Source organism: Hyperoodon ampullatus (assembly GCF_949752795.1).
Source record: "Hyperoodon ampullatus genome assembly, chromosome: 18".
Lineage (NCBI taxonomy): Eukaryota > Metazoa > Chordata > Mammalia > Artiodactyla > Ziphiidae > Hyperoodon > Hyperoodon ampullatus.
Window position 1 is genome coordinate 4,646,297 of NC_136931.1, and position 128,087 is coordinate 4,774,383.

Below are 128,087 nucleotides of genomic sequence, written 5' to 3' on the forward strand. Positions count from 1 at the left end.
TTGTTACTTCTCCTTTTTCATTTCTAATTCTGTTGATTTGAGTCTTCTCCCTTTTTTTTTTTTTCTTTTTTTTTGTGGTACGCGGGCCTCTCACTGTTGTGGCCTCTCCCGCTGCGGAGCACAGGCTCCGGACGCGCAGGCTCAGCGGCCATGGCTCACGGGCCCAGCCACTCTGCAGCATGTGGGATCCTCCTGGACCGGGACATGAACCCGTGATCCCTGCATCGGCAGGCAGACTCTCAACCACTGCGCCACCAGGGAAGCCTGGAAAGACAACTTCTTTATATTGACTCCAAATCTTTCTTCCTGTAACTGGTGTTGATTTGCTCCTGGGAGGGTTGTATAAGAAGACTATCATCTGCTGCAAAAGAGACCCCCTCCCAAATGGAGGGGCAGTTCCCCTACCCTCCATGAAACTGCTCTCCTGCAGGATAAATTGCATCTGTGGCTTCTCATCCCCTCCCTGTTTCAGCTGGGGTCCTCCTTTAAGCACGATTCCCACATCGGAACACAATTCTCAGGGTGTGGTCAGACCAGTGCAACCACATGTTCTCCTTCCCTGGTTCTGGGCATTAGAACTGCTCCTCCCACCTGCCCTCCTTGGCCCTGAATGGTTGGGTGGATGGTGGTGGCGTGGGGGAAGGGTGTCCCCACTGCAAGCCGGATTTCCCAGCTCCCTGGTCAAAGGCTTCCTGCTGAGTCTGGCAGTGGGAGACCCTCGTGAGAGAGTGCAGGGCAGGAGGGAAGAAAAGGCAAGGGTATTTCTGTCCCTCTCTGGAGCAAATCTGCATCAGCCATACCTCCTCTGAGCTGCAGCAACCCCTGGGTGACCCCAGCCCCTACTCTAGTGTCCCCTCCTCCCCTCTCTGTCTCTCTGACCCAGAGCTGGTCACCAGTCTCTGGCCTGTGGCTGATTTCTGGGGGTGCGTCACCAACCTGCTCGGCTTCTCAGCTCTCCTGTACCTGCTGCAGCCAATACCCTGCGTTCAATTCTTCCTGCTTATATACTTCTCTCTCTCACTTGCTTGATTATTTATATACATACAGTTTCTGTTTTCCAGTGGACTCTAGTGCTGTGTGTTACTTCTAGTAAGGCAGTTTAAGGTTACATACCATTTGGAAGGGGCAGGGAGCTGGCACTTAAAGTATTAGGTGCTTTTATATCCTTTGATATACATTTTCCACATGTGATCTTCAAATAAGTCCTCTGTGGGAGGTACCCACTTAATGGAAGAGGAGACTGAGGCTCAGGAAAGGTAGGCAGAGCCAGGATTTGGGTAAGCAGTTGCCTGAACCCTTAGCCATTAGACCACACTGCCCCACTCAGAGACTTGGACCCACCCTGCCCTTACTCACGGTGGATAAAATCCCAGGTCATGTTGCCCCTTCCAGTGTCTTCTTGCTGGATTTCTGGAACCCAAGAGGAGTTCTCTCAGGGACTCATGGTTCCTGAGAAAGACCATTCAGGACATAGGTATTACGTTCCCCCAGTCAGTTGCTCAGCATCTTCATTTCCCAAAAGTTCCTGGGGGCCTCTTTTCAGAGATTTGACAAGGAGTGAGCTCAGTGCTGATTTTATAAATATCATTTTCTATAAATATCCATTCCATGTAAGGCACCTGTTTCAGAATGATGACCACTTTGCTGAGAACAGCAATTTCAGGGTTATGTTTTATTCCCATCTCTAATTACAGCTGAGGTGGGATTTCTTTCTTTCTATAGCCCCAAGGAAAGTGTGGAACCAGGACACTCACCTTAAAAATTCTGTAAGGTTTTTTTTGCAATGAAAGAAATAAAGCTCATGCAAAAATTATGGTCTTAAAAAGTCAGCACAGGGGCTTCCCTGGTGGCGCAGTGGTTGGGAGTCCGCCTGCTGATGCAGGGGACACGGGTTCGTGCCCCGGTCCGGGAAGATCCCACATGCTGCAGAGCGGCTAGGCCCGTGAGCCATGGCTGCTGAGCCTGCATGTCCGGAGCCTGTGCTCCGCAACGGGAGAGGCCACAACAGTGACAGGCCCGCGTACCGCAAAAAAAAAAAAAAAAAAAAGTCAGCACAGGACTTCCCTGGTGGTGCAGTGGTTAAGAATCCGCCTGCCAATGCAGGGAACACGGGTTCAAGCCCTGGTCTGGGAAGATCCCACATGTCGCGGAACAACTAAGCCCGTGTACCACAACTACTGAGCCTGCGCCCTAGAGCCCACAAGCCACAACTACTGAAGCCCAGGCACCTACAGCCCGTGCTGTGCAACAAGAAAAGCCACCACAATGAGAAACATGCGCACTGCAACAAAGAGTAGCCCCCGCTCACTGCAACTGGAGAAAGCCCGTGCATAGCAACGAAGACCCAATGCAGCCAAAAATAAATAAATAAAATAAATAAATTTATTTTTTAAAAAAAGATCAGCACAGATGTTTCCAGTCTCAGAGCACACATAGCTGAGATACCCCGGGTCAATGTGAGAGTCTCCAAACTGTTTCTTGCTGGGGAGGCTCAGATCCCTGAGGTCACACTGCCTGGGTTCAAACAGTATCTGCGATGTTCTTGCCGTGTGACCTTGGGGAGATGGCTCCACCTCTCGGTGCCTCAGTTCCCTCTCTTATGTTGGGGGGTTAGTGACACAGTCTCCTTGGGCTGATATGAGAATTACCTGAGAAAACAGTCGTAAAGCACTTAGCATGGTGCTCGGTACAGAGAACACAACCCACAGAAAGACATTACTACTGATAATACTGCATAATATAGTTACTGTATCATGTATAGGATATGTAATTACTATTATTAATAATATATCAATATAGATTATATAACTTGCCCATCTGGCATAGCGGTGGAGCTCAAAAGAGGCAATACCTATGCATGGCTGGGGATCCCACCCACACTTGTCTCTGACCATCATCCATTGTATGGGCCAATGACAGATTAAAAAATTTATTGGGCACCGTCTCATGCCCCCTCCCCAGTTGCTGCCCCCTTCTGCTCCCCTGTCTAATATCACAGGGATGGGTTCTAGCTTGTCCCATGCTGGTCGCTCCCCCTTTCCTGAAAACCACCTCTTCTGGGCTTCCTCTTCCCTTTCTGGAAAGTTCTTCTCTGTCTACTTCCTGGGCTTCCTTTCCTGTCCATGCTGATGACCCTTGGGGCTCCACCATAGACCTTCTACCTAAGCATCCTCCCTGGACCCTCTCAAACACCCCTGGCCTGAGCACCACCTGTAGAGCCATGGTTTCCAGATCTGTAGCCCCACCCAAGCTCTGTCCTGCATCCCTGTCCTGCAACTCTGCTGGCCGTCTCTACTTTGATGTCCCATGAGCAGTTCAAACGCCACCTGTCCCAAACTGGACTCATCTCCTCCACCCACCCAGATGCTCAGGCCCCAAACTCAGGTGGCTTCCTTCACTCTTTAAAAAAATTCCATTAGGACTTCCCTGGTGGCACAGTGGTTAAGAATCCACCTGCCAATGCAGGGAACACGGGTTCGAGCCCTGGTCCGGGAAGATCCCACATGCCGTGGAGCAACTAAGCCCGTGCGCCAGAACTACTGAGCCTGCACTCTAGAGCTGGCGAGCCACAACTACTGAGCCCGTGTGCCACAGTACTGAAGCCCACGCACCTAGAGCCCATGCTCTGCAACAAGAGAAGACACTGCAGTGAGAAGCCCGTGCACTGCCACGAAGAGTAGCCCCTGCTCACCGCAACTAGAGAAAGCCCACACACAGCAAAGAAGACCCAACACAGCCAAAAATAAATAAATAAATAAATTTTTTATTTCATTAAACATTTTAAAATTGATGTATAGTTGCTGTACAATATTCTGTAAGTTTCAGGTGTACAGCATAGTGATTCATATGATTAAACATTTTTGAAGTGTGCAGTTCAGTGATTTTTCATATGTTCACAAAGTTGTGTGACCATTATCACTATCTAATTCCAGAACATTTTCTTCAGCCCCCCAAAGAAACCCCATACTCATTAGCAGTCACTCCCCATTCTCCCCCTCCCTCCAGCCCCTGACAGCCACTAATCTACTTTCTGTCTCCATAAATGGACTATTCTGGACATTTCATATCAATGGAATTGTATATTTTATGATCTTTTGTGACTGGCTTCTTTCACTCAGCATAATGGTTTTTTTTCATTTTTAATGAAGGTTTTTAATTATTTAAAAATTTTTTTATTGAAATATAGTTGATTTACAATGTTGTGTTAGTTTCAGGTGTACAACAAAGTGATTCAGTTATACATACATCTTTTTTCCATTCTCTTCTGTTATAGTTATTACAAGATATTGAGTAGAGTTCCCTGTGCTATACAGTAGGTCCTAGTTGGTCAATATACATACTACTATATGTGTTTTATCTATAGTAGTGTGTATATTTTAATTCCAAACTCCTAATTTATCCTTCCCTTCCCCCTTCCCTTTTGGTAACCATAAATTTGTTTTCTATGTCTGTGAGTCTGTTTCTGTTTTGTAAATAAGTTCATTTGTATCATTTTTTTTAGATTCCGCATATAAGTGATATCATATGGTATTGATATTTGTCTTTCTCTGTCTGACTTACTTCACTTAGTACTTTGTAGGTCCATCCATGTTGCTGCAAATGGTGTTATTTCATTCTTTTTTATGGCTGAGTAATATTCCAGCATAATGTTCTCAAGGTCTGTCTATGTTATAAGAATGAATCAGTACTTCATTCCATTTTATGGCCAAATAATATTCCACTGTATGGATAGATCATGTTTTTGTTTGTCCAATCATCAGTTGAAGGACACTTAGGTTTTCACTTTTGGGCTACTGTCAATAATACTGCTATGAACATTCACATACAAGTTTTTATGTAGACATATGTTTCCATTTTTGTTGGGTATATTCCTATACATGGAATTTCTGGGTCATATATAATTACATGTTTAACATTTTGAGGACCTGCCAAACTGTTCTCCAAAGCAGATACACCATTTTACATTCCCATCAACAGTATATGAGGGTTCCAATTTCTTCACATCCTCACTGATACTTGTTATTGTCTTTTTAAAAAATTGCTTTATTTTATTTTATTTTTATTTTTGCCTCGTTGGGTCTTCATTACTTCATGTGGGCTTTCTCTAGTTGTGGGGAGCGGGGGCTACTCTTCGTTGCCATACGTGGGCTTCTCATTGTGGTGACTTCTCTTGTGGCGGAGCATGGGCTCTAGGCACGCGGGATTCAGTAGTTGTGGCATGCGGGCTCAGTATTTGTGGTGCATGGGCTTAGTTGCTCTGTGGCATGTGGCATCTTCCCAGGCCAGGGCTTGAACCTGTGTCCCCTGCATTGGCAGGCGGATTCTTAACCACTGCACCACCAGGGAAGCCCCCAACTTCATTCTTTTGTATGTGCTATTCAGTGGTTCCAGCACCATTTGATAAAGGACTACTCTTTCCCCATGAAATTATCTTGGCATCCTTTGCAAAAATCAATTGACCATAAATGTATGAGCTTATCTCTGGACTCTCAAAAGTGTTCCATTGGTCTATATGTCCACTCTTATGCAAGTATCACCTTCCTTGACTCTTCTCTCACCCTCATCCCACATCCACCCATTCAACAACCGAAAATTACCTGCTCACCTGGGACCAGTGCCGTGCTTGGACCTGAGCATACGATGGTGAGTGAGGTGGACACCATCCCTGTCCCTATGGACCTGACATTCTTCTGGGAGTGGATAGACAACATAGTTATAAAGAGATGCAGGAGAAAGGTGATTTCAGATAGCTATGACTGCTAAGGAAAACAAAAGGCTATGTGGTAGACAGTGGCCAGGGGAGGTCCCAGAGGGGGCTGCTTTATACTGGGATGCTGGGGAATCCTCTCTGAGGGGCAACCTGTGAGGTCTGAATGAGAAGTCAGCCATGCAGAATTTGGGGTAGGTTGTGCAGCCAGAGGGGCAGAATTTGCCTGGAGATGAAACTAATACAAAAAGGACGGCAAGGATTTCCCTGGTAGCACAGTGGTTAAAAATCTGCCTGCCAATGCAGGGGACACCAGTTTGAGTCCTGGTCCCAGAAGATCCCACATGCCGTGGAGCAACTAAGCCGGAGCGCCACAACTACTGAGCCTGCGCTCTAGAGCCCACAAGCCACAACTACTGAAGCCTGTGCACCTAGAGCCCGTGCTCTACAACAAAGAAAAGCCACTGCAATGAGAAGCCCGTGCACCACAATGAAGAGTAGCCCCCGCTCACTGCAACTAGAGAAAGCTCGCACGCAGCAACAAAGACCCAAGGCAGCCAAAAATAAATAAATAAATATATTAAAAAAAGAAAAAAAAGGAAGGCAAAGTAGAAACATGAAGAAAGATAGAGGCCAAGCCCTGAGGAAAGCATGCCTGATGCCTGAATTCCACTAAGTTTGGACCTTCCCATCATGGAGTCGTTGATTTCTCTCCACTGTGTAGGCCTATTTGAACTGTAATCCCCTAGCCCTCCTAGACTGTAATCCCCATGAGGGCAGGGAGCATATTTGTCTAGTTCAAATTTGCATCCAGGCAGCTCTTACATGTAACATTGTTATTACCCAAGTTTAAGAATTGAGAGATTTCACAAAAAGATTCTGATTTTTTTGCTTTTCTTAGACAATTGGAAGGCTTGGTATGGTCATGCTAGGATTCTTGCCTGGCAACTGGGGTGGGTCTGAGAACCAGAGGCCCCCTTTAGATGGCAGTTCAGAAGAAGAAACGGACACCCAGAAGAGGATGACCTTCAGAAGAAATTTTTTTTTTTTTTTTTAAATAAATTTATTTATTTATTTATTTTTGGCTGTGTTGGGTCTTCGTTTCTGTGCGAGGGCTTTCTCTAGTTGTGGCGAGCAGGGGCCATTCTTCATCACCGTGCGTGCAGGCCTCTTCACTATCGCGGCCTCTCTTGCTGCGGAGCACAGGCTCCAGACACGCAGGCTCAGTAGTTGTGGCTCACGGGCCCAGTTGCTCTGCAGCATGTGGGATCTTCCCAGACCAGGGCTCGAACACGTATCTCCTGCATTGGCAGGCAGATTCTTAACCACTGTGCCACCAGGGAAGCCCCCAGAAGAAATTTTTTACAGGCTGTGTGCTTGGCTCATTTACGTTATGTGCCTGCCCCCTACAGGCAAGTGGGTTTGTGACCCCCCCTTGGACACATAGTAGGCCCACTGTCAGGAATGAATGAATGAATGAATGAATGAGTAAATGAATGAATGAATTTATGCACTCCCCCAGTTCTTGACATAGTAGCTAGCATATAATAAGTGCCAAATATTTTGATTTGATTTATCTTCTAAAGAAACGTGAGTTGAATTAGATTGCTTTTTTTATTGTGCACATCCTGATTTAAAGAAATATTCCCACACCGCATTTATTTCTGGTATACAGTGTATTTCTGTGCCTTAGCTGGGCACGTGGACCTCAGGGTGCTCAAAATTAGGGTTTGCCTCAAAACCAACCCTTTACACTTTCAGTCCAGTAGAGGGCAATAGCAACTAGGAATAGGAGAGGCGCAGTTAAGGCATCCCCTCAGGATCCCTGAACCATAGAATCAAATCCAGGATGGAAGTCACCTTGTTGTTGTTATTTAATATTCTTGATAGGTAATGTAGTCATGTGTTTAAAAATAGAATAGAAGAGAAGAGAAGAAAATAGAAGTAAAATGGTATATGATGAAATCTCCTTCTCCTCCCTTTTCCCCTTGTGTCTGGCTTCCTACCTCACTTCCATCTCAGGTACGATTGTTGTTTTTCTCTTGTATGCTCTTCCAGAGGTGTTTATGCACATGTAAACAGATACAAATATCTCTGTAAACCCTCCCCCCACTTTACCCAAAGGTAGCAACACAAAAGGGTGTTTTGAGCATACTGTTCTATACCTTGTTTTGTTCCATCATGAAGTAGATTGTAGAACTATCCATAGCATTACATAGAGAGAAGGTCCCCCTACTCTCTCTGTCTTTCCAGTTGCAGACTTCTCCATGGCACACCTTTATCATCATCTATTCAATGGGGGGCTTCTGCTGCCAGAAATAAAGCTCAGTGAATAATCTTGAATATATTTTGCACACACTTGAGTATGTCTATAGCAGTGGCCATTGGCTCCAGCTGCACATGAGAATGATGAAGGGGGCTTTTAAAAATCCCACCCCCCCAAGCCATACCTCAGATCAACTACATCAGAATCCCCGAGCATGGGACCAGGGCACACAGGGAGCCCTATGTGCTGTTGACCTCTAGGGGAAACTGACTGGTCGAGAGCGCATAGATTTCTAAATTTGCTAAATATTGACAAATGGCTTCCATGGCTGGTTCTACCAACTTGCACTCTCACTGGCTTGTATGAGAGGGCCTGGGTGTTCACAGCCTCACTAACAAAGCATGCTTGTCAAACTTTGCTTTTTGCTAACCTGCTAGTTTTTTTTTTTAAGATATCACAGTTTCGCTTTAATTTGCATTTTTCTTATTAGGGCTTGAGATTAAACATCTTCTCATGTGTTTAAGAGCCTTCTGATCTGTCTGGTCATATCCTGTGCCCACTTTTCTTTTCTCTCTCTCTTTTTTTTTTGGCCGTGCCACATGCCTTGCAGGATCTTAGTTCCCTGATCAGGGATTGAACCCGGACCCCACGCAGTGGAAACAGAGAGTCCTAACCATTGGACCGCCAGGGAATTCCCTCTTTTCTCTTTTTTAGGTTGGTTTCTCTACATGTCAGCAAGACAAATTCTTTGTGATTTGAGTTGCAAATACTTTCTACTGCCTTGTCTTTTGTTTTATTTTGTTTTTTCCCCTTGAAGAAGACTTTTTACATATTTGAATGTATCCATCTTTTGTTATGACTTCTGTGTTTTTTTTTGTTTTTTTTTTTCGGTACCACGGGCCCAGCCGCTCCGCGGCTTGTGGGATCTTCCCAAACCGGGGCACGAACCCGTGTCCCCTGCATTGGCAGGTGGACTCTCAACCACTGTGCCACCAGGGAAGCCCGGCTTCTGTGTTTTGAGTCATAGTTAGAAAGACCTTTCTCATTCCAGTCTTATAAAGGAAGCTTCCCATGTTTTCTTCTGGCACTTTGTGGTTTCCTTAATTTACAGGTAAATCTTTGATCCTTTTGGCATTTACCCTGATCTGTGGTGTGAGGTATGGATCCATCTTTGTTTTTCTTTCTAATGGCCGATTGTCCCATTACCTTTATCAAGAAGTAAGGTAGGAGCTGCATCAAACTGGAATTTCTTTGTTTTTGTCTTTGTATTTATAGCAACATCAGCTCCTACTTTCCTGTAAATGTGGTCCCATCCACCCCTCCCCCCATTTACCTGTTCGATGCTTGATCGATTGATTTTTGTTTGTTTGCCATTGAGAATTGAGAATTTTATTACTAATCGGACATTGTTCTGACCTCTGGGGTTTCTATTTAGGATTTATTTTAGTTAATAACCAACAACGATGACCTTTTGTTGAATGTCTAATATATCTGTTTACAAGTATCGGTTCCGTTCATCATAAAGCAAAACTATGGTGTCAGTACTATTATTATTCCATTGGAGGAAAGTAATCAGAGAGTCTTTCAGGCTTGTCCAAGGGCCCACAGTTAAAAAGAGGCAGGGCTAGATGCAATGCAAGAGCCAGGTCTCTGGGGTCTGGGCTTTTTACTTGCCTTGACCCTGTAACTCGTCTTTGTGGAATGATTGCAGGAGGGAGTGAGTGAGTGAGTCAGTGAGGGCAGAAAGAAGACAGAATGAGTCAGCTCCTGCCCTCGGAGGAACCCGAAGGGGGAGATAAGATGTGAATGCAAATAACCGGAACACAAAGTAAACAGTGAGCCCACCAGCATTTTGGAAGCAGTCCACTTTTTATTCCCTCCTATTTAAAAATGCTTACTTCTTTCCAATTCCTCCCTACCTAGAAACCAGGGAGCCATACACTGGGGCAGGGGCAGTCGCCTTGGGTTTGATGCATTAAGTCACCCACTTGGAGGTCCCCTGTGGAGCCCTGCAGCCTGGTGGGGGGGGGCAAGGGGGGAGGGAGATAGAGGGAGGGGGATAGAGGGGAGGTGGGTATAGGTAGGAGGGAGGGAGGTTAGGGAAGTGGGAGGAGCAAGGAGGAGGAAGGGAGGCGAGGGAGAAAATGAGGAGACAGGCTCAAGGAGTGAGGACGGAGCAGGACAAGAGAAGAGAGAGGGAAAGGAGAAAGAGGGCTTGAGGAGGAGGAAATGGTGGGAGGAGCTGGAGGATTGGGAGAAGGAGGAAAGGGCTGGGGGATAGAGGAGAAGAGGGGGTAGGGAGAAGAGGAGGAGGAGGAAGGAGGAGGAGGGGGGAAAGAAGTCCCCTCCAGCCCCCGCCGCAGAGTTGCGCAACTCGCTTGGGCTGGGATTGGTCGCTGCCTCGTAAAGACGCCCCGCCCTCGGCGCCCTATGACCAATAGAGAGAGGAGGCGGGGCGGGATGCGTCCTGGGAGGCCAATGGCCGGAGGGGGGCGGGGCGGCGCGGCCTGGGTCTGGCGCGCGCTCCCGGCGCCCTCGGAGCCAGAGCAGCGCTCGGAGCTCAGAGTTCGTTTCCCCTCACCGCTGTCGCCGCCGCAGCCCGCCCGCCCGCCCTTGGCGCGTCCCCGCCCCGCTCTGCTCCGATCCCTGCAGCCGTCCCGGAGCGCGCTTATCTGTTTTTGCGAGCACAGTATCCCCGTTGCGGCACCGCGGCGATGGCCACCAAGATCGACAAAGAGGCTTGCCGGACGGCGTACAACCTGGTGCGCGACGACGGCTCGGCCGTCATCTGGTGAGGAACTTTCCTTTGCTCTCCAAGCCCCGCTCCCGAGCTCGCAAGGGGCCTGGTGCACTGAGCGGTCTTCCAGACCGGACGGATGAAGGGTCATCCCGTGCTGTCTTCCCGCAGCCATAACCCAGGACGGCGTGGAAAGCCAGCGCTGGCTTCTCCCTAGCCAGAGCATCTTTTAGATTGTCCTGCTGGAAGCTCGGCACTAGGCAGCTACCAACGCTGATGTGTGTGTGTGTGTTTTTCTCTTCTCCCAATCCAAAGGGTGACTTTTAAATATGACGGCTCCACCATCGTCCCCGGCGAGCAGGGAGCGGAATATCAGGACTTCATCCAACAGTGCACAGGTAGGGAGACGCGCCATCTGGGGGAGTTCCCCGTCTTTGGGGATATTGTCAGTGCCAGGAGGGGCGGCAGAGGCCAAACTGGGCGGAGCCTGTGGCCACCCTGGGCGCCTCTGGCTCTGTAGGAACCAGATTTGAGCGTTCTAAAGCCTCACAAAGCCTTCTCCCCTCTGGGCATCCAGAGCTATCAGAGGCGACCGCCTGGCTTCCTCTCTCCCAAGGTAACCTTTTCAGGCACGGCAGCTCCTTTGCCTCCTGCGGGTCGCTAGTTTTCCACCGTCAACTGCCGCTGTTCCAAACTCCTGGCTCGAGCCCTCCCCGCTTTCCCCTTCCACCGGTCAGTGAGCCCCAGTAAAAACAATCCTAGCGCTTATTGCAGGAGCTAGAAACGGTCAGCTTCACCCACCCCCCTTTTCCCACAATCATTGTCCGTGTGCTGGTGAAATGTTTTTATTTGTAGACTATAGAACCAGATATGAAAGAGTACCCACCGTAGGATCCCATTTATATGAAATGATAGAAAAGGCAAAGCTAATCTGTGGTGTGAAAAGTCAGAAGAATGGTCATATTTGCCGGTAGATAGCCACTGATGGGGGGCGGGAAGGACACCCGGAAGGCGGTGTGGGAAGGACACCCGGAAAGCGGTGTGGGTCGGGTGGGGTTGAAAATGTATTTTGATCTGTGAGGCGGTTAAACAGGTTTCTACATATGTAGGAAATCTTTCAAGCAGAATCCTTAGGGTTTGTAAACTTTGTGCCCTTCCCTGCGGTGTGTTGAACCATTAGGAGGGAAGAACGCAGGTAGAACCACAACCCCACGTCCCCACCCCCCATCCCCACCCCCCGTCCCCACCCCACAGAAGCAAAAGGCCCAGCATCATTGGTAATAGGGCCTTTTAAAGCTGAGATTGGAGAATGGGCTCTTTTCCAGGCTCTGGTCTTTAGCTTGGAAACAGATATATTCAGACACAGGCAGTGCAGCCTGGAGGTTAGGGTGGGGACTCAGTCGGCGAGGTGGGTTGGAATCCCCGCGTGGCCACCCTCTAGCTGTGTGGTTTGGGGCAAGTTACTTGACCTCTCGGGGCCTTGGTTTCCTCAGCTGTAATCTTAGAGGGCTGTTGTGAGGATTGGTGAGTCAGTGCCTGTGCAAACGACATGGTCATTTGTGAAATAAATAAAAAGTACTCATCGTGCCCAGGGTCATGCGGCGGCCCCTTTCCTTTATTCAAATGGTATTTTGCATTTACTCTAATTAAAAGAATATTTATAAAGTGTCTGCTATGGGCTGGGTGGTAGTGAGGTTTGTTTACTTTTTAAATCTTCTTTCAACTAGAACGTCTTCCTAAGAGCCGCCTCTAGACGTTCACTCACTGCTTTTGGAAAGGATTGTTTAAAATATCAGGCGTGGGAAGTACTTTCACAACTCACATCTAATGAGGTGCACGGGGCCTCTTTTTTTTTTTTTTTTTTTTTTTTTTTTGCGGTACGCGGGCCTCTCACTGTTGTGGCCTCTCCCGTTGCGGAGCACAGGCTCCGGACGCGCAGGCTCAGCGGCCATGGCCCACAGGCCTAGCTGCTCTGCGGCATGTGGGATCTTCCCAGACCGGGGCACGAACCCGTGTCCCCTGCCTCGGCAGGTGGACTCCCAACCACTGCGCCACCAGGGAAGCCCGCACGGGGCCTCTTGTGGGGAGCGGGTGGGGCCTGGGTTCCAATCCTGGCGGAGGAGCCCAGTCTCTGAACCACCTCTATCCTTCCGCCACCACGATGACTGCTTTTACAAGTGGAGTAAGTGCGGACTCCTGGCTTTCCCCCCATCTGGTGTATAACTGGGAGTTTCAGCAGTATTTTTGCCTTGCTGGCTCTGAGGCTTTCTCATAGGCCGGCTTCTTTTCTCTCTGGACAGTAAGGTAGCAGTTTCCTCCTGCTGGCCATCCATCACCCCCCCCATCAGAATGGGGTCTTCCCCTGCCCCCCGCCCCCTGCCTCTGAAGCTATTGTTCTCTTCATCGAGTAGGAGAAGGTGACCCCGGGAAGAAAGGGCATCCTGTGAGTAGGTTCCGAACAGATGCTCCTGGCCATCGGGCGAGGCTGTGGTCAGAGAACACTTCCTCCCTCCCTGGAGCTTTGTGGTTTGCTAGTCAGACCCTTCCCCCAGTGACAGGAATGGGAGTGGGGAGGGCCTGGTGGGAGAACTAAAAATGCTTTCCCTGCTGCTTGTTGATCTTATGAATGGGCTGTGGGATCTGAAGGCTCCATCTGCTTTGGCTGGAAGTCCGCCTTCCTTCCCCAGCCATCTGTTGGACAAATGTATAGGCGAGTTATGGTTGCCGTGTCTGCTCTTGTTTGTGTTAGAAAAGCTGGTTCCATCCCACTGCCGTGTCCTCATAACCCAGTGACCAAGGATTCAGAACGCTGAGTAGTAACCTTCTATATGCAAGTCACTACACTGCACACGCTTTGTCTCTGTTACTGAGCTTGCTTCCCTTCCATAGGTGAGGAAACCAAGGCCCAGAGAGGTTAAGTGACTTGCCAGAGATCACACAGCAAGGTCGTGGCAGAGCTGGGACTTGAATCCGGGCAGGCTGGCTCCGAGGTCTGTGCTCTTGGCCCCTTCTTGCTGAGGAAGTGGTTTAGGGTCTCATTTCTAAGCCATGAGGCTTCTTCAGTGATACAGCAGGTTCTGGTCAGGGCTTGTGGGGTTGTTTGCAGGTTACAAAAGACACATTTGCCTATTCGTGTGATGCAGGGAGGCTTCTTGGTGGCCCTCATCCCCAGCCAGGTGTCCTGACAGGCCTGAGGCTCCCCTGCTCTGCAGACAGCCTCCCGCTCTGGTCCAGCCTTCCTATTTCAAAACCTCTCACAAGGTCACAGCGGACCTGGGAGCCTGAAAACAGCACCTGGTCTCCCCTCCATGTGCACTGTGGGGATGAGCGGGTGGAGGGTCCCCGGGCTCTCTCTCCTCCCTGACAGCCCCTCCTTGGACATCCTCTGTCTGAAACACCCTCCTTCACCTCTCCTGTGCCCTCTGGCTACTGTCTTCCTTCTCCTGTCCTTCCCCCAGGTTTTCCAGAATGGAATCTGCCCGTCCAGCCTCTCCCTGTCACCTCTTCTCAGCCCCCAGGCTGGCCTGTCCTTGTCTGCAGGAGCTGCTTCCTGAAGGTCATGGATCTGGAAATTCGCTGGGCCCTCGTCCTCCTGTTTCTCTCTGCCGGCAGGATTTGGAGCCCTCCGTGCCCCGCACTGGCTCTTCCGGCGCTGGACTCACCCGGCCCCCTTCCTTCTGCACTAAGTGCTCCATCACCGCCTCTGCTCCTGCTTCTTGCCCCAAACTTCAGTCCATGTGGAATGGTGGGAGATCTGTCAGGGGCAGTGAGAGAAGCCCAGTGCAGTTAGCTTAAGCAAAAAAAAAAAAAAAACTCAGCGTAGCTTCCACGGTTGGCAAGTCCAGGCCAAGTAGTAGCTGCAGGTAAGGCTGCCCGAACTCAACCTCCCCTCCTGCTGCTGCTAGCTCTGTCTTCCTCCTTTATTGCCCTTCTTGGGGGCAGGAGGGCAGGTTCCCCTGAGCGGTGATACAGATGCCCCCTAACCATCCCAGCTTCCGGGCTGCGGGCAAAGCCATCCTGATGGGGATAGACAGACTCTTTGCCACCGATTTCAATGGAAGTCTCCAGACTGACAGACGCTGTTTGGCCTGGCTGGCTTCATGTGCCCACGGTGAACCAGTCACCGCCATTCTGGCTGGCTAGAGCTGGATCAGTGCCCACCGCTGGAGAGGGGGAGGGGCAGGCCCACCCAAACCAGCAGACAGGGTGGGGGAGGGTGGTTTCCTAAGGGAAGAGTGGAGGGGAGGGCATGTTGCTTCCAGAAGAGAGGCGAACCCAAAACAGGTCCGTGGCCCGCGCTTATTGCAACAGTTCCTCAGCCCTTGCTCTTTCTTGTCCTACATCCATTCTACCCCAGCTCAACCCCCCACTGGGAGTAACTCTTCCTAAAGAAGGGCTGTAATCAAGTTTCTCCTCTGCTCATTAACCATCTATAGCTCCCATCTGCCCATTGCATTTACAGGCTGCCTGCTTGCCCTTCCAGTCCCTTGGTCCCCACCCACCTCTCCTGCCCAAGAGCTCCCCACACCCTTCTTTGTGCACCTGTGGCCTGACCCTGTGTCATACTCCCAGCCTGCAGGCCAGTGATTTTGGAGGTTCCCTCCGGGCAGAATTCCTCTCCCCTGTATCTGTCCATCTGGGATTGAGCCAGCAAACCAGTCTAGTGCAATCCCTCTGTATTTCAGCAGCCAGAACCCTTGGGAATCAGAAAAGCTCTAGATTCACGTCCCAACTCTGCCCCTTGCTGTGTGGCCTTGGGCAAGGACATCCCTTTCTCTGTGCCACAGTTTTCTTCTCTGTAAAATGCAGGTCCTGATGGTGCCTGCCTCTGATGGTGACTGGGAGGGTTAACTGAAATAGTATGTCCAAAAGGAGAGTCCAGCACCTCCCTGATGCCCTTGTTACTGTTACTTTTTTTTTTTTTTTTTTTTTTTTTTTTTGCGGTACGCGGGCCGCTCACTGTTGTGGCCTCTCCCGTTGCGGAACACAGGCTCCGGACGCACAGGCTCAGCGGCCATGGCTCACGGGCCCAGCCACTACACGGCATGTGGAATCTTCCTGGACCGGGGCATGAACCCGCGTCCCCTGCATCGGCAGGTGGACTCTCAACCACTGCGCCACCAGGGAAGCCCATTACTATTACTTTTTATGGCATTTTTATTTTCCTAGCACTTAGGATGACAGTGTGCTTTCTGCTCTGAAGCTTTCAGTGCATGCCCCAGCTCAGCACACAGTAGGCACTCAACTCTGGGTTTGCCCATGAGAGGCGCTCCACCCTAGGCTGGCACGCAGTAGGCCCCATGTGGGCATGCATGAGACCTTTAGCCTGGGCCTGCATGCAGTAGGTGCTCAGTATATGGTAACGGGGTGGTTAGCACAGTGGTTAAAGGGCTGGGCTGGGTTCAAATACTCGCCCGTCCTGTGATCTGGAGGTGAGTTCATCTGCTCTTTCTTTTGCTATAATGTGGTCATCAGCAGGATTAAGGAAGCCGGTCCATGGTGCCAAAGATGCAGTAAGTGCTCCATAAATGGTAATCACTGCGATTATCACCTCATCGGGGGATTTAATTGTTGTGGAAGTAACGTATGTGGTCTGAGAGCACCAGAGAGATCGGAGGGGGAAGAGATGATGGGGTGGGAACGGGTACCGAGCTGTGCTGGAGGGTCTTTGGTTACCCCAGCAGAGCCCCGGGGAGTGAGGAGGAGCCAGGGCTCAGCTGGCAAAGGAGAAAGGAGCTGTTTGGCAGATTGACCGGTCACGTGATCTCTCTGATCTCAGCATCAGGGCTTACGGATCATGTGTGTGTGTTGGGGCCATGGCTCGGGCTGTCTATGAAATCATGTCTTGTTCCTGTACCTTACAAGTAATACACGTCCTTTGCAGGGTACTCAGAAAGCAAGACTAAGCAGAAAGAAGGGAATAAAAACCAGATATAGTTCAGATATAGTTTAACGCTCAGAAATTTGTCCATTCGTTCGTTCGTTCCCTCTTTCCCTCCTCCGATGTATACGAGTGGCTACTCTGTAGGGTACTGTTCTAGGCACCAAGGATAAATATAGAAGCAGAGAAAGACCCCCCTGTCCTCATGGAGCTGTTTTATTGTCATCGCCCAGCCTTTAAAGTAGCTCCAGAATGTTCTCGCATATAAATGTAGCATTGTTTAATAGATCTTTTATTGATGGACCCCAGAATACTCTGTTGCAAGCAGTTTTATTTTAGACAGAATCCAGCCGCCTGGGAATGAATCCAGTTTTCTGCTAGTGCAGATTTTAGAGCCGATCAGTTACAGTTACGAGCATCGATGTTGGAGCCAGGGTGTCTTGCCTTGACTTGTAGCCTTGCTGCGCTGTGTGACCTTGGTCAAGTCTCCCAGATGCTCTGTTTCCTCTTCTGTAAGATGGGGATAGTAATTGCACATGGTGTACAGAGTTGTTGTGAGGGTACATTGACGTGATACACACAAAGCTTGTAGGGCAATGCCTGGTATAGAGTGGCTGCTCAATAAATGTGGTTACTGGTAATGTAGCACTTTGGAAGGTGGTCTGTCTGGGTGCAGATGATATTCCCATGATGCTCTGGTGAGCCTGGAGTGTTCAGCTCAAACATCACTCACAGAGAGATGTGGGGTTGCATGTTTTTGTCTGTCCAGCATCCCATCGTTCTGAGGAACTTCTCCCTGTCATTTTATAATAAGCCTGCTCAGCCAATGTAGTTCCAGTGAGGCTGACTCCGCCTCTCCCCACTGAGAGGGCACATGACCCAGATCTGGCCAATCAGAGTAAGCCATTAACTGTTAACAAGTCTGTTAACTGATTGGTTCAGGGTTGGGCCCAGGTGACTCAAGTCAAACCAATCAGCTCCATCCCTTAGACTTTGGGTCCCTTTATCTTTCTCTGGGATTAAGACCTGTAAGCACATTGAAGGCTTGGGGCTTGCAGCACCCATCAACCATTTGGAGAGGGAACCTGAGAACTCAGGTATAGAGCCAAAGATGGAGGATGGAGAACAGATGACATGGCTTAAACTCCTGGATCCAGCCATGCCTGAAGCTCTCTCCTGGCTGTTTGCTTTCATGAGCCAATGAATTTTTTTTTTTTTCCCTTAAGGCAGCTTGAGAGGGTTCTTTCTCATTTCCCTCTAAAAGAGTCCTGGTCATAGCACCCAGGGTAGGTGGCTGGGACAGGCTAAGAGAGGAGAATCCAGGTTGGGCAAGGAATTCAAAACCTCATGTGAGAACTGACTGAGGAAATGGGGCATATTTCACTTGGAGAGACACCTCAGGGGGACAGGAGTGTTGTCTTCAGATGTTTGAGGAGCTGTCCTGTGGAAGGTGTGGACTTCTTCAGTGTTCCTACCCTCATCCCAACCCCATGTGGTAGAGGACCAAACAGTAGAAATTTCAGGGACAGATTTTGGGTTTGCCTGAGGAAGAACTGGCCTCAAGTTAGAAAGGGCTGTCACTGGAGGTAGTAAGACTCCCATCATGGGAGGTATGTTAGGGGGGGCTGCCTGACCCCTTGGCATAGATATTTAAGAAAGAGGCCCTTCTTGACCATGCATTCTCCTTCTCGCTCACAGCCCCCTTCTCTAGTCTGTTCTGCTCCCAAGAAGAGTGGCAAAATGCATTAGCTTAGGTATAGGTGATGCCCCTCTGGGATGGGGTCAGCCCTACCAGGGACTGAGTGTGGCAGTGGGATGGTTCCTAAGGAAAACGGGGGTGTCTTTATTGTTAAAGAAAAAAACCATTCATTCTAACTCTTGTTAAAGAACAGTAAGGCAGGGCTTCCCTGGTGGCGCAGTGAGAGTCCACCTGACGATGCAGGGGACACGGGTTCGTGCCCCGGTCCGGGAAGATCCCACATGCCGCGGAGCGGCTGGGCCCGTGAGCCATGGCCGCTGAGCCTGCGCGTCCGGAGCCTGTGCTCCGCGACGGGAGAGGCCACAACAGTGAGAGGCCCGCGTACCACACACACACACAAAAAAAACAGTAAGGCAGACTTTGTTCAGGGGACTGTTGGGGTAGGTGTAGGGACCACTACAGGGGAGAGAGATCAGGGCCAACTCTGAATGCAACAAGGAAAAGTGGGACTTTATAGTCAAGGAGCAAGGTGGGGATGCGTGGATAGAAAGTTACCAAGAGGAAGGGTCGGGGTGAGGGGGAATTCTGGCTGAACTGACCTAACGGGATACTTGCTGAAGGCAGGCCAGTGATCAGACATCACCGGGGGAGGGTGGGGATGAGGAGCCCAATTAGATATCAAGGGTGATCGGATATGGAGGATGGGGGATTCTGGCTTAACTGACTTGGCAGGATCCTTGCTAAAATCGGATAAGGCCGGGATGAACACAGAAGTCCAGAAGTTGAGACCTAGTTGAAAAAGAGCTCAGAAGAGCCTGGTTAGAGTTTAGTCAAGGAGAGAATCTTTGCTGTTACTGCAAGAGGGATGGGACGAGAAAGAGACAAATACACTTGCTGTCCATGGCCTCTGCCTGTGCAGCTGTACAACACACGTACAAGTGGTGGTCTATGTATTTTGCTCTTCTACATGTGGATCTTTTCCCCCTAGCTTCGCTCAAATTTAGAAATTGGTGTGAGAAGGGATGAAGAGAAATTGCCTAGTGAGTCTAAGGCAGTATGAGGTCAAAAGGAAGCTGTAAATCTGTGACAGTGCTTCGGACATTGTAAAGTGCTAAATAGTCTGTTCCTCAGCATTCAACAAACATGGACTGAAACATCGTTTCTGTTGCTCCAGAAACAATGTTGGGTGATGAATCTTAAGTGGCACCTGAAGGGCTATTGAGACATTACCTCACAGTTTTCTGGAAAATTCACTCTCCCACTGCCTTCTTGGCCCACACATCTGTTGCTGGGCGGTCCTGAGCTGCATTGTGTGGCTTCTTTGTGTCATGAGCTGCTTGGGCTTTGTGACAGCTCTTCTGGGTGATATTTGTGCTTGCTTTGGAGTTGGTGGCCCCATCTCCTCCCAAGGAGAAGGTTGCTAGATGTCCCTTTTCCTGGTAAGTAGGGTGTCTATGGTTCAGTAAAAGTGTTCAATTAGTTGAAATGAATTGAGTTTCTGCTCCTTGAAAATCTTTAGACATTAATGCAAACTTTTTGAAAGTATTGCTTGTGGATCGTGTAAATGTTATATCTACGTTCTCATCTCCCATCCTTTTTTGACCTCGTTACATCCTGGCATCCCCCCCATAACCAGAGCTTGGCACCCTGTGCGCAGGTCCTCTGTCACCTTTTGGTGGCCAAATGTAGTGGCCGTTTCTTTGTCTTTTTAAAAATAAATTTATTTATTTTTGGCTGCGTTGGGTCTTCGTTGCTGCGTATGGGCTTTCTCTAGTTGCGGCGAGCGGGAGCTGCTCTTCGTTGCGGTGCGCAGGCTTCTCATTGTGGTGGCTTCTCTTGTTGCGGAGCACGGGCTCTAGGCGCGCGGGCTTCAGTAGTTGTGTCATGCGGGCTCAGTAGTTGTGGCTCGCGGGCTCTAGAGCGCAGGCTCAGTAGCTGTGGCGCACGGGCGTAGTTGCTCTGGGGCATGTGGGGTCTTCCTGGACCAGGGCTCGAACCTGTGTGCCCCGCGTTGGCAGGCGGATTCTTAACCACTGCACCACCACCAGGGAAGCCCCGTTTCTTTGTCTTTATTCCACGTTCCCTCCTTCCAGCCTTCGTCAGCGACCACTACTCACTGAAAAGATAATTTTCCCATCCTTCTGCTTCTGCAGTGCAAAGCTTGCCTAGTTCTCCTTTTCTGTTTCTCATCTCTTGCTCTCACTTCCTTCTGCTGGTTCTCCTTCCCTTTCGTGCCCCATAAGTGTGGGTGTTTCCTGGGGTCCACCCTTGGCGCTGGCTTTTCCTTCTCTGGGATATTTATTGAGTGCCTGCTGTAGGGAAGCCCTTTGCTGAGTGCTGAGTTGACCCTTTCCTGACCCTGGCGAGATTGCAGTCCAGGCGGGGGTGGGGATGGGAGGGGGACTTCTCTCTCCCTTTAACAACCTTTTGTAGTTTTTGCCCGTAAGGTCCAAATGCTGAGAGATGACATGGAATGTCCCTTAGGATGGGATGCTCGCCAGCTCACCCCACGCATGCACCTTCCCAACACATGATTCTGACCCCATGGATGCCAAATGCCCCGCACTGTGTGGCGCTTTGCATGTATTAGCTCATCTGTTATAATTTTTCTTATCCATGAGCGGTGTGTATGTAATAAGTACAATGGACCAGAGTAGGAGTCAGCCCCATTTTACTGATAAGGAATCTGATGGTTTCCTTGGAGAGTCAAAAGTCACTTGTGTGGTAGACTCACAGATATAGAGAACAAACTAGTGGTTACCAGTGGGGGGGGAGGGGCAAGTTAGGGGTGGGGGGGAAAGGGGTTATTATGAGATTATAGGAAATCATGTGTCTGAAACTTTTGAAAATTGTAAAGCACTATGGAACTCAAGGAATGTTTCACCCTGGGGCTTCCCTGGTGGCGCAGTGGTTGAGAGTCCGCCTGCCGACGCAGGGGAAACGGGTTCGTGCCCCGGTCTGGGAGGATCCCACATGCCGCGAGTGGCTGGGCCCGTGAGCCATGGCCGCTGAGCCTGCGCGTCCGGAGCCTGTGCTCCACAACGGGAGAGGCCATAACAGTGAGAGGCCCGCGTGCCGCAAAAAAAAAAAAAAAAAAAAGAATGTTTCACCCCATAAACAAAAATTTTTTTAAAAGTCACTTGCTTGAGATGGCACAGTAGGTAGAAAACTTGGACTTTGAGCCCAGATCTGTGTCCAAGGCTCCCAGCCTTTCCCCTGCACTGTGCTGCCCTGCCTCCCCCTTCCTTGGGACTTGAGCACAGTCTTCCCTCTTCCGGCCCTGTCCTTGTCCGTTTTGCTTTCCTGGAGGACTTCTATACATCCGTCAAGGCCCAGTGTAAATATCCCCTCCATTCAGATCCCCTCCTTGCCTTTGTGATGCTCATCACATTCTGCGGTGGTTATGGTTACATGTGCGTCTGTTTCTTCAGTTCCATGGCGAGATCCTGGAAAGGGAGACTTTGTCTCTCTGGCGGTGGTATCCTCAGTGGAGCATCTCCACCCCTCATGGTTACCTGGTTCCCATCTCTCTTTTTATTAATTAATTAATTAATATTATTTTTTTAACGTCTTTATTGGAGTATAATTGCTTTACAATGGTGTGTTAGTTTCTGCTGTATAACAAAGTGAATCAGCTATACATATACATATGTTCCCATATCTCTTCCCTCTTGCAACTCCCTCCCTCCCACCCTCCCTATCCCACCCCTCTAGGTGGTCACAAAGCACCGAGCTGATCTCCCTGTGCTATGCGGCTGCTTTCCACTAGCTATCTATTTTACGTCTGGTAGTGTATATATGTCCATGTCACTCTCTCACTTTGTCCCAGCTTACCCTTCCCCTTCCCCGTGTCCTCAAGTCTATTCTCTAGTAGGTCTGCATCTTTATTCCTATCTTGCCCCTAGATTCTTCACGACCCCCTTTTTTTTTTTAGATTTCATATATATGTGTTAGCATACGGTATTTGTTTTTCTCTTTCTGACTTACTTCACTCTGTATGACAGACTCTAGGTCCATCCACCTCACTACAGATAACTCAATTTCATTTTTTTATGGCTGAGTAATATTCCATTGTGTATATGTGCCGCATCTTCTTTATCCATTCATCTGTCGATGGACACTTAGCTTGCTTCCGTGTCCTGGCTATTGTAAATAGAGCTGCAGTGAACATTGGGGTGCATGTGTCTTTTTGAATTACGGTTTTCTCAGGGTATACGCCCAGTAGTGGGATTGCTGGGTCATGTGGTAGTTCTATTTTCAGTTTTTTAAGGAACCTCCATACTGTTCTCCACAGTGGCTGTATCAATTTACATTCCCACCAACAGTGCAAGAGGGTTCCCTTTTCTCCACACCCTCTCCAGCATTTGTTGTTTGTAGATTTTTTGATGATGCCCATTCTGACCGGTGTGAGATGATATCCCCATCTCTTTTTCACCAGTGGGTGCGTCACTCCCTTGTGTGGACCCAAGTCGTGGCTGTAGCACTTACTAACTCCCCAAGCTATATCCACGTGACTGTTCATGTATCTGTTTGGTATCTGACCCTCCTGCTAGAATCTGAGCTCCTGGGGGGCAGAAGCCTGCTCTGCTTGGTTCTCTGCTGTACCGTCAGCACCTGGACCAGCACCTGGCACTCTCCCCAGGTGGGTGTTGAATAGATGAATGAACACAGTCCCCCGAGATGTTTGAGAGCTGAGCTCACCCCTGGACAGCCCGCTGTTCCCTCTGCCAATATAACTGCCCAGGGGCCCGTATGGAGGGCCTGCAGGTGCCTGGGCTCTGAAACCCTCACCCGCACTGGCCTCTGGCCCAGCTCCCTGCCCCGGAGCCCGTGCGTGGCTGCATTCCTCACCGACTTAATTTGATGCTTTCGGCTTTTCAGATTCCGCTCAGTGGCCTCTGCAGGGGCAGGTCCCCAGAGGCCTGTATGTGAAGGCAGGGCTGTTAAGCTCAGCATTTTGGGTTTTATTTCATCAGTGCATTTGAAATTAACCTGCCTGACATCCTGTTTAATTCTGGACTTAGTTTCTGGTCATCTGTCTCATTTTTCCTCATGTACTTAATCTTTTTTTATCATCCGTGCATTCGTGTAAGCTTCCTTGCCAATAGTAAGTAATAGTAATACTTCAAAAATAATGGTGAACGCTGGGCTTTTATTGTGCCAGGAATTGTGCTGAGGTCATTGTATGAGTTTCCTGTGGCTGCTGTAGCAGATGACCACAAACTTAGTGGTTTAAACCACTGTAATTTTCTCATCTTAGAGTTCTGGAGGGCAGAAGTCCAAAATCAACCTCACTGCGCTAACATCAAGTGTGGGCCGCTGTGTACCTTCTGGAGGCTTGAAAGGAGAATTGATCTCCTGGCCTTTTCCAGCTTCTAGAGACGCCTGCATCCCTTGGCTTGTGGCCCCTTCCTCCACCTTCAAGGCCGGCAATGGCTGGTTGAGTCCTTCTCACGATGCCATCTCTCTGATTCTTCTGCCTCCCTCTCTTCCCTATTTGAGGACCCTTGTGATGACTTTGGGCCCACTCGGATCATCCGGGATAATCTCCCCATGCTGAGGTCCTTAATTTAATCACACCCACCAAGTCCCCTTTGCCGTGTCAAGTCACAGAGTCAGAGGTTCTGGAGATTAGGATGTGGACATCTTTAGGGGCCACTGTTTTGCCAGCCAGAGTCATCTAATCGTGATTTCATTTCATCGACACCGTGACCCCATGTTGTAGGCCCTGTTGTCCTTCCCATTTCATAGACAGGAAAACTGAGGCTCAGAGCCATAACGTCACTGGCCCGGGGTTGCACAGAGGCGGAGCTGTGTTCCTTACCCAGTGCCTGTGCTCCTGGCCACCATTCCTGACACCCTGTAGCACTTGCAGCTGAAATTCTTTTGAAACAAGGAGGGAAGACCATGGGCGAGCTCTTTTCTTTTTTTTCCCTCTTCCCCTCCCCTAGTTTTATTGAGAAATAATTGGCATGCACCACTGTGTAAGTTTAAGGGGTACAGCATGATGGTTTGCTTTACATATATCATGCAATGATGACCATAATAGGTTAACATCCACCGTCTGATATAGATACAATAAAAAGAAAAGAAAAAAAATTGTTTTTCTCCTGTAATAGGAACTCTTAGGAGGTATCCTCTTAACAATTTTCCACAAGCTTTTTTCTTGAATGCCAATGGGCAGACCCGAGGCCTGTGCCTCTGGCTGGTGGTACATTTCTAAGAATATGCAGCTCAGAGGTACTTTTTTTGCCTTTATTCAAGTGGAAAACCTGTGATGGTCTCTGGGGAGCAACACTCCGTAATTCAGACGCCTCCATTCTTCCCAGGGAAGAATTGTCACTCTGCTACTTTTGACCGAAAGGATGGCCCTTGGAGGTCATCTGATCCGACCCGGAAGTAGTGTTCTTCCTCTTTTTTGGCTATAATTCTGCCTTGGCTCTAGAATGGAGTATACACTGTTCATGGTTTGCAAATAAAGGAAGCTGCTGCCTTGGGCAGGCCGCAGGCCCCTCTGGGTCACACGCTGGGGCTTCTGAGGAGGAGTGAGAAGAGCCAGGCTCTGTGCAACGCCTGTGTGAGCTCCCTGCCCAACCAAGGAGGGAGCCTGTGTTCACTCCAGGCGAGCTCTTGCAGCCCTGAGCTGGGATACCATTTGCTCTGTTTTTTTTGTGTTTGTGTTTGTTTTGGTTTGGTTTTAGTTTTATTGAAGTATAGTTGATTTACATGACTTACTCTGTTCTTTTTTTTTTTTTTTTTTTTTGGCTGCACTGGGTCTTCGTTGCTGCGTGGGGGCTTTCTCTAGTTGCGGCGAGCGGGGGCTACTCTTTGTTGCGGTGCATGGGCTTATTGCAGTGGCTCCCCTTGTTGCGGAGCACGGGCTCTAGGCGTGCAGGCTTCAGTAGTTGTGACATGAGGGCTCAGTAGTTGTGGCTTACGGGCTCTAGAGCACAGGCTTAGTAGTTGTGGCTCACGGGCTTAGTTGCTCCGTGGCATGCGGGATCTTCCCGGATCAGGGCTCGAACCCGCGTCCCGTGCATTGGCAGGCAGATTCTTAACCACTGTGCCACCAGGGAAATCCCACTTGCTCTGTTCTTGATTTGCCAAAACCTACTGCCGTGTATCGATTTGGGGAAAGTAACTTACCCTCTTCTTTGGTGCTTTGTAACTACTCATTATCCAACAAATGTACATTGCGGACCTACTATGTGCCAGGCACTCTTGGTACTGGGGAAGTTGGGGGATCCAGTTCACAGAGCTTACATTCAATGGGAATGCAGGGGTAGCTAATAGACGAGCTAGCAAATCTGATCTTTTCAGAATGAGATGAGTGCTAAGAAAATGAAACGAAGCAATGGGCCAGAGGTAGATTGTGGGGAGGCCACTGTTAGCCAGGGTGGTCAGGGGAGGCCTAAAGAGGAGGTGACGCTAAGGCAAGACCTGAATGAAAAGGAGCCAGGCATGCGGGTATCTGGGTGAGGAATGAGCCCAGCAAAAGGGGAGGCCCTCTAACCAAACATCCGATAATGGTCTAGCTTCCAGAATGTGTAAAGAACTCTTACAACTCAACAATACCAAGACCAATAACCCAAGTAAAAATGGGCAAGGGAGGGCTTCCCTGGTGGTGCAGTGGTTGGGAGTCCGCCTGCCGATGCGGGGGGTGCAGATTCGTGCTCTGGTCTGGGGGGTCCCGTGAACCATGGCCGCTGGGCCTGCGCGTCCGGAGCCTGTGGTCCACGGTGGGAGAGGCCACAGCGGTGAGAGGCCCACGTACTGCAAAAAAAAAAAAAAAAAAAAGAGCAAGGGATTTAAAAAAATTTTATTTATTTTAGGCTGCCTTGGGTCTTTGTTGCTGCGCGCGGGCTTTCTCTAGTTGTGGCGAGCGGGAGCTGCTCTTCGTTGTGGTGCACGAGCTTCTCATTGCGGTGGCTTCTCTTGTTGCAGAGCATCGGCTATAGACACGTGGGCTTCAGTAGTTGTGGCTCACGGGCTCTAGACCGCAGTCCCAGTAGTTGTGGCGCACGGGCTTAGTTGCTCCGCGGAATGCGGGATCTTTCCGGACCAGGGCTTGAACCCATGTCCGTCCCCTGCATTGGCAGGTAGATTCTTAACCACTCTGCCACCAGGGAAGCCCTAGGCAAGGGATTTGAATCGACATTTCTCCAAAGGAGACATACACATGGCCAGTAAATACATGAAAAGATGCTCAGCGTCATTGTCATTAGGGAAATGCAAATCAACCCACAGTGAGGTATCACCTCACACGCACAAGGAGACTATAATAAAAGGCGTTGAGAGGATGTTGCGACTCAGAACCCTCATGCACTGCTGGTGGGAAGGGAAACTGGTGCAGTGCCTTGGGAAACAGTTTAGCAGTTCCTGAAAGGTTAAGCCTGGCTATTTCATGCCTTAGTATCTACCCGAGAGAGATGAAAACACACAAAAATTTGTACATGAATGTCACAGCAGGATTATTCACAATCCCAAAAGTGGAAACCACCCAAGTGTCCATCAGCTGATGAACGGATAGACAAAATGTGGTCCATCCATCAATGGAATATTACTCAGTCATAAGAACAAATGAAGTACTAATTCGCGCTATCACATGGGTGAACCTTGAAAACATGACGCTGAGTGAAACATTGTGCTGAGAAGTCAGACTTGAAAGGTCACATGTTGTGTGATTCCATTTATTTCAAGTTTCCAGAAGAAGCAAATCCATGGAGATGGAAAGCAGATTAGCAGTTGCCAGGAGTGGCGACGGGGACAAGGAGTGACTATTCGTGGGCATGGGGTCGCCTTTTGAGGTGATGACAACGTTCTAAAGTAGACAGTGGTGATGGTTGCACAACCTTGTGGGTGTACTAAAAACCAATGAATGGGGCTTCCCTGGTGGCGCAGTGGTTGAGAGTCCGCCTGTCGATGCAGGGGACGCGGGTTCGTGCCCCGATCCAGGAAGATCCCACGTGCCGCGGAGTGGCTGGGCCCGTGAGCCATGGCCGCTGAGCCTGCGCGTCCGGAGCCTGTGCTCCGCAACGGGAGAGGCCACAACAGTGAGTGGCCCGCGTACCGCAAAAAAAAAAAAAAAAATGAATTGTACACTTGAAAGGGGTGAATTTTATGGTATGTAACTATCTCAGTTTTTAAAACGTAAAGAAGAAAGGGGGTGGGACTTCCCTGGTGGCCCAGTGGGTAAGACTCTGCACTCCCAGTGCAGGGGGCCCGTGTTCCATCCCTGATCGGGGAACTAGAACCCGCATGCAGGCCGCAACTAAGCGTCCACATGCCGCAATGAAAGATCCCACGTGCCGCAACTAAGACCCAGAGCAGAATAAATAAATAAATAATTTTTGGGGGGGGAAGAAAAGAAGAAACGGGGTGGGCGGGATGACAGAAATCCAGCAGGGTGGTGGCCTTGCGTGTGCAGGGAGGTGGGGTCAGAGGCCTGATCTCGCCTGAATGGCATGCATTTTATTCCCATGTCTCTTGTCCTCCGACCTTGCAGAATTTCGCCTTGGGCCTTCCTGTCGTTCCTTCCCACGTCCACACTTGTGGTTCTGCCTGCCACTTTTCCCTCCATGTCAGACCTGCTTTTCCCCACGGCCCCTTTCCAAACCCACGCGCCCCAGACGCGCTCAGCCCCGCCCCTCGTGCTCCCACGTGAACTTGATGGTCTCCCGGCTCTCATTTCCCGCTGCCTCCGTGTGCTCTGAAACAGTTATCCACATCCTTATCATCACCACTGTCTGGCGTTTTTAGTGTCGCTGCCTCTGTGCCAGGTTCAGTTGTGAGCCCTTCCACAATTCTGATGAGGATTGACAGCCAGACACAGCACTGGACCCACGGCTGGGTTTTCATCTTCCAGTTCAGCGCCTGGCACCAAACTGGTGCCCAGAAGGTGTTTCGTTGCCTGCAACTGTTGCATCGGACATGGGTACTTAAAGGAAAGCGGAAGGTCTGTCTTGGATGTTCATGTGCGTTAGTAACTAAGAGAATCAATAAAAGAGTGAGTTGACACAGCTGTAAATGTGTGCGCAGACTCCAGGGCTGCGAGTGTCAACAGCTACGGGGATGAAAACCACTTGTGTGTCTGTCCCCACCACTCGGGGGCTCTGAGGCAGGGACAGAGAACCCCCCCACCCCCACCTAGCTCAGAACATTGTGGACCAGAGAGGGGATGCCAGTGAGCCCTGGTCACACAGCAGAGAAAGGCAGAGTGGGGACTTGAACCTGGGTTTCCTGGATCTCTGAGCTGCTGAGGGTTGGCGTTTGCTTTGCACCTCTGGGGCCCCGTGCTTGGTGATGTGAGCAGGGACGGGAGAGAAGAACCCCCACGTTATGCAGGCATTGCTCATCCTACCATCACCATGTTCTTGGGCTGCCCTCCCCATGTGCTTTTATTTACGAGGCACATTTGTCCAGACCAGGTAATTGCTACCTGTCTGCCCACATCTGATTATTTCTGCTGGTCTCTTCATTAGAATCTACACCTTTAAAATCCAGGGGGGGGGATTGGTTTTATTCTTATAAGATAGCATCTCCCAGTGAAGTGACACAGCTGAGGATTGGGGACCAACATGCTTCTGAGCTGCTGAAGAAGATGGGCAGAGGCTCCTCATTTACTCAAGAAATGTTTATTGAGCATGGACAGTGTGGCAGGCACCGTTGTGGGCACTGGAGATGTCACAGGGAACAGGATTCCTGTCCTCCTGGTGTAGGGATGAGCAGACTGCAGGAGCCCTCAGGGATGTCTTCCTGAGCCTTTAAACTCTTGTTTTACATGCAGTAATAATAAGCTAATTATATGCCCCTCTAGCCTGTGGCAAGTCAGAGATGGAGAGAGGGACTGGTAGAGGAAGGCATTTTGAACTTGCCTGCAGAGGCTGGTGCTTTTGTCTGTGGAGTTCTGTCAGAATCTATCCCTCAAGTTGTTAGCATGGGCCCCCTTCTTCCTCATTACCCTGTTAGCTCGATGAACTCTAGGTCATCCTTCAAGACCCAGTTCAAACATCACCTCCTCTGTGAAGGCTGCCCTGATCACCACCCCACAGGAAGAGTTAATTTCTTTCTTTCTTTGATGTTCCCATATGCCCTGTGATGCCTCCTGGCTATGGTGCTCACTTCATTGTGTCCACACACTTAGTTTTTCTTATTTGCCCCTCTAGATTGTGTAGTTTTTGAGGGTTCATATTGTGTCTTATTCAGCAAAGTCTTTGAACCAAAAATTGTCAACAAGTGTTTGTCACATGACTAACTAACAGCAATGGAAGAAACAGCAAAACTATAAAAAATGGATACGAGAATGCAGAGCCGTGCACACCGGGGCGTGTAGTGCTCAGGCAATCAGACACCGAATCCTTCAGTGTCTTTGGAGTGTCTCATTGTCAATGCTGCAATTATGTACTCAGAGCCTCCAGGAACTGGTTACTGTTCTCTAAGTCAGAAGGTGAAGTCAGATGTAACACACTGACTTCCATTTAAGGAAGTAAAAGTAATCATTAAAAAAAAAGGTATGGTGCTTTGTCACTGAGGGAAAACCTTTAGCTATCCTGATAATTTGGGTCTCCAGATCAGCCCATTCCCTGAGGGTTCTACCAAAGTAATCATCTTTCTTTTCCTCTGGCTATTCTGTACTCCATTTTCTTGCGTTCTCTGTCAAACTAGGAAAGCTGGGTCATTCATTTCACGAAAAAGCAATGAGGAAGGAATCATTTGAGAAGTCTACTGCTTTGAGGAAGGGGTGGGACAAAGAATCAATGTGCATAGACAGTGTGATCTCACAGGCAAGGACCGTATACACATCCATGGAGCCCTTGTCCTCCGTGTCCCAGAGAGAGAGGACATTGAGCACTTCCAGGTCTTTGTCTGTCGCTGCCTGGGCTCCCACATCAGCAGCTTGCTGGAAATGATGCAGCTGTGGCTACTGTCCAGCTGTCCCTATGCCCCAGGCGGCAGGATGCTTGAATTCTTTCCTGTTTCCTTTCATGCCCGCTCTAGGGAGCTTGCTTGGTGGAAGCTGACAGCTCAGCTTTTTGGCGTGTGGGTTGTTTTTTCCCTCACTGAACCTTGTTTGCATAACTTCTTAGGGAGTCTATATAAGGTAAGGGCAGCTTCAGCCCAGCTCTGGGGCAATTTCCTGCTGTCTCCTTCCCCCTTTCTTTTGTCTTGCTCTGAAGTTCAGTGTTGAATGGAAATTATGAAATGATTACTTCTCTCTCTCTCTTTTTTTCTTTCTGTTGACCAGTAGATATTTATTGGGTGCCTCCTATGTGGCTGGCACTGTGGTTTGTGCTGGGGATATGACAGAAATTGCACAGATATGAAAGCAGCTAAAGAGATCAAAGGACATGCACCCAAAAGTGTACTTAGGTGCCACTTAGGGAGTTTACTAGGGTTATTTAGGTGGTGAGGCTTCTTTTTTTTTTTCTCGCTTGTTTGTGTTCCTAATTATTCTACACCTAGTATGTGTTTTGTGTGTAATGAAAAATGTTGTTCAGAGCATTTGCAAAAGTGTGAGGAAACCTCACACTGCTTGACTCGTGGCAGATCCTCTGTCTCCTCTGGGTTTTGTCCTCCAGCCAGTGCCAGCTTTGGGAAAAGGCAGAGGGAAAGACAAGGGTCTTTTTTGGGAGAAGGCGAGGCCCCTGGATCAATGTGGATCTTGTGTCAGGGTCACCGTGGTGAGCATACTGGGTGTGACCAGTCAGGATCTGTCCCTCAGTGATTTCTGAGCCTCAGGAGATTTCAGGTGTGGGTGGGAGGGGTGGGAGAGGGCAAGGAGTCATTAAGAGCTTGGTAGGGATTATGTGCCGTTCATAGTTTTTGGGAAATTTATTAGAGCAGCTCATCCTGGTGGCCTTGGTGATTCCAGATAAATCTGACCCCCCTCTTTTCTTCACCCCTCTTCCCATGTCCTCTGTGGTCATCTCTCCCTCTTTGTGTCATCCTATTTCCTTCATATCCCTCCGCCTCCTGCCTTACCTCTACTCTCTTTTCCTAAGTCCCTCCCTCCTTTCTAGCCCTAGACTGGAGCTGGAGGAGGGAAGAGATGGGAGAAGGGGAGGGGGTGGTAAAGGCAGTTGATAGGAGAGAGAGAGGAAAATGCAGGGTTGAGAGGGGGATAGAGGAGGGCCGGGGGAGGAAGAGGCTGCAAAGGAGAGAATCCCTAGTGACCACTGCCGGCGTTTCTTTTTTTTTCTTTTTGGCTGCGTTGGGTCTTCATTGCTGCACATGGGCTTTCTCTAGTTGCGGCGAGCGGGAGCTACTCTTCGTTGTGGTGCGCGGGCTTCTCATTGTGGTGGCTTCTCTTGTTGCGGAACACAGGCTCTAGGCACGTGGGCTCAGTAGTTGTGGCTCGCGGGCTCAGTAGTTGTGGCGCACGGGCTTAGTTGCTCCGCGGCATATGGGATCTTCCCAGACCAGGGCTCGAACCTGTGTCTCCTGAATTGGCAGGTGGATTCTTAACCACTGCGCCACCAGGGAAGTCCACTGCCGGCATTTCTGAGCACAGTTCTGCCAGGCAGTATTCCAAGAACATTTCAGGCAATGACTTTATGCTGCAAATTACCTTACGTAGTCAGTGAAGGCAAGGAGCCTTGAAAAGAGGAACAGGACTTTGAACCAAGTGGGCCCTGCCTGGGATCTCTAGGTCCTGAGGGGTCCTTAGGGCTGTGGGATTGACTGGTTCAGGAGCTGTTTCACACTGATAACCCATCCTTGGCCCGTGATGAGGCTTCACAGACCAACCAAAGGGTCAAGTTCTTTGGAGAGTGGAGTTTTATGAACGCCCTATGAGGACCATCTCTTCATGAACAAGACTCTCACTGAGCGAGGGAGGGGAGGGTATCCACAGTCCCGAATTGGGGCCACCTCAGCGAAGGTCAGAAGGCAGCGAGTGGTGGTGTTGATGGTCCTTGGGGTCGGGGCTCCCAACCTTGCTTTGTCATCGGTTGATGGCTCCCCTGAGATGGCGCTCTGTGTGGTTTTGTGATGCATTTGGAAATCGTTGTTAATGATGGCTTATGTCAGCAGACATATAGAGGTCACAGAAAAACTCCCTATTAGCAGTTCTGTAGCTCAGCAGCTCTTTCTCTAAATACTGCTCTTCTGTCTTGGGCTGTGGGATTCGGGGGAAGGGGGAGACTCTGTGGGGACAGTCCCGCTGGTCTTTGATGGGGAGGTGCTCAGGGAACCACGCCTAGATGCCTCAAATTCTGTAAATTCTAGTGTTGTGAAGACACACCATACGGGAAGCTCCTTTACACGATCAATTCCTTAAAATAAAAGGTGCTGGTGGGGAGGAAGTGGGTGAGGCTGAACTCTGGGCACTTCAGCTTTTCTGCCCTTGAGATGTTTTGTCTCACTCCCTTTCCTGGCCACGGGAGAGTGGGTCCTCCGAGCTGAAAACTCCATCTTCTCTTCTCACCGCTTCCTCTAGGTCAGTGGTTCTCGGGCTTTGGAGACACCAGAATCCCCCAGGGGCTCGTTCAAACTCACTTCCCAAACCCTATTCCCAGAGTTTCTGAATTCACAGTCAAATGAGTTCCTGGGCGATGCTGTTGCTGCTGGTCTGAGCACCACACTTCGAGAACTGCTGCTCTAGATGTAATCAGAGAAAAGGAATGTCTGGCTTCTTATCACTTCACCTCTCTGAGCCTCAATTTCTCCATCTGTGAAATGGGATCGTGAGCAGTGCTGACCGGACAGAGAGGTTGGGATGGAAAAACGTGCAGCTACGTGTAAGTGCTTAGGACGGTGCCTAGCACGTAGTAAGTGCTTAGTAAACAGCCTCTGTCATCTTCAGGACCCTTGTTGGTATTATCTGTGCCCCCTAGTGCTTGGCACTGTGCTTGACACACAGTAGGTCCTCAAGAAATACTCATGGGACGAGCGGCCCCATGACTGTGTGTGCCTAGGAGGGCCCTACTTTGAAACCGAGCAGAGTGAGCATAAGTTTGGCAGATACAGAAAGCCAGCAGAGAGGCTGGAAGGCAAGGAGGCTGTCCTGTTGGAGGGATTTTTTTTTTTTTTTTGACCGCACCATGCAGCTTGCGGGATCTTGGTTCCCTGACCAGGGATCGAATCTGGGCCCCCTGCATTTGGAGCATGGAGTCTTAACCACTGGAGCGCCAGGGAAGTCCTTGAGGCTGTCCCGTTGGGTTTGGCAGTTAGGAGGCCACTGTGGACCTTGGAAGGCAGTTTCACCAGACAGATAGGGATAGAAAAATAGTCACCATCCCCATCAGGCAAGCCTTTCACATCTCTTTCTTTTTCATTTAATCTTCACAACCAACTTGTGAGGTAAGTATTTGACCCATTTTGCAGATGAGGAAACTGAGGCTTAGAGGCACTCAGGAATCTGGTCTCATCACAGAGCTGGTATGAAGAGGGGATGAGTTTCTAATGGATTCCAGAACTTGGACTCAACCTGGATACTGTAGACCAGAATGCTGAGGCTGAACGGTCAAGGGAGCAGCAGGTGTAGACAGCTGTGCTGGGACCTCTCACAGAGGGAGCTCAGAGTGTGTGTCCCCTGGTATGAGTCCTGGGCCCGGGTGCCCCCCACCAGGGTTGTCCAGGGCTGCACCTCAACTTTTCAACCTCAGACTGGAAAGATGTGCCATTGGCCCATTGGGGACCAAGTACCATCCCAGGGGTGACAGTGACCCCAAGTACCAACCTTCTTCCGGCCAATTTTGCCATCCTGTGTGTATGTGCCCACACATGCATTCACACACACACACACACACACACGAACATGCACACAGGCACACACACACACTCATATACGCATATGTGATGGGGTGAAGCTCTGCCTTCCAGGTGATGCACTCGTGTGCACATCCGTGTTTGGTCTGCCCGGTTTGTTCAGAGGAAGGAAGTTAGCAACTAAATGAGAACTTCCTCCTGCATTGACTAGTTGGAGGTCAAATGGGCTTAGGACCTCCTTCAGGATGCATGGGGGACAGAGGTCTGTGTGGGCAGCTGTGAAAATGTCACTCAGACCAACAGGCTTTTCAGCTCAGACTTTCAGCTGACTTTTCAGTGTCATGCCAAATCCCGAGTGGCAGACATTTGTAAGCAAAACGTGACTCTCGGATTTTCAAAAACGTCAGCAATCTTGTTTTGGCCAGACCATTGTCAGATAAGCACCAAACAGGCACCCAGGAAAGCAGTCTCTCCAGCCTTGATAATTTAAATGACATTGGCCTGCAGTTCTGGAAGTTCTTAAAAGCCAGGTTCCCTGTGTCTTTGGAGGTGGGTGTGAGACTGACTTATCGGATATCTGTCTTGTGCCAGGTCCTGGGCTGGTACTTGGGACACATGGTTTGTAACTTTGCCACTGAGTTTGGCCAGTGATGGGGCTGTTGGGATCCAAGTGTGGTCATGGGATCCCAAACATCCAGGCTGACCAATGAGGAAAAGGGAAATAGAGTGGTTGCCATGGAAACAGACTGTGAGTTCTTTTGCTGGTGTTGTCTTAGCCATAACAAGGCGCGAGGCATCTGAGGTGTGGCCCGCCTCCCCCTCAAGTCAAGGCTGCAATTTAATTAAACACTTTGGAGCTGGTTCTCCTGTTCCTCCAATAACTAGGAACAGTGTGCTGGCTTCCCAAAAGCGGCCTCGATGCTCGGAAATGCTCGGGAACCAAAGTCCTGCACCAGCCGTGCATGGCTGCGTGAATTTCAGTTCCTCAGCCCGGACAGCCTCATTTCCTGTGCTCACTTCTCACCCGCAGCTCTGCCTGGTAGCTCAGGCTCCGGGGAGAAGGTTCTACCATGTCGGGCCAGCATCCTATTTAATCCTCATGGCCAAGGAAGGAGGGAGGTATAAAATTACCCCGATTTGGAAACATCTCGAGTGTCCATCAGTGGATGCATGGATGAACAGAACACAATGCGGTCCATCCATACAATGGAATATTATTCAGCCATAAAAGGAATGAAGATCATGCTACCATGCAGACGAATCTTGCCAACATGCTGAGTGAAAGAAGCCAGACACAAAAGACCACATAGTGTAGGGTTTCATCTGTGAGAAATGTCCAGAACAGGCAAATCCAGAGACAGAAGACAGATTAGTGGTTGCTTAGGGCTGGGGGAAGGGGGGGTGAGGAGTGACGGCTGGTGGATAGGGGGTTCTTTCTGGGATGATGCAGATGTTCTGGAATTAGATAGTGGCAATGGTTGCACAACATTTTGGATGTACTAAATGCCGCTGACTTCTATGCTTTAAAATACTTAAAATGGTGAATTTTTGTGGTGTGACTTTTACCTCAATGAAGAAAAAAAATGGGGAGGACCAAAAAAATCACCCCATTTTACAGGTGAGGCAGCGAGGCTCCGATGTTTGGGGATTAAGTCAGATTCCTCCAGGACTAAGAGATGGAGCTCACATGGTCTCCTGTCCTTGGACTTTTCCTTCCTCACTTCCCACGGCCAGTTGGTCACCAAGCCATGTCAGTGTGGCCTGTGAAGTGTCCCTTACACCGGCCTGTCCTCACTGCCTGGCCCCCGTGGTCAGGTCCCAGGATGGGCACCCACCTGGCTCCCATGGCTGGGTGGGGTGGGTCCCCTAAAGCAGGGAGGCTGGGCAGACACACCCGAGATGTCCTAGCCCTTGGCTTCAGGCTGGCTTTGTCCTTGGCATGTTACCTTGGGCACATCACACAACCTCCCAGCCTCATCTACCAAACGGTTGTTTGGATGTTGATGAGGGTGACAGTGGTGTTCCCCGCCCCGACCCTGCAGCCCACCTCCCAGCATCCTTATAAAGACCCAATGAATACTGACCCGTAAACTGAAAGGTGCTTTGCCAGTGTGAATGACAATTATGATCTGTTTCCTTTAAGAAATGCCCACATGTGGAGTTTGGATCAGGAGTCCGTGGCCTGCCAGGGCTGTGTCTCAGCTCCCCTGGTCTGGTGGTTCCCCCTTAGACAGCGTAGCTTGTTGTCAGGATGAGCTCATGCTTTGAGGTACTAACCAGCCAGTTTAGACTGTGTCTCAATTTCACATGAGAGGGCTGGTGGCCTTGGATCTTGGTGAGAACCTTTACTTTGTGTGGGATTCGGCATGGAGACACTCGGAATGATTCTAGGAAGAAAGACACCTTGATTAAAAAAAAAAAAAAAGCCATAAAACCTCAAAGTGTGAACCTTTGAGCAGCAGCATCAGTGTCACCTGGGAGCTGGTTAGGAATGCAGACCCTGGGGCCCTATCCCAAACCTGCGAATCAGAATCTGCATTTTAGCGAGATCCCAGGTGATTCAGACAATGCTTAGGAAACACAGCTCGATGGGTCATTGGGTCGCTGAGAAATCCTAAAGCCAGCGACGAAAAGCCATTTGAGAGTATGAGCGGAATGAAGCGGCAGGTACAAGATGCATGACCCCAAACCAGCAGCATCCCGCGTACCAGCCATCATGGGGGGGGGTTGGGGGAGGGTGGAAAGAGATTTCTCCGATAACTGCAATTGACATGTGAATTATTTAGGCATTAATCTGAGTAAGGATATGTGATGCCTTCAACAAAATGTGCAGGATTTTGGTGGAAAACACAAAGGGGTCCTGATTAAATGGGGACACAAAGTATGTCTAGAATTTGTTCTTACCTGCGGGCGGTTCTGCCCCCCTGGGGACAATTGAGCAATGGCTGGAGGCGTTGTTGATTGTCCTAGTGGGCGGGGGCAGGGTGTTTGTTTGTGTGTGTGTGTGTGTGTGTGTGTGTGCGCGCGCGCGCGCGCGCGCGCGCGCAGGCCAGGATGCTCCTCAGCACAAAGAATGACCCAGCCTCTAATGACTAGAGTACCAAGGTGGACACACACACACACACACACACACACACACACACGTCACTTTAAGAACTCAAGAATACCGGCTGATATTTTGGGGATGCAGAGCAGTGGAGGATGGGGGAACTTAGCACAATGTACTATGAAAGAGATTCTGAAGTGATGATGAGATTAGTAATCTCACCAGTGGTGTGGCAATGACACAGACTTAAAAGTAGATCCATCGGCCAGAATAGCCCCCAGAGTCATCTTAATAAAAACAAACATATACCATATAACAAGCATAACATACCCAGTGGAAAAATACTCAGAATTCTTCTTTTTTAAATTAATTAATTTATTTTTATTTATTTATTTTTGGCTGCACTGGGTCTTCGTTGCTACCCGCGGGTTTTCTCTAATTGCGGCGAGCGGGAGCTACTCTTCATTTTGGAGCACGAGCTCTAAGCGCGCCAGCTTCAGTAGTTGTGGCACGCGGGCTCAGTAGTTGTGACTTGTGGACTCTAGAGTGCAGGCTCAGTAGTGTGGCGCACGGGCTTAGTTGCTCCACAGCATGTGGGATCTTCCCGGACTAGGGATCGAACCTGTGTTCCCTGCATTGGCAGGCAGATCCTTAACTACTGGGCCACCAGGGAAGCCCCAGAATTCTTTATTGGCCTAATTGTCTGGCCATAAGCTAGCCATGCCCAATGGGCCCAGAGCTATATCCCAGACCAGAACAAGGGCCACCGTCTTTGTTTCCTCCTCTCCTCCCCACCCCAGCCCAGTTCCCATCTCTCCACCGTGTGGCTTTGCTGTTCCAAATAGGGCCTCAAAGATTTGGGATTAAAAAGAGTCGACGAACTTCTGTTCCCTAAATCAGATTCAGAATTTGAGCCTTGACTGTCTGGGGGAGGGGAGGGTCGCAGGCATGGCAGCCAGAGAGGCCTGGCCTCCATATGCCTGTGCAGCCTCGGGAGTGTCACATGACCCTTCTGTGCCTCCACTTCCCATCTGTGAAATGGGCATCCCAGCCTGTGGCACTGTTGTCGAGACTGAGCGAGGGAATGTTGGCTCCTGCCATGTGGCTCTGGGCACCCTCGTGGCTCAGAGCCCCTGCTGGGGATGTGGATTTGGGGTGTTTTAACCGAGCACCGTGCCCTCCCTTTGCCGTTGGTGCAGATGATGTCCGATTGTTTGCCTTCGTGCGCTTCACCACCGGGGACGCGATGAGCAAGAGGTCCAAGTTCGCCCTCATCACGTGGATCGGCGAGAATGTCAGCGGGCTGCAGCGCGCCAAGACCGGCACGGACAAGACCCTGGTGAAGGAGGTGGTGCAGGTAACTGTCCTTGTGTTCTTTTAGGGTCTCGGGGGGGGAAGGGTGCTGGTCACACCCCACAAAGGGTCACCATCCAGCAGGGACACAAGGGGCTGGGCTTGGCTACTTGGTCTGTGACTTGGAACGTGTCACGCTACGTTTCTGGACCACTAGCACCACTGGTGAGATGTACCCCAAATTGCTTTCTGGGGTGGTAGACGCATTTGTGATCCTGACCATCAAATACTAGAAAAGTGGTGGCTGGTGTCTACCTCTGGGGGGGGCGGGTGGCTCATGGAGAAGGGGTTGGAGGGATGACCAAAATGGCACCACTTCCTGATTGGGTGATGGATGACTTCCAACTGTGGCCATGAGGACCCAATGGGAGAATTCACGAGTGCTCTCTGAATGGTGTCTAGTACACAGTAGGTGCTCAATAGCACTTGGTGAATGAATAAATGTCAACCTTATGGGCACCAGCAGGGGTTTTATGATGACTTTGATGGCCATAGAATGACAAAGGCTATATCAACAGTGGCAGAGATTCCTAGTCTGGGCAGCTGGGCGTTGGTCATGACTGACTTACTCCTGTGTCCCTATTAGACGGAGAGGAGGAGGAAAAGGTGGCTGTACCCTTGGTTTTGTCTCTGAGCTTCTAAACAGTTCTACCTGTAGAGCTCCCCATTTTAAAGGTTTTTTTCCATTCTGGACATAACAAAAATTGACAGTAAGTGATTCATCTGGGGCTAGGACACTGGGTCATGCTGAGAAAAATAAAATCCAAATTCCAGAAAGATAAACTGGGGGAGAGAGGTGAAGGGGAGATAGTTTTCTCCTTACCAAAGGGTTCTCCATTTTGCAAAACAATTTCCTAAAACTCGTGATGGGGAGGTGGTATAGCTACCATCCACCACGGGTATGGGGCTTCTTTTTGACGTGATGAAAATATTCTAAAATATTCTAAAATCGTGGGCTTCCCTGGTGGTGCAGTGGTTGAGAATCCGCCTGCCGATGCAGGTGACACGGGTTCGTGCCCCAGTCCGGGAAGATCCCACATGCCGTGGAGCGGCTAGGCCCATGAGCCATGGCCGCTGAGCCTGCGCACCCGGAGCCTGTGCTCCGCAACGGGAGAGGCCACAACAGTGAGAGGCCCGTGTACCGCAAAAGAAAAAAAAAAATTCTAAAATCTGTGGTGATGGTTGCACATATCTGTGAATATACAAAAGGAAGCCATTGCATTGTAAAAAAACCAAAACCAAAACACACACACACAGAAATCAGCTGTGTGCAATGTGGTGTCCTGGATTGGATCCCGGAACAGAAAAACTGGTGAAATCGGAATGAAGTCTGGGGTTTAGTTTAGTAGTAACGTTCCAGTGTTGGCTTCTTAGCTGTGACAGATGTAGCACGGTAACATAAGAAGTTAACAATTGTCAAAATGACCAGTGGGGTACATGGGAACTCTTGGTATTGTCTCTTGCCACTTTTCTGTAAATCCCCAACTATCCCCAAAGAAAACTTTTATTCAAAAAATAATAATAGGAAAACATTTTCCTATCATTCCATTTTTACAGTTTATTTTTCCATCTTCGCTACGAGTTCTGCAGGGGAGCTCACCTACCTCTTCGCATTGCTGCGGTCACAGCCTGGGAATCACGCCCTAATCAGCTGCTTCTTCTTTTTTTTTTCCTAACATAACATAATTACATAAATTATGTGGCCTCAGAGTCTTTGTAATGAAGGTTTTTCTGGCGGCTGAGTGTCCCATTTCACAAGCGCACTGTGAAGTACTGAAAATCCCCCTGGTGTTGACCTCTCGAGTTGCTTCCAGTTTTTATTGTTAGAAATAATGTCCTAACCAGCATTTTAATACATGCAGCTCCTTTCTGTCATCCACTGGATCGTTTCTTTAGAATATGCTTTTAGGAGGTGGGGGCTCCATATCATCACAGGGGTGAGGATCACTTTAAAAACGTATAGGCTGTCAGATTCCCTCCTAACGGGTTAGCACTGTGCCTGGGACATAGTAAGTGTTCAGTACTTATCATTTACTTCCTATCCTAATCAGCATTACCAGTGAACACTGTGGTTGGTATACCCTCTCCAGCACCGGCACCCTTGCTTCGGATGGCCACCTACTCAACCCCACGGGCTATTTTTCTTCAGGACAGTTGGGGGTTTTAATGGTTAACCAGCTTTCAAGGGTCTCCTTTATGGCAACAGAATGGAAGATGCAAAAGAATGCATGTCCAAGTCCGAAGGTCTCCCACTGGACTCCGCCCTCCACACTTAGCCCTCTTGTTGGGCAGCCAGGACAGCAGGGCACACAGGGAGAAGATGTTTGCTGGGATGCGTCCAGTGGGGGCAGTCTTTTGAATCTTGCAATGCTCCTGTTTTCTTTCCTTTTTTAAGATTGTGGTAAAATGCAGTAACATGAAATGTTAGCCCTTTTGGCGTACGGTTCAGTGGCGTGAAGTCCATTTGCAGTGTTGGGCGATAATCACCATCGTCCGAAAGTTCCAGAACTTTTTTTTATCACCCCCCAAAGGAAACCCTGAACCTATTAGCAGTCTGCAGAGTTCTTTATATATCTAGAACTCTTCTCAATTTGGCTCAGTGGGTTAAGAGGGTGATTTGGGGAAATACGATTCTTTGGTAACTTCAATTGGGAGTATTGGTTATAATTCATTTGTTTGAAAACTCAAATACATTGCAGCAAAAAGGGTAATTGCTTGGCTCTCTGAACTGAGAAGTGCAGGGGTTGCCAGCTTTAGGTGTGGATGGATCCAGGGCTGAAGCAGTATCTTCCTTTCATTTCTCTTTTCTCTTGCCTCTGGATTTGGCCTCAGGTGGCCTCTGTGCAGCAGGAGAAATGGTCCAGGCCTGGTGGTTCTTCTCTGTCTTGATCCCAGGGGAAGAGAGAGCCCCCCTCCCTCAGTGTCAATCATTCCCTTAAAATGATCCGGTTGGCATATCCTGTGGACCAGACAGGTGGGGTCTCATGATTGGCAGCTCCGATTGTTAAAAGAAAGGGATGCTGGTAGACGAAAAGCACAGACGTCCCCTCTGGTGGTGGGGTGGGGGGCAGGGACTCTATCTTGAACTGCAGGTGCAATGTGATATTTTGACCATTACCTTTCGTATTTTCCACCTCTGCATTTAAAAAGGTTTATCACCCGAAGCTATTACAAGACCTCACATTTATACTACAGTTGCAAATACAGCCATTAATGTTACAAAGGGGTCGATTTTACTGGCATAATGGTATTTTCTGACAGTCACTAAAATCATGCTGATCCTGGTGTGTCAGTTGTCCTTTCTGCTCAATGGGGACTCAGAACAGATGTTCTCTAAGGGGTCTCCAGATGGACCATTCTGGATTCCATGTCTTGGGGACAGGCTCACATCCCTAGCTGCCTTTTACCACAGTTTCCAAGTGAAGAATAAATGGATTGAGGTTTAGTTTAAGATTACTCATAACCCTTGGTTTTTGTAATAGTAAAAATAATATACCCACATCCTTATGCTTTGTATGAGATGTAGACAATGTAAATTAATGTAGAGACACTGAAATCAAGAGGAATGGGTCTTTACGCCACCTGCCTGCCTGTGGGCAAGTCTCTCTCCCTTCCTGGGCCTCAGTTTCCCCATTTAAAGATGAGTTGGATGACTTGACCTGCTGTGTCGTATTCTGTTTTGATTTATTCTGAAATTGTTTCTTTTTTTATGGGGTAGTTTTTTTATGAACGCATATTACATTTAAATGAACCATACTTCACTTTGTCAGACAAAGAGACAGTTTGTAATGCAGTCGTCTGGGGTATAGCCGTTTGAGCCAGATGGGGTGAGTTCAGATTTCAGCCCCGCCATTTACTGTATGGCCTTGAGCAAGTTGCTCTCCTCTGGGCTTCACTCCCCTGATGGCTAAAACTGGGCTGGTATAGTGTCTGCCTCTTGCGGTTGTTGTGAGGATTACATGAGCAACTATACGGAAAGCGCTTAGAGTTATCTCTGGTAGAGGCCCGGAAGTGCGGCTCTTATGACTCCCAGCTGTCCTGTTTAGACAGCACCACGATGCACAGCTTTCTAGGTTGTGGAGCGTTTCCCTGGGAGCGGATAGGTCCTCGTGCTGAGCCCCGGGACACAAGGCATGAATCTTATTGTTGACCCATCCTGCCTGATTGTCTTGCAGGTGGCTTGGATCAAAGTCACATCCATCAGCAACACAGGAAGGTCCTGAGCCTCACCCACCCTTGCTGGTGCTGACTTCAAACAATCCAGTCCTTCATGTTCCAGCCTGGGGCCTGTGCATAGGTGCATCAGCAAGGGGAGCCCTAACCTTAACCCTAACCCTAACCCTAACCCAGAGCAGTGATAGGATTTGCCCCGAACCCATGACTAACAAGCAGCAGGCCTGGGGCTGGAGCCCGGAGGAGTTAAAAATCAGGAGGTTTGATTCTGGGTCTCTTTAGTCTGTGTTCAGAGCCCGGCTGAGCTGCTGAGCTGCATCTGCGACTGGTGGAAAACAAGACAAGACCAGCAAGGCCACGGGCAGTGACGGCTGCTGGGCTGGGCCCTGGTGACAGCCGGACTCAAGCCCTGGGAATGTGCTGAGTGGACAGGGTGTGTGGCTGCGTCGTCACAGCCGTCATCTGCTTCACAGAAATGCCTGGCTGGTGCCGGCAACACAACACCCGTCCCATTGTTCCGGCGCCTCTGTGGGATGACAGGGGCAATGCAGTCACCCCCACACACACACTGTTAGAGACCTGCCTGCGCTGGGCCAGGCTGTCTTGCTTTAGAGCAGACTCAGTTGATGAAGCATTGTGCTGGCCTTGCGGAATCACTTTGTTCACGCGGTCCTTTTATCTATTTTGTATTTTTTAACATCATATGAATGCTCACGGAGCCAAGTAACCAGAGGTAGATCTCAGCTTTCAGCACTGGGAAAAGAACGGCAGGGAGTGTTTCCTCCAAGGAGAAGTAGAGGCGGGAAGGACGGGCATGTCAGTGACTGCATGGAATCATCAGTGTAGTGTATCCTGATGGCCTCTGAACCCCAGGAGCAGGGATGGCTTACATTCTGGACCCCCTCCACCCCCAGGGCCGGGACCAGATGTCCTAACTCTCCTCCAGGAGGGTCGTATTTGTGTACCAATGTGGTAGTAATATTAATAACAAGAGTTTTATTGTGCCGCTACCACATGCCTGGCACTTTCAAGGACTTTCCACACATTAAAATGATTCCTTCTTCACAACAAGGACAGTTCTGTCATTATCCCCACTTTATAGATGAGGAGCCTGGGACCCGGGTAAGTTGGGGAAGTTGCTCAATGTCCCCTGCGCTTGTAGACTGGCCCCTGGGGCCCTGACTGTCACTTCACCCCACTGCATGTTTCCCAAAGTCCTCTAGCACTCTGAGAAGGCTCTGAGAAGTTCTGCAGGAAACAAACCTCTTACATTTATTTTTTAAATTTACTGATCTGGTTCTCAAGCTCCTTGATGGTAGAACCTTTTTTTTTTTTTTTTAAACTGGAAACTGAACATCATTGCACAGTGTTTCTTTTTTTAAAAAATGCTGCTGTGTCAAATGGTAGAGATCATGGGCTTAAGGGGAGTGAGACCCAAGTTGATATTCCAGCTCTAGCAACTTTTCATCCTAGGACCTCGGGCAAGTAACTTTATCTCTAGACTCTGTCCTCTCTTATGAAAAAGAGACTGTAAAATTTCATAGAGCTGTTGGAAGGATTAAAGGAAAGTAAAGGATGTGAAAAGGTTTCTCCTTTTAGTGACCGATGAACTCCTATTCATCCTTCAAAACCCTTATTCTTTATCCCATTCTATCAGCCTCAATCAGAATTAATTGCTCCTTTATCTGTTTGTATGATACTGTGACCCAAATTCCATGAATTATAATTAAGTGACCCTAGAAAGTAATCTCAAGGGCAGGGACCATGGCCGCTTTATTTGTATTTCTCAAACCTAGAAAAGTACTAAACAGGTGCTAAAAAGTGAAGAAACAGATCTGTTCACTTAGGCTGTAGTCTGTGTCTTATTCTTGGTGTATTCCTAGGACAGAAGCTAGTAAATGTTCAGTAACTGCTCTTTGGGCTGAATTAAATTGTGGAAGCCATTTACACTCAGGGAGGGATTTGGGGGTGGATTGGAATTTCCAAGGGCTCTGCTTTGTGTCAGTGAAAAGCAGAGGTGAGAGCTGGTTGGGTCAGCCGGGAGAACCCACACACTTCTGTGTCATGAGATTTATGGGGCTGCTGCTCCCCCTTGCAAAGCATTAGTTGCTGCCTGGCCCTCGGGGGACCAGCTTTGGCGCTTCATCCATCTTTAAAGGGTTTCAGCTGTTTGTTTTTACAGGGAGTTTTACGCTTCTCCAAGCCTGTGGTTTGTGGAAAGGCCCTTTATTCTTCTCAGAACCAGAAAGGGCCTTTTGCGCTGATGCGTTTGGGCCTGAGCTCAGGCAAAGGGGCTTTCCCGTGCTTGTGTCCTTTAGTTAACACAAATACAAAGCTCCCAAGAGGCCTGTGAATGGTGGAGCCAGGGATCATGTGTGGAGGGACAGGTGCCATTATACACCCAATATACAGATGAGGAAACTGAGGCTGGGAGGGGTGAGTCCTCAAGCCAAGGTGAGTGTTAAGACAGAAGCCAGCTGGTGGGGCTCAGAGACCCGCTTTAGTTGTGGGAAGGGCAGTGGGGAACCTGGTTCTATGCTTCTGCTACCAGGAGGTTAAAAGCCCTTGGGAGAGGAAGACGCCCAGGCCCTGAGCCCAGCATGTAAATGGAAGCCGCTTTCACAAGCCTGCTCTGCCGGTGGGCTGTGGCCGGGTGCCCATCACTAAACCCCAGATGGGTCCCAGCCCTCAGCCAGCTGGCCTTGGCGTGGTGCCTGCCTGGTTGCCCCCCGCCAGCTGGCCTCCTGATGTCCACACAGTGATTCCCAACACTGTCAACAGCAGACAGTTTCCATGCTCTGGGGATGCCAGATTAGAGTGTGTGCAGGTCTTTACTGAAGGAGCCCAAACGCTGAGTCCAGACAGGTCTCCGTGTGTGGCATGCACACCCCACGGTGCTTTTGGGGCTGTAGGCTGCCTACACTCTCTACGTTTGTCTTCAGATTTTCCCTCCCTCGTTCTCTTCCCCTGCATGGACCAACCCCACCTTTGTCCTTGTCATAGTTTGTCCCTGGACATCCTGCCTTTTGAAAGACCTTCCCAGAACAAGCTCCAGGCTCTCTGTTTTCTCCCCCTTGGTGGTTTATCCCAGGGTGGTGTGGTTTTGAAAAATGGTTTGGACAAAATTAAGGACCTAAATGATGATCAGCCACACAGCGATTTCTGCTAATTCCCCTGGAGCCCTGACCATGTGGTACATGTTATTACAAACGTGCTTAATCATAGCAGAGGTACAGTGTGTCCTTTCATGTAACATTTCATAAATGTTTTCAGTTTTCATAATTTTAATGGCTGAATACTATTCTGTTAGTGAATGTGCGATTACATGTATGTGTGTGTGTGTGTGTGTGTGTGTTCACTCTCCTGGTAAAGACCTTGGCGTGGAGTTAAACACGGGTTTCGGTCCCAGCCCCACCACTCACCATGTGTGCGACCTTTTGCCGGCTACTTTACTTCCTTGAGTTTCAGCATCCTCTGAAAATTGGGGATGATAATATCTAAACTCATGGAATTGTAAAAATTAAGTAAAATACTGTATATCATAAGTGTCTGCTATGTATGAAGTGTTCAATGTAAATACTACTTACTTATTTACCCAACTTCTGTTGAAAAGTGGAAGCAGTCTGGTATTTACTGACAATGAACATCTGTGAGTATGTGTGTTGTAATTTTTTAAAAATTCTGTTGAATTATTCCTTTGGGAAAAAGTCCCCAAAGTGGGTGTCACTGAGGAATGAGAAATGCTAAGCACAATTTCAACCAGGCAGAAATTGAAGTCCTAAACATGGATTTAATATTGTTTGTCAAGTGATCGATAGCAGGGGCTATTTGGAGGTCTGGGTTTAGGATTTTGAGTTTAAGTCTGGACTCGGTGGGGAAAGTGCCATGATTGATTTGTGATGTCTGCCATGGATACTGGAGAAGAGAACAGAGTTTGTTTCCCACATCTTACCATCCTTGATCTAGATGGAGCCATAGTCAGAAATCAGGCAGAATGGAGTCAGGGCTTCTGTAAATGTCCATGGTCAGGAAAGCAGGGGGTGTCAGAATCCAGGCAGTCACTCACATGCTAAAGAGGTGGGTGGCCCCGCAGGGGTCAGGATTCAAGGCGTATGGATGGCTGCTCCTATTTGGTTTGGACCCAGAACTACCCCAGCATGCTATAAGACATCATGCTTTCCCCCATCCACCTGTGTTGGGCAATTACCTTGTGTCCACTCGAAATGCCACCACATTTCTCTCTCTTGTCCTTTGTCCTCTCCTTAGTGAAATAGGGTGGTGTCACTTCTGCCCTGTGGTGGTGACGCAGGTGCCTGTGTTCCCGAATCTGTCAAACACTGGACCATACCATTTTGATCTATTTGTTTTTCCCTTGTCTGTGGTGACTCATGCCAGTTATAAGAACCTGTTCTTTTTAAGTAAATTACACCTTGCTGGAAGGATTTTTAAAACCTTGGTCTCTGAGGCGCTGTAGAATAGTTGTAGGAGGGAAAGTGTAGGGGACCCAGGAGGGGTTGGCACGTTTGATACTGTGCCTTTTCATCAGGCCTGTGTTCCTTGGAGGGTGCCTTTTCTCCTAGCAAGATGCAGGCTGCTGGGGACCAACTGCTTTTCTTCAGCACACCAAGGTCTTTGGTTTATAATTAATCTTCGCCTACTTGGGGGAAAAGATACAATATTGTGGCCAGCATGTGTCTCATCCACCCCCTGTCCCATTTCACACATGTGGGAGGGGAGGTTCCATCCCCCGTTTTTTTGCAAGAGTTTACTAGCACAAGGCCTCCTTTTCGAAAGCCATGCTCTAATCCGAAAGTTGACAGTTCTGTGCCAGTTTTCCCCATTGCTCCTTGGATTCTTGTGTCCAAGGTGGAACTTTGTCCCACATGCTCTAGAGGCTCAGGTGCAAATCCACAGATAGCTGGTGGGGAAAGGGCTGGCGGAACCTGCCTTCTAGAACCTGTGAAAGAAGAAAGCCCTCTTCTTTCACAGAGGTGGAAACCAGGGCCCAGAGCCATTGATGGCTTCCTTCGGGGCATTTTAGAGCCCCCTGGTTCTCTTTCTCTGCTCTTAGACTCTCAGAGGGACCTGTAAGTACCAGATTTTGACTTCCCATGGCCTAGGAGAGTGTCTGGCGTATAATAGGTGTTCAGTAAACATGTGTTTATTGGAAGAACAAATTGCATTAGCTCTCATTGTCTTTGGATACAACGAAGGTCACCTTTCCTCCCCGGCCCTGCCTTGTAGAAATGTGCATTGATGGCATCACAAACATAACTGTCAAAGACTCCCACTCATTTTTTCTTCCCAGACCTTCCCAGCACCCATATTCTCTGCATAGGGTAGCAACCCACCATGGTCCTAATGTTCTAGGTGGAAGACCAGACACACTTCTACCCCAACAGGCTTCTTCTCTGTCCTCCTATAGCTAATCCCACACACAGCTTTTGGACGAGCAGCTGGATTTGCCGTCTTCTTTCTGCGAGGGCAGGGAGAGCCAATGTCACTACCTTGCTTATTCCGAGGAATTCTCCAGACTTCCCTTCGTTAAAAAGTCAACAGTGGGGATGGAGAAATCAGTGTGGGTGAGAGAAGAGGAACTAGCCACTCCCTGTGCTCTGAGTGTTTCAGAAAACTTCTTTATAGCTCAGACTCCCCTAACAATCTTGTGAACAAAGGTAACTCAGGGTCATTTAAAATATTACATAGTCATTCTTGAGCACTTCCAGTGCACACTCATCAGATCCTCACAACCAGCCCTAGGATGTAGTAGGTCCTCTTATTGTCCCTGCTTGCAGATGAGGAGACTGAGGCTCAGGGCGGGTAAGTTTCTGGGGAGGGTCAGGCTGCTGGAGCTGCATATGCACAGCTGTCCCTATTTGTATTTGGCACAAACTACTCCTAGCATGTTTTAGGACTGAAGCTGGGGTTTAAACCCAGGCCAATGGGAGCCATTTAAAAATGAAGTGATTTAAAACCAAGGATAGGAAAATACTTATACACTTTTTTTTTTTTTCTTTTGCGGTACGCGGGCCTCTCACTGTTGTGGCCTCTCCCATTGTGGAGCAACAGGCTCCGGACACGCAGGCTCAGCGGCCATGACTCACGGGCCTAGCCGCTCCGCGGCATGTGGGATCTTCCCGGACCGGGGCATGAACCCGTGTCCCCTGCATCGGCAGGCGGACTCTCAACCACTGCGCCACCAGGAAAGCCCACTTATACACTTTTTAAGCCAGCCTTGCAAATAGATTCTTGACTATGTACAGAGCCCCAATTCCTAACCCCAGTCCTTCCCTAGAATTGCCCTCCTTGGAAGCAGACCAGTGTCCATCTTATGTCTTTGAAGCATGAACTTAAATGCACTTGAGAAAAGTCACAGGGACACAATGTGTCCTGAACTTGATTGGTGTGTTTCCAAACCATCTTGGAGTCCTTTTTAGCTGGATGAGGCCTCTTCCTTTGAAAAGTCCTGCACTGGCAGAAAAGGGAGAGACCCTGTCTGGAGGCTCTCAGCCAGGGACACCGAGTTCCCAGACATGAAGATCTTTCTAGAACCACAGGTGACCGTGCCCCCAGACTGGCATATTTTGCTTTGAAGTCTCTGGCATGTGGCTTTGGTAGCCTTGAGGGTATGACGGATGCTTACGTGGGAGGGACAGGCAGGCTGGAGCAGCCTACCGGGGAGGATGCGGAGGAGTGAGGACCTGCCCCCAGGGCCCCGAGGTGAGGCTGCTATGCGCCCTGGGATGGATTGTTTCCCCTCTCTGGGTCTCCTACTTCTTCTCTATCAAATAAGGGGGTGAATGTCAGGGTTTCAAAGACTCTTTCAGCTCAATGTCCCCTGCCCCCCCACCACCTGTTTTTGTTAACCAAGGTATAATGTACATAGAGGAAAGTGCACGAATCTTAGATGTACAGCTTGACAAATTTTTGAATTTTAAAAGTTTGGATTTTTGTACGTACCCATGAAACTACTGCCCAGATCAAGATGGAACATTTCCCACTCTCCCTGCTCCGCCCCCAAAGGCTCCCACTCCCCCACTCAGATCAGCTGTAATATTTTATGGTTAATGATTCTCCTTGACTGAGCACGTTATTCTCTCAGGTTCCTTCCTGTTCTATCTAGACCTGGGCTGCCACCAGCCACGTGTGGCTGCAGAGCACAGAAAGTCTGGCTTGTCATACTGCTATGTGCCGTGCCTATAAGTAAAATATACACTGGCTTTCCAAGATTTAGTATGGAGCACAAAATGTAGACATTTCACTGATGGTTTTATATATTGATTACCTGTTACAATGGCAATATTTTGGATATAGAGTTAGATCAAATACTATTACAATGAATGTCACCTGTTTCTTTTTCAACGTGGCTACTAGAAAATATAAAATTCCCTACGTATTAGCATTGCTCTGGGCCCTGCCGGTCTCCTTTCTGGAGAAAGGACTTGCCCCCCCCTCATCTTGCAGTCCTCGTGTGGCCTGCCTCTGCCTCAGGAGGTGTTGCCTGGAGGATGCCAGGGACAGTGGCTGAGAGCAGAGGTGTGAGCATGGCGGGGAGGTGGCCCTGCTTTGTGCAGATGTGTTCTTTGTGGTTTTCAGCACGGGCAAGTCCTTGCAGGCCCCTCAGGTCCCAGGCGTTGTTCCCACATCAAAGTCTGGCTGTGCACAGAGCTGTTTTCGCTCTGTTTCTGCCTCTTGGAAAACTCACACTTAAACCCACTTCACGGAATTGGTGGCGTCTCCCTGCCATGTCGAAGGCCTGCTATGTGAGAACCCTGGCAGGAACAGAGGTGGAGGAGTGTACACTCATTTTGAGTTGGGTTGAGGCTGACTCAGACCTTTGCGGGACTTTTTGCAGAGTCCACACCCTGAGGGGAAGCATCGGCTCACCCAGCATCCTGTGGCGGATGAGGCCCACCAGGCCTGCCTGCTAGGACCACATCCACGTGGCTGGCCACCTCCTGCCTGCCCTCTGGAGGGCAGGGGCTGGTTCCTATAGTGGGGATGGGTGAGGTTGCTTTTCTCTGTACTTTTGTTTGAAAGAATCATTTTTTGGCAAATCTTTTGGTTTTAAACGTCTCAGATTCTCAGGTATATAGGGTTTGGGGCTGCTTTTTGTGCAGTTTGAGACATAGCTATTTTTTTAAGGTAATTTTGTTCATTTACATTTATTGTTATGTTTCACTGGGTTCTGCTATCCTGGCTTGCTCCTTCTGGCTATGATTCGATTTCTCATATCCCTGTGGGTTGAAGGTGAATTGTGCTCTATGTGCACTTTCATTGTGGATTTCTGAGATCTTATCAAACTTCTTTTAATCTGAATTGTCTGATGGCTAATAGACACAAGCGTGAGTGTTCTTGTTTCTCTAGATTGCCATATATAGCTACCACAGGGTAGAGGAACTTTGGACTTCCTTCTATAGGCGTCTTGAGCTGTGGGCTTCCTCCTTCTGGTCTGCTCTTCGCCCCTCCCCCTGCCGCTGGGGCTCAGGTTGAGACACGCATTACTTCTGGGTTCCCCTTTCTGGCTCTGCCATTCTGCTTGTGTTCAATTGTGTGCTGATGACTTATACAGACGCTTAGCAGCACAGCATGGCAGGCTGGGAGTAGAAAGGGTTGGAAGGATGTTTGGTCATCTGGGCTAGTTACACAATCTCTCCAAGCCCCGCCTGCAGATCTTATCTTTTTAAAAAAAGCTAATATACTGAGGTAGGATTAAGTGAGAAAATGTGTGAACCTGCACCTGGTACATATTCGTTACCTGATAAATATTAACCTCCCATTTCCTCCTTCCTGTTAGTATTCTTGGTGGTTTGGCATGGCAAACGTTTAGTCTTAATATTGTAAAACTTGACCTTGAGAGTGCTCCTGGTTTAGTCATTCTCCTTTTTTTCCTTTCTCTTGTTTTTTTAAAAATTGAGGTGAAATTCACATAACATAAAATTAACCAACATTTAAAAATACACAACTCAGTGGCATTTAGTACCTCACAAATGTGGTGCAGACACCACCTCTATCTAATTCCAAAATATTTGCATCACTCCTAAAGGGGATGGTGACACTTTTAAGAAGTCCAGCTTTAGAGTCAGCTGTACCTACTAGCTGTGTGACTTTGGGCAGGTGTCATAATCTCCAGCCTTTGTTTTCTCATCTTCACAATGGAAATAATATTGATCATTTTACAGGATTTTTTAAAAAACAGCTTTATTGAGGTATAATTTACATACCACAAAATTAACTCATTCTATGTCTACAGTTCAATGATTTTTTAAAGTAAATTTACAGAGTTGTGCAACTATCACCACAATCCAATTTCAGCACATTTCCATTATTTTCTGTCGCAATCTCTAGCTCCTAGAAACCATGAATCTACTTTCTGTCTCTCTGGATTTGCCTTTTCTGGACATTTCATATAAATGGAATCATACAATATGTGGTCTTTCATGTCTGGCTTCTCTCACTGAGCATAATGATTTTGAGGTTCATCCCTGTTGTAACCTGTGTCAATACCTCATTCCTTTTTATGACTGAATAATATTCCATTGTATGGATAGACCATGTTTTGTTTACCCGTTCATGTCTTGATGGGCATTTGGGTTGCTTCTACTTTTTGGTTGTTATGAATAATGTTGCCATGAATGTTTGTGTTTACAAGTGTTTGTGTGGACATATGCTTTCATTTCTCTTGGGTACATATCTAGGAATACCGTACTAAAGGTTTTAAGAATTAAGTTTGCTAATGTGTGGCAGTGTCCGGTACCCATAGGTGCTGTGTAAATAGTGGTCATTGTTTACATTATTTCCTTGTGGACTCTTTTTTTAATGTGGATGATGTTCTGACCTTCAGACTTGTTATTCAGATTTTGGTAAATTTCTCTGTATTCTTACCTGTCACCATCCTGAAATTTTCCTTGTTTATGGAAGTCTTATGATGCATGTATTAAAATAACTCTTGATTCTTCATGGTTCAGGGTTATCTGAGAAGCCAGATCACCTGTGTCACTCATTCATGCCACAGGCATTTATAAGAGCCTCACGTGTGCCAGGCCTGTGGGGTTTTATGGTTGAAATGTGTACCCTAAGAGGGCACAGTGACTGCCTCCATTTGCTCATCACTGTAGCCCCATCACACGGCATGGTTTTTCTTGAATGTATGGAAACAAACTCCCTGCCTTCAAGTAACTGAGTATGGCTGGAGAGCCCAGTACATCCTTTAGGGCATTCAGTGTCTGGGCTGATCACTCAGGCCTGGGACCAGAGGCCGTGCATCACTATGACAGGGGCACTTGAAGCTACCTTGTACCTGCTGGTGACAGCCAGTCATGTATCTCTTCCCAGCTCCACGTACTGGTTCCCTGTTGATAGCTTATAATCAGATATCATGTGAATATTTACACCATGGAAACGGGTAAAAGCTACAAATCACCCCCCACCCCTCTTTTGAGAGAGCCTGGTATTAAACATTTACCAGCCGACCTGCCTACCTTTCCAATCTCCTCTTCTATTATTCTCCTGAGAAGATGGGTTTTCACAGATGAGGAAACTGAGGCACAGAGAGTTGAAAGAACTTGCCCAAGGCCACACAGCCAGAGAACGACAGAGCCAGGATCCGAGCCCAGACCTGACCTTGGCCCATCCCCGTGGTCTTGGAACTAACTGCACAGTATCTTGATTTTACCCATTTCCTGATCTCTGGTCACGTTTTTTGGGGGGTTTGTTTTTTTTTTCCCCTGCCGAACCATTCTGCCACCAGATTTTCATTTTGATCATTTCTTAGCGTTTTAGGTGCCAAGACTTCCTGGTGTGTTGCCTGAGCCCTGCTCAGATCCCGTCCCCTCTTTTTTAACGGGAACTCTGTGTTCTATCTTGTTCTGGTAGAATTTCGCCAAAGAGTTTGTGATCAGCGACCGGAGGGAGCTGGAGGACGATTTCATCAGGAGCGAGCTCAAGAAGGCGGGCGGAGCCAACTACGACGCCCAGACGGAGTAGCCCCCGCGCCCCGCCCCTTGCCAAAGTCATCTGCCTGCTCCCCGGGCGAGGGGCCCACGGCCTCAGCTACCAGCCCGCCAGGGAGAGGAGACGCCATGAGAGGCGGCGCCCAGCACCCCGTCCGAAACCCAGCTCCCCTCCCCGCTTCCCTTGTGCACCTGCCACGTCCTAGCCCACAAAGCTCATGGAACATCTTTCTTTTCTCTTTTTTTCTTTCTTTCCCCCCTCTTTCTTGTTCTAAAGAAAAATCATGTTGATGCCGAGGGCACGCACGTCATCACATCGGAGGTGCCTCCCATGGTGATCCTGTCCTGGTATTTCACTGACGCACAAGCAGCCTGCCCGGCCTCACCCACCAACCTCGTGTTGCTTGTGGCGCCCGGGCCACGGCTGCTCTCCTGGTTTTCCTCGGCGCCCGCCTGCTTCCCGCTGAGGAGGCAGCTGTGCCCTCGACGGCGGCCTCCGCAAGCACACACATGTCCCGCTGGCCAGGCTCACACACCCCCGAGAGTCGCTCCAGAGTCCCCACCCCGCCATCCCAAGTTGCCTAAGCTCCAGGCTCCATCAGAGATGGTGCTCCGTGGTGACATGTGCAGGGCTGACTCAGACCGAAAGAGAAGAGAGAAATTTTGCCTTAAACGTTGCCTGGCTTTGCCACCGGTCTGAAGTGGCCCCGTTCCCACCCTCTTGATCAAAATCTCACGATGGCGTGGAGTGGGGACAAAGGTCTAAGTCCAGATTCAACAGGAGGAGTCTTTCAGGGTTCACTTCCCGGGCTCCCCGAGTGATGAGGGCATTAGGGGGAGAGGCCCGGGGTGCGGGATGGGAATTGAGGTCCAGTCGGTCCTCTGCCCGGCGGCAAGGACAGCAGGGGACAGAGCGTGTACAGCAGGAGCCCCGCCCTCTGGGGACCAGAAAGTCTGTGGTTTTAATCCTTGGTGGCACCACACCGGCAAAAGGGTTTTCTTTTTTTTCAGAGAAAGATGAGATTGGCTTGCTTCTTCGTGAGCACGTTTGGTAGCATTCTTTTTCTCTTTTCCTTGCTCATTTCGTTGGGGGAAGTCTGTGCTGTGTTGGGGTCGTGAAGAGCATCCGCACTCAAAACGGTTTACAGAAATAAATGGGTTTTTTGTTTTTCAAAAAACAAGGCTGTCTGATTGGTCTTATAAAGCTTCTCGCTTTACTGGAAAAACAAAGGCGGTTGTCGTATTCAGATTGAATCGACATTCACGGAGCTATTAGGGGCTGGCGTATCTTATTCTGTAGCTTGTTTAATCTTTAGCAGTAACCGTCAGAAATAGGTGCTGTTTGGTACTTCCCTGGCGGTCCAGTGGTTAAGACTCCGAGCTCCCAATGCAGGGGGCAAGGTTCAATCGCTGGTCGGGGAACTAAGATCCCACAAGCCTCACAGTGTGGCAAAAGAAAAAAAAGAAAGAAAAAAAGAAGTAGGTGCTGTTGGCATCCCCATTTTATGGAAACTGAGGCTCAGAGAGTCTCAGTGATTCACATGAGGCCACCCAGCTGGAAGGTGGCAGAGCTGGGATTCGAACCTGGGTCTCCCAGTGGCCCTGGTGCTGTAGCTCGTGAGGGGAGTGGAGAGGCCCTGGATTGGAGATAGAGAGGAGATGGCAGGATTGTGATGTGTCCTGTGTGGTCAGAAGCCTCCTCTCTGTGTGTTCAGGAAAAGCTGGGAGAAAGCGTCCTCCTCAGCTGGGCTGTGACTTCCTTTATGAGGTTGTCCTAGAGCTTCAAAACGGGATTTCCAGCATGCCAGCCCCAGTGGGAATGCAGAATCAGGCCAGAGGAGTTTCAGATGCACAGCCGGGTTTGGAGGAGCTGGGAGTGGGGAGGGGAGGGTGCGGGGAGAGGGCAGAAACCGAAATCAGAGCAGGAAGGAATCCTGCAAGATTCCTTGTGGGCAAGGCTGGAGGTCACCCAAGGCCCATCCCCAGCCATGCCCCTCTGCTCACAGCTGTGTGGCTTTGGGCAAGTTGGCTAACCTCCCTGGGCCTCGGTTCTCGCATCTGCGAAATCCTTAAGGAACAGGGAGGACTTTGAGGGTATCCAGCAGGGCTCAGCCCTCATCCCATCCGGCCTGCCACTAGGTCTTGATAGCTCTGGGTGCCCCAGTTTTTCCCTAAACCTAGAGCAGAGAGAGCCGAAGTAGGTCTCTGGCTTCCTGGCCTACGGGCTTTTAGCTCTGGTCAGAGAACTTGGGATAATTACACATGTAGATAAACCCGTTTGGGAAGAGAAGCCAGGTTCCGTGAGTAAATCACAAAGGGACTGGGCCTGGTTGGGGGCAAAGGAGGGCTTCCCTGAGGAGGTGACACCTGAGGGCTGAAGGAGAGGAGGGAAGCAGGCAAAGGGGTGGAGGTACAAAGGCTCCGAGGGGATGTTTGCTCAGGGGGAGAGCAAAGAGGGTGGAGCTGGGTTTGTGTGTCAAGGAGCTTGGTTTTAATTGAAAGCTGAAGTTCAGGCCTTCAGCTGGGATTTCAGAGGGTGCCTGATGGGATCTCGAGGTCTTCAGGGGCAGAGAGACTTTGCCTTTATCTCTTTATCCCCTGTAACTAGCATCCAGCAGGTGTCTGGTCACGTTGCCTGGAGCTGCCTCCACCTGCTCCCGACACTGCCCAGGGCCTGGACGCCCCGGATTAGCCTCCAGCAGGGCCTGGCAGGGGTTGGGGCGGAGCTCTGGGTACTCCAGCCTCCTTGCTCACAGATGCTCTGAATTACTTGACGCGTTGGGCATTCAGCAGCCGTTCCAGGTTATCCCAAACTGAAGGGTGTAAAACAACCACCATGTTTTGCCCTTGATTTTGTAGAACCAGAATTTAGGAAGGGCTCAGCTGGGCGATTCTTACTAGCAGGGTCTCTCCTTTGGCTGCGGTCAGATTGACTGGGCTGGATGCCCAGGCTGAACGTGGCCGGCATCTGATGCTGGGCTGTGGATCAGAACACTCAGCTTGTCCTGCCACCGTGCTATCAGGCTCTGGCCTTCCTGTTTTTTTTTTTTTAATGTATTTGATTGACGTATAGTCGATTTACAATGTTGTGTTAATTTCTGCTGTACAGCAAAGTGACTCAGTCATACACATATATTTTTTTTTTCATAGTCTTTTCCATTATAGTTTATCACAGGATATTGAATATAGTTCCCTACAATAGGACCTTGTTGTGTGTCCATTCTCTATATAATAGTTTGCATCTGCTAACCCCAAACTCCCACTCCATCCCTCCCCCACCCCCTTGACAACCACCGGTCTGTTCTGTCTGTGTGCGACTCTGTTTCTGTTTCACAGATAAGTTCATCTGTGTCATATATTAGATTCCACATATAAGTGATATCATATGGTATTTGTCTTTCTTTGTCTGACTTACTTCACTTAGTATGATAATTTCTAGATCCATCCATGTTGCTGCAAATGGCATTATTTCATTCTTTTTATGGCTGAGGTGTATTCTACTGTACATATGGACCACATCTTCTTTAAGGGCTGTGGGCTTACACGGTGGCTGGTTTCCCCCAGAATGAGCATCCCAGAAGACCAGGACGAGGCTGCATGGCCTTTTCTGACCAACTCTCAAGAGTTACATGGCAGCATTTCCCCTGGACTCTCCTGGGGGAAGCAGTCGTGAGCCCCCCCACATTCAAGGGGAGGGGACACTGACCCCGCCTCTCAGTAGGAGGAATGCCAAGACCTGTGACCTTTTTAAAGCACCACGCCTGGGGACTTTCCTGGTGGTCTAGTGGTTAAGATTCTGTGCTTCCACTGCAGGGGGCCTGGGATGGATCCCTAGTCAGGGAACTAAGATCCCGCATGCCCTGCGGCCAAAAAAAAAAAATTATATATATATATATATATATATATATATATATATAATCAAGTACCACGCCTTCTGTGACCAGGCACTGTTTGGGGCATGGGGTGCCCCAGGCTCAGGGGACTTGCACAAGGGTCGGTGTGGGGCAGAGGAGATCTACATGGAAACCAGCCAATAACTGCAGCCTGCGTTTCTGTGCCCTCTGGGGCGGGGCTGGGGTGGAGGGGCTGATTGATCCCCCTGGGGAGGCCCAGCCTCCTCATGGACGTTTACTCTCTGGGGGGCCATCTGAGGCTGGGAAGGGGGACTCAGCCCCAGGTGCTGTCCTGGTGAGGGTGGGTTGTCCTCACCTCCCTGCTGCTTCCTGTTCCCCGCATCTTAGTGACTCACAGAAGAGAGGTGAAAACAAGAACCTAAAAAGGTCGGCTGTGAGGAGGTGACTCATTAACAGACCAGAGGCAGCTCTGCACTCAGGTTGAGTCAGGTCGGAGGTGGCCGGCCAGGTGGGCTGCACCTCAGTTTCCTTCTCCTAATGGCTTTTCTTGCCCGTCAGAAAAGCTCATCCTGAAATTAGCAGAGAATTTTGCTCCCCACGTGCAGCTCCATCCCAGCCCCAGGCTAACCGCCCCCCAGGAGCACCTCACTGCCCTGTGATCCAGTTTAAACTTCCCAATGGGATGGCGGGGGGCAGGGGCCCTGTTTGTCTGTCTGCTCAGGACTCTGTCCACTTCCTCCTTGGACCCCCGATCTGGCATCCTTCCTTCCTTCACTTTCCTGAAGGCCACGTCCCCTCCCTCTAGAGAGAGACTGGTTTCCGCTCTGACCTGCTTCTTCAAGAAGGTTCCCCCACGCCCTGTGTGGTCGGTTGGATGGTGGTCCCCCAAAGATACACCTGTGCCCCGGAACCTGTGCCTGGACCTTATTTGGAAATAGGGTGGTTGTAGATGTAATTAGTTAAGGATCTTCAGGTGAGACCATCCTGGATTTAGGGTGGGCCTTGAATCCAATGACAGGTGTCCCTTATAAGAGAACGCAGAGGGAAGCTTGAGACAGATATAAGGGAGGAGGCCGTTTGAAGACAGGGGCAGAGACTGGAGCAAGGCGGCCACAAGCCAAGGGCGCCCGGAATCCCCAGGAGCCGGAAGAGGCAGGAGGCACCCCCCTCGACCCCGCAGAGCTTCTAACATCTGGAGGGAGCCTGAGTCTGCCAACACCTTGATTTCAGACTTCCGGCCTCCAGAACGGTGAGAGGATAAATTTCTCTTGTTTTAAGCCCTCAGTTGTGTTCATTCGTTACAGGAGAGTCAGGAAACTTCCCTCTTTTATGTACTAACTGTGAAACTCTCAAGGGCAGGGACCATGTCTCTAGGACCTTATGCGTAGTAGGTGCTCAGCAAACAATCCATAAGTGGGGCTCCCCTGGAGCAGGTGTGGCCTGAACTGGGAGCACGTGGGTCTCTGCACCCCTCTCCGAGCTCCACACAGAACCCAAACCTGCCTAGATCGGGGTCAGACTTGGTCGGTGGGTGCTCAACCAGGCAGAGGCTCCAAGGGCTTCCCGGCTTCCTCCCCCCGGGAGCTGGCTCTGCCCGAGGGCCGGAACGTACCTCCTCATGTACCTGTCTACCTGTCCACTTGTCTCATGCACCTGTCCGGCTTCTCCACCTCTGGGGGCTCAAAGCCATTATCCTGTTTGCTTCTCCCTTATCATTGTCTCTGGATAGATCCTTAAGATACCATTAGGGAGGTGGCTGCAGAGGCTGGAGTGTGCCCCAGGGCTGGGGTGACTGGGGGACCTTGGTTCCCTCTGGGGGGGCCGGGAGGGGGCAGATTGGCCCTGAGGCCAAGAGCCACACCATTGAGTCTGGGGCTCTGGGGAGGACTCGGCCTGTGGAGACTTGCAGGTCCCCTCGGGATCCACCCTGTTCTGTCTGCCTGTGCCTGGGATCTGGAGCGGGGAGCCCATCACCATCCCTGGTTTGGGGGAGCTGCCCTGCAGCTGGGGAATAAGGGAGAAAAGAAGCCCCTTTGAACTGAGGGCCAACAGACTGCCACGGGCTATTTCTGGTAAAGCCAAGAGAAGTAGCGCAGACATCAACATGCCCTGGCCACATCCCCAGCAGGGCTGTGTCTGATGCCACTAGTGAGGAAGACACGCAGAGCCATGGATGGTGTGTACAGGCAAGAAAAACTAGTTCTTCTGATAAGTCCCAAAGCATAAAGGTGGGTGTAAAAAAGTTGTAAAGGGCAACTTGCAAAACGATGAGGGTAGAGGATGGTAACACCAGAGCTAAATTTTCAGACAAAATAACATGACCTATTGGTTGTGCGTGTATACGCACGAGCAAAAATACATCAAATGCTGTGAGGGGTGAGTCGTGGGGAGGGAGGGCACGAGGGAAAGGGAGGGTCAGAGTGAGACTCCAGCTGTGTCTGTTTGGTTCATTTATTGGTAACAGCTGAAGGAAATCTATAAAATGGAAGCATCTGTGTCATGGGCAGGTGGGAATTTGTCAGATGATTTTGTTTTCCTGTCTGTTTGGGATATGGAAGTTTCCAGAATTTTTAAAAACAAAAGAATTTGCGTAGCATACCCAGGAACAGCAGGGAGGAATGACAGAGGGCTCACCTAGACAGGTGACTTTGTTTGAAGTAGAACGGTTGGAAGAAGCCGGGAAGCAAAGGGAACAGCGGTGAGTGTTCTCACAGAGGCCCCGCCCAGAACTGACAACATGGCCGCTGCCCAACAGCATGAGTTTCTTTTTTTTAATTGAAGTATAGTTGGTTTACAATGTTGTGTTAATGTCTGCTGTACAGCAAAGTGACTCAGTTATACATATATATATTGATATATTCTTTTTCATATTCTTTTCCATTATGGTTTCTCACAGGATATTGAATATAGTTCCCTGTGCTCTACAGTGGGACCTTGTGGTTTATCCATTCTATATGTGATAGTTTGCATCTGCTAACGCCAAACTCCCAATCATCCCTCCCTGATCCCCCTCCCCCTTGGCAACCACAAGTCTGTTCTCTATGTCTGTGAGTCTGTTTCTGTTTCCTAGATAAGTTCATTGGTGTCATTTTAGATTCCACATGTAAGTGATATCATATGATACTTGTCTTTCTGACTGACTTCACTTAATATGATAATCTCTAGGTCCATCCATGTTGCTGCAAATGGCATTATTTTCTTTTTTATGGCTGAGTAATATTCCACTGTATATATGTACCACATCTTTATTCATTTATCTATGGATAGACATTTAAGTTGTTTCCATGTCTTGGCTATTGTGAGCAGTGCTGCTATGAACACAGGGGTGCATGACTCTTTTTGAATTAGAGTTTTGTCTGGGTAGATGCCCAGGAGTGGGATTGCTGGATCATATAGTAATTCTACTTTGTTTTTTGAGGAACCTCCATACTGTTCTCCATAGTGGCTGCACCAACTTACATTCCCACCAACAGTGCAGGAGGGTTCCTGTCTCTCCACACCCTCTCCAGCATTTATTTGTAGACTTTTTGATGATGGCCATTCTGACCGGTGTGAGGTGGTACCTTGTTGTAGTGCTGATTTGCATTTCTCTGATAATTAGTGATGTTGAGCATCTTTTCATGTGCCCCAACAGCACATGTTTTGAGTTAGAAGATTCAAACTCCAACAGAAGTGAGGCTGGTTGCTGTTAAGAACAAATTGTTGGTCTGAAAGATCACAAGGAAGAAAGTCCCCAGATGCTCCCAGCGCCCTATTCCAGACTGCCTCCCTCAAGACCCAGGGCACCCACTGCCCAGGCCCCCACATCCTGTATCACTGCACCCCGTCTCGTCAGCCTCGGCAGAAGCCTTCCACCGGGTGCTTGCTGCTTCTGGCTCTGCCTCCAGGGTCACACCTGGAGGGCAGGGGTATGGCTTATGCATCTGTCCAGTTCCTGGCACAGTGCCTGGCATACAGTAGGAACCCACTTAATACTCAGTAAATGGATACCACCTAAATGAGCTGGCACTACAGAGAGGTGCCCGTGCTTCTCAAAGCATGTCCCCAGGCACCCACAGCAAAATCACCTGGCATATTTGCTAAGATGCAGATTCCTGGGCCCCAACCCAGACCCAGTGAGTCACTGTCTTTGGGGATCATCCTAGAATCTGCATTTTTAGCAAGTTTACCGAGTGATTCTTAGCTACCCTGATAAGGTCTTTTCAGGGGGTAGAGCCTAGTAATGCATTTCCCCCCTGGTTCTTGGTGTTTGTGGTCCAGGCACTGCATTAGCTTCACCTGGGAACGGGTGAAAGGCAGACACTTCAAGCCCAGTCACTGGCCTATTGAATCACAGACTCTGGGGGCGGGCTGGGGGGTTGTGCATTTAAACACGCCCTCTGGCCAATGCTGGTGCATGTTTGAGTTTGGGAACCCCTGTTTCTGACCACAGCCCTACTTTCCACCCTTTTGCTACGTTTTTCATTGTATAAGTATTACTTGCCATCATAAAAGTATTTACAAAGCAGAGGTAAAGAAGATAAAGATAGGGAACTTCCTGGTGGTCCAGTGGTTGGGACTCCGTGCCTCCAGTGCAGGAGGTGCAGGTTCGATCCCTGGTCGGGGAACTAAGATCCCACATGATGCAAGGCACGGCCAAAAAAAAAAAAGATAAGGATAAAAATGATCTGATACTCTACCTTCAGAAAGAAGTCTTGTCCCAATTAGGGGTATATCTTTCCAGATTTTCTAAAGCAGCATATACATTTTTATATTCAGACATGGAGATCGGGGCTTCCCTAGTGGTGCAGTGGTTGAGAGTCTGCCTGCCGATGCAGGGGACACGGGTTCATGCCCCGGTCTGGGAAGATCCCACATGCCGCGGAGCGGCTGGGCCCGTGAGCCATGGCCGCTGAGCCTGTGTGTGTCCGGAGCCTGTGCTCTGCAACGGGAGAGGCCACAGCAGTGAGAGGCCTGCGTACTGCAAAAAAAAAAATGGAGATTGCACTCTGTTCATGTTTTTGTAACTTGCTCTTTCTTCTCATCAATATGTGGTGAACACTCCTTCAGGTCGGTGAATACTACTACCGTCATCACTTTTTATGACTTATACTTGATAGTTGGACAGTCATTAATTTAGTCCCACCTCTATGACTGGATGTTTAGAGAGTTGCACTTGGCAAGCTGGTGACCCATAAGCCAGATCTGGCTCCTTGATGTGATGGGATTGCACATATATAGCTGCACAGTTTGCCCCGAACTTACATGAGACTAGTGACTCCAGAGTTGTGCAGTGTACGACCTGCACAACGGTACTCAGAAGCCCCACCCCAAATCTTGAATTGGTTGCCACTGTTTAAAAATGGAAAGATTTCACATAAAAACCCAGCTCTCGACTTCTGACAAATCTGAAGATCTAATAACACTGGGATTACATTCCAGCAGAGCGAGGAGAGCCTGGGACTGAGACAGCTGCTCCGACAGATGCGGGTGTGTGTGCACTCTCCAGGGCCCTGCAGTCTTCACCTCACTGGTTAAACCCCTGGCCATCCTTTTACACGAACTCCTTTATGTCAACAGTCTGATCCTATAAGTGTTTGAATTTGCCACTCCTGGATAACACTTTTAAATGTTTATTGAATGAATGAATGAATCACTTTTCAAAGCCACAATAGCCTAGAGACAGAAGATGCTTCTTTTATTTCATTTAAATAACCCAGATGGGGAGTTGCTATAGCAACTCGGGGACCGTATTGTAGATTGCTTCAGGGATGATCACAGCATCCTCCAAGAAGCAGTATCCCTCCCTCCCCCAGATCCCGACCTGGTGGGAGTTACTTCCAGTATGGCTATAGATACAGTGGCTTTTGAATGGGGAGAAGTAAGTGTGCTTTTAGAACAGAATGTTAGCTTTGAAAGGAGCATAGGTACCATTTAGTCCTATAGATTCCAGTTCCTCCCCCACAAAGGATTCCTTTCATTATTTACCTCCCCATGCATCCCATATTTTGGAATAGTTGTCTTCCAAACAAACTGCATTTAGGAAGCACAGACTTGTTTTCTTATTTAGAAAGAATATCAAAGATGAATTGTGGTAGCCAATGTCATATTGTGGTTAAGAAAATGGGTTCTAATCCTGACTCTGCCATTCACTTGCTGTGTGACCTTGGGCAAGTTATAAAACCCCTCTGAGCCTCAGTTTCGTTACCTTTTTTTTTTTTTTTTTTTCCCTCCCCGGTACGTGGGCCTCTCACCGTTGTGGCCTCTCCCGTTGCGGAGCACAGGCTCCGGACGCTCAGGCTCAGCGGTCATGGCTCATGGGCCCAGCCGCTCTGCGGCATGTGGGATCCTCCTGGACCGGGGCATGAACCCGTGTCCCCTGAATCGGCAGGCGGACTCTCAACCACTGCACCACCAGGGAAGCCCTCCTTACCTTTTTAATAATAACAACAGTCCCCATCTTATAAGGTTGCGGCAAAATATCTGATACGTGGTAAGGCATGGAGCACTCAGCACAGTGCTTGGCTAATCATGACAACCACTCGATACAGAATGGCCATTAAAATTTTGATATCAACAATAATCACAGGGGCCATCCAAGGCTCTCCTTGCAGCCTTGTGAGTGTGTTGTTGGGCCTTGGAGTTGGACTCTGCCCTATCTCCCAGGCCCTCGTCAGGGTCCTTGAACTCGTGTCATGTATTGTGTCTCTTGGGTAATGACCCTGGGTACTCAGTGTTCATTCTAACTCCTTTGAAAAGTTAAAAACCAATTCCCCAAATTCTCTTGGAGCTCAGGTTCTGGCTATGAGTTTGGTTGTGCTAATCAAATGCGTTCACAGGAGATTTGGAAGGTGGGAAGGAGATGAAGCTGTGTCTCTGTGGTCTGTTTTTTTCTTGGCCATCAAGGTCGTGGGGATGCTGGTGTCCAGTCTCCAGCTTTGGGGGTGTCTAGAGGCAGGTGCCGGGCAGCAGTGGGGGCTCTCACCCCTGGACTGCAGCTCTGAAGGTGTGTTCCTCACTCAACAGTCCCTTGGCAGCTTTCTGTTTCTCAGCCCTCCTGATTGTGGCAGCTCCCCCAGTGGGTCAGTTCTGCAGCATCTGGAGGTCATTACTGCAGCTGGGCCTGGGGCTGCTCCTCCAGGCAGCCCTCAGTTTTGTAAGCTCCTAGTGCTTTGTACTAAACTGTTTTCTGCCGGAAATACTTAGAATTGTTTCTGCGTTCTGCATGGAGCCTGACTCATGCCACCCCCCACCGCGTACCCCATCCCTGCTGGCTTCCTGGTGTGTGTGCTTGTCCTGCCTTTCCATCAGCAGCTGGGTCTGACTCTAAGCCTGACTTGGGTCTCAGGGGTTGCTGCTTACCTCCAGTGTAGACAACCTAATTCAAACTGCAGCCTGCCTGCCCAGAGGCACTTGGACCCCTCTCGAGTACATTGTACAGGGGTGTGGTGGTTCTAAGTTCTCACTACTCTGATTGCTGGGAGCTCTCAGTTAGCAATGAGTAAGTTCGAGAGTCACTAAGGAATATTTCAAAACTAAAAATAATGAGTCTGGCTTGAAAATTACTCCCAGCATCATCACATCATAAAAGCCCGTGGGGGTGGGGTGAGAGCCAGACCAGTTTTCCTTTATGTGCCTTAAAATGTAATGATTCAGCTAGTGACTACATCATGAGCTTTTTCTTTCTTTCTTTTTTTAAAAAATAAATTTATTTTTCTTTCTTTATTTTTGGCTGTGTTGGTTCTTTGTTGCTGCACGCAGGCTTTCTCTAGTTGTGGCGAGCAGGGGCTACTCTTCAGTGCAGTGTGCAGGCTTCTCATTGCCATCGCTTCTCTTGTTGCGGAGCAAGGGCTCTAGGCGCATGGGCTTCAGTTGTGGCTCGCGGGCTCTAGAGCACAGGCTCGGTAGTTGTGGCACACGGGCTTACTTGCTCTGCGGCATGTGGGATCTTCCTGGACCAGGGCTCAAACCTGTGTCCCCTGCATTTGCAGGTGGATTCTTAACCACTGCACCACCAGGGAAGTCCTGATGAGCTTTTTCTTATTAATGTTTTAATCTTTCTAAACGACCAAAGTGATAGATACTCAGTGTAACTAATTCTAAATAATACAGAAGTATGTAAAATAAAGTCTGGAAGAATACAGATCAAAGTATAAATGGCGAGTACCTCAATCATCTGTATTCTTCCAGACTTTTTTTTGTACATGTACCAACACACACACATGTACAGGCATGCATAGATATAATTTTTTTGATAAAGTGAAATTATATATGTCAAATTGCACATATATGAGAAATTTTACATACATGTGGAGAGAGAGTATATATAGTTTTGCAATGTGCTACTTTCACTTAACAGTGCATGAAGGAAGATGTTCCCCACCAGTGCATATAGATATCTTTCATTTTATTTAAATTGTTTCCAGTTTTTGAGGTCACAGGTACACGGTTTACTGAGCTAGTCCCCTATTGATGGACACTGTGGCTGGCAGAATTCTATGATGACCCCCAGTGATCCCCCTTAAATATCCTCCTCCCCTTGAGTGTGGGAGGAACTTACAAATATGATGGGGTTTCACTCCTGTGACTAGGGTGTGTTCACGGCACTGCAGATTTTAAGAAAGGGAGGTTATCCTCGGTGGGCCTGACCTAATCAGGTGAACTCTTAAAAGGGATGGGTTCTTTCTGGTGGGGGGATTCTCCACTGCTGAGGGGTGGGGGTCACGTAGAAGGTCCTGAGAAAGGTCCCCAGGAGTGGAGAGCCGCTCCTGGCTGACAGTGAGCAAGAAAAGGGGGCCTCAGTTATAAACCCACAGGGAAATGAATTCTGCCTCCAACCCGAATATGCTTATAAGAGGACCGTGATCTGCAGGTGAGGCCACAGCTTGCTGACATCTTGATTTTGGCCTTGATACCTTGAGCAGAGAACCCAGCCCAGTTGTGCCGGGACTTCTAACCTACAGAATCGGGAAATCCTAGGTGGGCAGGGGGTTAGAGGGGTCTCATTTTCAGTTGCCAAGTTGGGTAATTTGTTAACACAACAGAAAACGAATGTGGCATTTAGGCTGTTTCCAGCTTTTGTGTGTGTGTTTGTTTTTAATTAACACCTCTGTCTCGAACCTCTTGCACATGCATATTTATGTCACAGAGTTTCTAAAAGACTTTTGGGTGAAGCATTTAGATTATGACATGAACCACCAAACTGCCCTCCTGAAGCCCTTTGTCGATTGACACTCTGCCCTGTGTCCCCAAACCCTCATCATCACTGGCTATTAGCCATCTTTTTTATTATGGTAAAATGCACACAACATCTACCATTTTAACCATTTTATTTTTTAAGCATTTTGTGAGAATTTATTTATTTATTTAATTTATTTATTTGGTTGTACCAGGTCTCAGTTGTGGCTTGCGGGCTCTTTAGTTGTGGCTTGCCAGCTCCTTAGTTGGGGTACGTGGGCTCCTTAGTTGCGGCAGCCAGGCTCCTTAGTTGCAGCATGCATGTGGGATCTAGTTGCCTGACCAGGGATCGAACCCGGGCCCCCTGCATTGGGAGTGCGGAGTCTCATCCACTGCGCCACCAGGGAAGTCCCATTTTAACCATTTTATTTTATTTTTAAATTTATCTATTTTTAATTTTTAGCTGCGTTGGGTCTTTGTTGCTGCGCACGGGCTTCTCATTGCGGTGGCTTCTCTTGTTGCGGATCACGGGCTCTAGGCGCGCAGGCTTCAGTAGTTGTGGCACGTGGGCTCTAGAGCACAAGCTCAGTAGTTGTGGTGCACAGGCCTAGTTGCCCCGCGGCATGCGGGATCTTCCCAGACTAGGGCTCGTACCCATGTCCCCTGCATTGGCAGGCAGATTCTTAGCCACCAGGGAAGCCCCCATTTAAACCATTTTAAAGTGAATGATTCATTGGCATTATATTCACAACACTGCAACCGTCACCACTACGTAGTTTCAGAACTGTCCATCACCCCGTAAGGACACCTCATACCCCTTAAGCAGTTTCTCCCTATCTCCATCCCCATGCCCTGGCAGCAGCCACTAATCTTTTCTCTATTTTTTTTTTTTAAGATGTGGAGCATTTTTAAAGTCTTTATTGAATTTGGTACAATATTGCTTCTGTTTTTTTTTTTTTTTTTTTTTTGCTGTACGCGGGCCTCTCACTGCTGTGGCCTCTCCCGTTGCGGAGCACAGGCTCCGGACACACAGGCTCCGCGGCCATGGCTCGCGGGCCCAGCCGCTCCGCGGCATGTGGGATCTTCCGGGATCGGGGCACGAACCCGTGTCCCCTGCATCGGCAGGCGGACTCTCAACCACTGCGCCACCAGGGAAGCCCTGCTTCTGTTTTTTTATGTTTTAGTTTTTTGGCTGTGAGTCATGTGGGACCTTAGCTTCCCTACCAGGGATCCAACCCAAGCCTCCTGCATTGGAAGGCAACATCTTAACCACTGGACCACCAGGGAAGTCCCTTCTTTCTGTCTTATTAACCTTTTTACTTTTTTGCCAATTGAATATGCAAATAGGGGTGTTCTTTTTCCAAACTGCTTTGACAGCAGGATAATGCACTGTCCTCCTTGAGCTCAGGCTTGTGTGTTTCAGCTGGGGCTCAACAAACACCAAATGGACACATCCTCGCCCTCCCGTTCCTCCCTGCATTCCCCATCTCTGTCAACCTCCATCTCGGCATCAACAACCTCCCACATGGAGACCCTCATGTCCCTCCTCCCTTACTTGTCCGAGGTCTGTTGATTCCAACTGGGAAAGCCTCCTGCCTCCTATCCTGCTCCCTGCCCCCTTCAGGCCCTCCTCTGGCCGGCAGGGGACAGGGGGCAGGGAAGGAGGCTGAGTGCCAGGGAGACAGCAGGGAGGGGTGGAGACTGCGGCCATGGGGCGAGGCCATGCCCTGGTAAAGAGAGCACCCTCACCCACACTATGGTGGCTGCGTGTTCCCAGATCTTCTGATTTTCAAAAGAAGCCCCAGATCTGGATACTTGTATAAAAGGGATTGGCACGTTACTCAGAGAGCCAGCTCTGGGTGTTCCGGACAACCCAGGGGGAAGCGGGGGTGGCGGGGGGAGGCTTGGAGCCATCTTCCCCCACAGGCGGCTCTCTTGCCAAAAGAAGGTGCGGGGACAGCAAGTCCCAGGTCGCCAGAGGCTTGAAAAGCCCCAGGCAGCCGCCCCCGGCTGGTCTCCAGGCCCCGCTCCCTCCTGCTAGGCCCTTTAAAGATTCTGGAACGTTCTCTCCAGCTGCCCGTGTGACTGTGGCTGTTTCCATAGCGCTGCCTAGTATCTGCAGAGCGGCAGACCCGTGTGTGTCGCTTTCCGGGGCCAGGGCCGAGCACCCCACCCCGTGTGACAGGGAGATGTCCGGCGGAGGTGTGTGGTGGGTTTCTGAGCAGAGGCCGGTGTGGGGGGGCGGCTCTGACCTGCCCAGGTTGGTGAATTGTGCTGAGAAAGCGTTAGGAGCTGCGGCTGTTATTGGGCTGAAAGAAAGAAAACCTCAGCCCCAGGCCAGGCTTTGGGAGCTGGCAGGGGCCACACCAGCCCTCAGGGAGCAGGGTGGGGTGCTGGGCGTGAGGGCAGGGAATGCTGCCTTTAACAAGCTCCCGGGACCTTAGAACCTGGCTCCTGCTTGCAAGTTTCTCTACAAGGCTCTTCTTGGGAGCTCCCTGCTGGTCTAGTGGTTGGGATTTGGCGCTTTCATGGCCGGGCCTGGGTTCAATTCCTGGTCAGGGAACTGAGATCCCACAAGCCGTGCTGTGTGGCAAAAAAAAAAAAAAAAAAAAAAAAAAGGCTGCTCTTGACAATAGCCATTAGGCCCCAAGGTCTGCTGTCACTTAAGATCTCAGGTTTCATTTCCACGTGGGAAGGCATTAGCTCTGGGCTTCCTGCGGAGCCCACCACTAAAACCTCTGTGCTCAGAGGAGAAATTGGCAGTGTAGGTTGGGGGAGGGGAGCCAGAACCCCTCCCTTGAAGGAAGACCCTGTTAATTGAGGGCCTACTATGTGACAAGCCTACCTCATTCTCATCTAGGTGGAATGCAATACTATTAAGCCATTTTACAGATGTGGAAGCTGAGGCTCAGAGAGGTCAAGCTACTTGCCTAAGGTCACAAAGCTAGAAGGTGGTGGAGCTGGCATTTCAACCCCAGTCTGCTGGCTCCAAAGTGCACCCTGATACCTTTCTCTCCCTCCCTTGCTCCCCCCTACCTCCTTCCTTCCCTCTCTTTTTCTTTTTGTCCCTCCCTCCCCCTCTCCTTCCCCATCACCTACACAACCATCCATCCTATGGTCTTTTATACTCCAGGTTGGATAGTCCACCGGCCTCTCAAGCCTAGCAGACAGGGGTGGTCCAAGCTGCCACAATCCTTCGTGTGGACCATGGCCACAGTCTCCTGACTCCCCTTTTTGCCTGGTTTTCAAGATCTAAGTCAGATCCCGTCCCTCCTCTGCTCAGATCCGGTATAGGTCTCCGTTCACACAGAGCAAAACCCAAAGTGGTTACAACAGCACCAAGACCAAATGTGACTGGGACCCCCGATGTCTCACCAACCTCACTACCTGCCCCTACATCACCACCTAGTGTCCAGGCACACTAGCCTTCTCACTGTGCTTCATGCTCACATGGCACAGTCAGCCTCAGGGCCTTTGCACGACTCCCTCCACCTGCCTGTGCCTGAAGCTTGCTTACCCTGACATTCCTGTGCTGGATCCCTCACTCACACAGCTCTCTGCCCATTGTCACCTATCAGAGAGGCCCGCCTTGACCCCTGGTCTAAAACAGCACCCTGCGTCCTTCTCTAGGCCCTGGGCCTTACTTACTTTTCTTCAGAGTGTTAATCACCCCCTACCCCAGAACAAATCTATCTCTGCATCTGTGTCTGCATCCATATGTCCATCTGCATCTATAGCTGTTTCCATATCTGTATTTCTACTTTATCTGTATCTGTGTCTATATGCATATCTATCTGGTACCCTAGCTATATGGATAAATAGCTTAGGGGGTTTAAAAAGATGCCTACAGTCCTATGACCTTGTTTCACATTGTTCCACCTTATTTCACCTTGTTTTGGTGCCCTTAACTTGAGGTCAGACCAGTGATTCTCAGCCACAAGTGACTTTGCCCCCTAGTAGATGCTGGGCAATGTCTGGACACATTTTTGGTGATCTTGACCGGAAGGGTGGCGGGTGCTACGTGGCATCCAGGGGGTCCAGGCTTGGACTGTCTGCTCCTTCACTTCTCCCTTCCCAGCACCTCGGAGGGCACCTGGGCCACCGTGGACGCTCGGTAAACGGGGTTACTGTCTTCGCCCTAAAATATCAGCAGTGTGACAAGGACTGGGGAGGGAATGTGGGAAACTTTTGTAAACCTTGTATCGAGGAGGCTTTTGTGACGTAAAAACCGGGGATGATTGAGATGGTCTGTGTATCGATTTCTCCAAAGGTCAGACTTGTGACTTCACTAGTTATTTGTACTGAAGTCAGAAGAATCTTTAATAAACCTGAAAGGGACCTCCCTGGTGGTACAACCCAGGGGACACGAGTTTGAGCCCTGGTCCGGGAAGATCCCACGTGCCACAGAGCAGCTAAGCCCGTACACCACAGCTACTGAGCCTGTACTCTAGAGCCCGCGAGCCACAACGACTGAAGCCCACGCACCACAGTTACTGAAGTTCGCGCGCCTAGAGCCCGTGCTCCGCAACAAAGAGTAGCCCCCACTCGCCACAACTAGAGAAAGCCCGTGCGCAGCAATGAAGACCCAACACAGCCAAAAAAAAAAAAAAAAAAGCCTGAAATGAGAGGGTCGAGGACACAGCGGTGAGGGCTCCAGGTCAGGAGGGAGACAACACACATCACCAAATGCTCTGGGAACCCCTGGGGCTCTATCCTAAGGATGGGGCAAGACAGCTATTTAATTATTCATGATTCGCATTTTATTTCAGTTAAAAAAAAAAAAAAAAAAGAAAGTTAATGCCTGAGGCCACGGTCATGGGGTCCTCAGGTTCCCCCTGACACGCTGCTTCTGAGCTCTGGTTTCAGTGTTGATTTCAACGCTGGGATGACCCTGGACCCCTTGGACTTCGGGTGCCAGGTGTTGGCCCAGTGACCCCATCTGCTGTGCTGGGAATGGGATCCTGCCCGCCCAGGGTCATGGAGTCGGCACTTAAAAGGCTGTCTTTCTGACCCCCAAACCTGTGCTTTCTCGCATGAAATTGTGTTCCCTTCACCCAGCGGAATTTTGAGAATCAACACGTCCACCAAAACGAGAAGTTGAAAGGCCAAAGGCATCCGCTCAACCCCATGTGTCACTGAGAGGGGGCCCTGGGCAGAGAAGGGAGGGTTGGCAGTGTGGGGTCCTGGCTCTGACTCTGGTTGTACTGGGGACAAGCTGTGTGGCCCTGGGACAGTCCCTTTGTTTCCATGGCTCTCAGTGTCCCTGGGATTATGTCGGTATCCCCCAGAGTTGCCAGATATGAGACTGGCAATTTGCGTGGTGATTTCAGGGCCCACAGAGGACCAGTCATTATGTTAATTGCCATGTAATAATTGGAATGGATTAAAACATTCCACAAAGGGAGCTAACATTTCCCCCAGCAGTTCTGACACTTGGGCATGCACAGAACCCCCTGGAGGGTGTTAAATATCCCCAGGACCACCCCTAGCATTTTTGACTCAGTGGGTCTGGGTAGGGCCCAAGAATCTGCCTTTCTAGCCCCCAGGTGTTGCTGATGCTGTGGGTCGGGGGACCCCACTTTGAGAAACACTGACCAGCAGGATACTCCCTGGGTGTCATGTGCTCAGCGGTGTGCTGGAGCTGGCTTGAACTGGGGCTCATTCCTTCTAACACCACGTTTGGTGACCTCACATCTATAACTTGAAATTGACTGTGATGGAAATATTTACACCAGGGAAATTGGAAATCCGTAAACGCTGCAACTCAGGGCTCCCCTCAGAGCCAGTTGTTAAAGTTCCCAGCATACCACTGCCTGCCCAGAGCTGTTCTAACCGCTGCACATGTATTAACTCATTGAATCCTTTCAACCACCCAAGGCAGTACATACTATTGTTATTCCCACTCTACAGATGTGGAGACAGAGGCCCAGGAAGTTTAAGTAACTTGCCAAAGATTACACAGCTCATGCGGCCTTTTCAGCCTAAACATTCTGGATTCACAGTCTATGTTTTTTTGGTTTTTAAAATTTTTTATTTATTTTATTTATTTATTTTTGGCTGTGTTGGGTCTTCGTTGCTGCGCACAGGCTTTCTCTAGTTGTGGCGAGCGGGGGCTACTCCTCGTTGCGGTGCACAGGCTTCTCATTGCGGTGGCTTCTCTTGTTGTGGAGCATGGGCTCTAGGAGCACGGGCTTTAGTAGTTGCGGCACACGGGCTCAGTACTTGTGGCTCACGGGCTTAGTTGCTCCGCGGCATGTGGGATCTTCCCAGACCAGGGCTTGAACCCGTGTCCCCTGCATTGGTAGGCGGATTCTTAACCACTGCGCCACCAGGGAAGCCCCTCACTGTCTGTGTTGTTAATCACTGAACTATACAGCTCATCAAAACCCTGCTTTCATGGATATTGCCTAGGGTATGGCTAAGAAAAGAAAACCCACAGTAGGTTGATTTTTTGAAAAATATGAACTGAATAATAATGCTGCTGTGTTGCAGACGACAGAGTTAGCTCAGATGAGCTTTCCTGGGTTTATTTTTAAGGAAAAGGTGTCCCCTCCTTTGGAGAAAAGATTCCAAAGCACTTCCACTGTGGTAGAGGGTCATACCAGGTGACAAGCAGGGGACTCTGGGGCATTAATGTGTTCAGACTATGTTTCTAGATGTTTCTGAGATGCACATTATGGCTTTGAATTTTATTTTTTATTTTTATTTTTATCTATTTGGCTGCACCGGGTCTTAGTTGCAGCATGCAGTATCTAGTTCCTTGACCAGGGATCGAACCCAGGTCCCCTGCTTTGGGAGTGAGGAGTCTTTTTTTTTTTTTTTAAGAAGATGTTTGGGGTAGGAGTTTATTAATTAATTAATTAATTTTTGCTGTGTTGGGTCTTCGTTTCTGTGCGAGGGCTTTCTCTAGTTGTGGCAAGCGGGGGACACTCCTCATCACAGTGCGTGGGCCTCTCACTGTTTGGCCTCTCTTGTTGCGGAGCACAGGCTCCAGACGCGCAGGCTCAGTAGTTGTGGCTCATGGACCTAGTTGCTCCTTGGCATGTGGGATCCTCCCAGACCAGGGCTCGAACCCATGTGCCCTGCATTAGCAGGCAGATTCTCAACCACTGTGCCACCAGGGAAGCCCGGGAGCGAGGAGTCTTAACCTCTGGACCACCAGGGAAGTCCCAAGGCTTTGAATTTTAAACAGTGATGCCAGCTTGAACTTGTCCTAAAGTTTGGGTCTATGCCCATTCCTTCAAAGTCTTATCAATATGTAAATAGAAAACAAGATTTAAAAAATCCACACTACATCGTGCCTGGATGTGGGGAGATCTGTCAAGGTGGCCTCGAATGAAGGTCTTTGGGATGCCACGTGTTCCCGTGGGACCAGAACCAGGGTTGACTGCACACCTCAGATGTGCTGGGTGGATCGTGGGTGTTCACTGCATATGTTACACGGTAAGGAGTGTCTGCCGACTGAAGCTTGGGGAGGCTCAGAATAAAGAAGTAATAGAGAAATCCAGAAGTCAAACTCGGGACGGGCCAGTCTCAAATTCCTATCCGTCGCCTGTGCTGTCATAGCGCCTCGCAAATCAACTCAAAGCTTTGTGAGTCTGTTCAAAGACAAAATGCCAACTCATGTATTCATGTAGCGATAGTTATTGGGCTCGTACTATGTGCCAGGCTTTGTCCCGGGTGCTGGGCTAGCAGAAGCCAACGATACACTCAGACAGTTAATAAAAAAAAAAAAAAAAAAAAAAAAAAAGTAAATACTCCGCATCATTATAGTTAGTGCCACAAAGGAAAGAAGCCAGAGGGTGCGCTAAGAGCATAGCCGTGGGTGGGAGAGGTGCCAGATCCCCTTTCAGACAGGGTGATCCTAAAAAGCCTCTCTGGATGGTGAAGCTTAAGCTGAAATTGGAAGGCTGAGGAGGCATGGTCGATGGGAGATCTGGGTGTGTTGGGGAGAACGGTGGTAGGTCGCATAAGAGCCTCCTAAGGTATTCAGGTTTTAATCCCTGGAACCTGCAAATATTACTTCATATGGCCAAAGGGACTCTGTGGGTGAGATTAAGATTCTTGACGCAAGGTGCATGATCCTGGATTATCCAGGTGGGCCTATGTAATCATACATTTTCCTTTAGGAGGGAGGCAGGGGGATGTTTGATTACAGAAGCAGGTGTGGTGATGGAAGCAGGAGGTTGGAGTGACTCAAGGAATGTGAGCGCCTCTGAGAGTGGGAGGGGCAAGGAATGGATTCTCCCCTGGAGCCTCCAGGAGGGAACCCACCCCACTGACACCTTGATTTTAGCCCAGTAAGACTCATTTCAGAATTCTGCCCTGCTGAACTGTAACAGAATCATTTGTATTATTTTAAGCCACTGCCTTTCTGATGATTTGTTACAACAGTGAGCAGTAAAGGATTAACCTGGCCCGATTTGACCTGAGTTCTGGGAGGTGACCTTGGAATATCGTGCCTAAGAGTGGTTTTTTTTTGAACCTGGAGCCTTGGGCCACACTGTACATTCTATGCCGACAATGTGATGTATGGTGGCGGCCTTGGACTCAACCTCTGGAGGGGCTGCAGGTTAAGGCTGACCATGTGGGTGGTCAGCCAAATCCATATGACTGAGCCCCGATAAAGACTCGGGACTTCAAGGCTGGGTGAGCTTCTCTGTCTGGCCATATTCTGAGCATGTTTTCACATCAATGATGGGAGAAATAAGTGCTGTCCACACAACTCCCTGGGGAGGGGGCAACTAGGTGCTCGTGCTTGGTCTTTCCCGGATTCCGCCCTTTGCGTCACTGCCCTTTGCTGATTTTAATCTGTATCCTTTCACTGTAGTAAACTGTAATCACAAGTATAATGGCTTTTCTGAATTCTGTGAGTCCTTTCAATGAATCATCAAACTGAAATGTAGTCTTGGGGACCCCCACGTACAGTTGGTGTCGGAAGTGAGGTGGTCTTGGGATTCCCAAGCCTTGGGTGCAGCCATGGGAAACCACCACAAGTGCAAAGGCCCTGTGGTAGGAAAGTCACATTATGCACTTGGAGCTTCACTAAAGCCACTGTAGCTGGGACATAGAGAATGATGGGGGGTAGGGAGCTGCTAGCCATGGAGACACAGGGACAGTGTCTCCACCACTGACCATCATGGGGGCTCATCCACACCCTGACGTCTGGTTTCCCTGGCAGCTGTCCCCTGCTGGAGATGGGTAATGTGGGCCTCCAAAGCTGGACTGTTAAACCTGAATCCTTTGCTCCTCTGCCTAGCTCTATCCCTGAGATCCGGAATCTGTTCTGGGATGATCCTTGGGCTCCTCTTAGATCTCTGCTTCTGCACTGGCCGCCAGAAGTTGTTTACACGGAGTCAGTTTCAGACGGCTCCTCCACCAGGGATGTCTCGCTGTAAAGGAATCTGGCTCTTTCTGGTGGATATGTTTCAGCCTCTTGTGTCCTAAGGTAGCATGAGCCCAGGTGCCTAGGAATGTGTCCCCCAGGGTGCTGACAGTCTCATTATGGGACTCCTGGGGGTCCTGCAGGTCGGGGTAGATCAAGACACCAGTGATGTCAACGGGAACCATATATAGTAAACATTTTGGGAGCATTCACCCCGTGCAGACACTGCCATGAGCCTTCCTGCCTTGCCCCGCTCATCCTTACAAGCACCATTTGGGGTGAGTGGTGATTATTCCCATTTCACAGATGAGGGTCCTGAGGCTCAGAGGGGTAGTAACTAACTCTGGTAAGCAGACACAGATGTGACTGGAATCCAGGTCGGACTCCAAAGCCCAGCTCTTAGGCCACGATGAGCTGCCTCTCACTCAGCAGGAAGGCTTCACACACCCCGGGGAAAACTGCTTCTTCCGTGGTTTGCTCAAGAAATGGTTTCTTTTTTTTTTTTTTTTTTTTTTTTTGTGGTACACGGGACTCTCACTGTTGTGGCCTCTCCCGTTGCGGAGCACAGGCTCCAGAGGCTCAGGCTCAGCGGCCATGGCTCATGGGCCCAGCTGCTCCGCGGCATGTGGGATCTTCCCGGACCGGGGCACGAACCCGCGTCCCCTGCATCGGCAGGCGGACTCTCAACCACTGCGCCACCAGGGAAGCCCCAAGAAATGGTTTCTGAGTGCCCCTGCTGCTGGACTCTGCACTGGGGATTTGACGGTTGGTTTAGTTTGGGTTCCCAAACCAGAAGAACTCGAGGCAAGGATTCAAGGGCAAGGGGTTTATTTCGGAGGTGGTCTTGGATAGTGAGGAGGGGAGTGGGGGTGAGACAGGGAGGGGAGGAGCCAGTAACGGGAGGGGTTGTCACTGCCATAGGACACTGGCAGGGTGCGCCTGCGGTGTCTTTCCACCCGAGGTCAGGCATTGCCTCAGGGTTGCTCTCAGCCTGTCTGGTGGGCCAGCCTTACAGGTGGATAAAGTGGGTCCTGGCCAAAGGGAGCTGCCAGGCAGAGAAATGCAGGTGCTGGCGGTCAAGGGCAGGTGGGGACATCACAGGATAAAGGCAAAGGGGTGTTGGGGCTAGAGTGGCAAAAGAGATTGGGGGGGCATGTGATTAACATGTAATTAACTTATCATTAACAAGGTCCCAAACTGTGACTCTGGGGCCAGAGGGACCAAAGTGAGCAAATGGTCTGGGTGGGGACCAGGGTGACCAACTGCCCCAGTTTGCCCCAGGATCATCCAGTTTTAAAACTGGAAGGCCCACGTCCTAGGCAATTCAGAATGATTGGTCTCCCTACCTCCTGCCTCGTGGGGACTGTGGGACCATGCAGAGTAGGTGCTCCCTCTGAAGTGACAACCCCTCCTAGCTCAGCAAACTTCACCGTGCTGGGAGTGCGGTTCAGTTCTGCCAGATCATCTAACATTTCAAGGAGAGTCAGGAATCTAGATTTTATGTGAAATTTCTCAATTTTAATTGTTTGGAATTAATCCACATTTTAAAAGCTCTAGGTGCGTCTAGGGAGTGATGGGGACACCTTCCCCCGTAAGTGGTCGGAAGTCATTGCTTTGGTGAGCAGGAGGCACCAAGGGGGCAGGACCCAGGGCAGAGCTCTTTGTTCTTTGCCCTTTGGTCCTCCAGGCTGCCTGTGAGGGGGGTCAGGGCCGCCTGTGGGTGCCCAAGAGGGAGCCCGTGGGTGAGGACGGCCGTCGCTGGGTCTACAGAACCCCATGGGAAGGGAGCTGAGTACCTCCGAGTCTAGCCCCTCATTTCACAAAAGAGGCCCAAGACTGAGACTCCTCTCCAGGGCCCCAAAGCAAAACCATGAACCACCATAGTTCACCCATCCCTACATCTGTTTGGCCCCCACCCTCTTCCGCCTCACCACCCCTTCCAAGATTTCTATGACAGGGTCTGAGATTCTTCTCGAACACAAGCACCACGGACAGGTAACAAGATCCTTTGGCAAATGGGAAGGGCCAAGGACACAGCTGCTCTTGAGGTTTTATTAGAGAAATCTGCCCAATTAAAGGAAGTTGCTGGTTGACTTTTTTTTTTTTTTCCAAAACAAGGTAGCTAATAAAACATTGTCTTTAGAAGGAAGGATAAGTATGCAGTTTCCTAGTTTATTTTTCAAGAATCCTATTATGGAGAGAAGCCAGATCTCCTCTGATGTTGCTTTAGCACACAATTATTTTAATGACAGAAGCCTGGGTTTCTATGCAGCTGAGACCATTAGTTTTGAACTCTTACAAACACAAGCCCCCTGCTTCATGCGAACATGGAAAGTGTGAGCACAGCTCTCAGAGTTGCTGGGCCTCACCTGGGCGAACTTAAGAGAAAACGAGAGGAATTTATTGGAAGACACACGGTTGACTCCTAGGGAGTCAGAACCACACGGAAGGCCATCAGAGACCCTGGTAGTATCCCTCCTCCATCTTCTCTCTCTGCCAGTCTACTTACTCGCCTCTACCCACGTGGCAGACAGCTGCCCCCAGCACCTAAAATTATGAATCACAAATCCAGGACACAGTATGATAAGGCATAGGCTCAGGGAAAGAACCTGATTGGCCCAGATTGAGTCAGGTGACCACCCCTCGTCCAATCACCTACAGCCAGAGCAGCTGACTTGCAAGGTACAAATATGGCCGCTAGGGTTCAAGCCGCCCGAGGGGCTTGCGGAGCAGAGTTGCGGGGAGGTGGGGTGGATGGGCTCGAGGATGGAGCCCCTACCTGTGCTTTTCATCGTGTGGTGATACAGAAAATGCCTAAGGACAAAAAGCCACTGCAGATTTAAGACGCCAATGGTAAGGGAGCTGTGTTTTATTCCTTAAAACTTAATTTACATAAATTTGTGAAATAGTGAATATATATTGGAGCCATTTTAAAATTCTGTTCACTAGTGGATTGTAGACCCCTTGCAAGGACCCCACCCGCAGCCTGAAGTTCAGGAATGGAGGCCTCAGATAGCTTCTTACATAAGGATAATGAACCCTTTGCCGATATCCTATCGGCCTTTCTCCCCCAGGGGTGCCGCGCCTGTTTGGGCCCAGGAGAGGAGAGAGCTCGACCTGTCCGCTTTTTAGAAGGTCCCTCTGAGCTGGAATAATCCCCACCAAGCCGAGGGGCGGGGAGGACCTGCCTGCGTGTTTTCTCCGAATCCTAAAGCAGGTGGAGAGCCAGGAAGGGAGTTGGGAGGGGCGGGGAGGGAGCCAGAGGCTTAGCACGTGGGTTTATCAGCTCATCAGTCACCTCCTCCTTCACTCTGGTAAACCCGTTCCATTCATGTATTCATTCCTGAAAGTGTTGACTGATGAGAAAACATGCTTTCATGATGCTGCCAGACCACTCTGGTGAGGGGTGCAGGGGCCCAGGGCCGGGACCTATCAGGCTTCAGAGAAGACAGGTATTTGAATTAGCCTTAAAAGGTGCGTTCAGGGCTTCCCGGGTGGCGCAGTGGTTGAGAGTCCGCTTGCCGATGCAGGGGACGCGGGTTCGTGCCGCGGTCCGGGAGGATCCCATATGCCGCGGAGCGGCTGGGCCCGTGAGCCATGGCCGCTGAGCCTGCGCGTCCGGAGCCTGTGCTCCGCAACGGGAGAGGCCGCAACAGTGAGAGGCCCGCGTACCGCAAAAAAAAAAAAAAGGTGCGTTCATTTATTCATTTATTCATTCGGTCACCAAATACTTAGTGTCAGCTGTCTGCAGACACCATTCTAAGTGCTGGGGACACACTGGGGAGATAAACAACAAAGTTCCCGCCCTTGTTACAGGCCAGGGAATTGATTCCACCATTTAGGGATGAGGGCGAAGCCAGCTGCCAGCGTTTAGACCCATTAATACTTGTAACTCAGCAAAGGGCTTACATGCCCGAGGCTTAGAAAGCCAAACTCTGGCAGCGGGAGTTTGCAGCAGGGCACCAAGCAGAGGAGTGGGAGACCAGCCTTAGACCCACTCGAACTTGGTCTTTGAGTTGGGGGTCTTTTAAAGGCAAAGAACAGAGAATCTGGGTTTAATCATGGTCTTGTGATATTTCTGTGACATTTTCTTAATCATAGTTTTGGGATTGGGAATGTCTCTTGTTTACGATTCTCTGGCCAGGTGGTCCTTGGCTGGGGGCTCTGTGAGCTCATGTTGCCCTGGAGGAACAACCTGAGTTCGTACCTTAATGATGACCTCTCTAATGACCTCTCTAATTTGAGTAGATTAACGATGTTATCCACAACAGCAGTCTTAGTCCTCTGATTCTGGCTGATTAGAGATCAGTTAGGCCAGAATTAAGGTCAAAGGGGACAAGAAAGGGAATAAAGTTTCTGTTAGAGAGATTAATCATAAACTCGGTTAAGGGAATTCAGTTTTAGGGGGACTCGGTTTCCTACTCAGCTGGTGAGACTCCCCAGGCCGGGGTCAGCCCCTCCTGCCCACCTGGCATGCATTGAGCCCCTACTGCCTGCCAGGCAGCGTGCTTAGTGCTTGACCTGAGTTTCTCATCCTGTCTTCACGCCAGTCCTCCTCAGAGGGCACTCGTGTTAGCCCCACTTTGCAGATGAGGGCACTCGTGTTAGCCCCACTTTGCAGATGAGGGCACTCGTGTTAGCCCCACTTTGCAGATAAGGGAACGGAGGCTTAGTGAGGCTAAGCCATTAGAGCCTTGTTCCCACCTGTGTGATTTGCTCTGTCCTGTATGCCGGGAGATTTGTCTGCTAGTCTATTATAATTCTCCATTCATCCGGTGCCCTCTCTGGAGGACGAGGACTTCCCCCTAACACAGGAAGTGCTCAGTAGGGTTCGTGGAGGGGACCAGAGTCTTCCCCACCCCCGGATCGCAAGTGTCTGCCCCCCACCTTGGAACCCTTGTTCTCAGCTCTTTTCTCCATGGTAAGGACCAGCAGTAGCAAAGTGGTGCCCTTCCAGGGGAAGAGAAAGGATGACAGGGATGGAGGCTTTCGTGCTGGAATTTCAGGCATCAGGTTGCGGAGAAGATTTTAAGCTCCACTTTCCGTGCTCCCGGAAGTTTCCCCATGGAATTGGTGGCAGTAAAAGGATACGGGTTGGGGAAGGATCTGAACCCAAGATGTCCCATTTCTATGTCACTGTGATTTACTGGCCCATGGGGCACCTGCCTGCATTGATGCCCAAGGTCCCCCAAATCTTGGGGAGGGTACCTGATGCTTCTGCTCCCAGAAAAGTTACCCCTCGGCTTACGCCTCGCAAAGGAGTCAGTACCCTTTTCTCAGTGGGTCCCAGTTGCTTTAAAAAGGAGAGAAAAATCGAGACCTGCGGGGTTTGAAGCAATGTATTCTTCCAGGCAGTCAGTGGAGTTAGAATCCAGAGGGGAAGGGTCCCGGGCTTCTGTTCACTGTAGTCATAGCAAGAATGCAGCTTTAACCTCGAAAGTGACGTTGCCTCCTTCCAGCCCAGATGAAATTAACCTGTCCTGCATGGGTGATGTCCTGAGGGCCCCATAAACCTGGGTTCCAGCTACTGCTCTGCTGCCCACCTCGGTATGTGGCCTCAGGCAGGCCACTTCCTCTGAGTCTCAGCTTCCTCTGCTCAGAAGTGAGAGACTTTTAGGTGCCTACAGGGGCCAGGGCATGGGTGAAGCAGATAGGGAGGTGGTACCCAGGCTAAGTGAGCCTGGGAGACCCCTGCCCTTACTATGTGGGAATGAGGGCTCGGGTTTCTAGAGTTGCTGATTTTTCAAGAGAAACTAGAACTGGCTTTTTTTTCCTTTGAAGATTTTTATCACACTTTTGTCATTTTAAAGTTTTTAATTAACATACAACATTCCTGCCCCAAAAAGGTGTTCACATCCAAAGTGTCCAGCCAGATGGATTTTTGAGAACTGAGCACAGTTCAGCACCTGCATCCAGAAACAGAGCACACCTTCCCCGAAATCCCACCTTCCCCCAGCCCTCACTATCACTGCCTTGATGGCTCTCCATCCCCAGAGGTGACCACTGTCCCAGCCTCTAACACCAGACATCAGCTTTGCTGGTTTGTATCAACACTTTACATCCAGGGTGTATTTCTGAGGCTGGCTTCTTTCCCCCACATTGTCTGAGATTCAGACAAATTTGGGGCACGCTTGTAAACCATTTACTCTCAACTTCTGGTTTAGTCATTTTACTGTGATGGGCATTTGGGTGCTTTCGTGTGTGAGGCCAATAATAAGAGAGCTGCTGTGAGCATCTTAGCGTGTGCCTGTTGATGTAGAGACGAACACATTTCTATCGAATTCATTCCAGGGGTGGAATTGCTGGCTCATAGGAAGGCACACATTCAGAGAAAGATGAATTTGCTCTGAAGTCTCCCTACTTTATAGTGACAGAAAGCAATGAATATTTGTTTAAACAGGGATTCAGCCAAGTAAAACATTTTTCAGGCAGATTAGGCCTGCTGGCAGCCAGTTCATAAACTATAGGCTGGGTTGCAATTGACAGTCTGAATTAGCCCTTATAGTCTACAATTAGCTTCATTGGTGTTTTGTCTTCTTAAATTTTTTTTTTTTTTCTTTTTGCGGTACGCAGGCCTTTCACTGCTGTGGCCTCTCCCGTTGTGCAGCACAGGCTCCGGACGCGCAGGCTCAGCGGCCGTGGCTCACGGGCCCAGCCACTCCGTGGCACGTGGGATCCTCCCGGACCGGGGCACGAACCCACGTCCCCTGCATCGGCAGGCGGACTCTCAACCACTGCGCCACCAGGGAAGCCCTTCTTAAATTTTTTAACATTTTTCATCATAAAAGAGCTATAACCATGTTATAGAAAATTCAGAAAAAGGAGAAAAGTAAAAAGTATCCCTGAGAGTTCATCCCCCTAAAACAAACATGCTAGTATCTTTGTATACTTTGTGTTCTAGTGCTTTTTTCCCCCTGTGGATATATGTATTGTTTTTCCTTACAAATGTGCAATAGTGTGCTGCATAAATTTATATATTCTTTTTGATTCAGTCATAAGCATTTGCATGTTATTACATGGTCTTCCTATCCAACTGTGGTTGGTTTTAGATTCATTTAATTTTCTGGGTTGGAGAGAAAACAATTTCTGTCTCTGTTATTAGATTTATCATTACATCTATAAATAAAAGAGCTTTTTCTCTTTTAATAATGAGGCTTTATTCCAGGCGCATAGGAAAGTGGTTTTAAGAGCATGAAGTCTGCGGCCACACTACTCGGGTTCAGAATCCTGGTTGTACTGATTGCCCACTGCGTGCCCTCTCAAGGCCTCAGTTTGATGTATCTGGAAAATGGGGACAATAAGCAGTGTTTACCTCATGGTTTGTTGTGAGGATTGAATGAGGTGATACATGTCATGTGCTTAGAACAGGGTTTGGCATTTCGTAAAGGTATAGCAAGGGCTAGCTATTTATTCTTAGCTACAAGAGCTATTTTTTATGTGTATTTTTCTGCATATAAAACCAATACTTGTTCATTACAGAAACATTAGAATACTCAGAGACCCCCTGTGAACATTTATGGGTATATTTTGCCAGTCCAGTATCAGTGCTTATGTAATATGCAGGCTTGTCTGCCCATAACTCGAGATCGCAGCATAGGGATTGTTTGGTAACCTGTTGCTTGGTGACCCAAAATTTCTCTCTCTGTCATTGTTGGGAGCTGTTGTCCGTGGGCCTCTTAGGTTTCTGCATGTTTTCGATGGAAAACATGGACCCTCTGTTCAAGGATGTTTGTATAGTGGTGGTTCGACATGGTGCTTCTCTTCAAGTAAAGGCCAGGGTTGTTTTCTGATAAATATAATACAGAATCTCCCTCCAGGACAAGGTCAGGCAGGTTGCCTACCCAGCAGAAGAGATCTGGGTGCCCTAAGCTCAGGGTCCCTCAGCAGGGGAGAACATGCAGTGTGAGTGGCATCCTGCCGGAGCCCCCTCATGTCGCCCTGGGGAACCTGGGCCAGGGGACCTGCTGCCAACCTGATGCTCATGCCGCCTGCTGTGTGCAAGGGGTCAAGTCCTTTGTCTCTGAGCCAGGAGTCTCGTGTCTCCTGCAGCAGCTATGAAACTGTGGCAGGCTCACCTGTGGGCTTGCACGTTAGGTAGAATCTCTGCTTATCACAGGCCTTGAGAGCCGTTCCACAGTCTTCTCCAGCATGATTTCCAGTGGCTGTGCAGTGGTCCCTCATTTTGCTTTTCTATCCCTCTCTGGACCAATCTCTCATCATTGGAAACAGGTTATTTTTCATTTGTTCACTATTTTAACCTTTTTAAAAATTTTACAATGTTGTTAATTTCTGCTGTACAACAAAGTGATTCAGTTGTACGTATGTATACATACTTTTTCATATTCTTTTCCATTATGATTTATCACATATTGAATATAGTTCCCTGTGTTATACAGTAGGACTGTGTTTAATGTTTTCACTGTAGTATACAGTAGGACCGTGTTTAATGTTTTCACCATTTTCACAGCGTCGCAATGGACAGTCTTGTAGCTAAGCTTGGCTCTCATGTGACTATTTCCATACCATAAATAGAAATTCCAAGGAATGACAAGATGCTGATATTGGCATATCAATAACTCCCATTGTAGATTGAGACCTAGCTGATCCCAAGCCCTGGGATTTTCTGTGTCACAGATTCTGAGCTCTTAGAGAGCAGGGACATCCTCATCCTCGTGTCCCTAATACCAAGCACATAGTAGGTGTGCATCCAATGTTAGTTGGACTCAAATAGGGTCCATAAGTAAAATCAGGAGGGTGCCTCGGCACCGTATTGGATGACGTTGAACCCGCCTGTTCTCTCTCATCACCGTAGTCCTCCAGGAGACCGTCTGAATGGCACAAAATCACTTTCAGTGTAAGGAGATAGGCAGAAGGCAAAGGAATCCTAGGACTTGGGGAGCTGCCCTGGGGGGAGGGGACCGAGTCAGCTCCTTAACCCCCTAAATCATCCCCACAGTTACCTGTGAGATCCAGCCCTGTTGTCGTTTGTATTTGTAAGTCATTCTTTCTTCTGTGTGGGTCCCATCACCTGGAAAGACCACATTTGTTTAAGAATTCTACAGGTGATGGGCACTTGGGTACTGCATTTCCAGTGCAGGGCTCTTGTGAGCAATGCTGCAAAGAACACTGTAGTACAAGTGCTCACACATGTAGGTGTTCCTCTTGGGTGTATACGGAGAAGTGGAATCTCTGATTTATACCATCATGCCTATGTGCAGCTTTAGCCAGTACTCCCAAATGGTTAGAAAGTGTTTATTCCATGAATGACTTTCTGGAATCCAAGAATCAGGGCGATGGATACATCGAAGTCATCACTGCAGTCAGGGCTGGCCTCCCGGGCAAATGGCCCTGCACTCAGACGGGCCTGGGCTTGGGATTTAATGCTCTGTGGAAGCCTTCTTGAAATTCTAGATAATTTTATCTTTATATTTGTGTCCTGTAAGTGAAGTGTGATGGGATAATGCAGCATGCGCCGGGGGCTTGGCAGGCCTGCCCGCTGCCACCTCCCTGCTTCCCAGAATGAGTTTCAGCCGCCGGCTCCCCACCCCCCCCCCAGTAACCACGGCTGCCCTCCACCCGCTTGTCCCATGAGCGTCCTCTGTCTGAGGGAGCCTGTCATTAAATAACAAACGAAAAACACCAGGACAGTCTGAGAGAGAGAGGAAGAAGAAAAGGGAAAGATGAAGACGAAGAAAAGGTTTTTTCCTGCCTTTTGAACAAGGGCTGCACGTTTTCCCTTCGCCTGGGCCCACAGGTTCCGCAGCGGCCCTGGCTGGAGTTCAGCCCCTGCTCCCCGCGGCCAAGCCCTTCTGCCGAAGTACTTCACACATGTGATCACATTTAACCTCTCACCACCCCGCGAGATCAGCATTATTGGCATCAGCCCCCTTTTGCAGACAAGGCGCCGAAGGCAGGGAGCGTGGAAGTAACCCTCCCGGGCAGTAGCTGGGAAGTGGGCATTGGGCAGGTTTGAGGTCTGCTGTTTCTGCCCCCAAAGCCTGTGCTTGTTGCCCCCTTAGGGCACCCAGCCTCTCTTCCGGTCTGGACCCCCTCAGGCTGGGAGGGCCAGCTTGTCAGGGGAGGCGGAAGAGCCTTGCGGAGAAGGGGCCTTCTGACGGCGGGCGTCAGCACTTATGGCCAGGGGTTAGTCCCCGGGGGCTGGCGTGGGAGCAGTGGGGGGCCAGCAGCCTGAAGGGGCCAAGGGGGCTCTGCAGTGTGTGGCCCGTGGATGAGCAGCAGCCACTTCGGGGTGTGGAAAGCTTCATGAAATGGTGATGAGGTCGCGATTCATAATGCATGAGGGGTCGGGTGGAGGCGTCTCTCGGGACACAGGGCCTTTGTTCCCGGCTTGTAATCATCTCAGAGAGGAAGGAAGCAAACAAGATTTATCGCCCAGAGTCTAATCAACTTCCTTTTGGGGTGGCCGCTATCTGTGGCGCAGAACTCTGAATGCCCGCCAGGAAATGCTTTGCGATGAGTTAGTATTGGTCAGACTTTGAAGGGCCGAAGATATATAACTTGCTTACAGTGTCTTAGAAAACACACGTTCTATTGTGTGTGTGTGTGTGTGTGTGTGTGTGTGTGTGTGTGTGTGTGTGTGTGTGTGTGTGTGTGTGTGTGTGTGTGTGTGTGTGTGTGTGTGTGTGTGTGTGTGTGTAGCTTCTTTCCAGACCAGCCATTTCACAGATCTCTGTATTGTTCACCCTTCCGGCCTCTCTGAGAAGTCTTCTTTATTTCAGTTTGGTTTGTTTTTAAATGGGAGGAGAAAGAAAATGACAAGAGGGGAGATGGTTTGCCCCAATCAATAGCTCAGCTGGAAATGGACTTAAGGTCAAAGGTCAGCTAATCAATCACCAAATCAGCTTTGAGGAGTTCCTGCCTGGAAGTGAAGTTCCTGGGAGACTGAACACCCGGTGCTTAAGCCGTAAATTCCGGGAGGCGGCAGCCAGGGGGCTGCTGACCAAGTGTCACGGGAAGCTTCGAGGCAGATTTGTCTCTTGCCAACTGCTGACTCTGTTTTCTGCTGGACCCTGCCCCCTGGGCCAGAACTGATTGCACGAAGGCTGGACACCTGATCCGCACTGGGCCAGTCAGCGTCTCTGCCCCTTGAAACGCCATCAGGACTGATTCTGGAACAGAGGAGATGGAATCCTGGGTGGGGCTGGCAGCCGTGTGTGTCTTGCTCAGAGAGAGAATAAGCAGGGGTGCAGAGGGAAGCTCGAGGGGGAGGCAGGGGCGGGGGAGATAGAGAGAGACCTCCTTCCTGTTTTCCAGGCCCTGCTTCCAGCTTGACACCTAACCACATGCGTGCCTTTGGGTTCTCTGAGACACCCCCTGACCTTGCACTAAATCTCCTTTGGTAATTCAAGTTTCTAGAATGGCTTTATGCAGGACCAGCCACATAATGCTGGGGTCTTAGTGCAAAAGGAACCCGTAGGGCCCCTTGTTCAAACATTATTAAGAATTTCAAGCTGGTGACAGCAGAGCGTGAAACCAAGTGGGGACCCTTCTAAGCCAGGCCCTGTGCTGTGACTATGCAGGTTGTGGGCCCCTGGGAGCCGGCCCTGGGTTCGTGTTACCTGCAACCCAAAGAGTCTTGAGCTAGACACACAGGCCCGGCCGGAAAGGTGGTCTTCCCACCTGAACAAAAGGTATTTCAAAATTCTTCCCAGAACTGCATCAAAGAGGGCAGCCACAGGCCAGGAAACCAGAATGGACAGAAAATAGTCCAGGAATAAAATGAAGGAAAAGACATCTAGCAGGGAGCCCTGCTAGCAGGCGTCTAGCAGGCGTTAGCAGGGAGCCCTGGGGTGGGATGGGAGCTGGGAGCAGACTCCTTTACATTCCCTCCTGCCGGGCAAGTGCAGACAGAGCCCGAGGTCTGGGGGAGGAACGCGCCGAGGGCAGGGCAGTGCAGCCTGAGGACCCCAAACGGGGCCACCACAGTGTATGACAGTGAAGAGGGGAAGTCTGGATCAGATCAGAGCAAAGAGAACCTTCCCTTCACCCAGTGCAGCGGAGGGGGGCCCCATCAGCACTGCGGAGAGCGGGGCTGCAAAGCACCATGGGTACCTCTCAGGAATGCAGGTGCACATCCCCTCTCTTGGTGTCTGCTGCTGCGTTTAATTAACTGAGGAATTAACTGAATCCTCTTCTCGTTCTCCTTTGTGAGTTCAAGTATTCCCCTCCCATCTACACCCCCAAAGGCCCATCCCCAGCTGCTGTCACGTTTGGGGGTTAAGGCTTCAACATACGAATTTTGAGGGGACACAAACATTCAGGTGATAACATCCAGCTGTGGGTCTTTGCCTTCTGATCTGGCTGTGTATCCTGGCTCCGCTGCTGTAAATTCATCTTTGCCGTGGAAATGACTCTGTGCTGAAAACTCTTGACTTCTTCCAGTGAGTCTCTGAATGTGGGTGTGGTCTGGGAACCCTCGCCGCAAAGGGTGTGTGTGATTTCTTGCTTTTTTGTTTCTGGCAGGTAGTTATATTACTTTCACAAGGAACACATAAATATGCTTTAAGATTGTTTTGAAGGAATGCGCAGCCACGATGTTATTTCAGCAACAAGATCACCTTCTCAGTGCAGCATCCACATTGAGTGTTTCCAGCAGCCGCTCAGCCCGGTGGCTTCCTTCCCACTCCTGGCCCTCGGCTCTGACATCCCTCCTATGAGGAGGAGATGGTCAGAACCCACGCCCGCCTCTCCTCCTGCCACTGAAGCCAGGAAACTGCTGGGGTATCCTGGGGCAGGGCCTCGCCCCTGGAAGGGAGACCAAGTGTGTGCTTGCAGCCAGAAACCAGAACTCCCAAGTAGAGAAGGAGACTGTAAGCAGTGGAGGGGCATGCTTCCAGAACTGGTTCCGAGGTCCTCAGTCGCTCCTGGGGAATTCCTCTCAGGAATGCAGAGGCGACTGGCCCTTCTTTTCTGGAAAGGTCACTGCTCGCATCCCATTCACTGTCCCGGTGACTGTCCTGGTTGCGCCCCCGAATGAGAGAATCAGAACAGAGCGATTTCAGCCAGCAGAGTGGGCAAAAGATCGCTGCGCCAAAAATGCAAGCCCGGCAGAGTCCAGAGTGCTCCTAAATTTGCAAGTCGGTAACATTGTTGTGTTTCTTTGTTCCTGTTCTGGCTTGTCTGCTTGGACAGCGCGTTTGTCCAGAGTTTCCCAACTGGTCCCCGGGGGCCATCTTCACACCAGGGGATGACGCCTCTCCCGGCTCCTGGAAGCCGAGGATGGAGGAGGGGAGAGAGCGGGCCCGGGGGTGGCTCTTAGAAACGCAGCACACAAGCCCAGGGTTCCAAACGGTGCAGGCTGAGTGACATGGCAAGAGAGCGCAGTGGTTAGAACAAGGGCTGGGGCATCAGACAGACTTGGTCCCCAGCCTGCCTCGGCCCCAGGGAACGGGGGCAAGTCAAGGGACGTCTCTCTCTGAGCGTCTGCTTCCTCATCTGTAGCATGGTGACAGTAGTTTCTCCTTCACCTGAGGGACACTGAAGGTGAAATGAAGTTGTGTATGTGAAGTGCAGGCACTGGGCAGCTGCTGTTCACCGCTGGCTCCCCAGGGCCATCGTGATCCCTTGCTGGCGGAGGGCGGAGCAGGGAAGGAGCTGACCTTTATCGAAGCCAATAAGGTACCAGGAACTTTAGATTTTCTTTACTCCAGACAAGAATCCCATGAGGCAGGGCAGGACTATTCAGAATTTAACGTGCATGCACATGCCCTGGAGGGTCTTGCTAAAATGTAGATTCTGGTTTGGCAGGTCTGGGGGTGGGGGGTGAGATCCTGCATTTCTAACAGACCCTCAGACCTCACTGGTGCTGCTGGACCGTGACCACACTTTCCTGCAGCCTGGCCTGATTTGTCCTCTCTCCTTACTGTCCATCTCCTAAGCTCCCACCCTCCCTGACCAGGTCGCATTCTTTTTTTTGTTTTTTAATTTATTTATTTTATTTTTGGCTGCGTTGGGTCTTTGTTGCTGCGCGCGGGCTTTCTCTAGTTGCGGCCAGTGGGGGCTGCTCTTCGTTGTCGTGCGCGGGCTTCTCATTGCGGTGACTTCTCTTGTTGCGGAGCACGGGCTCTAGGCGTGCTGGCTTCAGTAGTTGTGGCACGCGGGCTCAGTAGTTGTGGTGCACGGGCTTAGTTGCTCCGCGGCATGTGGGATCTTCCCGGACCAGGGATCGAACCCGTGTCCCCTGCATTGGCAGGTGGATTCTTAACCACTGCGCCACCAGGGAAGCCCAGGTCGCATTCTTCTGTGACCCTTTCTTCTGGTCCTGTTGTATTATCCTTCACAACACTTGTGATCAAGTGATTATGTACATTTTAAAGATGGGGAAACTGAGGCCAGCTAAAGAGCGGGCGCAGGTCACACAGCTAGGGAATCTGCAGAGCTTGGCTCCTGGGCTGCCTGTCTTTTTTTTTTTTTTTTTTTTTTTTAAACCCCGCATCTGTTTACTTATTTATTTTTGGCTGTGTTGGGTTTTCGTTTCTGTGCGAGGGCTTTCTCTAGTTGCGGCAAGCGGGGGCCACTCTTCATCGCGGTGTGCGGGCCTCTCACTATCGCGGCCTCTCTTGTTGCGGAGCACAGGCTCCAGACGCGCAGGCTCAGTAGTTGTGGCGCACGGGCCCAGTTGCTCCGCGGCATACGGGATCCTCCCAGACCAGGGCTCGAACCCGTGTCCCCTGCATTAGCAGGCAGATTCTCAACCACTGCGCCGCCAGGGAAGCCCTGGGCTGCCTCTCTTTACCCGGAGGCTCTGCCGTCTCTGTGGGTTCATCACAAAAGCTGTTCGATGCTAAAGGCCAAGGGGATTTCTGCCCTTAAATTCAGTGAGTTTTGATCCTGTTCATGAGCCAAACCCACTTCTCTTTTCTTTGTGTTTCTTTTCTTTCCTCTCCTCTGTGGCAGAGGGCAGCAATTAAAGCTCATTGATTCTTAACCACGTGCCCGAGTGTAAATCCCAGCTCCGACCTCCTTGTGTGATTTTGAGGGAGTCCATTAATTAACCTTCCTGTGCCTCGGTTTCCTCGGCTGTAATACTTGAACCTGCCTAATGCCTGAACCTGCCTCCGAGATGATCAAATGAAACAGTGCCGGTGAAGGGCTCAGAGCAGCACCTGGCAGGTTGTGAGCACGATACGTGTGCTTGGTGTTGTTACATTTTAAAATAACAGCAAACCTATGTTTGCTCAAGGAACAGAGCTCTGTTGGAAGATTCTTTTGGTCGGTTTCTGGGTGGCCAGACAAGCTGCCCTTTCCAGCTGTGTGACATTAGGCAAGTTCCTAGACCTTTCTGAGCAGCCTTTGTCCCACCTGCAAAATCAGGGGTTGTCCTCCCCACAAGATTCCTCTGAGCAGTCAGAGAAATACTGGGTCTAGAGAGCAAGGAACTGAACCTGAGACTCTCTGCCTTGGAACCAACGATCTGAGATTCACACGGGCAACTACAACTTCAGAGGGAGAATCATGTTTCTCTGAGCCTAGCGCGTGCACCGCTGGAAAGCCTCTGGGTCGTTGATGGCGCAGCCTCTGTCTCCCTGTTTCCCACCTTGTGGGCTGCCGAGGGGTGGGCTCGTCATCTCCACGGTGGGGTTGGTGGGCCTTAGAAGAGCATCGGGAACTCTTCAGTCCTGACCAGAGGCAACACACCCGAAGTTCTCCGAGGCCTCAGCCTCCACCACGAATGTGCTGGGGCCACTCGCCCCCGCTCTGGGTGTCCCGTGGCTTTCCGGAGCTGGAGGTTATGGAAGGTCGGGGCAGCCTCTTGGACTGGCGGGGCTGGCAAAGGCGGATTGTGCTTTCTGAGGGCAAGTTGCATGGAATCTGCTTATGCTCTTAGCTTGGCCACTGCGGATGAACAAAAGATGGAGGCAGAGCCCTGGGGCCACGTGGCTGCAGGGAGGCCAGGAGGGAGTTTGGGGTCAGCAGGAGAGGGGGGACCCTCCCCAAGCCTGGGGCTGAGGTGCTTCTCTGCACACAAGGCTTGTGGGGTGGAGAGTGGGGTGCTGTCAGTTCCAAGGTCGGGCTGGGGAGAGGGGCATTGGGGGCAGCCCGAAGACAGAGCTCCTGGAAGTGTCTGGGGACCACTGGCTGGTCAGGAGGGGCCTTCCTTAGGTTCTTCTGGGCAAACGGTCAGCAATCCCCTGAACTTTCATCTTGATGTAAAGTAAGGGATGCCTAGCAGTAACTCAAAAAGCGAGTTATTAAGTTATCGTAATTATTAAGTTGGTGTCCATGGGATGGGGAAATATTAACAAAAAGTATGCACGTCCTCCTCCGCTCTTCCAAGTGGGGCTGATGGCAGGATTGCCTGGTTGGCATCTCTCAGATCTTTATAGCTCTGATCAGGGAAATGGGTTATGTTTCTCTGAGGAAGGGCACAGCGGAAAGATGCAGGGAAGAGGAGACCAGGTGTTTAAAAGGGAGAGAAGGATGGGAGAGAGGAGAGAGCAAGGGTGCTGGGGAGGGAGATAGGGGGACGGCTGCTGCTTGGGGTGGGACTTTGGGGAGAGAGACGCACGCAGAGGACACTTGTCGTGTTGGGGCCATGTGCGTCTCGAATCCCATGCCTGGATGTGGGGACCCACCCAGCTGCTGGGTCCTGAGCTAGAGGCCACGTTGAACCCTGTGCCAATTCAGATGCCTGGTTGGAGTTAGACGTGCAAGAGCCTGATTGGGTGGGAAGCCTGCGATGGACCGGTGGGGAGTGAGAAGGAGGGGAGACCTACGGTGCGGGTCTGACACCCGGGAAAGGAGACGCAGAAGGAAGAGGCTCGGCCTGCAGGGCAGCACAGAGGGAGTCTTGGCCCGGCTGATGGGGAGCCCCAGAGAGAAGGTGAGGTGATGGAGGAGCCCCCCGGGAGGCCGGAATGCCCCATTCCTCCAGGTCTGTCCTTGGCTGGGAGCAGGGAGGCTGCTGAGTTCTCTCTTGGAGAGAGATGTGAGCAGTGCACCCCCATGGCCACCACAAACCCAGGAGCACAGACAGAGTAGCCCCGAAGAGCATGGGTTCTGGAGGCAAAAGTCCGCTGCAGGATAGGGTTAGAGATGAGGAGGGTCCCAGGCTGAGAGCCGCTGATCTACACCAAGAGCGACGGGAAGTTGGATCTTTCGACTCAGCTACGCTGTGGATCCAACAGCCTGTGCTGTCCAAGTGTGTGTGTCACACGTGGCCCAGCTCAGGTAACCTCCAGCACCTGAGCCCCGAGGCCTGGGGACACTCACAGTCAGTGGGTCTCATCAAACCAACTCCCAGACCCTTCAGTGTCAGGTGTTAGGTGTTCAGGAAGCACCGCCAGATGCTCAGATAAGAACATCCTCTTATTTAGGGCCAGATCCTTCCCTGGTGGCCTCTCCTGGGTGCCCCAGTTTATTTTGTGAAATTTGCTGGTTGGTGGGTGGGGCCCTGTCTCAAGGCCACGCCCCCACCCCTGGGGGTGGAGTGCCACCTGGCAGTCCCTCTCCAGCCTCAGTCTCCTGGCAGGTGTCAATAGCCGCTGGTGCCACTGTCATCGAGGCTGGTGGCACCTGTCTGGGATGAAGGCAGCCTCCGCCATTAGCTCTCGGCAACTGAAATCTCTTAAAGGAGGATGCAGCCTTTCTTCCTCCCAGATGAGAGTGGAGATTTAAACATAAAACCTCCAGAGAAGAGGGGCTGAAATACTCAGAGGTGTAAGCCACAGAGCAGACCTTTGGGGGGCTGAATGGCAGCCCCCCTAAAAAGGCAGGTCCCAGCCCTCATACCTGACCCCTGGGCACGTGACCTTGTTTGGAAGTAGGGTCTTTGCAGATATAATTAAGGCTCTGGAGAGGAGCTCATCCTGGATTAGGGTGGGCCCTGAATCTAATGACAGGGTGTCCTGACGAGAGACAGAAGTCACAGCCTCAGGAAGGCCGTGTGGTGATGCAGGCGGAGACTGCACTGATGCGTCTACAAGGTCCCTAATGCCCAGGATTGCTGGCAGCCACCAGAAGCTAGGAGAGGCCTGGGACGGTCTGTCCCTCAGAGCCCCGGAGGGAGCCCACTCTGCCGACACCTTGATTTTGGATGCTGACCTCTGGGACTGTGAGAGAATACATTTCTATTGTTTTAAGCCCCACAGTTTGTGGTGCTTCATTAGAGCAGCTCCAGCAAGTAATATTTACAAGAGCCATTCCAGGAAAATCAAGCTTGAACACTGTCTTATGAAGAATAGGTGGGCTTGGAGGCCTGGGAGGCCCAGACCCGGGAGGCCACCCCATTGACCGTGTCCTTGCATTTTGCCTTTAGTGAACCAGGTTGAACCTGGGTGAACCTGGGTGATGCTGGGTCTGCTGGGGGTCTTGTTAAAATGCAGATCCTGAGTTAATAGTTGAGGGCGGCCTGAGGTCCTGCATTTCTAACAGACTCCCAGGTGATGCTGCAGGCCCAAGGACCATCCCGGGCAGCGAGGCCTTAGGATAGTGGGTCTGTGAGTGCTCCCTGGACCACGTGTGCCAGGGACACCTGGATGCTGAGCAAGGATGGGGACGTCCCAGGCCCCCACTCCTGACCTGCAGAGTCAGCCTCTCTGGGACCACGCATCACATCTGCGTGTTTAGCCACCTCCCCAGGACAGCCTTACAACCACTGAATTTAAGGTGCCCAGGACCGTGTGGGTTTCTGGGGGTGGTCAGGGCTGGGGAGACAGTGGCCCTGAGGGAGCCAGAGTCCCTTTATTGGGGCCAGGGAAAAAGCATCCATGTTTTTTGAGCTCCTACTGTGTGCCAAGCCCTGTGACAAAATGCCTTCATTCATTAGCGTATTTAATCCTCAGAACAACTCCTGGGAGGCAGCTCTTATTCTTACCCCATTTTACAGATGGTGAAACTGAGGCCCAGAGAGAGAGAGGCATCTTACTCAGTGTCCACAGACAGACACGGCGGCGGAGTGGGATGCACAGCCAGCTGTCTGACAGTTCACTGCCCCCAAATTCACACTGTCTGACTGCGTGCCTTTCTGGGTCTCTGCAGAGCTCGGCTTGGGCAGCCCTTCTCAAGCTTCCCGGTGCCTGCAAGTCACCTGGTGAAACTTGGGCTCTGGCTTCCAGGTGATGCTTTCTGCTGCCCTCAGACCAGGCATCGATGGGCCCAGTTTAGGAGACATCCGCAGGATCCCTCTGCAAACACACATAGGAGGTGTGCGACAGCGTGTTCTCGGGGAGGTGTGTGTGTGGGGGGTCAGACTGCCATCCTGTTTTCTAGCCATTTTAACACCTGGATAGTAGAGACCAGGCAATTGAATTACGGAGCAGTTGGCTTCATCAGCTAGAGCTGAATGAATGAGCATCTGCCAAAGGATTTCTTTGAGAATGAAATCCAGCTGTCTCAAAAATCTCATCAGGCACGTGCTTGGAATTACCTTCCCCGAGCAACTCACTTGGCCCTTCCTCCTGAGGACGGAAGGCTCATTCTGCACTAGAGACATCTGGGACCACAGGGCAGCACTGAGAGCAGGATGGGGGCACCTGGGGGAGCCTCTCTTTACAAAACGACGCCCTTGGGGACGTTGGTGGGTGAGTGCTCGTGTGGAAAACCATTCCAGGAGGAAGTTACTGCAGGTCTGTAGTAACTGAGAAACGCGAATCTTCTACGAAGCAAAGCACGTCGTTTTTTTTTTTGCTTCCTAAAAAATCTTGTCTTGCTAAGATTTTGGTGTTAAAGTGGTTTTACTTTATGGAACAGAGGTGATGACAAATGGCGTTACTTTTTTTTTTTTAATCCTTGTTGGTAAATAAGAAGCAGGCAGCCTTGTATCAGCCCCTTGGTGTTTTTAATTCATCTGTGAAATCCACAAATCTGGAGCCCTTAGCGTTCGGCCGTTGCTATAAAGGTATATGCAAAAGGGTGTTAAACGTAACATCACACATAGAACTAAAAGATGGGGAGCAACGGAAATGCTCATCCATAGCGGATTGGCTTAAATCCGCTCAGACAGTGGCATGTAATGAAAACAGAGGCTTGTGTGGCTCCATGATTAAGTAGAGGAAGGAGAGGTATGAACTTGCAGTCGGCTGCCGGAGCGTGGGTTTAAGGGAAATGGATGGCTGTGAAGGTGGATTCATAGCAGAGCTCTGGGAAAATCCACCAGAAGCTTCTGGCCATGGTGGCCTCTGGGGAGCAGCACTGGGAACTGTGGTGAGATTTCCTTCCTCTCTTGGACTGTTTGAAATTGTTACTGTGTTGGTGTGTTAATATTTCAACCAACAAGTTAATTAACAAAGAAATTGGGAACCAGAGTTAGAGGGGGGATGTGGATTAGGAGGTCAGGAAGAAAATATCTGGTTTGTGGCTAGTGATGGATTTTGCTTCTTTTCACGGATGGTTCTTAAAACTCCCAACGGCTGGTTTGGATGGAGGCTGTTAAATGCACCCTGAGCTCGGGGCCCACACCTCTCTGAGGCTTGTTCTCAAACTTGAGGTGCATGGGAATCACGAGGGGGGTGCTCCTTCAAACACAGCTTTCCGGGCCCCACCCCAGAGTCTCTGAAACAGGTCTGCCTGGGGCGTGAGCATCTGAATTTCCAGTGAGCTCCCAGCTGGTGCTGAACTATTGGTCCAGGACCCCTGCTTTGAGGACTCCTGGCTTTGGGTATTTCTCTCCCCAGATAACTTGCTAGCCCTTTGCCACAAAGCAGTAGGCAGCAGATGATTTGCTGGCTGACGGTTAACTGGGGAAGCAGAACAGTGATTCCAGCCCGGCTACAGCTGGGAACCCCTCAGGAGCGTTACAAACGCCCACCCCTGAGCCTCCGCCTCAGACCCATTATATCGGAAGCTTTCAATGGGGGCTCAGCTGGGGGCACTTAACCACCCCCCCCCCCCACCTTTTGAATACTGAGTGTCCTAGGCCTGGCGCTGCAAAGTACCACAAGGTGCATGGTTTAAACAACAGAAGTGTATCCCGTCTTAGCTCTGGGAGCCAGAAGTGTGAACTCAAGGTGGCTCTCAGCAGGGGTGGTCCTTCTGAGGCCATGGGGAACGGGTCTGGTCCAGGCCTCTCTCTTTGGCTTGGAGACGGCCGTCTACTCTCTCTCTCTCTTTAAAATTTTTTTTTAAAATTTTATATTGGAGTATAGTTGATTTACAATGTTCTGTTAGTTTCAGGCATACAGCAAAGTGATTTAGTTATGCATAAACATATATCTACTCTTTTTCAGAGTCTATTTCCCATATAGGTTATTACAGGATATTGAGTAGAGTTCCCTGTGCTGTACAGTAGGTCCTTGTTGGTTATCTGTTTTATATATGGCAGTGTGTATATGTTCATCCCAAACTCCTAATTTACCCCTCCCCCCACCTCTTCTCTTTGGTAACCATAAACTTTGTTTTCTAAGTCTATGTGTCTGTTTTGTAAATAAATTCATTTGTGTCATTTTTTTAGATTCCACATGTAAGTGATATCATATGACATATATATCATGTGACAAATAGTCTTGCTCTGTCTTCACTTAGTATGATAATCTCTAGGTCATATTGCCGCAAATGGCATTATTTCGTTCGTTCTTATACTGTCTCTTCACATCACCCTCCCTTTATGCATGTCTGTCTCTAATTTTTAAAATAAGGACACCAGTCATATTGGACTAGGGGCCCCACCCTATGCCAGTCTGACCTCATCTGAACGAATTACGTCTGCAATGACCCTATTTCCAAATAAGGCCGTAGTCCGAGGTCCGGGGGGTTAGGACTTCAACGTATGGATTTTGAGGGAGACAGTTCAATAACAGACCGGATGTAAAGTTTGTTTCTCAAACTAATGGGCACACGAATTCTTCGGGACCTTATGGAGATGCAGAATCTGATTGAGAAGGCCTGGGGCAAGGCCCAGGACTCAGCATTTCTAATCAGCGTCCAAAGAGTGAAGACCGGGTTATATTGAGGAAATATTGTTAATGGCATTGTGGTTGGGTAAGAAGGTGTCATTTTTATAGAGATGCAGACGGATATACTTAAGGCTAAAATGTTAGGGTGACTATCATTTTCTTTCAAATACTCCCATGAACAGTAGGAAATAGGGCAAAATGTTGATCATGGTTAAAGCTAGGTGGTGGGGTAAGGTTTGTTTTATTACCCTGCTTTTCCTCATGTTAGAAATTTCTCTTTTTGTGTGTGTGAATGTTGGTCTGGTATTTTTTTTGTTTGTTTTTTTAAATTGAGGTATAGTTGATTTACAATGTTGTGTTAATTTCTGCTCTACAGCAAAGTGACTCAGCTATATATCCATATATGCACACACACATTTTCTGTACTGTTCTTTACCATTCTGGTTTCTCACAGGATATTGAAGATAGTGCCCTGTGCTCTATAGTAGGACCTTGTTGTGTGTCCATTCTCTATGTAAAAGCTTACAGCTGCTCACCCCAGCCTCCCATTCCACCCCTCCCCCGGCCCCCTCCCCTTGGCAGCCACGAGTCTGTTAGGCTGAGGCAGATGGATGGACAGGTGGACAGGTGAGGGATGCGGGACACTTGGGAGGCGGGCCTTGGGTTCCAGGGCTGGCTCCTGAGTTCTCTGACTGGGAGCACCAGCTGTATACATCAGTGTCCTCTGTGTGTCGGCACTTTGTTTTTCTACCTGTCACTTCCTGTGCCTCTCGCTGAGTTCTGGGAGGTGTCAGGAAGTGGGTGGGATTCTAGGATTCCCCTGCTGGATTTACCTGCTCTGGGGGCCAGGGACACTTCATGTTTTTGAGCCACAGTCTTTGCTTCTGTGTCCCCAGCCCTTAGCGTAATGCCCAGCACACAACAAGCGCTCAGTAAATGCACTGAATGAATGATCAGTTGTACACTTACTCTGAAGGCCTGGTCTACTCCAGAGGAGCCAGGCTCGGGGAGGTCAAGTGACCTGTCCTAACCGCCGAGATGGGTCTGAACTTCCAGGCCAGCGCTGTCCAGTGGAAACAGGCAAGCCCCGTGCACGATTCTAAATGTTCTAGTGGCGCATTTTCAAAGCGGAAAGAAACGGGCGGCATTAACCCTAATGATGTATTTTGTTTAACCCAGCACAGCCAAGATAAGATTTCAACATGCCATCTCTATTTTATAATTACTGTATCTTGATCATGGCGGTGGTTACACGAATGCACACATGCGATGAAAGGATGTAGAATTATACACACACGTCAATTTCCTGGTTTTGATACTGTACAATAATTATAATAATTACATGAGATGTCACCATATGAAACTGAGTGAAGGGACCTCTGGGTACTATCTTTGCAACTTCCCGTGAATCTATAATGATTTCAAAATGAAGCTGAAAATTTTGGAGATATTTTACAGTTCAAATTTTTTTAACTTAAAATTTAAAGATGCAACCAAGTCTCTGAACTCTGGTGTGTGTTCCACACTCACAGCACATTGCAGCTGGGACCAGTTCAAAGGCTTGGTAGCCACATGTGGCCCGTGTGGCTGCTGCGTTGAACAGTGATCCTTCTCAGAGGGGGATTCCTGGAGGCCTCTTCAGTCTCTCCCGCTTGCTGGTTGTCTGGTAGAAAAGCTACTTATCTTAGATGCCTTCCTCTGAGCCTTAGTTTTCCTTATCTGCAAAGTGGGACTAATAGCGGTACTTATCCTGCCCAGCTGTTGTGAGCGGTAAATGAGATACTGCATGTCGGGCACGTGGTTCAGGCCTGGCCCATGGTTCACTAGAGCCGACGTTTAACTAGTATTGTCCTATTCGAAACCCCAAACTGCAGCTTCATCTGGTTCCCCTAATGTTATAATGCCCTCCTGCCTCTATCTGCTAGCTGCTGGCCTCTTCAGGCAATGAATGCCCAAGAATCTCTTCTGGTTTTAACTGCTGAGAAGGAAGTAGGACCATGTCCCCGTGCGTCTCTGGCACCTAACTCCTGGTTGTTGACAGATACCCTGAGATACCCTGTAGCATGGGAGGCCAGACCTGCAAAGATCCGTGCAAAGCTTCTTGCGAAACTGAGGACTTCCTTTCTGAGCCCTGGGCTGAACCCGCAGCGGGCGGGGCGGGCAGCTGCTTTTCACCTTATAAGGCAACCCCTCGACACACAGGTGAGCAGGGGTGAGCGGGCTGCTGCAGGGGCCTCGCTCCTCAGCCCAGCCCCCAAGGCGCTGCTAACTGAGGGTGTGCACCACAGGGTCTCAGCAACGGGGACGGGCGAGCGGGCGATTTGACATCTTTTACGGTTTTAGAGAAGAAGAAAAAGACCGTGCACCACAAAAGCAGAAAAACAGAGCTTTATCGTGGTGAGAAATGCTGGGTTGACCTCCCAGACACTTATTGCAAAACCAGAATGTAACTAACCCCTCAGAGCAGAGCGCCTGGCTCACAAGATACCGCGAAGGAGGCTGTGTGTGCCCCCGGGGTGGCAGGAGGCGGCCACAGGAATCACCTGCAGAATCTAAGCCCGGTGGGGGGGTGGTCATTGGCTGGGGGGGCGTAAACCCCCATCCCCCCTCCGGAGCCTCAGGGCTCATCCTTGGGGTCTTCCCTGCTGGCCAGGTTAGGTTTGCCCACGCGGTCCTTGAACCCTCTTCTGTCTTCAGGGGGCATCACCCTCTCTGCTCCACTTCATCGAGGCATCTGGGGTGGGGATGGGGGTGGAGGGCGGAAGGTCTCTGGGAGGTGGGATCTGAGCCGAGGCCTGAAGGTGAGGGAGTGGAGAAAGTGGGGCACCTGCCCCGGGCAGAGTGGAAGGGCCCTTCCAAAGGCCCTGAGCTGGGGAGTCGGTGTGCCCCTGACCCGATGGGTGGAGGGATGTCGAGGCCCAGGGTGCGGAGGCCGCAGGGTCTGCCTGGGACCCGGGGAGGTCACACAAGGGTTTCTAAGCAGAGAGGTGTGATCTGACTTAACTGATGGAAACTCACTGAGCTACAGGGAGGCCGGCCTGGGCGGAGTGGGGTGGGGGCACCAGTCTCCATTCTGAGCACCTGCTGCGGCGCCGGGGGTGTGTGTGGGGGGCGCATGCGCGGTGCCGCCCTCCTGGGACGCCGCATCCTCGTGCTGCTCCCAGGGCAGCGCGACAGGGTCCCCTCTCCCACCGCTCTCCCTGGCCTCCCTCTCCTGTGCTCTCCTTCCTGTGACCCCTTCGAGGACACTGGTGGAGGTTTACTTGGATCATCGGCGAGGTGGGAAGAGGCAAGAGCCCCGAGTAACTGTCCTAGGCTCCAACCTTTGTACACCCTGGGATGCATGTCTCCACTTACTTCTCAGGCCATGTGAGGGGCACCCCCTGCCCCCCTCTTCTCACACCCATCCCCACTGTTCTAACTGAACCAGGGGTGACACGAAATGATTTAAAAAAGGAAGCCTTTGGGAGTTCCCCGGTGGCCTAGTGGTTAGGATTCCAGGCTTTTTCACTGCCGTGGCCCAGGTTTCAACCCCTGGTCAGGGGAACTGACATCCTGCAAGCCGTGCATCCAAAAAAAAAAAAAAAGGAAACTTAAAAAAACACATGATCCAAGGAGCTCATTATGGAAAAGGGGGAGCAAGTGTAGAGAGGAGAAGCTGGACGGGACTGACCTCAGCCAGGTGATCAAGGCCAGCACTAGCAGTGAGGGGTCTTGGGGGCCACGTGTGCCCTTGATACCTGCGATGAGAGGGCACTGGACCTCTGGGGTCCACGTCCCCCAAATCTCAACCCCAGTCTAATCATGAGAAAAACCTCTGACAAATCCCATTAGAGAGGCACCTTACAGAACACCTATCCAGGTCACCAATAACCAGGAAAAGTCTGAGAAACTGTCATAGCCCAGAGATGCCTAAAGAGATATGATAACTAAATGTAATGTGGGATCAGTATTGGTTCATCAGTGCTGACAGATGTTCTACACTAATGTAAGACGTTAATCACAGGGGAAGCTCGGTCTGGGACACACAGGAGCTCTTTGTATCCTATTCTCAACAAGCTTGTAAATCTAAAACTATACTAAAATATTTTTTTGTGACAACAATGACCGGAGCAAATTGTTTCGCGGAGATCATGAGCGCCACCTTGTGGGCGCACGGCTATATTAGCTGTTTCGGGTCTCCTCAGAAACGCAGGGGCACAGACTGGGCTTGGGGAATGGGATAGGCCTGCTTCCGGCTCTGCACTGGCTCCACATCCAGTGGGGAACGTGCAGAGCAAACACAGGACTCCTCATGGTAGCCACCATCTGTTTGCACCTTTACCTTGGGCGGGAGACGGAGCTGATCCATCCCACTGTCACTGGTCCAGGTCAGCCCGGCAGGTGCAGCAGCTTTATTTCCTGCTGTCCCTCCAACCTTCTCAGTGTGATGGAGGGAGGGAGCCGCCTTTTCATCCTTGGATGAAAAGCCCAGACATCCCCTGTGGTTTTTTCTCTCCATTCTTAGGAAATTAGGTTCCAGGGTCACTTTAGATTGAAAGTGGTCCCAATTCAGGAATTAAAACTGTCCAGTCCCAGCTAATAAAGTTTGGGGCTTGATTTAATATTAAATCTCTCTTCTCCCCTGGAGCACTTGCCGTGGGTATCAGGGAGAGGGCAGTTTTCCTCTTCTTTGCTCTTTTCTTCCCCTACAGCTGCTGTTTCTGGCTAGGGTTGCCAGATATAGCCACAATATCCAGTTAAATTTGTATTTCAGATGAAAAACAGATCATTTCTTGTCAGTGTAAGTATGTCCCATGCAATATTTGGGACTCTCCATACTACAAAGCGATTCATTGTTTATCTGAAATTCAGAATTAACGGGGCGTCTTGTATCTTTATTTGCTACGTCTGTCCATCCTATCTCTGTCCCCTCCAGGCTCATGGCGGAGGGAGGAGAGGTGGTAGGTAGGCAGAAGGTTTTTACGTGACGGATGACAGTTTATTCATTTCCCATTGCTGCTGGAGCAAATTACCACAGATTTAGTGGCTCAAGATACTCACTTATTCTCCTACAGTTCAGAAAGTCAGAAGTCTGAAATCAAGAACTCCTTCCCTTGCTTTTTCCAGATTCTAGAAATCCTTCATCTTCAAACCAGCCGGCATAGCATCTTCCAGTCCCTCCCTCTCTCCTTCCTTCTTCGCCCCTCCCCCCCATCATCACATCTCTTTGTCTGACTCTGACACTCCCGCTCTCTCTCTTTTTAAAATTTATTTATTTATTTTTGGCTGCGTTGGGTCTTTGTTGCTGCGCGCGGGTTTTCTCTAGTTGTGGAGAGCGGGGGCTACTCTTCATCGCTGTGCGTGGGCTTCTCATTGCGGTGGCTTCTCTTGTTGTGGAGCACGGGCTCTAGGCGCACAGGTTTCAGTAATTGTGGCACATGGGCTCAGTAGTTGTGGCTCGCGGGCTCTAGAGTGCAGGCTCAGTAGTTGTGGCGCACGGGCTTAGTTGCTCTGCGGCATGTGGGATCTTCCCGGACCAGAGATTGAACCCGTGTCCCCTGCATTGAAAGGCAGATTCTTAACCACTGCGTCACCGGGGAAGTCCTGTCCTGCTCTCTCTCATAAGGACCTGTGATGACACTGGGCCCACCTGGATAATCCAGGATCATCTCCCATCTCAAGATCCTTAATTTAATCACATCTGCCAAGTTCCCTTTGCCATGTCAGGTCACATATCCCCACAGGTTCTAGCAATTAGGACCTGGACGTCTTTGACGGCTGCTGTTCCGCCCCCCATGGGAAGCACGCTGGCTTCAGGTCATCTGGGCCTGGCGCATGTTTTGAGCTGACTTTGATCTCATGGTCACCTCTGCGCATCCTTGGGAGGCCTCCTTGGCCACTGCAACTCCCCTGACTGGGCACTGCCTGCCCTGGGCTGGCTGATGCCCTGCAGCCTGTTGCCGTGGGGCCCTGGGGAGACTCAGTGTGATTCCAGGTGGCTGCACCCAGGGTGTGTCCTGAATCCCGTCCTAGATCCTGCTGCTCTGACAGGCTGCTGGGTGGCAGGGTGGTCACCGCCGGGAGCAGAGCCCGCTCCGCTGCCCTCACACCTCAGCTGTGGCATGTGTGACATGGCCATTGGCTGGAGCCCTCGGAGGGGCACTGTAGCCCCAAACCCCCAGGCCCTGAGGTCGGAGGCAGGCTCCCCGCTCTCCTCCCGGGGAGACAGACTCGGCGCTCCAACAAGTCTCTCCCTAGATCTCCCCTCATCTCCATGACCTTGACCCTTTGACACCTTCCTCCTGCGAGGGGTTGAGCCTCCCAGCAGTGGAGATGTGAGCTCATGGGAGGGAAGAAAGAAGGCCTGCCTGGCAGTGGGAGAACGGCCGGTGAGGCTGGGAGAGATGCGGACTGGCCAGAACGTCCCAGAGAAAGCGGAAACACACAGGGGACCAGGGCGTTGGGGGTCCCCGGCCTGCAGGCCAGCTTCATAGAGTGAAGAAGCTGCCTTTTCTGGGTCCGTGATGAGCTGAGGGCTCCCCAAACCAAGGTCACAGAGGGACCCTCTGGTCAGAAGGGCCCATTGTATCCACGTAATTTATGACTGTTGATGTCAGCCGTGATCATCTGCGTGCGGTAGCCTGGTCAGTTTACTGCCCTGTATGGTTCACTCCCATCTCCATTTCCATCCTGATCTCTCTGGAAGGAAGTCACTGTGTGCAGCCCAGGCCCAAGGAGAGCGAGTCATGCTCCGCCTCCCCCACTTGGGAGCATCTGCATAAAGTACTGGGGTTCTTTGGAAAGGGACATGTGCCTTCCACATTTATTTAATCCATCACATATATATGAACAAGTTTTATTAGCTTTGCTTTCAAGAAGCAGCAGCTGTATGAGTAGGGAACGGTTTAAGCCTAAGGCCATGTTTGACAGAGATTCACCCAAATTGCATTACATACTACAGTCCAGAAACTGAAAAGCCATTTATGCCTCAGTTCCTTTGGGATTTATTCTAAAGGCTTTTAGATTGTTCTGGAGTTGAGAATATTTTTTTTTTTTTTTTTTTTTTTTTTGCGGTACGCAGGCCCCTCACCGCTGCGGCCTCTCCCGTTGCGGAGCACAGGCTCCGGATGTGCAGGCCCAGCAGCCACGGCTCACGGGCCCAGCCGCTCTGCGGCACGTGGGATCCTCCCGGACCGGGGCACGAACCCGCGCTCCCCGCATCGGCAGGCGGACTCTCAACCACTGTGCCACCAGGGAAGCCCTGGAGTTGAGAATTTTTAACCACAAAAAGTCCAAGTGCTCGTGTAGAATGTCAGCACTGATGTAGCCCAAGGCCTGTTTCTTGGTCATGCGCATCACTGTGTTTATGATGTTTATTTCAAATCTGCTCTTAAAGCGCAGGAATATGTCCCACAGGAGGGACTGGAGACCCAAACTGCACCCTGAGTGACCTCAGAAAATTGCGGGTATTTCAAACTTGCTGTTGAGTTGAATGCCTGTAGCTGTATCCATGTGTGTTGGGGCCAGATCTATAACTGGGTGTTCTCCAAATAAACCCAGTGTTTTAAAAAAGTCTACTTTTTATTGAAGTATAGCTGATTTACAATATTGTGTTAGTTTCAGGTGTAAAGTGATTTGCTTTTATATGTATATGTGTATATGTGTAATGTTTTTTCAGATTCTTTTCCATTATAGGTTATTACAACATATTGAGTATAGTTCCCTGTGCTGTACAGTAGGTCCTTGTTGTTTATTTTATACATGATGGTGTGTATCTGTTAATCCCATGGCCCTCTTTTCCCCTTTGGTAACCATAAATTTGTTTTCCTTGTCTGTGAGTCTGTTTTGTAAATAAGTTCATTTGTATCATTTTTTAAAGATGCCACATATAAGTGATATCATATAATATTTGTCTTTGTCTGACTTACTTCACTTAATGTGATAATCTCTGGATCCATCCATGTTGCTGCAAATGGCATTCTTTCATTCTTTTTTATGGCTGAGTAATATTCCATTGTATATATGTACCACAACTTCTCTATCCATTCATCTGTTGATGGGCACTTAGGTTGCTTCCGTGTCTTGGCTGTTGTAAATAGTGCTGCTATGAACATAGGGGTGCATGTATCTTTTTGAATTATAGTTTTGTCTGGGTATATGCCCAGGAGTGGGATTGCTGGGTCATATGGCAACTCTATTTTTAATTTTTTGAGGAACCTCTGTACTGTTTTCCATAGTGGATGTACCAATTTACATTCCCACCAACAGTGTAGGGGGGTTCCCTATTCTCCACACCCTCTCCAGCATTTGTTATGTGTAGACTTTTTAATGATGGCCATTCTGACGGGTGTGATGTGGTACCTCATTGTAGTTTTGATTTGCATTTCTCTAATAATCAGTGATGTTGAACATCTTTCCATGTGCCTATTGGCCATCTGTATGTCTTCTTTGGAGAAATGTCTCTTTAGGTCTTCTGCCCATTTTTCGATTGGGTTGTTTGTTTTTTTGTTGTTGAATTGTATGAGCCATTTGTATATTTTGGAAATTAAGCCCTCGTTAGTTGCATCGTCTGCAGAGATTTTTCTCCCATTCTGTAGGTTGTCCTTTTGTCTTGTTTATGGTTTCCTTCTCTGTGCAAAAGCTTGTAAGTTTGATGAGGTCCCATTTATTTATTTTCATTTTTATTTCTATTGCCTTGGGAGACTGACCTAAGAAAACAGTGGTACAATTTATGTCAGAATGTTTTGTCTATGCTCTCTTCTAGGAGTTTTACAGTGACATATCTTATGTTTAAGTCTTTAAGCCATTTTCAGTTTATTTTTGTGCATGGTGAGAGGGTGTGTTCTAACTTCACTGATTTACGTGTAGCTGTCCAGCTTTCCCAAGATCACTTGCTGAAAGAGACTGTCTTTTCTGCATTGTATATTCTTGCCTCCTTTGTTGAAGATTTATTGACCATAGGTGTGTGGGCTTATTTCTGGGCTCTCTGTTCTGTTCCATTGATCCGTATGTCTGTTTTTGTGCCAGCACCACACTGTTTTGATTACTGTAGTATTGTCTGAAGTCTGGGAGGGTTATGCCTCCGGCTTCGTTATTTTTCTTTAGGATGGCTTTGACAGTTCTGGGTCTTCTGTGGTTCCATGTCAATTTTAGGATTATTTGTTCTAGTTCTGTGAAAAATGTCATGGGTAATTTGATAGGGATTGCATTATATCTATAGATTGCTTTGGGTAGTACACCATTTTAACAATATTAATTCTTCCGATCCAAGAGCATGGGTTATCTTTCCACTTCTTTGAATCATCTTCTATCTCCTTTATCAGTGTTTTATAGTTCTCAGCGTGTAGGTCTTTCATTTCATTGGTTAGGTTTATTCCTAGGTATTATTTTTTTTTGATGCAATTTTAAACAGGATTGGTAAACTCAGTTTTTAAAGAAATGTCATAAAAATGTACAAGCTTATATAAATATTATAAATATACACGAAAATATATAAATACAAAATATAAATATTATTAAAATATAAGCTTCTTGGAGCTCACTAATTCTCTCTTCCATATGGTCTGCTCTATTTCCAGTGCTTTTTAATGCATTTTTCATCTCATTGAGTTCTTCAGCTCCAGAATTTATTTTGTTCTTTTTTAGAGCTTAGTATCTTTACTAAAGTATTTCTTCTGTTCCTTAATTTTAGTCCTGAGCTCACTGAACTGCCTTTCTGAGTTCTGTTGTAGCTCTTTTAGTTTCTTTATGACAGCTATGTTGAATTCTCTATCAGTTGGATCATAGTATTCCTTGACTTTATGTTTGGTTTCTGGAGACTTGTCATTTTCCTTTTGTGATACAATGTTATTGTGGCTGTTCATGCTTGACGAGTTGTTCCTCTGTTGGCACATTTGAAGTAGCAAATACCTTTCTTCTTCAGGTAAACTTTTTTTTTTTAATTCTAAGAATTCGTTTTATAAATAAATAAAAAATATAAATAAACAATGCAAATATTATTAAAATATACGCTTCTTCGAGCTCACTAATTTTCTAAGAATTCATTTTAATTCTAAGAATTCTAAGAATTCATGCTAGTAAAAAAAAAACCCAAACAAACAAAACACCATAACAGTTACTGCAGTCCGGCCACTGTCTGCTTTTATACAGCCAGTGAGCTAAGAATGACTTTCGCACTTTAAACAGTTGGAAACAAAATCAGAAGAATAATATTTTATGATGTGTGAAAATTATGTGAAATTCACATTTCTGTGTCCATAAATGTGTGACATAAACAGCCATGTCCAACTCTTTTTCTATTGCCTGTGGCTATTTTGGTGCCACAAGAGCTGTGAGTAGCTGTGACAGAGATGGTATGGCTTGAAACATTAAAAATATTTACTGTCGGGCCCTTGACAGAAAAAGTCTGCCACCCCTGGTTTCGTGCTTAGCCCAATAAAAGGCTTTTTCAGGGGGGAGAATGATATCGCTTGATGTTGCTTAGACTTGCTGGCGCCTGGGGATAAAAAGCAGACCAACTGTTAGCTGGTTTTATTGTCGGTATCTCTACAGCCGGGGGGGCCCCACTGCCCCCCATTGCCTGCACCTGGGACCACCATAGCCCCCTGCCCTGGGCATGCTCTGGCCTCTAGGAAATTGCCTTTTTGCACAGAATGCCACCACCTCGGATATTCCTGAAAGCATACTCATGAGGTTTGCGCGCATAAGTACAGGGGATCTAATCCTTCCACTCCCTTGGCTGCAGGCGGCAGAAACCTGAGCGAGTGGAGATGAAGAGCTGGGGTTACTCCCTCGTGTCCAGGAGGGTGAGGGCGCCTGGGCTGCGGAACACTTTGCTCCCACGGGACAGCCTCGGTGCTCAAACCCATCTCTCCACGAGGGCCTGTGCCTTACGGGCGGAAGCATTCAGGCAGTCCCCCGGCAGTCCCCAGGCAGCAGGCAAGAGGGGCTCTGGCCAGGAAGCACCCGATTGGCTGGAACAGTGGGGACGAGGGTGAACTAAATGAGTCTGGAAGGCAGTAGTTCCTTGACACAAAAAAGGAAAATGTTCATATGGCCTCTGAGTTCTTCTTTTTTTTTTTTTAATTGAAGTACAGTTGACTAAAATGTCATGTTAGTTTCAGGTGTACAGCAAAGTGATTCAGTTTTTTATATATATATATATATATATATATATATATATATATATATATATTCTTTTTCAGATTCTTTTCCCTTATAAATTATTACAATATATTGAGTATAGTTCCCTGTGCTATATAGTAGGTCCTTGTTGGTTTCCTATTTTATATATAGTGGTGTATATCTGTTAATCCCAAACTCCTCATTTATCCCTCCCCTCCCTTCCCCTTTGGTAACCATAGGTTTTCTATGTGTGTGTGTGTCTATTTCTGTTTTTGTAAATAAGTTCATTTGTACTTTTTTTTTTTTTTAAGATTCCACATATAAGCAATATCATATGATATTTGTGTTTCTCTGTCTGGCTTACTTCGCTTAGTATGATAATCTCTAGGTCCATCCATGTTGCTGTAAATGGCATTATTTCATTCTTTTTTGTGGCTTAGTATATTCCATTGTATATGTATGTATATGTATATGTATATATACACACTACATCTTCTTTATCTAGTCCTCTGCTGATGGACACTTAGGTTGCTTCCATGTCTTGGCTATTGTAAATAGCGCCGTTATGAACGTAGGCATGCATGTATCTTCTTGAATTATAGTGTTCTATGGATATATGCCCAGGAGTGGGATTGCTGGATCACATGGCAACTCTATTTTTAGTTTTTTTAAGGAACCTCCATACTGTTCTCCAGCTCTGAATTCTTTTTTTTTTTTTTTTTTTTTTGGTGGTATGTGGGCCTCTCACTGTTGTGGCCTCTCCCGTTGCGGAGCACAGGCTCCGGACACGCAGGCTTAGCGGCCATGGCTCACGGGCCCAGCCGCTCCGCGGCATGTGGGATCCTCCCGGACCGGGGCACGAACCCATGTCCCCTGCATCGGCAGGCGGACTCTCGACCACTGCGCCACCAGGGAAGCCCCTGAATTCTTTTTAAGCCTTGAAGTCTCTGTGTATTTTTTAATATCCCATCTATTTTCCCGCCATAGCTTCTCACCGTCCTGGTTTCTCTCCCTCTTATCTTCCCCAGCCTCTCCTCCACAGCCAGAAACCCCCCACCCATCCCCTCCCCTCAATTTAATCATGCTTCTCCCCACTCATTCAGCAGGTGGATCTGAATGATAAAGGACTAGAAGACTGAGGGCAGGGACTGTAATGCTCACTGCTGTATCACCAGGCCTGGCATGTATGTAGTAGGTGCTCAGTACTATCTGGGGACCTGTGACCAGCACTGCCCTTGCCCTTTGGACCTTACAGCTGTCCTTGCCCCACGGGCCCAAGGCCACCAAGATCAACCCGCAGTCTGACAAATCAGGCCTGTTCACCCAGTGCACTGGGAACCCTGGGCAGCTCAAACTGACAAAGGCAAAGAGAGATTTCATAGGACTTTGTGGAAAGGGGTTTGGGTGAAACTTAAAAGAAGCAGCGTTTCAACAGGCTCAGGGCCAAACAGGGCTGTGTGGGAAGCAGCCAGCATCTCGTCTGGGCTGCAGTGTAGACTCGGCTCTCGTTCCCTTGGGAACCACAAAGTTAGGAGGGCAGTGGACCATCATGTCCAGAAACCACGTATATGGATCTGCACCTGGGTTGGAAATCCAGGCTGCTTCTCCGTCAAAGTTGACTTAAATTCTCAGGCGGGAGCAGGAAGTTTCATTCTGAGTGATAGAATTTCAAACAGCGAAGTTTCTGCTCGTCTATGATCTTACAGTTCAGAGTTCTTTTTTTTTTTTTTTTTTTTTTTTTTTTTTTGCGGAACGCGGGCTTCTTACTGTTGTGGCCCCTCCCACCGCGGAGCACAGGCTCCGGATGCGCAGGCTCAGCGGCCATGGCTCACGGGCCCAACCTCTCCGCGGCATGTGGGATCTTCCCAGACCGGGGCACGAACCCGTGTCCCCTGCATCAGCAGGCGGACTCTCAACCACTGCGCCACCAGGGAAGCCCCCAGAGTTCTTTTTGAGTAAAACAGTCACCACACAAAAAAGGGGGTTGTTATGACACTTTACAGCTGCAGCTGAGTGTCCTTGAGAAATGTTGTTCCTTGTGAACTTGAGGACAGCAAAACCCAGCAGCTGGTTTTATCTGTGTCTGTTACTCTGCTTGATCCTGTGATGCCATTTCTCAGTCCTGGGGGCAGGATAAGGATTTCTGTGCTAACTGTTCCATTGGCTCTGGCTGGGAGATGGGTTGGAGGAGGGAAGGAGGCTGTTATTGGGGTCTGGCCCAGACAGGGGGCCCTGGGGACATGGAGGGAAGTGGGTGGATGCAGGCCAGATCTTGGAGGTAAAACAGATTGAGTAAGTAATGGAACATGGGGAGAGAAGGAGGAGGAAGCATCCAGGATGGTTCCAGTTCTCTGACTTGGGCCTGGAAGGTGGTGGCCGGCCCTCAGGAAGGAAGTAAATAGGAGATGCAGTTTTGGAGGGAAGAGTTTGGGTTTGGCTGGGCTGAGTTTGAGATGCAGCCTGATGGGCGTTAGGGGTCAGAGTGCAGTCTAGACCACCAGCTGGACGTGCAGGTTTGCGGGTCAGCAGAGCAGACAGGTGGGAAGTGAAGTCACCAGGAAGACAGTCAGGAGGAAGGAATTAATCTCAGGGAGGATGCGTAGAGTGAAAACTACCAGGGAGGGAGGGGAGAAAAGCCAGGGCCGAGTGACCTAGATGTCCAGGAAGGAGAGTTTGAATAAGGCAGGAATGCTGACTGTGAACCCCTGCATGTAAGGACTGAAAGTGCCCCATGGATCTAGTGACAGAGCCCCTGGGGCCAGGTTTCAGTGGTTTGGGGAACGAATGGAAGGTTTATAAATCCGGACAACAGTCCTGAGACATTTTGGAGTGAAGCTGGGGTCGAGGGGTTGGGGATGGGGTGGGAGAAGCTGGAGAAGGCCTGAGGGTCTAGGTGACTTTATTTATCAAGACTGGACAGACTTAAGCACGTTGAAATGCCACTGGAAAGGACTGGGGGTCAGAGAACCAAGACAGAAGTGAGGGCTCCCAGGAAGAGAGGGGGGCTGGGCTGCGGAGGGCCAGAAGCGGGGGTGGGGGGCAGGCAGGAGCCCGGGCCCTGGGATGCGAGGCTGCGCCCAGATTGGTTGGGGGAGGGGGAGGGGTGCCAGAGGTGGGTTGCCTGGGTCTTAATCCATGGAGGCCTCAGTAGTGGAGGGCCCCGAGGCCGGGTTACCTGCCTCTCTCGTCTCTCGCTGGGTCTCCCTTAGGCCCGCTCTCCTCTCTCCCAGCTCCGTCCTCATTCCGGCCACACCCTGTGCTCCCAAAGCCCAGATACTTTAGAGGCCAGACAACCCCTCCCTCCCCAGGTGCTCCTCCCTGGCTCCTCCCATGAACCCTCAGCCACTCTCTTTAGCAGTTCCGCCTCCAGCGTCTTTTCCAGCTCCTCCCACTGCGGCGCCCCAGGAATCCCACCTCCTTCCTTCCTGCGGCCGGCCCCGCCCACGGCCCCGCCCTCACCCTCCTGCGCCGGCCCGCTCCCCATGAGGTGCATATCCATTGGCTGAATTCTTTATAAGGCTCCGCCCCCTAGACTTCAGCTTCTTCGATTGGGGCAGATAGCCGTCCGTCAGCGCCGTCGTCTGGCAACGGGGGTGGGCTGCTCTAGAGGAACACCTGTGGACTGCAACCGGAACGGCAGGTCAGGTCGGCTCTGGGGCGGAGGGCGAGGGTCTCGGTGAGCGGAAGGGTGAGGGTGTGGGAGGGGGAGGGTCGTTGGTCAGGAGGCCTGGAGGGGGCAGCCTGGCCAGCTTAGGGGTGGGGGCGATGACCCTGGTCCTGGGAGCGAATGGTGCCAGAGTGGAGCTGGGCCCTGCCCCTCTCTGGCAGCCCGTGCCTCTCTGCCCTGCGGCGGGGTGGGGAGTGGTGGGGGGACAGCTGCGAGGGAGGAAGTCTCCCCGCGTGGTCAGTTGGAGCACAGAATCACTCCTCACATTCTGCTTCCCGTGTGGTTGAGATCAGAGGGTTCCGGCAGATTCTTACCCGAGGGTTCTCAGGGTGGAGGCCCGCTGTCAGAAGGGAAAGCGAGAGAGAGCTGTAGAGACGCAGGAGGAACCGGGGAGCATCGGCGGGAGGAGACGAGGCAGGGGGATGTACTGGAGTGTGTGCCGGGCTGGGGCGGTCTCTCTAATGACCACAGCTTACTCACTTTGTCCCCGGAGAGTGGAAGTGATGGCTAAATTCAGGGCAGAGGGGAGAGAAGTGCTCCTAGGCTGGCACCCTGCAGATGAGCCACTGGGGCTCCCTGGAGGGAGGGAAGCCAGCATAGGGCAGGAGCGGGACAGGTCACCTTCTGGCTAGCAGGGACTCTGCACAGCTGGCGGCTGGCCCAGGCTCAAGCTGACCCTTTGCAGAAGGGCTGCCGATTCTGGGATGTAAACAAAGCTTGAAGCAGATGAGGCGGTGGGAGTCTTCCCAGAAGGGGCGTACTGAGGGCCAGATTGCTGCTCCCAGGACAGTGGCCCCTTGGAGGTGGAGAGTCCAGGGTGTCCCTCGAGCACAGGAGTCCTCAGAGAGGCTCTGAAAAGAGGTGCCTGAGCCATGCTAGGATGCCAGCAGTAACTGCGGCCCATTCTGCAGAAAAACAGCTCCTGGCTCCCTCCCTAGCCCTGGGGAGTTTGTTCCTTCCAAGCTGGGCTGTTTGTCTTGTTCCAAGGCAAGAAACCTTCTGCTGCCTTGGGCTCATGTGTCTCCTCCTCTGGCCTCCAGAAAGCCGAATTATTGATAAATGCCCTATGCTGCCTCATTTAATCCTTTCCCCCTCATTACAGGGCTGGTGGCACTTGCCCTGTTTTACTAGGGTTGGAAACGGCTTCATAACTTGCCGAGCTTGAACACGGATGTGTGCATCTTTGCTTACGCCATCTGGATACCAGCGCACTTCAGTGCCCACCCTCCCGTTCTGCCCCACGGCCCTGCATCTTTGGAAGCCAGTTTCTCATTCTCAGTCCTACTGACATTTGGGGCCAGGGACTTCTTTGTTCAGGGGGGGCTGTCCTGTGCTTTGTAGGGTATTTAGCAGCACCCCTGGTTGTTATCCACTAGATGCCAGCAGCACCCCTCTCCCTGGTTGTGACAACCAGACGACATTGCCAGCTGTCCCCCGGCAGACAAAACCACCCCCAGTTGAGAACCACTGGGGTTAGCAATCTTAAAGGAATACTGAGGCGCGTCCTCTTGAAAGAGAACGTGATATACGTAAACCTGCAGGAGACTCAAGCCAGCGTTGGGTTGTTTTATGCACAGCTTGCCCGGAAAAAAAAAAAAAGCCTGTGGCACATATCGAGGTGCACCCAGGACAGTCCCGTGAGAAAACCATTGCCAGGGACTGAGAGAAAGTTCAGGAATATGCATCTGGGGAGAAGTAAGGATGCATCAAAGGCCTTCAGTTCCTCCCCAAATTTGATTAAAGAGATTTCAGGCCTGATAAAACGATGGAGTCTAGGCTGGATGAACTTGGGGACGCTGTATCACTGCCATTACTTCATCCTGCCTTGTGGAGCTCTTTAACAGGAGCGGGGGTCCTTGGAGCTGTCTGAAGACGTGTCCTCTTAGCAGTGCCCTGCGGACACCGAGCACGGCGGGCCAGGGGCCTGGGACGTGGTCTGAGAGGCTGCCCTTTCTTCCACCTTTTGTTGACCCCAGGCCTGTGGCTCCTGCTTCAGGGTGTAGCAGTTCTCCCTCCAGGAGGAAAAACCAGTGTTGCCAGCCGCCCTGCTTCTGGGCCTTCCCTGGCATCTCTTCCAGGTGCCGCCCTGAGCCTACCGCATGCCGATGGGCCGCACCTCTCCTGTGCGCTTCTGCCCTCCGGTCCTCCCTGTGGGCGCCTCACCCAGCTCTGGTCCTTTCTCGCAGGCATTTGGACCCTGAGGAGGCCAGGCTGCTGTTTCCAGACAACAGTGGAGGAGCCTGTTTCCGGTGGGACAGAGGAGGGGGCTGGGATGGGCTGGAAGGGAGGGGCTGGGTAGAGGCAGCCGAGGCCACCTTGCTCTGTAGCCCCCTCTGGCCCCCTCCGCACACCAGACCTCGGCTGGACGATGTCGGTTTCACCCTGCACCTTTGTGTGCACTGCCCTGCTTCCTGGGTGAACCACCTGTGGGTGCCGGGAAACCCAGCCAGAACATGTCCTTTGGGACATTTTCCACTCTTCGCCCCATCCCTGCCGATCCCCGCAGCATTTGCTGGACGGGCCGCTCCTGCAGGCCCTGGGCCTTTCTGAGGCTTCTGTCTGCTCTCCCTCTGACGGGGCCTGGCCTAGGAGACACTGAGTTTGTTATCTGTTGAAGGAATTAGATGCATGTGCTGATGTCAGGAAGGCCAGGGTGCTAAGGAAGGATGTTTTCCCAGGATGTGGGGAGTTTGAGGTACGTCATTTAGATGGAGCCCCCATCCGTGCTGTCAGCTCTCCCTGGTGGCCCAGGCCTGGTGGGCCATGGGGTACAGAGGTGGGCAGGGGACTGGTCACGGGTGGTGGAGTGAATGGCACTGATCCAAGGGGCCCTGAGTGCCTGGGGTCTGGGAGTGAGTCCCGTGGGGCCCGAACGTGAGGGACCCAGGCAAGGCCGCCTTCCTGGAGTTAGCACACGGGACCTCACGAGGTGGTGAGAGAACAGGCCGTCCACCCGAGGGGTGGGCGGGGAACAACACAGCCGTTGGACCGGCACGTCCGCATGCCTGCGTGTGCCAGGCTGGCTCAGGTGCTGGCCAGGTGGCCGTGCGGCGGTCTCTTTAATGGCATTCAGATTCTACGGTGGCTGAGTCAGGCATGCAGGTGTGGGTGCAGCACAAGCAGAGTGAGTCAGGAGGGACCTGAGTCCACGTCAGTTAAGGCAGCAGTCGGTTCTGGGAAAGTCAAGAAGGCCCGGGTAGTCTTGGAACCTGAGGCTGAGTAGATGGTGAGGGGTGCAGAGGTGGACATGAGGGTCCTCTGAGCCAGACAACGGGCAGAAGGGAACTGTCCGCAGAGACTGGTGTCTGACGTTCCGAGGGGACCACACGCATCCGCCAGTTTGGCCTTGGGAGCCCACCTGGGTGGGCACGGCTGTCAGCCGGCCTGGAGGGCCCAGCTCTGATATGAAACTGTGCTGACATCTCAAAAACCTTTCCCCCCAGGTGTTCAAAAGGCCGTCATCTCTTCCAGAGTTTAGGTGTGTCAGGGGCCTTCTCATGTCACAAACCTTAAGGTTTTCTAGATGAAGTGAAAAAACGTGGTGATCTTTGCTAGGAAGACCCTGAGAACGAAACAGATTTCACTAGGATACCTTTAAATTCATGCACCATTTCCAGGCTTTCAGCAGGATAACAATGTAGGGACGCAGGGAGAGTTGTGTGACAGGTCTTTTGGGGACTTGATAAATTAACACAGATTTTGAGAGAATCTTGAATTTCCGTGGTTGGAAGGGTATGAATCTACAAATACTTTTGACTAAAGCTATCGTGATTTATCACTAATGGAAGTAAAGCTGGGGTGGAACCAAGTGAAAGCAAAATCATGCTGTGTAGACAGGTAGGTCACTGTGCGGGGTTCTGGTCAACAGAACAGGGCAGCATCCTTCTTAATGATTACCCTAGCCCTCCTCTGTTCCTCCTGCATCCTCGATGAAAAGGATTAAGCTACCCAGTCACTGAATGGCACCAACCCCTTCTCTGAACTTTCCAAGAAAGCATTCCCCTTCACGCTCTCACCGAGACCCCATGCCTCCTCGCTGCCTTGGGTTGGAAATGCGACTCTGACCACACGCGTACTCCACTTGTCTTTAGCTAGGGGGCATCGACCTATTTTCTATTGTGCTTTCTCTTAGGCGTTGCTTTCAGACACTTAATACTAAGAGCACGGCTTTGCAGTTGGCAGAATATATTGAATTAACTGCAGCGTCAGCGATGTTCGTACCTTCTTTCTGCCTTTGCTTGGCAGTCTTTCCTGCTCTCTTCCGGAAGTGGCAGGTATTTAACAATCAAATGATGATGGCTCGTCTCCTCATCAAGTCCTACATGGTCAGGTTGTTTCTTGGGGCTCTTAGAAAAGTTGACAAACGGGACAGGTCTGCCTTGGCATGGCCGCTTGGGCTCTTCCCCCTGGAGGGGACCAGGCACCAGGTGGTACCACTCGCTGTATCTTAGACATGAAGGAAGCCTCACGCAGGCTGGACCTCGAGCCCAGGGCCGGACGTTTTCCTTCTTGGCTCTTACACTGATGAAAAACTTGAGAATTGGAACCATTTAGATCAGGTGGCCCGTGAGTGATAGCCCCAAACTGGGCTGCACAAGCATCCGTTTCCAGCAGCCTTGGCAAGTGCACTACAGCTCCCGTCCAGGGAGCCCTCGCTGGAGGCTTCCTGTTTGGGGCAGATGGGCACCCCTGCCAGAATGGCTGGATTAAAAAGATGGAAAAATAGCAAGAATGTCAGAGAGGATATGGAGAAATTGGAACCCTCCTGCTTTCCTGCTGGGAATGTAAAACAGAAAATAGTTTGGCAATTCCTCAAAAAGTGAACATCAGATTATACAACCCAGCAATTCCATTCCTAGGTATAGTACCTGCTGCCCCCAAATTTGAAAGCAGGGACTCAGACAAGTACGTGTACACATATGTTCACAGCAGCACTGTTCACAACACCCAAAGGATAGAAACAGCCCAAATGTCCATCAGCAGATGAATGGATAAACCAAAGCTGGTATCTCCATATACCATAAATATTATTCAGCCATAAAAAGGAATGAAGCACTGATCATGCTACCATGCAGATGCAATTTTAAAACATTATGCTGGGGGCTTCCATGGTGGCGCAGTGGTTGAGAGTCTGCTTGCCGATGCAGGGGACACGGGTTCGTGCCCCGGTCTGGGAGGATCCCACATGCCGCGGAGCGGCTGGGCCCGTGAGCCATGGCCACTGAGCCTGTGCTCCATAACGGGAGAGGCCACAACAGTGAGAGGCCCGCGTACCGTAAAAAAAAAAAAACAAACAAAAAAAACCATTATGCTGAGTGAAAAAAGCCAGACCCCAAAGACCATGTACTGGATGATTTCATTTACATGAAATGTTTGAAATAAGCAAATCCACAGAGAAAGCGCATTAGTGGTTGCCAGGGGCTGAGGGATCGGGGATGGGGAATAACCGCTAATGGGTGTGGGGTGTCTTTTGGGGTGATGGAAATGTTTTAGAACTAGATAAAGGTGGTGGTCTCACAATGTTGTGAATGTCCCAAATGCCACTGAATTGTTCACTTTTTTTTTTTTTGGTACCTGGAGTTTCCTTTATTTTTTTTTATCTTTTGTTTTTATAAATAGATCTTTATTGGAGTATAATCGCTTTACAATACTGTGTTAGTTTCTGTTGTACACCAAAGCGAATCAGCCATATGCATACATATGTCCCCATATCCCCTCCCTCTTCAGCCTCCCTCCCACCCTCCCTATCCCACCCCTCTAGGTCATCACAGAGCACCGAGCTGATCTCCCTGTGCTATGCTGCTGCTTCCCACTAGCTAACTATTTTACATTCGGTAGTGTAAATATGTCAATGCTACTCTCACTTTGCCCCAGCTTCCCTCTCCCACCCTGTGTCCTCAAGTCCATTCTCTATGTCTACCTCTTTATTCCTGCCGTGCAACTAGGTTCATCAGTACCATTTTTTTTTTTTAGATTCCATATATATGCGTTAGAATATAGTATTTGTTTTTCTCTTTCTGACTTACTTCACTCTATGACAGACTTTAGGTCCATCCACCTCACTACAAATATCTCAATTTCGTTTCTTTTTATGGCTGAGTAATATTGCATTGTATCTGTGTGCCACATCTTCTTTATCCATTCATCTGTCAGTGGATACTTAGGTTGCTTCCATGTCCTGGCTGTTATAAATAGTGCTGCAGTGAACATTGTGGTACATGTCTCTTTTTGAATCATGGTTTTCTCAGGATATATGCCCAGTAGTGGGATTACTGGGTCATATGGTAGTTCGATTTTTAGTTTTTTAAGGAACCTCCATACTGTTTTCCATAGTGGTTGTTTCAATTTACGTTCCCACCGACAGTGCAGGAGGGTTCCCTTTTCACCAAACCTTTTCCAGCATTTATTGTTTCTAAATTTTTTGTTAATAGCCATTCTGACTGGCGTGAGGTGATACCTCATTGTAGTTTTGATTTGCATTTCTCTAATAATTAGTGATGTTGAGCATCTTTTCATGTGCCTCTTGGCCATCTGTATGTTTTCCTTGGTGAAATGTCTATTTAGGTCTTCCGACCATTTTTTAATTGGATTGTTTGTTTTTTTGATATTGAGCTCCATGAGCTGTTTGTATATTTGGAGATTAATCCTTTTTCTGTTGTTTCATTTGCAAATATTTTCTCCCAATCTGAGAGTTGTCTTTTTGTCTTGTTTATGGTTTCCTTTGCTGTGTAAAAGCTTTTAAGTTTAATTAAGTCCCATTTGTTTATTTTTGTTTTTATTTCCGTTTCTCTAGGAGGTGGGTCAAAAATGATCTTGCTGTGGTTTATGTCAAAGAGTGTTTTTCCTATGTTTTCCTCTAAGAGTTTTATAGTGTCTGGCCTTACATTTAGGTCTTTAATCCATTTGGAGTTTATTTTTGTGTATGGTGGTAGGGAGTGTATTTCATTCTTTTACATGTAGCTGGCCAATTTTCCCTGCACCACTTATTGAAGAGGCTGTCTTTTCTCCATTGTATGTTCTTGCCTCCTTTGTCATAAATTAGGTGCCCATATGTGCGTGGGTTTATCTCTGGGCATTCTGTCCTGTACCATTGATCTATATTTCTGTTTTTGTGCCAGTACCATACTCTCTTGATTACTGTAGCTTTGTGGTATAGTTTGAAGTCGGGGAGCCTGATCCTTCCAACTCTGTTTTTCTTTCTCAATATTGCTTTGGCTATTCAGGGTCTTTTTTGTTTCCATACGAATTGTAATGGCATTCTAATTCTGTGAAGAATGCCATTGGTAGTTTGATAGGGATTGTATTGAATCTGTAGATTGCTTTGGGTAGTATAGTCATTTTCACAATATTGATTCTTTCAATCCAAGAACGTGGTATATTTCTCCATCTGTTTATGTCATCTTTGACTTCTTTCATCAGTGTTTTATAGTTTTCTGAGCACAAATCTTTTGCCTCTTTAGGCAGGTTTATTCTGAGGTATTTTATTCTTTTTGTTGAGATGGTAAATGGGATTGTTTCCTTAATTTCTCTTTCTGATTTTTTGTTGTTGGTGTATAGGAATGCCAGAGATTTCTGTGCATTAAGTTTGTATCTTGCAACCTTACCAAATTCATTTATTATTTCCAGTAGTTTTCTGGTGGCATCTTTAGGATTTTCTGTGTATAGTATCATGTCATTGGCAAACAGTGACAGTTTTACTTCTTCTTTTCCAATTTGTATTCCTTTTATTTCTTTTTCTTCTCTGATTGCCGTGGCTAGGACTTCCAAAACTATGTTGAATAAGAGTGGAGAGAGTGGACATCCTTGTCTTTTTCCTGATCTTAGAGGAAATGCTTTCAGTTTCTCACCATTGAGTATGATGCTTGCTGTGGGTCTGTCATATATGGCCTTTATTATGTTGAGGTAGGTTCCCTCTATGCCCATTTTCTGGAGAGTTTTTATCATAAATGGGTGTTGAATTTTGTCAAAAACCTTTTCTGCATCTGTTGAGATTATCATATGGTTTTTATTCCTTAATTTGTTAATGGGGTGTATCACATTGATTTGCGTATATTGAAGAATCTTTGCATCTCTGGGATAAATCCCACTTAATCATAGTTTATGATCATTTTAATGTGTTGTTGGATTCTGTTTGCTAGTATTTTGTTGAGGATTTTTGCATCTATATTCATCAGTGATACTGGTCTATAATTTTCTTTTTTTGTGATATCTTTTCCTAGGTTTGGTATCAGGGTGAAGGTGGCTTCATAGAATGAATTTGGGACTGTTTCTCCCTCCGCAATTTTTTGGAAGAGCTTGAGAATGATTAGGTATTAGCTCTTCTCTAAATGTTTGATAGAATTTGCCTCTGAAGCCATCTGGTCCTGGACCTTTGTTTGGTGGAAGATTTTTAATTACAGTTAAAATTTCATTTCTTGTGATAGGTATATTTTTTATCAAAAATATTTATATTTTTTAGGATATATTTTCTAATTCTTCCTGGTTCAGTCTTGGAAAATTGTACCTTTCCAAGAATTTTTCCATTTCTTCATGGTTGTCCATTTTATTGGCATATAGTTCTTTGTAGTAATCTCTTATAATCCTTTGTATTTGTGCAGTATCAATTGTGATTTCTCCTTTTTCATTTCTAATTTTATTGATTTGCGTCCTTTCCCTTTTTTTCTTGATGAGTCTGGCTAAGGGTTTATCAATTTTGTTTACCTTCTCAGAGAACCAGCTTTTAGTTTTATTGATCTTTGCTATTGTTTTGTTTGTTTCTATTTCATTTATTTCTCCTCTGATTTTTTTATCATTTCTTTCCTTCTACTGACTTTGGGTTTTCTTTGTTCTTATTTCTTTAGTTGTTTTACGTGTAGGGTTAGATTGTTTATTTGAGACTTTTCTTGTTTCTTGAGGTGAGATTGAATTGCTATATACTTCCCTCTTAGAACTGGTTTTGCTATGTCCATAGGTTTTGGGTCGTCATGTTTTCATTGTCATTTGTTTCTATGTATTTTTTAATTCCTTCTATGATTTCTTCAGTGATCTCTTGGTTATTTAGTAGCGCACTGTTTAGTCTCCATGTATTTGTGTTTTTTTACAGTTTTTTTTCTTGTAATTGATTTCCAGTCTCATAGTGTTGTGGTCAGGAAAGATGCTTGATATGATTTCAGCTTTCTTAAATTTTCTGAGGCTTGATTTGTGACCCAAGATGTGATCTATCCTGGAGAATGTTCCATGTGCACTTGAGAAGAAAGTGTATTCTGCCACTTTTGGGTAGAATGTTCTATAAATATCAGTTAAATCTAACTGGTCTGTTGTGTCATTTAAAGCTTGTGTTTCTGTATTTATTTTCTGTTTAGATGATCTGTCCATTGGTGTAAGTGGTGTGTTAAAGTCCCCTACTATTATTGTGTTACTGTTGATTTCTGCTTTCATGGTTGTTAGCATTTGCCTTATGTATTGAGGTGCTCCTGTGTTGGGTGCATAAACATTTATAATTGTTATATCTTCTTCTTGGATTGATCCTTTGATCATTATGTAGTGTCCCTCCTTACCTCTTGTAACCATCTTTATTTTAAAGTCTATTTTATTGGATATGAGTATTGCTTCTCCAGCTTTCTTTTGATTTCCATTTGCAAGGAATATCCTTTTCCATCCCTTCACCTTCAGTCTGTATGTGTCGTTAAGTCTGAAGTGGTTCTCTTGTAGACAGCATATATTTGGGTCTTGTTTTTGTATCCATTCAGCCAGTCTGTATCTTTTGGTTGGGGCATTTAATCCATTTACAGTCAAGGTTATTATTGATATGTATGTTCCTATGACCATTTTATTAATTGTTTTGGGTTTGTTTTCATAGATCTTTTTCTTCTCTTGTGTTTCCCCCCAGAGCAGTTTTTTTAGCACTTGTTGTAAAGCTGGTTTGGTGGTGCTGAATTCTCTTAGCTTTTGCTTGTCTGAAAAGCTTTTGATTTCTACCTTGAATCTGAATGAGATCCTTGCTGGGTAATCTTGGTTGTAGGTTTTTCTCTTTCATCACTTTAAGTATATCCTGCCACTCCCTTCTGGCCTGCAGAGTTTCTGCTGAAAAATCAGCTGATAACATTATGGGAATTCCTTTGTATGTTATTTACTTATTTATTTTTTAATAAATTAATTTTATTTATTTATTTTTGGCTGCATTGGGTCTTCGTCACTGCATGCGGGCTTTCTCCAGTAGCGGCGAGTGGGGGCTACTGTTCGTTGTGGTGTGCGGGCTTCTCATTGTGGTGGCTTCTCTTTTTGTGGAGCATGGGCTCTAGGTGCACGGGCTTCATCAGTTGTGGCATGCGGGCTCAGTAGTTGTGGCTCATGGGCTCTAGAGCGCAGGCTCAGTAGTTGTGGCGCATGGTCTTAGTTGCTCGGCGGCATGTGGGATCTTCCCGTACCAGGGCTCGAACCTGTGTCCCCTGCATTGGCAGGCAGATTCTTAACCACTGTGCCACCAGGGAAGTCCTGATCTCACAGCTTTAGCCAACCATGATCACAGCCGTCTGAGGTTGGGCTGTGATTATTCCCATTTTACAAACGAGGAAACTGGGGCACAGAGAGTTTTGGTCGCTTGCCCAAGACCATACAGCCAGCCAGGTGGAGCCAGGATCACAAAGGGAAAAACATGTCTAATAGCACATCTCCTCTGTAGGTGATATTTGCAGGGTGTTGATTTTATTTAAATATGTATGATCATCCAGCCTTATAGATTATTTTTTCAACTCAGACTTTTAAAAAATGAATATTTAGATTGAAATCCTGATTTTTCTACATTTTAGTTACATTAGCTTAGAAAATGTTTTTGAATAAAGAAATCGGCTGATGGGCTTCCCTGGTGGTGCAGTGGTTGAGAGTCCGCCTGCCGATGCAGGGGACGCGGGTTCGTGTCCTAGTCCGGGAAGATCCCACATGCCGTGGAGCAGCTAGGCCCGTGAGCCTTGGCTCCTGAGCCTGCACATCCGGAGCCTGTGCTCCGCAACGGGAGAGGCCACAACGGTGAGAGGCCCACGTACCACAAAAAAAAAAAAAAAAAAAAAAAAGAGAAATCGACTGTTGGTTGGCAATTATGAGCAGGCCTCAGGCAGTCAGAAGAATTAGAATTGGGTTTTCCCACTTTATTTGTGTCGACCATTAATTTCTACCACACTGAAACAACATTACATAGCTCTGATGTGTTGTAGCTGCATTTTCCAAGTAGGTCAATATTGATTACCTTCACCATATAATTATTGACGTTTATTTTCTATGATTATTACATTTTGATTTCCCTCCTAACTGGGTGTGAACTTTCCTTCTGCAGAGAATCCTGCCAGCTACCAGGACAGATGGGGAATAACGGGAGCCACCCAGGGCAGAGTTTCTCCTCGCGGTTTCGTCCTGAGGAGCAGGCTGAGATTGACAGATTGTTTGATGCTCTGTCGTCAGAGAAACTCGGCCCCAGTACCTCGCCCAGATCCTTCTCTCTGCAGGCACTGAAGGCAAGAGGAACAGTCAGAAGTTCATGTTTAGTTTGGAGAGGGGTCAGGCCAGAATCGGCTGTCTGTTCCTGTGAGACAGGTGTGGGAACACTGGGGCATGTGTTTTCTAGAAAGGGACAGATAGTACCTATTTTCAGCTTTGTGGGTTCTGCGGTCAGTGTTGCAGCTGCTCTGCTCAGCCTTTGTTTCACAGTGTTTTGGGTCTTTTCCCACTTGAGGTCGACTAGAGGGACTGGCCTCTTCCTGTCTCTTGAACCACTGTCCCTGGTTTCCCTCCAGACGAGTGACAGGCTGCCCTTTGCTGTATTTGTGGGTCCAATAACTGCAAAGTTTCAAGTCCACCTTGGCCTTTAGGGTTCGTAAATGTCCTAGGAATTTTGTGGTTTTCCTAACAAAATAACGAAGTTTCAGAGTCAAGGTTCACCTGACAATGCGTGAGAACTGCCCATTTACCCATTTTTGGCCCCATTCCATGGGGCTCTTAGCCACGCCTGGCTCTGGCCAGGGAGGACTGGGGTCACAGGTGTGTGTGTGTGTGTGTGTGTGTGTGTGTGTGTGTGTGTGTGTGTGTCCATGGGGCTCTTAGCCACGCCTGGCTCTGGCCAGGGAGGACTGGGGTCACAGGTGTGTGTGTGTGTGTGTGTGTGTGTCCATGGGGCTCTTAGCCACGCCTGGCTCTGGCCAGGGAGGACTGGGGTCACAGGTGTGTGTGTGTGTGTGTGTGTGTGTGTGTGTACATGGGGCTCTTAGCCACGCCTGGCTCTGGCCAGGGAGGACTGGGGTCACAGGTGTGTGTGTGTGTGTGTGTGTGTGTGTGTGTGTACATGGGGCTCTTAGCCACGCCTGGCTCTGGCCAGGGAGGACTGGGGTCACAGGTGTGTGTGTGTGTGTGTGTGTGTGTGTGTGTGTGTGTGTGTGTGTCCACTAGACCAAAAGCACCCCAGTCCGCTGGGTCGCCCACTAAGCTGGAGCAGACAGAACAAGACAGGCCACTTAGGGACTTTAACTGCTGAGTTGGTGACAACGTTCACACGTGTTTATCAAGAAAAATAGGGTGGGGCTTCCCTGGTGGCGCAGTGGTTCAGAATCCTCCTGCCAGTGCAGGGGACACGGGTTTGAGCCCTGGTCCGGGAAGATCCCACATGCCGCGGAGCAACTAAGCCCGTGCGCCACAACTACTGAGCCTGCATTCTACAGCTCGCGAGCCACAACTACTGAGCCTGCACGCCACAACTACTGGAGCCTGCGTGCCTAGAGCCTGTGCTCCACAAGAGAAGCCACCGCAATGAGAAGCCCGCGCACCACAATGAAGAGTAGCCCCTGCTCGTCGCAACTAGAGAGAGCCTGTGCGCAGCAACGAAGACCCAATGCAGCAAAAAAAAAAAAAAAAGATAAATAGGATGAAAAGTTGGTCAGAAAACCTTGGCCACCAAAGAAAGGTTCCTTTGGGAACGAATTAGAGGTTTCTCTTCCAGTAGAACTTTGGAAACACCGACAGAAATAGGAATACTCTTTTTGAGCAATGAGGGTGGGAAACTGCTTTATAAGAAATGCAGAATATCGATGTTGTCACCGTGTAGACGCGGGAAGTTGTTACAGGAGAGTTCAGTTTTCAGACCCCACTGATTCAGTTCATGGTTTGCCTTCTCTCCCCCTGTATTTATGATCCCTGGACCAAATCAGATTTGATGTTGGAGTCAAAGAGAAAAGGATATTTACAGAATGTTACTGGCAAGGCAGTTAAGAACTAGATTTTTTTTTAATCTTTTGGCCGTGCTGCATGGCACGTAGGATCTTAGTTCCCTGACCAGAGATGGAACCCATGCCCCCTGCATTGGCAGTGTGGAGTCTTAACCACTGGACCACCAGGGAAGTCCCAAGAACTAGATTTTTAAATTAAAAAAAAATTTTGTTTGGAGTGTAGTTGATTTACAGTGTTGTGTTAGTTTCTGCTATACAGCAAAGTGAATCAGTTATACATATGCATATATCCACTCTTTTTTAGCTTCTATTCCCATATAGGTCATTACAGAGTTTTGAGTAGCTCCCTGTGCTATACAGTAGGACCTTATTAGTTATCTGTTTTATATATGGTAGTGTGTATATGTCGCTCCCAATCTCCCAGTTTATCCTCCCCCCGCCTTTCCAGTGCATACTGAGCACAAAGAACTTGGATTGATAAAGCTAGCTAATATATTTGGAAGTCCATACTATAGAGGAGACCAATTTAGCACTACACAGACCGTATGTTCCATATGGAAATAAATTTAGACACGCAAATGACAGCTACTAGAATCTAGAATTGAGGAGATGTTGTGAGCAGAGTGAAGAGCAGACGATGGCCAGAGGCAGGAATGACACGGCCAGTCTGGGGAGACTGGGAAGTCTGGAGGGCAGGATGGGAACAGATGATGGAAGAGTCTGACGGCCAAGATGAGCCACAAGCCAGGACGCGTTAGGTTGTGTGGGTCCTGGGGTGTCATGATGGCCTTAGGTGGGGAGAGATGGTGCATTTGGGGATCTAGGAAGGTTATGTGCTGGTAGCAGTGGTTGGTCTTTCTCCCTTAGCTATTTTTCCATCATCCTGCCTCATTTGACTGGCACCCTATCTGACCTTTTCACCTACCTGTCCCCGCAGAGACATGTGGGGGAAGCTCTTCCCCCAGAGATGGTCACCAGACTGTTTGAGGGCATGCGGAGGGTGGACGTGACTGGGAAGACTAAGGGGCCCAGTGAGCGCATCTCCCAGGAGCAGTTCACAGTGTCCATGTCCCACCTGTTGAAAGGAAATGCTGAGGAGAAAAGTCTCGTGATCCTGAAAATGATTTCTGCCACAGAAGGTCCCGTGAAAGCAAGAGAGGTCCAAAAGGTAAGAGGCCACCAGGCCCTTTGCAGCCATCCCAAGCAGCCTTGGTTTCCTTTGCTGGGGGACGATTAAGCAGCTGATGGAGGCATTGTGCACAAGTCCACCCCGGGGGGCGGGTACCTAGACCACGTCACTGGTTGAGGTCAGAACTCCTGGACAAAAAGGCACTGGCAATCTAGACCAGCCAAAGGTATCATTAGAAAAATGAGTAACTACCCAAGTTACATGATCTGTTCCAGATTGTGGTCCATCACAGTTGACCTTAAAGAGATGAGACACCCTTCCCCATGTTGATATGATGTAGGTCATAGGTCACAACGGAAATGCGATTAATGGTAAAATTGCGGTCTTCAAGTTTACAGAGGATCTGGTTGGCTCTGTGGCACACGTGCTAAACTACAGACAGGAGCTGAGAGGCTGGACTCAGAAGCAAGCCCCAGGCTCCCTGTCCAGGGTGCAGGTGCTGGCTGCTCAGCTGTGCTCCGAGATGAAGCTTCAAGGCAAGTGCCCTTCCTCAGTCCTTAGACCTTGGCCTTGTAGAGTGGTACCACGCCATCTCCATTACTGTAGGCTCGTACTAAAGTTTTGAAACCAGCAAATGTGAGTCTTCCAACTTTGGAGGATTATTTAGATTATTAATCGTGGGCAGTCGTTCATAGTATATCCTTATAATCCTTATTTCTGCAGGGTCAGTAGTGATGTCCCCACTTTCATTTCTGATGTTAGCCATTTGATTCTTCTCCTTTTTTCTTGGTCAGTCTAGCTAATGGTTTGTTCACTTTTTGTTATTTTCAAAGAGCCAACTTTTGGTTTTATGGGTTTTCTCTGTTGTCTAATCTCTATTTCATTTATCTTCATCCAAGTCTTTTATTTCTTTCTTCTGCTTCTTTTAGATTTAGTTTTTCTTTCCTTTTTTTAAAAAAATTTTATTGAAGTATAGTTGATTTACAATGTTGTGTCAATTTCTGCCGTACAGCAAAGTGACTCAGTTTATATATATGAATATATACATTCTTACTCTTTTTAAAAAAAATATTTATTTATTTTTGGCTGCATCAGGTCTTAGTTGCAGCATGCAGGATCTTTCATTGCAGTGTGCGGGCTTCTCTCTAGTTGTGGAGCATGGGCCGCAGTAGTTGTGGCGCATGGGCTTAGTTGCCCCACGGCATGTGGGTTCTTAGTTCCCTGACCAGG

At 49.3% G+C, this 128,087-nt stretch overlaps 2 protein-coding genes across 2 annotated transcripts in view; both read left to right on the forward strand.

Annotated features, from left to right (window-relative positions):
* Positions 1 to 10,639: 10,639 nt before the first annotated feature.
* COTL1 (coactosin like F-actin binding protein 1) lies at positions 10,640 to 54,703 on the forward strand. The gene is made up of 4 exons (XM_079723322.1): positions 10,640 to 10,764; positions 11,026 to 11,108; positions 38,244 to 38,401; positions 53,446 to 54,703. Exons 1-4 carry the CDS (start codon positions 10,688 to 10,690, stop codon positions 53,554 to 53,556), a joined length of 429 nt encoding a protein of 142 aa, XP_079579448.1. The 5' UTR covers positions 10,640 to 10,687; the 3' UTR covers positions 53,557 to 54,703.
* Positions 54,704 to 123,874: 69,171 nt separating this feature from the next.
* The window catches only part of MEAK7 (MTOR associated protein, eak-7 homolog), a gene marked incomplete at its 5' end in the record, with an annotated part of 20,803 nt that continues 16,590 nt past the window's right edge, over positions 123,875 to 128,087 (forward strand). The window contains 3 exons of the mRNA XM_079722951.1: positions 123,875 to 124,027; positions 126,666 to 126,896; positions 127,249 to 127,393. Of these exons, the coding sequence (XP_079579077.1) occupies positions 123,875 to 124,027; positions 126,666 to 126,896; positions 127,249 to 127,393 (529 nt within the window). The remainder of the gene's footprint in view (positions 124,028 to 126,665; positions 126,897 to 127,248; positions 127,394 to 128,087) is intronic.

Excerpts from the sequence above, each read along its gene's own strand:
- COTL1 (XM_079723322.1), top strand. The coding sequence starts at position 10,688 with ATGGCCACCAAGATCGACAAAGAGGCTTGCCGGACGGCGTACAACCTG. Across the intron at positions 10,765-11,025 it reads GACGGCTCGGCCGTCATCTG|GGTGACTTTTAAATATGACG; the intron begins GTGAGGAACTTT and ends CCCAATCCAAAG. Across the intron at positions 38,402-53,445 it reads TGGTGAAGGAGGTGGTGCAG|AATTTCGCCAAAGAGTTTGT; the intron begins GTAACTGTCCTT and ends TTGTTCTGGTAG.